The sequence below is a fragment of the Drosophila sulfurigaster genome, chromosome 2L (assembly GCF_023558435.1).
Source record: "Drosophila sulfurigaster albostrigata strain 15112-1811.04 chromosome 2L, ASM2355843v2, whole genome shotgun sequence".
NCBI lineage: Eukaryota > Metazoa > Arthropoda > Insecta > Diptera > Drosophilidae > Drosophila > Drosophila sulfurigaster.
The window spans coordinates 29,625,209-29,750,095 of record NC_084881.1 but is presented as its reverse complement, the minus strand read 5'-3'; the positions used below and the strand labels follow the sequence as shown (position 1 = coordinate 29,750,095).

The 124,887-nt window shown below is 37.7% G+C and overlaps 14 protein-coding genes and 1 long non-coding RNA gene across 18 annotated transcripts in view; 8 read left to right on the top strand and 7 right to left on the bottom strand.

The window, feature by feature from the left end:
- The first annotated feature begins 29,883 nt into the window (after window positions 1-29,883).
- LOC133850318 (NADH dehydrogenase [ubiquinone] iron-sulfur protein 6, mitochondrial) lies at window positions 29,884-30,545 on the top strand. The gene is made up of 3 exons (XM_062286376.1): window positions 29,884-30,085; window positions 30,156-30,332; window positions 30,390-30,545. The coding sequence occupies exons 1-3, from the start codon at window positions 29,951-29,953 to the stop codon at window positions 30,456-30,458; spliced, it is 381 nt and encodes a 126-aa protein (XP_062142360.1). The 5' UTR covers window positions 29,884-29,950; the 3' UTR covers window positions 30,459-30,545.
- Window positions 30,546-31,580: 1,035 nt separating this feature from the next.
- Window positions 31,581-35,330, bottom strand: LOC133837310 (uncharacterized). Its single transcript, XM_062268023.1, has 5 exons — window positions 35,184-35,330; window positions 34,617-34,998; window positions 33,236-33,423; window positions 33,054-33,171; window positions 31,581-32,993 (listed from the first exon to the last, which is right to left on the bottom strand). Exons 2-5 carry the CDS (start codon window positions 34,673-34,675, stop codon window positions 32,417-32,419), a joined length of 942 nt encoding a protein of 313 aa, XP_062124007.1. The 5' UTR covers window positions 34,676-34,998; window positions 35,184-35,330; the 3' UTR covers window positions 31,581-32,416.
- Window positions 35,331-35,472: 142 nt separating this feature from the next.
- On the bottom strand, window positions 35,473-37,576 carry LOC133837300 (protein insensitive). Its single transcript, XM_062268011.1, has 3 exons — window positions 37,334-37,576; window positions 37,106-37,191; window positions 35,473-37,022 (listed from the first exon to the last, which is right to left on the bottom strand). The coding sequence occupies exons 1-3, from the start codon at window positions 37,335-37,337 to the stop codon at window positions 35,886-35,888; spliced, it is 1,227 nt and encodes a 408-aa protein (XP_062123995.1). The 5' UTR covers window positions 37,338-37,576; the 3' UTR covers window positions 35,473-35,885.
- A 2,502-nt stretch (window positions 37,577-40,078) lies between these two features.
- On the top strand, window positions 40,079-41,370 carry LOC133850898 (early boundary activity protein 2). Its single transcript, XM_062287148.1, has one exon. It carries the CDS (start codon window positions 40,079-40,081, stop codon window positions 41,228-41,230), a length of 1,152 nt encoding a protein of 383 aa, XP_062143132.1. The 3' UTR covers window positions 41,231-41,370.
- LOC133850902 (probable NADH dehydrogenase [ubiquinone] 1 alpha subcomplex subunit 12) lies at window positions 41,358-42,618 on the bottom strand. Its single transcript, XM_062287153.1, has 5 exons — window positions 42,478-42,618; window positions 42,321-42,416; window positions 42,061-42,238; window positions 41,591-41,675; window positions 41,358-41,530 (listed from the first exon to the last, which is right to left on the bottom strand). Exons 2-5 carry the CDS (start codon window positions 42,413-42,415, stop codon window positions 41,466-41,468), a joined length of 423 nt encoding a protein of 140 aa, XP_062143137.1. The 5' UTR covers window position 42,416; window positions 42,478-42,618; the 3' UTR covers window positions 41,358-41,465.
- Window positions 42,619-42,660: 42 nt separating this feature from the next.
- Window positions 42,661-43,530, top strand: LOC133850901 (actin-related protein 2/3 complex subunit 5-A). Its single transcript, XM_062287152.1, has 2 exons — window positions 42,661-42,982; window positions 43,051-43,530. Exons 1-2 carry the CDS (start codon window positions 42,770-42,772, stop codon window positions 43,291-43,293), a joined length of 456 nt encoding a protein of 151 aa, XP_062143136.1. The 5' UTR covers window positions 42,661-42,769; the 3' UTR covers window positions 43,294-43,530.
- Window positions 43,531-44,072: 542 nt separating this feature from the next.
- On the bottom strand, window positions 44,073-49,793 carry LOC133850894 (dynamin-1-like protein). Its single transcript, XM_062287143.1, has 8 exons — window positions 49,521-49,793; window positions 48,142-48,286; window positions 47,409-48,073; window positions 46,898-47,349; window positions 46,490-46,838; window positions 44,956-45,178; window positions 44,685-44,896; window positions 44,073-44,624 (listed from the first exon to the last, which is right to left on the bottom strand). The coding sequence occupies exons 1-8, from the start codon at window positions 49,620-49,622 to the stop codon at window positions 44,568-44,570; spliced, it is 2,205 nt and encodes a 734-aa protein (XP_062143127.1). The 5' UTR covers window positions 49,623-49,793; the 3' UTR covers window positions 44,073-44,567.
- Window positions 49,794-55,642: 5,849 nt separating this feature from the next.
- On the bottom strand, window positions 55,643-56,766 carry LOC133843291 (angiopoietin-related protein 2-like). The gene is made up of 3 exons (XM_062276779.1): window positions 56,543-56,766; window positions 55,917-56,489; window positions 55,643-55,861 (listed from the first exon to the last, which is right to left on the bottom strand). Exons 1-3 carry the CDS (start codon window positions 56,671-56,673, stop codon window positions 55,744-55,746), a joined length of 822 nt encoding a protein of 273 aa, XP_062132763.1. The 5' UTR covers window positions 56,674-56,766; the 3' UTR covers window positions 55,643-55,743.
- Window positions 56,767-62,367: 5,601 nt separating this feature from the next.
- Window positions 62,368-63,222, top strand: LOC133850481 (uncharacterized). 2 transcript variants are annotated; one of them, XM_062286601.1, is made up of 2 exons: window positions 62,368-62,509; window positions 62,621-63,222. In XM_062286601.1, the coding sequence occupies exons 1-2, from the start codon at window positions 62,443-62,445 to the stop codon at window positions 63,064-63,066; spliced, it is 513 nt and encodes a 170-aa protein (XP_062142585.1). In that variant the 5' UTR covers window positions 62,368-62,442; the 3' UTR covers window positions 63,067-63,222. The 2 variants fall into 2 exon arrangements, with proteins under 2 accessions (XP_062142585.1, XP_062142584.1); XM_062286600.1 differs by having other exon boundaries at window positions 62,374-62,509; window positions 62,573-63,222.
- Window positions 63,223-93,952: 30,730 nt separating this feature from the next.
- Window positions 93,953-95,056, top strand: LOC133848420 (trichohyalin). The gene has a single exon (XM_062283978.1). It carries the CDS (start codon window positions 94,020-94,022, stop codon window positions 94,938-94,940), a length of 921 nt encoding a protein of 306 aa, XP_062139962.1. The 5' UTR covers window positions 93,953-94,019; the 3' UTR covers window positions 94,941-95,056.
- Window positions 95,057-95,407: 351 nt separating this feature from the next.
- LOC133848409 (microfibril-associated glycoprotein 4-like) lies at window positions 95,408-96,878 on the top strand. Its single transcript, XM_062283968.1, has 4 exons — window positions 95,408-95,580; window positions 95,632-95,794; window positions 95,848-96,437; window positions 96,497-96,878. Exons 1-4 carry the CDS (start codon window positions 95,450-95,452, stop codon window positions 96,612-96,614), a joined length of 1,002 nt encoding a protein of 333 aa, XP_062139952.1. The 5' UTR covers window positions 95,408-95,449; the 3' UTR covers window positions 96,615-96,878.
- Window positions 96,879-102,367: 5,489 nt separating this feature from the next.
- LOC133850522 (uncharacterized) lies at window positions 102,368-102,596 on the bottom strand. Its single transcript, XR_009895644.1, has 2 exons — window positions 102,477-102,596; window positions 102,368-102,413 (listed from the first exon to the last, which is right to left on the bottom strand). It is a non-coding gene; the product is annotated as an uncharacterized LOC133850522 (long non-coding RNA).
- Window positions 102,597-108,266: 5,670 nt separating this feature from the next.
- Window positions 108,267-108,956, bottom strand: LOC133848377 (GTP-binding nuclear protein Ran-like). Its single transcript, XM_062283922.1, has one exon. It carries the CDS (start codon window positions 108,954-108,956, stop codon window positions 108,267-108,269), a length of 690 nt encoding a protein of 229 aa, XP_062139906.1.
- A 13,434-nt stretch (window positions 108,957-122,390) lies between these two features.
- Window positions 122,391-123,428, top strand: LOC133845261 (ficolin-1-like). Of its 2 annotated transcripts, none has more exons than XM_062279664.1 (3): window positions 122,391-122,537; window positions 122,595-123,164; window positions 123,222-123,428. In XM_062279664.1, the coding sequence occupies exons 1-3, from the start codon at window positions 122,413-122,415 to the stop codon at window positions 123,340-123,342; spliced, it is 816 nt and encodes a 271-aa protein (XP_062135648.1). In that variant the 5' UTR covers window positions 122,391-122,412; the 3' UTR covers window positions 123,343-123,428. The 2 variants fall into 2 exon arrangements, with proteins under 2 accessions (XP_062135648.1, XP_062135658.1); XM_062279674.1 differs by having other exon boundaries at window positions 122,391-122,550; window positions 122,635-123,164.
- Window positions 123,429-124,037: 609 nt separating this feature from the next.
- Window positions 124,038-124,887, top strand: part of LOC133842660 (ficolin-1-like) — a 1,042-nt gene continuing 192 nt past the window's right edge. Inside the window, exons 1-3 of one of the 2 annotated variants that reach the window (XM_062275859.1) lie at window positions 124,038-124,183; window positions 124,241-124,810; window positions 124,868-124,887. The exon at window positions 124,868-124,887 is cut by the window's right edge and continues 192 nt beyond it. In XM_062275859.1, the coding sequence (XP_062131843.1) occupies window positions 124,059-124,183; window positions 124,241-124,810; window positions 124,868-124,887 (715 nt within the window). In that variant the 5' untranslated portion in view covers window positions 124,038-124,058. Of the gene's footprint in view, window positions 124,197-124,240; window positions 124,811-124,867 lie in introns of both variants that reach the window. The other variant, XM_062275868.1, reaches the window with a different exon arrangement.

Sequence of the window (124,887 nt, the reverse complement as noted above, 5' to 3'; positions counted from 1 at the left end):
CACAATCATAGGCGAGCCATATATAAACAGAGAACGGAGAACAAGGACCGGTCCCATCTTCAACTGCACATCTTAAAGTAGCTCCCACATTTCAACTGACGCTCACAACAGATATTCATCAAAAGACGCTCTGAGTTAAACAAATTAGCATCGTCTTTTATTTTCGGGGAGCTACTGTCGACAACAACAACAAAAACTGGTAAGACACTTCTTGTTTGTTGTTGTTGCTAATTAATTAGAAGGTGTGTGCTCAGGTGTGCCCAGCTATTTATGAACAGGCGGCGCTTGAGGCGATGACAGCTTCGAGACTTTGCTGCGTTCTACTCATCATCATCATCATCAAAGCGAGCCAAGTTCGAGACGAGGCAGCAAAAGCAATCGAAGGGCTTGTCATTCAAAAGTTGAGCTATATACCCTGTAATCATCGACTGATAATAGAGTTATTAACTGCACTTTGTCGTGTAGTATGTATACACTTTTTAAATACAAATAGTAAAACTTATACCTTAGGAACTTCACCTATGAGCTGCAAAACATTGATAGAGAACGCTATTGGTAATCAACTGGTAATCGATTTGTTGAAATGGGTTTGTCAAATGTTATCCATTAAAGTTCTAATGATAATAGAGTTCGAGCTTTACTTTGTAGTATAGTATTCACTTCTTAGTTAGAAATAATAAATCTTATACGCTAGTAACTTCATCTAAGAGCTCCAATGTATTGCTAGAGAACGCTCTTGGTAATCAGTTGTTAATCGATTGGTTGAAAAATTGGTATGCCAAAAATGATCTATTATATATCAATTTATTTAAAGCTTTACTTTATATTATACATTTTATACTCAGTGACTGAATTTAACACACTTTGTAATCAGAAGTGAAGATATGATAGAGCATTGACTGAGTAGACTGTTGATTATCAATTGGCACATCAAAAAATTGATGTGCCAAAAATTTGCCTAAATTTGTGTGAAATGCCTGTCTATGTGTTTAACTAGACAGCGGACCGTGATATTAAGATGAGCGGACCAAATGAATGGGTTTGTTTAGGGAGCAGAGCTTAACCAAGATTTCCCTACTTGCATGTACACATGTTTGTGCGTATGTGTGTTTTCCTAGTCAACTGCTACTCAACAGTTAAGTAGAACTAGAAGGAGTCGCTTAGTAATTGTATGCAAAAAAAATAGTATGCCAAAAATTTGAGTGTATGTGTGCCAAATGCATTTGTATGTGTTTGACTAGGCGGCGGACCGAGATAATAGTGAAGGCGAAGGTGCTAAGTGGGCGTGGTCAGTCAGAAGAGCTACACAGAGATTGAACAGCTTGCTGAAGTGCAATTTCGATCAACTGTTACTGTTACTGTTAACAGTTGCAGAACATTGCAGAGCATTAACATAGCAAGCTGTTTGGAGTTGATTTAGGTCAGTGACGAAAAAAGTCAATGCCAAAAATTTTAGTTAATGTGTGAAATTTGTATGTGTGTGTGTTTGACTAGGCGGTGGACCAAGATATCACATAAGGCGGACCTTCTAAGTGGGCGTGGTCAGCCGTGCGAGCTTCACAAAGATTGCCCAGCTAATCAAATCAACTGCTACTCAACAGTTCAGCTTTGACTTAACATTTGAACAACAGTTGTGTCCAATTTGAAGGCTTTGCAAGAAATCTTAGTAGCCAAAAATTGGCTTGCCAAAAATTTTAATCTATGTCTGTCAAAGTGTGTGTGAGTGCTTGACTAGGCGGCGGGCCAAGATATTAGTGTAAATGGAGGGGCTAAGTGGGCGTGGTCAAGGTGAAAGGGTTCACAAGGATTTGCTTGCTTAAGATAAACTACATACAGCTGCGAACATTGAAATAGCAGTGCTTAGGAAATTGAAAAATACTATTATAAACGCAACTTCTAGACATTATATTGTATATTTATTTATTTTTAAATAATTCAAAAGTGCTTACTATTAATATTATTAAATTCTCACTTGTATAATCTATAATTCTTCCTTACTTTACTTTTCAACAATCCCTTAAAGAATTAATTCAATTCACTTCGATTCAATCACTTTCCTAAGATCTCTCAAGTTCTCGTACTTTGATATATTAAATATGTTAATTTATTTACTTGTCAACTTAGTTACTTTGAACTAAATTCTAGGGATCAATGTAAAGTTGGTACATCTCAGACCTTTACCTAACATTAGTTTCATATTGAGGTTAACTATTTGAAAACTTTCATTACTATTCAAACACTTTTGAAGGTATCTGCTAGTCTTATAACGTTAACTACTATCAGGGGTGTGTTTTTTGTTGCACAGCCAGCAACTGTTGTCATTAGGCGTGAATAGATTCATAAAAAATGAATATATGAGTAGCATATGCATTCAAAAAGAAAAAAATATGAAACTTATTTTCATTTTGCATAAAAAATGCATTTGTGAAGAGGCAGCCCGAGGCAAGAGAGGCTGTTGAGGGGTCAGTGAGGCGTAAGGGAGGCGTCGCCACCCCAGGACAACGTCAACAATGCCAAACAAATTTAATAGAACAGAACACAAAATCGAATCACATATTTTTTATGACTGAAGCTGATATAAATTTCTAGGCTTTTTTACTCGATTTTTTATGATATTTTGTGACAGGAAAATTTTATGCATTTTCCGACTAATTTAGTGCGCCGTAAGCGAGTGTCCTTAATGATTTGGAAACCAGGACAGCAGGAGCAGCTGTTGAGCAAGTTCAACTAATTGCGTTTAATTAGAGCAAGTTGTAAAACTGCCGAAGACACACGCATAAAATCGCATTCATTCGTTTTGTTTGTGTCACAACAAGCAAAAGGAGTGAAGAGGAATTCATGTGACTCGGCTTCGTTTTTTTTTTGGGTCGCTCGGTCAATGATTTTTATGGTACGCATTTTACGAGCAATTATGCAACACGGAAAAGAGGCCTCTTCCTGGCCGGGCTGTGTGGCAGCTGCCACAGTTGCAACTGGAGGCGTATCCCTGACACGCTTCGACAACGGCAACATTGAAGCAAAGCGTGGCGAATGTCGCTGATGGATTACAACGCCTCTCTCTCTCTCTGTCTCTCTGTGTGTGTCTCTTCTTGTCTCTCTGAGGACACCCCTTTTGTGCCTTAGTTTTGATTTGTGACAAATCATTGTCGCTGACATGCGTGGCAACTCTGCTGTGACGCGGCAACTCTTCGTTGCACGTTGCACTTGAAAGTGTCGCTGCTGCTGGCACAACAACACATTCGTCATTCCACTAAAATGAGCAACAACAACAACAACAACATTAGAGAGAGACAATTTTCAAGGCGTGTGCCGCGATATGTCAAACGTCATTAGAGCTATCTCAGTGTGTAGCGAGTCTTGACAGGCGGACATGCATCACAAACACGACAGATCTAACGCTTCCCCTTCCCCTTCGCTCTTCTACCTCATCTCTGCCATTTGCGACCTTCTCGATCGATTCAAAAACCTAACCCAAATGCATAGCTTAAGGCAAGTTGTGGGGGAAAGCAGCAAAGCAAGCAATTGCCTCGCCCTCGCTCAAAACATCATTGAAACATCTCAGTTATTGGAGGTAGAGCCCATCACATAGCTTTAGCTATAGCCATATTATCTCTGATAGAAGTCGCTAGACAATGCGCCATAAACGCTCAATGCTCAAATGTGATAAAGCACTTGGCATGCCCATAAAACAAACTTGGGGAATCCACAAACACAGACACACACAGATCTCTTAAGTGGACATCGCAATCATATTCATAATTCACATTCGTTTGCGTATTCATCATTCATTGGCAACTCAATCATCGTTGGCTGCTACCTGGCTGCAAGTTGGTCAAAGTTGTGAATCGCGTCTCGCGACTCGTTAATCATAATTCCCCCTAAGACAAAACTAATTTCCTTACAAAAGACTTTTAATGGGTTTCTTTGCCATAAACGAAACTCCAATTCGAATATATATGCCATTTATAATCAATTGATATTTTAATAATCATATTTGACATTGAATCGTCGCATCGAGTCGCATCGAATTCGAGCCAAAAAACAAACACTAAAACACTGATAACAAAAGATGACCATACTGATATTGATCTTGGCAAGCGAGTCATTGGCATTTCTTTAACGCAAAAGGAATCTTTTTATGAATATATTTTACACATGCATAGATGGTAAGTTTATATAGAAAATTTTAGATTCGATCAAGATGAATTTCATTTACATTTACCAAAAATTTCATAGTTCAAATCTTTCATCTTTCATGGTAAGTTAAATATTATATATTCGGTCAAGTTCAATTTCATTTACATTTATTTTTAAGTATTTTTAAGTCTCTATCATATTTTATGGTAAGTATAATAAATATGATATATTCGACCAAAGATTTTGTGGTCCAACAATCTTTCGTCTTTCATGGTAAGTAGGTCAAAAAGTAAGTTAAATATTTTAGATATTTGCGATTAAGTTCAATTTCATATAAATTTGCCAAAATATTTATGTTTTTATCTTTCATGGTTAATATGTTAAATGTGTATTCAAGTTAAATTGCATTTAGGTTAACAACGATTTTAATAGTCAATTCTCTTTTATCATGATATATAATATGATACATTCAATCAAGTTCAATTTCATTTACATTTACTAAACCATTAATTTTTTAAGTATCTTTCGTGGTATTCGATCAATATGTATTTCATATAAATAAACCAAAGATTTTACTGTTTCATCTTTAATGGTTAATATTGCTAAATATTCGATCAAGTTCAATTTCATTCAAGTAAATGTTGCTTTGTTCAGGTCTCTTTCATCTTTAGACTCGTTACAAGTATCTTTGACTCAACAAAAAAGCAAAACACGCACGCTGTCAATTATCTCTTAGCTGCTTTGCTCCCTCCCTTTGCCTTTGCGTGCGGCGTTGTGTAAACGCCCAAAAGTAAAACAAATATCATTTCGCAAAATAAATATGAAATTATGATTGCCCATCAGGCGGCTCATCCCAGACCTTCCCTCTCTCATCCCTGCTGCTCTCTGCTGAAAAACTGAAACATTTTCAATAAGGCAAATAAATCAATCAGAGAAAATTAACCATGGCTTTCTTTTCACAGTTTCACAAATACTATCCCATCGATAACCCTTTTTTTGGCATCATAAAAACGTCAGCAACCAACACACCAAAAAAAAAGGTAGCGAAAAAAGGGGTAAAAACTGATAAAATATGAAACCCTGCACGATTTTGGTAATTTTTTTGGTATCGAAAAATTAATTAAAGACGCACTGCAAAAGAGTAAAAATAACAACAGAAAAGAGGAGAAAAAAAGTGAAAGTTCAATGGGATGCAGCGCAAATGAAGCAATTCCAACGAGTGTCAAATGGCTGAAGCGTGGAAAACTCACAACAAAAACAGAGTGTGGAAAATCCACGCAGCATTCGCTTCATTTGAGGCTTGCCCCAGACAGACAGACAGCTGCCCGATATTTGCCACAAATTGTTGCGGTAGCAAACTAAAGCGATTACGATTACAATGAACCGACGTCGATGACGATTACATTCGATTGTGGCCTGCGTGGGTTTTCCGCTAATGCGAAATGAAACAATTTTGCATGACCAGAACAGAGCATTGAAATCCTCTTCTCTTCTCTCCTGTCCGCCTCACCACACGCCTCGAACTCACTCACACAAAAGGGGCGTGCAATTAGAGAGGGCGAGGGTGAGTCGAGAGTTGAGAGGGCGAGGGAGGTCCACTAATTGTAGGCCCATTGTCCGTGTGTGGCTTCTCATTTTAATCCTGGGCATTGTTCTGCTCTGATTTGGTTGTTTGTACTCTGCAATCTATGCACTCATTTATTCATTTGAGTGCATTTATGAATCAATGTCCAAACGCTGCAATTGCAACCGCCTTTTGAGCTGTCAAATCGCCCCGAATCCAAATTCGAATTCGCCTTCGCAATGAAGTTGTCAGCACCGAATGCGATCGCAGGCGTTTTCATTGCATTTAAATATTTCACCGCCACCGCCATCACCATCGCCAATCGCTGGCCAAGTGCCAAGTGCCGAGTGCGTAATTTAAGCCCAAATTGACCCAAAAACCAAAAAAAGATTGCTCTAAAAGAAGTGTGTTCGACCTACAGATACCATGGAATGGAGAATGAAATGAGGTGGAGGTTAGTCAATAGACACCTTACTATCGGTTGGACTTTATAAGTCCCTAAACACCTTATTATCGGTTTGCATTAATAATTCGATAGAAATCTAATATTCGGTTGGCAATAAGAAATCGATAGACAACTTACTATCGGTTGGCATTAATAAATCTATATATACTTGACTATCGATTGGCATTAATAAGTCGATAGATACTTGACTATCGATTATCATTAATAAGTCAATAGATACCTTATACGGTTAGTGTTAATACGTCGATAGTCAACCTACTATCACTTGGTATTAATAAGTCAATAGGCACTAACATATATTCAGAAGTCGTTCAGTCGTCTGCGGAAAGATCAGTATAAGTTTAACGAAACTAAATCGTGTGTAAATTCGTATATATAGTATTATCAATTTAACCAACCATTACAAAATCATAGATTAACTCTATAACCAACATAGCAAACATAGAAGCGATCTTTAGTCACAATTGCAATTCCCAGTTCATTTTTCAAAGTACTGATAATTATCTTCATAAATTTGTACAGTTTTTCTACAAATTCTGCCAGTTAGCTTTGTACACTCCTTAGCTAGCTACTACAGGGTATCACAAGTAAGCCATGTGAACAGAATAGCTGCGTAGCCGAGAGAGCCCGGCCCAAGCCCAAGACAAACCATAATCGAAACCAAAGCCAACAACCGAAAGCAACTAAGTAAGCCAAAGCAATCCATTTCAAGTCTCAGACTCAGACTCGGACTCAGACAGAGATTGAGACAAGCCGCAAAGTCGTAAGCTGTGCACTTTATCTATGGAAGTTTGCTTGGCAAGTTGCATAAATAATCCGTGCAGCACTTCAAATTGATAAAGACAATTTACAATTTAGCATGCACAATGCATGAGAAGCTGACTGCCTAAGCCTAAGACCGACACCAGCAGCAACAACAACAGCAAGCATCAATAAAAGAGAATTCGATTGCTTTCAGTGGAGGAGGAAGAGAGGGAGGAGGGGAGCAGCAGAGGGGGCAACTTCCCCCAACTCCCCTGGCAACGCGACATGCCAAACAAATCAAATTGGAGTCATTTACCCGTCGACACTCGCATCAGATTCACATTCAACACACCAGATTGTGAGGCATGGAGCAAGGGGCATGGGGCACGCGAGGGCAAGGCGCCTCATGTGGCACAATGACAGCGTGGCATCTGCTGCCGCCAAGCAATAAGATGTGCACAATTCGCTACGCTGAATATTAAATACTCTAAATAGCAATAAATACGATATTCCCATGACAACAATTCAATTGCGGCAATAATAAGTGTCAAACACCCTTTAATATACTAACTCTTAAATTCTCTTTACAGGTATCGCTTCTTCGCATTCATTTCAACTTTAAACTTTCATCTAGTGTGATTGTGGTTTAAAATCTCAACTTTCAAATCCCATTTTCCAAATTTATTCTATATATTCTTTCCTTTCCTTCTTTCCTCGGCAAATTTACAGTCAGTATTCGCTTTCGTTCTTCAGAGTCTGAAGTTGAGTTTCAATCTTCATTTATTATAACTCAAATCTAATCTGAAATTATAGACTTATATCACCTTTCATCGGACTTTTGTGCTCTCTAATCTTTCCTTTTGTAAACGAACTCAACTAATTTCCAGTCTCCATACTCCCTTCTTACTTTTCAGTCTGAATTTGGTGACAATTGCTCCAGCTATACATTAAACTACAGAATATAATTTAAGATACAAATATTAATTAATATATACATAGTATCACAAATATGTATTCCTAGTGCTTATACCCCAAGCTTCACTAACTTTGAAGCATAAGAACTTACAGTTTGATTATGCTGCATGCAAATTGTTTGAGCTGCTCAAATTTACACTCTGCGAATGTGATTCGCATTCGACCCACATATGAAGTCGATGATATGGTAGGAAGGGGTAAAAGGAAGGTGATATCGGGAGGCAGCAATTGTGGAACTGGGGAGCTGCTCAAGTGGAAATTACTCGATATCAGACGCGACGGTCGCTGACTTCGGCGTTGAATCGACTTGGCAATCAATCAATTCAAGTGCCAGGCCTCCATTTCGAAAATTATGAAATTCTGTGAGGCGGACATCCTGGCGTTCAGTTCACTTTACTTGCAAGGCATCCATCCAGCTATAGCCAATTATGTCATCCAGGCAAAAGAGAGAGAAAGAGAAGAGTAGAGAGAGAGAGAGAGAGTCGTGTTTGTAATCAAAACTGGTTACCTTGACATTGCCCCTACATCGAATGAGCGAACGAACAAAGCGAGCAAGTGACTTGAATCGACTCACTGACTGACTGACTGAGTGACTAACTGAATGACTGATTGACTGACTGCCTCAGCAAGTGGTTTGCAAGCAAGAGTTGAGCGTTGGCCAGATAGCTTGTCTTGTAGCTTCAATTGGGTCAGTGGGACTGTCCCCATCATCTAATGGTCATATATAAATTGGATTAACACATTGCTGAATGCACTGGGACGCCACCTAGCGGCCAAAACAACTAGCAATTTGCTGTAATTAAATCGTAGACTGAAACTGGCGAACTGGAACTGTAACTGGGACTGAGAGTCGTGCCTTGCACTTAAATGGCACTTTTAATGGTGTAATATCATTTGGCGCACTGCGCTTTTAATTTCTATTTATGTCTCTTTGGCAATTTCTCTCTTTTAATTTTAATTGCAACACGATCCAGCTATGCAACAACACGACGAGTGTTGAACTCAATCGCAGACAACAGAAACAACAAAAAACACAAAACAAACCAAAGCAAATGTCGAGTGACAACTGTTTGATAAAGTGCATTCAAGTCGCCCCCAGTTGACGCCTTTATCAATTTTGTGTTGCCCACCAAAAGTGTCAAACGGTCTCATGATTAATGCGTTTAGAATTCCGATTTTCAAGCCGCAGACTACGCACCATAGAATTATTATTATTTCGAGTTCGAGAAGTTAACATATTCAATTTTCTACTTAATCAAAATGCATTCAAAACAGCAACAACAACAACAACAACAGAAATATGAAAGGGAGCAGAGCATATCTGTCTATCCATCGAGCTAGCTGTCTCTCAGTTTGTTTGTCGGCTCGACGCTGTTTAAGTTTATTTTAAGTTCAAATAAACTAATTTATCATGCCATTAGATAGAGTGTGTGCGTTAGCCTTGAAGTCACTCTCCAGCCACATATATAAATAAATAATTGGCCAAAAGGGCCTTGACTTATGGCCACTTTAGAATTGATTACAGACTACAGACAGCAGAACTTTCAATCTAATTAAACACTCAAAGATTGATTTGAAAGTTTTGTTATGGAAAATGCATCAGATTAATAAGTGAGAAGAGCTTTAATGGAATTTGGAAATTATTTGGATTGCAATTAAATGTAGAAATGAGTTCGCTTTCCAGGTGCTCTTATGCAACTGTTAGCTTGGAGTCACTCAAGCTCAGCTCTTGTCTTGAATGGTAAAAGCTGAGCTAATTGGATTGCTGTCAAACAGCGAGAAAGAAGAAAGAAGACAACACATAAAAATAAACAACATCATCGAGGCTATAAACAAAATGAAATGAAATTTCCCACTCAACTCTCTGAACACTTGACATTTTGGCATTAGCATTTACATAAATCATATTGGCTGTGGCAATTTAAGAGGCAGCGCTAAGACTAAAACCAAACACGACAACGCTCAGATGATCAGATGGAGATGTGGCAAAGGCAAAAGCAAATGCGAAGGCGATGATGATGGTGACCAAGATGATGCTGTTGCTTTTGATGATGATGATGACGGCATTTCCATCTGCTGCTGCTGCTGCAAAGTTATTCACAATACCCGCTCTCAGATTACTTGGCAAATTTGTTGTTGTTACTCCCCTGCCAAAAGGTCAGTTGCAGAAAAAGCCAGCGCAAAAAAAAGGAAACATGCCACAAAGGAGGTGAAGTCTCGGTCTCAGAGCCAACTCAGAGCATCAACAACTACAACAATAAACATAATAATAATAAGCACAACCTTAGACGAGGGAGACTGAAAAGGAAACCGGTTGCTGCTCCTTGCGAGGTGACTTCCTGACGTTCGTTATTGACTTTAGAGTCGCCGTCGCCTCGTCTCTCGCTCTCTGCTCTCGGCTCATGTTTCGAATTTTTGTATTTCAATTCAATTCATGACATTTGAAAGGCAACCAACACAACCGACAACCGACAACTGGCAACTGGCAAAAAGGCAGCGAAGGCAACAAGCTGCTGTAGCCCCTTGGGCAGCAAGCGTCTCTCTTCTCGAAAATCAAAGTCAACACAATACGGCAAATTATGGCGCTTCCTCCTTGACCTTTCAACTGCCTTCTCCCTACTCTATTCTCTCCTTCTCTTTCGCCTTTGTAGGAGCACAAGTTATGCAATTACGCGCCGCATTCACATTCTCAATCGTTGCGAATTTGTAGGCAATTAGGCGACGCGTTGCCGCAGCAGCTGAAGGAGACGCAACAAATAGAGGAGGCAACTCCTAGACTAGAGTTGGACACGTGACTAGCACGAGAAATTCATTCCACATCTGGTATACTAATTAAAACTATTTTCAATTCTATTTTGATTATGTTTGTAGATTAACAAATATTCATTTTTAAGTTGAGTGAAAGAAGAAGATTGTAATAGAAAGCTTAGCAAATATTAATTTTCCAAATAAATTGAAATTGAAGACAACAATTCAACTATTAATTCGAAATCTAATCCATGGTTTACCTCAATAATAGATCAGACAACAAAATGCAGTTTATTTCTATCTACAGCTAAACAAACTTCCTTTTACCAATCAAATCAATGAAGTCTATACAAAAAATATATTCAATGGACATTAGTAGTTCGACTGTCTTTGAAATCAATGACATGGTCTACCTCAGGGAAACTTCTTGCCAATGAAAGTATAGTAGAATTATATAATAATCGAAAATGACTTACATTTATTCCCAGCTAATCCTGATAATCCATTCAAGCCAAACTGAAGAAATCTGCAAAGAGAAGAAAAGACATTTATAATAATGTTCGATCTGTAGCGAAATCAATTGGATAATAATTAAATTTACACTCCAAAATTATATAGTAAAATAATTATAAAATATTCATACTACGCATCAAATAATGAATTATGGTCAAAAACACAAAAAGATTGACTTAGTACTATTCGTTTTTACATATCCAGCTTAAGGACAAAAGCACAACTATTCCCACAGGAAAAATAAGTATTAAGAGAGTGTGCCCAGGTAGGAATTTTTGTGATGTTGATTTCTGGTTAACCATTATTAACAATGATGCATCGCTGACACTAGAGATATGGTATCATATCATGAAAATATCTCAGCTATCTCATAAAAATTACTTTAATTTGAAAAACAATATAATCAGCAACAAGGAGAATGGGTTATGACAAGGGTTTTTCGGATGACATCGTGTCACGCTGCAGAAACTAGAGACACGACTGCGTCACAACACGTGTTCAACTCTTGTGCTGAGTCAGCGAATGGGCCGATAAGTTGCCTTCGAGAAGGCGTCGCACTCATAAGTGCGTGATAAGCATTTTGATTTATGCTAACGGGGAAGTCACACACACACACACACACACACACTTACAAACTCACGCACTGGGCAAGATAAATAGATAGAGAGACATGTGTGAGTGTGTTTGGTACAAGCAAATCCTTAATTGAACGTTGCAAGCAAACTAATTTTATGGCATATTAGCAGACCATTAATTATCATGGCGTTATAAATTTTAATGCCGATTAGCAACTAGCAACTGGCAACATCGACAACATCGTAACATGAAAGTCGTGTCTGTGCTGTGCTTTGCTGCAGTTGCTCCACAGTCTCAAACACTGAATGACTTCGATCCGGGACAGAAACCAACGAACCACAGCAGCAACCACAGCAGAGCAGAGCTGAGAGCTGAGTAGACGCGTGACGACGCTGCCAATGGCCAAAAAGGCTTCCTGTTGTGCGTGGGTCGAGACTTCATCATCCATGTCGCTGTTGAAGCTGCTGCTGATGTTGCTGCTGATGCTGTTGTCGATGTTGAAGCCGTTGGCTGTCGACAAACTGGCAACAGCCACAGCCACGGCAACAGCAACATCAACGGCAACAGCAGCGTCATCAAATTGGTCGCACGCGTCATAAAAACCGAAACCAAAACCGAAACCGAAAATGAAAACGAAATCAAAGCAAAGCAAAGTAAAGCGAAAAGCGATTTGAGGCCAGCCTGAAGCTCGGATTACCTATAAAACAATCAAATTGAATAAAGTGTTAAGCACTTGGCAACAAAATCCTCAAATGCGCATTAGACAGCGCTCAAAGCTGTCTAATCTGCATAGATAAAACGTTTTTCTTTTATTACATCGCATTTCCTGCATGCTAAGAACTCTGAAATTGTTGGCTAAAATCTGTGATATTAGCTAAAAGATTTGTTTAGTTGAAATTAATAATAATTTGAGAAATAAAACATAATAACTAGACTACAACTTTAAAAGACAAATCAATTCATAATGCAGTACCTAATTATTATACTGAAAAAAGATACTTAAATATACCAATATACTCTGTATAACAAAATACTACTACTTTTAAAATTTTACCAAAAATACTGAAATATACCAATGTATACATTTGGCATACAGAAATACTGTTACATAAAAAGTTTGGTATTATTCTTAAAATATACCGAATTTATATGCTAAAAAATACTGAAATATTCCAAAGTAGATATTTGGAATACCGAAATACTATTACATTTAAAGAAATGTGGTATTATTCTTAAAATATTCCAAATTAATATGCTGAAAAATACTGAAATATGCCTAATATATAGATATATATGGAATTGTAAATATTTAGAATACCGAAATACTATTACTTTTCAAATTATACCATTTAAAAAAGAATATACGAAATGGCTTAATATAAATAAATTAATCAAATTTATTTTTGCTTCCTCCCAAAGTTTTGTTGATCTTACAACGCATAAGATCAACTCAAAGCTTCCGCATTTGTCACATATTTTATTTACACAACAAAGCCATCGAAACTAGAGTAGAGTTCATTCGTTGATTTGCTTAACAATTGTCAAACACAATGTCCCTAAAAGGCTTTACATTTATAAAGCGCTCGCATTCATTAGCTTACTCTTAAGTTAATTGATACAATAAATCATTTTGAAAATGGTAACAGACATCGAATGTTTTGCTACCAATTAACTGTTGAAAGCCAAAAGCCGCATTGAGACTCTTAAAGTAGCGAACATTGCTGAACAGCTTCTTTCTTTGATAAATCGAATGATTTATGAATGAAACAAGTTCAGCACCTAATTATGAGTTGTCGTCAAATTGACTATCGATGGCCATAGGCCGGATCATCGATGGTGGCAGGTAGCGTATTCTTAACTCCAAATTATAAACGCATAACTCTTTTACTTCACTTCTTCTTCGCCACGCAGCTGAAGAGTTATTTATGGTATTTTGATTGCACTTAGTGAGTGTATTAATTTGATTATAATGGTTATATATGCGGCATAAATAAACATTTTGTTGGCTATTCACTTTTGCATTTCGCTTTGAATATTTATGTGGGACGCAAAAGACAGTTAGAGAAAAGACTTGGGAGCAACCTGCGACATTTGTGGCCCATAAATGTCGCGTAAAAGTGTCTCCAATTTATTAAGCCCCCGGGTTAGGCCCCAGTTTAGGCAGCAGCCGTAGCAGCAGGTAACTTCCGCCAACAACCCACACTCATCATCATTACCATCAAGAAAGCGTCATCATCATCAACATGAACAGCGCTTTGATGTGCAGCGAAATTAGTCGATAAACAAAACTAAACTAAAGTTGATGCTGATGTTGATGTGGGGAATCAAACTGGAACTGAGATGAGCTCTTAAAGCTGATTCGGTTTATGTAACGCGAAGAGCTGTAACAAATATTTAAGCGCCGTCTTTAGTTGGTTAATGAAGTGTTTTAAATTTGTTATTAGTCGCTTTTGCGGTCATCTTAAGCGCCGAAGATCCATTAAAATAAAGTGTGCCGAGAAATCAAAAAAGACAAAGTCTATGTAACCCCATGACTCAAACACCTTGACAGCTGCATTTTAATATAAAGTCTAACTCTCTCTTTTCGTTATATACATCACTATACAATATATATATAGATCCTTGCGGAGCTTGTCTAATTAGGCAACAGCTGCTCATTTACCCCCTGTCGAGGTCAGAGACACGCCCCATACTAAAATGCTGAAATTATGATTGCGAAAATTATGACAGCTCGCAGAAAAAGCATTTATTAGCTGTTCCAGCAACCAGCAAGAGCACAAACAACAAAACAAATCTATAATTTCGATTCAAGGAAAATCACGAGTCAGAACTCCGAGGAGGAAGGGAGGCGAGAAAATTTATAGAGCCTGCATTGTGTCATGCAAATTTATGACAAAACATTCAAAGCCGTGCAGAAAGGTAAACAATGGACATTTTGTAGAGCAACTGCAACTCGCTCCCTTCAAAAAGGGGAACGGAACGTGGCCTAATATAATTTAATTATAATTTCGAATGCGTGCAAAATTGTGAAAATTGCGAAAAGTGCAGACAAAACGGCAAAAGGGTTTTCCTGCTCTCCATTCGAATACGCAAATTTCCCGCATGTAAAACGAAGAACGGAACCCTCAAAACCAAGTTAGGGGTAGCAACCCCTCCACTCTCTAGGAACGTCTGTTAACCACGCTTGTGTGGAAATTAAAGGATCAGAGCTGTCTGTCGACCAACTGTCTCAATACTCGTATAATAACTGTCCGATCCATATCGCACCCACGCGATAATGTCAATCAAAAAACTGTTCAGCTCCGAATTATTCAATTAACATGGGCAGCAATTACACGCAGATAGCCCCGAGAAGATCGGTAGATAAGGCAGTTTCAGACAGTCCCGCAACGGGATAGAAATATCACACTCTCGAGACGAGACGAACCGGTTCCCGTTTTTCAATGAGTGACGTGTGACCAGCGGTCAGCCTAAAAAGAACCCCCGCCGGGGAGAGAAAAGGGGCAACTGACCAGAGGAAATTGAATTAAAACAAAAGGTTACCTATTCCTTTACCCGAAAATGGAAATTGTGAAGTGGCCAGTGACCAGTGACTGACCGAATGATGGACAGCGAACAGTTGCGTGTTTTAATAGGATTTACGTGCTAAGCGTAATTAGAGAACTAGTTCTACGACTAGTTTGATATCGAGTACAGTCGCCGCGAACATGTTATCGTTATCGCTAGCTATCGAATTTGAATGTTTACACATTCAAGTGGTTTTTGCATAATTTACATACTTAATGAGCAACGCACTCATTAGTCTATTCCCACTTTTGTAATCAACTATGAAAACAAATAAAAATTAAGTGAAAAAATCTATAGAAAATTGTATCGTTTCCATAGAGAAATAAAAAAAAAACGTGATAAGAGTAGGAGAAGCAAAGAGTGCTGTATTGATATTACAAAACACAGGCAACAACCCTTCAATGGGACAGGGGAGGGATACAAAAAAAAGGGGCGAAAGGGTTACAGCCAACAGCTGGACTCATCCATCATTTGCATATGCAGAGCTGAAGCTGAAGCTGCGAGGGGATAAGGATGGAGAGGAGAACTGGCAATTCAATTGCACACACAAGAGCACATAAATCAAATGCTTTGCCCAGTTACAGAAACAGTTACATTTATGGAGTGTGTTAGACGTTGTGAAGTAGGATTTGGGCTTGTAACATTCTGGCATCCCGATCCCGCATCTGTCATTCACAACAAAATCCCAGACACCAAGGCGAAGCTTCTGCTAATGGATAAGCCAGACAAGAAGATTAAAATTGGCTAAAGACTTGCGCGATATCCTCGACTATTTACTCCTAGACTAGCTGCTTCTTTGATTAAATATTTCTATATAAAATATACCAATAATATATCTATACCTTAGGGTATTTATTTTTCAATATATCCTAGACTAGTTGCTTAAGTATTTTAAGGGCCTGTAATCATTATTGATTAAGTAAATAAATAAATATAAAAACCGCTTATCCAATAATATATCTATGCCTTAGGGTATTTATTTTCACAATTACTTTCCAATTATCTCACAAATTGAATAATTATGCGAATGCATCTACTCTTTTTGAATGCTCTAAATTTATTTTAGTCTGTTGTCTGTTGACCTTTGGATAAAACATTGCTACAACTGAGAGTACCCCAATATATGGTTCCCTTCAGCTTCTCTCCCCAATCATAGACACCCCAATTAACCGTATAAATTTCTATTCCCATTGGATTGGCCTCAATCCCATTCGACGATGCTATATCCCCACCGTATCGATGTTTAATTATGCAACGATAACGCTTTGCAGCATTAAATTCATTTGTCTGGCAATTTGTTGGTCATCAGAGTCTCGCCCATTTGCCAATATGCAAAACACTAACCACTCACAAAAGCAAACATTGCAGCACTGCCTCCGTTTGTCCGCCTCGTCGAAAGGACTCCACACAGCTGCCACAATATTTACCTGTATCTGCAACACAGCCCGGCAATCGATACTTGTTTGTTCGGGTTGCGAGTGAGAAAATGCAACAATCAGCAGAGACAAAAGCCGCAGCCATTAGAACATCCGATTGGATTCAACCGACAGCCAAAGAGGAAGGACATCCAGGGAGGATGTCTAACGCAGACAAATTGTAGCCAAGATTTAGGTGAGCAAACAAAGCAATTTCAATAAGATGGGCAGTCTAATTATTGTTTGGATTTAGCCAAGTGCAAGAAGCGACTTAAAGGATAACCGAAGCAAGCAAAATTAATCAGAGCAAGAAATATGAGAAACACTTAAAACACAATTCCGAAATAAGTTCTCAGTTTACACAAGAATTTAAGAATTTCAACATAATAAGCAAGCTAGGAATCTAAATGGTGTTTGCATTCATTAAAATGTAAGCAAAGTTTAAACAAGTAAGAAAGCTACGTCGGGTATTAATTTTAAAATGTACCAAAATGTACCTTAATAAATACTTAAAATATACCAAAGATTATATTTGGTATATTGATATAGTATTACATACAAAAAAATTCATATAAGGTGCAAAATATACCAGATACTAAAAACATACCAAAGGTTACAGTTGGTATAATAATATACTGCTACATTCAAATTATACCACGGAGTGCAAAATATACCAAATACTGAAAATATACCAAAGGTTATATTTGGTATATTAATATAGTATTGCATTCAAAATATACCATCGAGTGCAAAATATACCAGATACTAGAAATATACCAGATGTTACAGTTGGTATATTAATATATTACTGCATTCAAAATATACCATAAAGTGAAAAATATACTAGATACTAAACATATACTAAAGATTATATTTGGTATATTGATATAGTGTTGCATTCTACCTGTCACTTACATTTCCTGGAGGCTAAAAGTTATAATACACTTCTATCCTATGAGTGGCGGGTATAACAAATCAAGATATGAAAAACCTTTTGTAGAAGTAGACTTTTCCTAGCGAATCCTAACAGAATATTCTACTTTAAAGACCATTAAGAGCTGTAAGTAAATAAACTTGGCATTCTAGTCTGAGTTTATTTCTTGGAAAATATTGAATGGCTTGCATCGATTTGCTCATTAATCCACTTGGAGCGGAGTTGAACTCTTCGAGTGTGGTTGAGCACACCTCTAGAAGTGTCAGTTGGAATTCAATTTAGTTTTCAATCAGTAGACATTATATGTATGTACTATATGTAGTAATAGTTGTTGTTGTTATTGAGGTTCAAGCTTTTCTGCTGAGGTTTTAGCCGATAAGTAGCTGCACGCATAAAACTTCAAATTGAAAGCGTTGCGAAATGGGAATGGGAATGGGAATCGGAATGAGAATTTACAATTGGAATGGAGGCAACTACCGTAGATGCAAGGGAAAACAACAGTTCAGTTAACCAGAAGGCAACACGCAAGAGCAGCGCTTGGCTTGCCCCGAGGCAAGGACGAGGACGAAGAGCAGGAGCTGCATTCGCAGCCAGGACAGCGCACTGGGTAAATATAGAGAAATGTGGGCAAATATGATGATGATGGTTGGTTGCATCGAGTCGAGTTGAGTTGAGCTCAGTTGAGTTGCTTGTCGATTGTCGGTTGGGTGGCTTTGCCACACGACACTTGGGACTCTGTTGCCCCTTGCCACTTGCCACATGGCTCTTGCCTCGTGGCGGGTCGCGCTAGTTTGAATTTCTGATGCGTTTTCGATTTTCCACGCGCGCATTTTCCCTCTCTAGTTTTTCCTCTATTTTCTTTTGTATTTATTGTTGTCGCTGCTGCTGTAGCAAATTGCAACTTTGTTTATTTAAGCATTGGCATCGATGGATGTTGTTGTTGTTGTTGTTGCCGCGTGCTCATTTATACTTTGCAGCGTATTTATTTTTGATTACATTTCAATTGTTGTTTGTATGTTTGTGCTTTGCATTGTTTTGTGGCATTTGTTGTTTTGTTTTGCTGCTGTTGCCGTTGTGAATGGCCCAAAGAATTAGCCAAAACATTTTTCCATGCACAAAACCGAAAAAAAAAAAACAACAACAACTTGCTTGTAAAATGCAAAATGGGATATTGCCAAAGGGGCTGTGGCTAAGAGCACACCAAAGAGAGAGGAGAGAAGACACAAGCGGGAGACTTACAATAATAATTATAATTTTTTTTTTTAGCATTTTCATTTCCCCACATTTTTTTGTGTGGTGAGTGTGTGTGTATGTAATTTTTGTGCTGTTTAGTGTAATTGCTGTTGGCAGCTGAAAAGGACAGTCGACAGTCGACAGCCGTGAACTCTGCCCAGCGGCAAAGTGAAAATTAAAATGTGTCGGCTCTTTGAGCAGGCACCAACAGCAACAACAACAACAGCAACATCAGCACGAGGCAGCGCCAGGAGCAACAGCAACAAGAGAAGCAACAGCAGCAACCAGGAGATGTGACAGTGGTCAGCCTACTGATAAATTCGAAAATATGCTAAGAATTTAAAGAGAACTTGACATTTCCTATTTCCATTCACTATTCTATTGAATTTTGGAATGTAAGTTAATTGAAGAATTTAAGATTAAATACTCTGGCTGATATAATACTAAAACATAATATACCAAAACATATATTATACGAAAATATTATATGGAATACTAACACATTTAAATATGCTAAGAATTTAAAGTGAACTTCACAGCATTTCCATTCACTATTAATTGGTCTTAGGAAGGCAAATTAAATTGCGAATCAAATATCAAACACTCTGTCTCATAGAATACTAAAACGAGTTTTATAGTATACTAAAATATTATTACTAAAACATTATATAAAATACTAACAATACATTTAAATTAATAAAAGCAGATTTAAACCTTTTTTCATCTTATTTGATTTATAACTAACTAACTGAACAGTATATTAAGTTTAGTACAAAAATTCAACTCTAATTTCTTTTCATTTCAATATTGAACTTAGCACTTTAATTTAATCGTATTGACTTGTAAAAAATATTCGTGAATAAACGATTAAATTCATTTTAGTTAATTCACGATAAACAAACTGAGCAGAGAATTCAATGGCAATTAGAGTTGTATTGTATACATATAAAATACTTTTTTTCACAATATATACAATTTAAAATATATAAATTTGTTCTTATTCTTGTGTTTAATTTAAGATTGTGCTTTAATTATATAGAATGCAAAATAATTTAAAGTTCAGCTTTATTTTTATTTACTGTGGTTTAATTTAAAGAGTGTTGAATAAAGTAACAAGTATTATTGAAGTAATTCAAGCTTTAATTTCTTTTCATTGTTGTATTGTATTTAAGACTGTCCTTTAAATGTTAATAGAATTTAAAATACTCTTGAATAAGGTAACAAAATTATTTACTTTCTTTCAGTTTCCTTTTGCGATTTCAACTAAAATTTCACCTGATTTATTTCTCTTCTATTACTAAAATTTCTTCACTAACTTGACTGTCACACCCACTGTAGTTTATGCCTGACGCATGACAGGCCAGCAGGCGCATAGAGCGACATGGAGACACACACATAGTTAGAGGCGGCAGTGGGGCAGCTTAAGAGCATGTGTGTGTGAGCTAGTGCGTGTGTGTGTGTGTGGCTCCCACCTGCAGCTCTGCATTGCTGTTTACTCGGCGTACATGCGACACTTGAATGTCCTCTGTCCTGGCTTCCCCATTCACATTCCCCTTCACATTCCCTCTCCTTGATGTCAACCTCATCCTCTTTTTGTCCAGTGCAATCGCATTTAAGGACTTAAACGTCGAGAAGTTCGCGGTGCGACGCAACTGTCGCATTTCCGCATTGCAAATTACTTCGAGGCAACAACAGAGCAGAGCAAAGAGAGAGACAGAGAGAAGGCGGGAGTTTAGCGTTTTGTAATTAAGATAAAAGCGACAAAGACAGAGCAGAAGAAGTAAAAGAAATAAAGAAGGGGAACTGCTGCTGTCAACATTTCAAGTGTTTGCAACTGGCACAAAGTAAGCTGCAACGCTGATCCACAACACAATTGATTTAGCCACCTAAATGAGAGGAGCTTAGAAGCGAGGACCTGCTGCGCAAAAGGATATGCCATAATTTAACCCTAGCAAAGAGTTGAACAACTCTGTTAAATTGTTAAATGTGGCATGCAAAATTGCATATAGTAAACGTCAGCTTAACGTGCCACACAAAAAGTGAGCAGTCCATGATGGACACGCCCCGCTGAGATCAGATCTCTGATGATAAAAAGAGAGAGAGACTATAGTGTAAACCTCAGACAGGCAAAACATGAAGTATAATAACAACAACTCGACTGATTGACAGTGGCCAGGGACAGCTGCAGAGCTGCAGAGATGAAAACACGCCCGCCGACAAACTCACCCAAGAATCGAGCGCATTACAAGCTCATCAACGATCCCTTTTTCCACTTTTTTTCTGCTCTGGGTTGGTGGATGGACCAGCCCTCGATTGTCATTCAAATTGAGATTCAAAACGCGAACCCGTTTTCGTTTTCATTTTCTATGTCGTCTATGGCTTGCCTGATATTTTGTGACATTTCCACATTAAAAACGTTTTAAAAACACAACAAACATGCAGATTGCGAGGGATCTCGGAGACCTCGAGGAAAAAAAGGGACAGCTTCCATCATCCGACAGCGAACGCGCTAAAATCTGCGCTCAGATTGAAACATTTTGACCCGAAGTCGAACCCGAACGCAAAGTTCGGGTCTAGACTCTGAAGTGGACCAAGCATTAGAGATTAAAAACCAACAAACACGTTCATATTGACGACAATGTTGATGATGATGATGATCATGATGATGATGCCCTTGAGATTGCCTCGGGGTTTAGTCGAAGGTCCGAGATATTTCCGGGGATTTCTTTCCCATTTCGCTGTCATATTTTGACAGGCCAAAACAATGTGTGTGTTTAAGGCTCGCAAAGTGTGCAAATCTCAAGATAAGATCAACTGATAAGCAACGTATTTTGAAGGCTGACACGAGAAATGTGAGAAAAGGGAAGCAAGGGAGTGGGGGGAAGGGAACTTTTGCGCAGCCGTCAATTAACGGCAATTTATAGCCGCAAGGGGCACGCGTTCCAGGCAGCACTCTAAAACGAAACAATTAACAATTGTTGTCGCTCCAGCAACAGCAACAGCAACAACAACAACAACGAATCTTGCGAGTTGCGCCTGCGCATCAACAAACAACAAATCAAACAACTTCAGCTCTGCAGTAAAATACAAAAATACAACACAAAAAAAATAAATAAACGGAAATATTTCCAATGGCGCGAAATGGAGTGCGCTTTAATTTACATAAATTACGTGGACATCTAACGAAAAAGATGCAGGATGCAGCGCATGAAGAGCAGCGAATAAAGGGTTGACAGGGTTGCCACCACCCAACCACCCAACAGCATCTGACAGCCCAAGAGCAACGCGGCAACCTTCATCCGCCCGCTCGACAGACGCAATGCGTTCAAGTGGCTGCCGCCTGCACTCAAAAAGTAGAGAATAAAAACGATAACGAAGAGTGGATACTCTACACATTCTGTATAATAGATTATTCTTTAAATTAATATGATGCATGAATCACAATAATAATAATAAAATGGGGAATCAAAATACTCAACTCTAAAACATAAATATATTACTCGGAAGAATGTAATAATAAATAATCAACTCTAAAAAATAAATACAATATAAAATTGTAGACGATTATAAATTAGATTATAGTCACCATTGTAATAAGAAATTCTTGTTACAAAAATACTCATTTATAGAATTTACAGAACAGAAAATAATACAACTTTGAATGGGACTAAAATAATTTATGCTCAAAATTAGTAACATTTATCATTATAGAAACTTTGTGTGATTAGTTTGCTGCATACTCTACCAAACGACCAGTCACAAACTACTTTTAAAAGCTGTACGATTTTTGCTTAAAATTTTATGATGAATGCATCAAATTAAATGATAATTAATGAAAATGAAATAGTTACTCAAAATACTCAACTCTCAAAATATAAATTGTCGATGCTGATTAACTTGGTATATAAGAAATTCTTGCTACAAAAATACTCATTTATAAAATGTATAGATGACAAATTAATACAACTTTGAATCGAAATAAAATACCTAAGGCTAAATAATATTATAGAAACATTTGTGCTTATAGAAAGTTTCTGTGATTAGAAAATGCAACTGTGAATAGGAATAAGTATTTCAAGCTTTATAGTAGAAACTTTCTGTGAATTGATACTGACTAGTTTGTTAGATTCTCTATAAAAATGATCAGTCGCAAACCCCTTTTAATAGCTGATAAGCCCTTCGCCCTGCTTTGCACTGTTGCAATTGCAATTGTACAGATACCCAAGCACACATATGAGAGAGAGAGCACTTCAGGTTTTGTTTCAAACGCGCACAAAGCATGCATAAAAAACAACGGCTTTTTTTGCTCCAGTTGAGTTTGGTCGAGTGGTTGATTGCATTTACGGTAGCTGGACCCGCGACCCGCGACCCGCGTCTGTCCACTCAGCAGCCTCCGTTGCTGTCTGAAGTTCGCCTCGAGGCGGAAGCTGAGGCTCAGAGAACACCACATAAATGCTACCGATGAAGAGGATGATGAAGAGGAGAAGCTGGCTGGCTTGTTGCTTGAGGTGTGGCCGCTTAGTTGATCCGTGAAAATGTAATGTAGCTGGCAATTCCGATTTAATATGCGAGAGCAGCGACATCCCAAAGAGTTACACAAATAGCCAAAGGGCAGACAGGACAAAGGCCGAGGAGGCCGAGGAGGCGGAGCTCGTTTTAAAACCCGCATAATTGTCAGGATTTGCACGCCACGTTCGCAAAAGGCCCGCGGCTGAAAGGGTTGAGGGGCGGCTGTTGAGGTTAAGGATAAAGCGCTGAAATCGTGGACTTCCCTTCTCCCTCCACTTAGTTCTATTTGCGGAATTCCCAAAAGTGAAAGCCACATTAAAGAGAACTGTACTTGTTGACAAAAGTTGTCTTGAGAGCCAAGGCAATCCCTTGGACCACAATCAACAGACAATTATCAAGCATTTAATTTCGCGATTGAAGGTTGAGTTCGCTTTTTATTCAAACACTCCGGGTGACAATGTCCCAGACACAGATGGGATGACAAAACCACAAAAGCCAAGGGAGAGAGAAAGAGAGAGAAATTGTTGCGCAAGGCAAAAGAAATTTGAAAGCGAGTCGACAATCAATTCGCACCGCAGGATGCCGTGTGCCAAATAAAAAACACGCACAGGATTATCGCAAATTAAAAATCGAAGATAATTCGGGGGGTGAACGAAGAGCGCGGGGACTGAAGAAACCTATTCAGCTAGGCCTATCATAAAAAAAAAACACAATTCAACAAAAAAAAGAGAAGTGAAATTAAACTAAAATTAATCGTTTGCACGTGCATTGCAATTGAATTGGAAATTAAAATCAAAACTCGAATTGACAAGCGAATTGGGAACAACAAAAACAACAACAAGAAAAACGAGTGTAGAAAACTCTTCTCCTCACTCCTCCTCACTCCTCGAACACACTTTGGAGACCTGTCACCTGGTTCCATGTGTTCAGATCTATTCATCAAGTTGACATTGCAGATGATGATTAAAACTGAAGCTGAAGCTCAAATTGATGGTAAAAGTGCGCCAGTTAATGATCATCACACGATGTGATAATGACGATGACGACGTTAGCTTGAGGACACTTGATATGTCTATCAGTAACTTATGGAGCTCGTTTCGAGTAATTTGTTCAATGTGTTTTCTGTTGTATTCCCATTTAACGAGCACAAAAGAAAGTTTTTTTAACAAGCCCCCCAAAAAAACAAAAAAAAAATTGAAACGAAACGAAAATAAGACACGAAATTGAAGAAACAATTTCGACTTATAGACGACTTTGATTATGTCATAATGGAGCTTATTTGGGGTAGTCGTTAAATGCGATAAAACGCTGTGATGGATTGAGGAAAGACTTGCAGGAAAATGTCTTTCGAAATTGACAGTCGAAAACACTAAATGTGCAGATACATATATTGTACGAACTAAGTTAGGAGTTGGACTGATTAAAGATTGGTACAAAGATAATAATGAAGATATTTTGTTAGAATTTCCTAACGAAAATGTTTCGAAATTGACAGTTGAAAACAGAAATGTGTAGATATATAATATTATTTGATATAAGTTAAGAGTTGGACTGATGATTAAAGAATACTTAAAAGATATTTTTTAGAATTACTGAATGAATATTATTTAAGAATAGGATAAAGCAACAAAAAGAGTAAAAAAAACTATTAAGGATTAAATGTCAATTATGAAAAATATATTATTAAATACTTCTGAATAAGGATTGAAACTATAATCGACAACTAGAATAAAAAAAATATTATGAAGAATAGATAGATAAAAAGCTATAAAACGAAAATATAATATCTTAGGAAACAATTCATTCTAAATTCTGGATAAAACAAAGAAGTTATAAAGTATTTCTGAATTAATATCATATTAAGTATCAAATCTATAATCGACAATATTAAAAAAAAATATTATGAAAAACTAATAAATATCATTAAAACAAAAAAATAAGCTATAGAACTAAAATATGATATCTTAGGAAACTATTCACTCTAACGACTGGATAATCTTCTGTCTAATGTACAGTACAGTAAACCCTCGCGTCAGGCACAACAAACACTTCAGTTTATCCAAGCAAACATCATAAAATGTCATAAAAGCAGCAAAAAACAGGAAAAGTCGAGTGCGGAGTGGAGTGCTGGCAAATAATTCAAATATGCACCACCAACGAACGATCGTCAGAGTGGTTGACTGGATAACTAAACCAACCCCCCGTCCCCTGACCGTTGGGGGTCAACGGTGCCGAGTGCTGCCTGTACAGTGAACACACAGAGGTCACTCGTAAAAAGGGCCGTTAAAAAAATGATTGAAATTCGTACGAAATCAGCGGAACGCTCGGCGACATTTTCAACGAGAGTTATTCGAAGAATGAATTATGAGAGGACTTTATAGACAGCTGAACGGACAGGCGCTATCTGCTCTCTCACTCTCTCTCTCTCTCTCTCTGTCGCACACTTGAGCGTGCAGCGCAGACGCGTCACGTTGAGCACTTGAGGCTAATTTTGTCGACTGCCTGTGTAGAGAGGATTTTTTCAATGCCAGATTTTTTAATTAAACTTTTGTTGTTGTTGTTAATATCGAAGTAGAGGAAAATTGTCGCTTTAAAAAGCTTTTGTCAGCAATTTGTTGTGCATTGAATGCATAAGTGAGTGAATGAGTGAGCGAACGAATGAATTAATGAATGAATGAATAAATGACAATCCAACTGCTGCACGCGTATTGAATTTCCCAGAGAACATGTTTTTTTTCCTTTTTCATGCGAGAATAATTTTGAATAGCGGAAAAAACGCTTGAAAAATGAAACGACAACAAGAAAAACATCAGCAACAACAACAACAGCAACAAAGTTGTTGTTATTTCTTGCTGCTATCAAAATAGCCAATGGCCAGTGGACAGTTAACAAGCAATGGCATTGACCATGTGCCCTCTCCACTCAGCTCACAAAAAATAACACACACACTCAGCTCCTGCCTTCCCCCTCTCTCTGCCACCAGGGACTTGCCACAGGTGAGCAGCAACAGCAACAGCAAAAGCAACAGCGACAGCTGCTCTTGCATTGCATTTTTTATATATTTAGTTGTTTATTTTGGAAAGGTTGTTCGAAATTGGTTAACTGATTGCCCCACAGCAACAGCAACAACAGAAAACAGAAAACACAAAACTGCATTAAACTTGCAGCGACTAGCGATAGAAATAACTAGAATCTATACAGCTAAATGTATTTTAAAAATATTCTCATGACATCTCATCTATACTCATCTATAAAAAATCACTTAAGAAGCAATCATTATAACCAAAACTATAAAATAACATATGTATAGTATAATAACTAGTATCTGTACAGCTAAATATATTTTAAAAATATTCTCATGACATCTCATCTAAAAAAAAAGCACTAAAGAAGCAATCATTATTACCATAAATATAAAATATAATATAATAACTAATATCTATACAGCTAAATGTATTTTAAAAATATTCTCATAACATCTCATCTATTCTCATCATTACTAAAAAAAAGTAATCATTATTACCAAAAATATAAAATATAATAACTAGAATCTGCATAACGAAATTTATTTTATAAATATTCTCTTGACTTCTATTCTAATCTATAAAAAGTCACTTCACAAGCAATTATTAGCAATAAATTACATAAAGAATATCAGTTAAACGTTATCACACTTCTTACAGCATTTATAGAAATAATTCTAATAACTTGGTTCTTTTTTAAACTCATAGATAATATAAAAGAACTTGTCTTGTATTGGAAGACGAAGAAGATATTGAAGATTGTTATAACTTTGGCAAAGAAATAAATGTTGTTTAGGCTTTAGATAAAAAATTTGTCGTTGAATATTTTACAGCTAAATGTTATTTAAAAATATTCTTTATGACTTCATATATTTTTGGCTATAAAAAATCACTAAAGAAACAATCATTTTGACAAACGATATAAAATAGAATAAGTAGAATCTATCCAGCGAAATGTATTTTGTAAATATTTTTTTGACTTCTCATCTATTCTATTCTCATCTATAAAAAAAAAAAACACTTAATAATCAATCAAATTTAAAAACGATATGAAAAGAATATTACTTTAAAGTCATCACACTTTTTATAATGCTATAAGCATTTATTATTGTAATAATTTGACTATTTTATAAACTCATAGAGCAAATATGGGAATTCGTGATGTATAAGAAAAGTACTTGAAGGTTGCAATTAGATATTGAAAATTCTACTGCAGAAATATCACTTAAATGATCATACGATTTCAATATAAATTATATATTATATATCTTATTATATATCTCATCTCATCTGATTCCAATTAGGAATTGTATTCGTTATTTCAATAAAATAATAATAATAATAATAATGTAAATTTTTTCACACAAGACGAAAGGTTTTATGAAGTTTTAAGATCAACTAAGAGTTTAAATCGAATATTTCAAAAAAAATATATGATATATCTATATGTATGTTATATTATTTTTAGTTCGCAGAAATATCAACCTCTTGTTTAAGAATGTGTTAAATGAATATTTAAAAAATATCAGATATATTTGAATGTTATATAATAATATAATCTACAGCAGCTGATAGCCTGTCTTTCCCTATATGTAACCCATAGATCACATTGGAAAACTTGTGTGATGTATTGGAAAAACGCCCCTTCTCAGAGGTGAGGTGGAGTGGAGGGGAGGGGAGTGGAGTGTGGTGTGGTGTCAACCCTTGTGTGCGTGCAACCACTCAACCACTTGAAAAGCAAAAGCAGCAAATGCGAATGTGGCAATAAATCTCAGACAAAGAGAGAAAAGACAACGGAAAATTTGTCACTTTCGCCGCAACAAAACAATTGACAAATGTCGAAAATTCTATACCAAAAAAATGCTACAAAAAAACCCAAAAATTTCTCCACAAAAACAACAAAAAAAACATTGCGGATACCGATGAGATATTATATGGGCGCTGAATTTTACGGTAAATTGCGCAAGGATAATGGATGAAGGATAAAGGATTGCGGCAAGTCGCGAGTTAATCCTTTTAAGCAAAAACAACCCAACGAAATTGCCACTCAAAAGGTGAAAACTGTCGAAATACATTCGTCCAGTGAGTCCTTTCGATTCCTGCTGTGCGCACGCGCCTGACTTATTGGCAGCTGCTGCGCAGACGTCGACGTCGACTGACCATCGAAAGGACGACAGGACGAAAAGGGGGTCGGGTCGTAAAATGCGGTTGCCGGACAAATTGAAATAGCAAAATCATTTCTCGGCCATGGAAAATTGCATTTAATTACAGCGGCAAACAAATGCGATTAGATGCAGCAGGACAATTTTAAAGCAGGACTCGCCGTGTCCTTGGCCAACAACAAATTCACGCCTCGCTTCACAAAAGCACTGTAAATTATATTGTTAAACTGACCAGCAGCCGAAGAGAGAGAGAGAGACAGAGAGAGAGAGAGTGCGATAGAAGGGGGAGGGGGAGGAACAAAGAGAGTTTCATAATTGCAGCGATCGGAAACAATCAAACACAATGGGACCCCGTTGCCCTATCTCCCCCCTCTTCTTCTCTTTTCCTCTCCCGCTGCTGTACTACATTGTTTGCTTAGGATGCTGCTGCTGCTGCTGCAGTTGTAGTTGTAGTTGCAGTTAGTTACATGACAGGACATAATAATAAATATGCCAACTAAATTATGAAGCAACCCCTCCCTGCTACAGCACCCCACCCCCTGGTCACGCTTGCGCAACTTACAATGTCAATTACACAAACAACGCACAGCATCAATGCTCAGTTAATATGAAGTCTTTCAGGTGCTGCACTGCAGTGCTAAGCAGTTCAATTTACACACGCATGCTGAACATGAACGTGCAAAGCAGTGTAATTTACTTTGTTTGCTTAGGATGCTGCTCTTGCAGTTGTAGTTGGAGTTAGTTATATGACAGGACATAATTATAAAAATGCCAACTACATTATGAATTAACCCCTCCCTGGTAGAGCACCCCATCACTGGTCAACCTTGCCCAACTCACAATGTCAACAACTCAAAACATTAATGCTTAGTTAATATGAAGTCCCTCAGGTGTTGTGCTGCAGTCCAAAGCAGTGCAATTGACACACACATTCGCATGCTTAACGTGAACGTGCAAAGCAGTTCAATTTACACACGCACATAAATGGCATGCTTTTGCATATTATGAAAAAGTCGCTTATTTTAAATGTAAAATATATTCATAGTTTTATATATGTTTAACAAAAGTGGCACTTACCCTCACTTTGTTTGCACTATTCTTCACTTTTTTAACACTTTGCACTGAGTTTATTCATCATTTCAACTTTTTGTAATATCCGCACAGCACTTTGCAAGCTCACTTTTTTCATAATGTTGCCACACTGCCGCAATAAGGTTAAGGCCTGGCGCGCAGTCATCTGAGCAGCGTTGCCAATTGCGCAGACAAAACAGCTGTTGCGTGGCGATAGTTGTCAAGCAGTGTGGCCGTTCGTGTTGTATAAAATACTGCAGTTGGGCACATCTCTAAAACGAAACCAAATAATAAATTTTTAGCAATTAGCAAAATGATGGCCAGCAAGCAATTGGTAAACAATTTAAACAAAGTGGCACGCTGCAGCGAGCAGCTGCTTAAGCCATTGGCCGCAGTGCGCTGCTCCAGCACACGCAGCGACATTGAGAAAGTCACACACACTGGCCAGGTAAATACATTTCAAGAGCAGTTAACGCGAGGATGCGATTACGCAAACATTTGTTTTCAATTTAAAACAGGTGTTCGATAAGGATGATTATCGCAATGCACGCTTCGTCAATGCCAAACGCTATGTCAACGAGAACTGGGGCATCAAGCTGATCGACGAAGTCGCTCCCACAGTGACCTCCGAACGCGTCGTCGCCTGCGACGGCGGCAACGGACCCTTGGGACACCCCAAAGTCTATATCAATCTGGTAAGTCGGGGAATATATTAATCTATAAAGGGTTGTACTAAGAGTATCTCTTTTAAGGACAAGCCTGGCAATCACACTTGCGGCTACTGCGGCCTGCGCTTCGTGAAGAAGGACGAGCATCATTAAATGATATAGTTCAAGATTCGAAGATTGTTAGTTGGATGTACTATATAAATAAAAAACCTAATAGCTACTGAATGCCTAATCAGGGAACTTCTTCTGATTTTTATTGACATTGCTTGATAGTTTTAAGATGTCAAATGCGTATTGGAGACCGAAAGAATTTGGTTTAAACACATTTTAAGGAGGCCAAGAGAATTTAGTTTAGAAACTTCTTCTGAGAACTTCATGAGAGCACATGTTAGGCATTCTATCCGATGCATATTCCTGTTTAGATTAAATATTTCACGAAGAATTCTTAAGACTAAAAAATCAATTTGGAAAAACGAAATGTGCAATTTTATGATTCTTTCAAAAACTAATTCATGGAAGTAAAAGTAAAAACGTAATGTTTAATTTCTTAAAAAACTATTTAATGGAAGTAAAAGTGATGTACAAAAAAACAAAAAATGATACAAACAAAATTATATATTTAAAAATATTGTTTTTTGGATTGTTAAATTAAAAATTAGTTTTTTGTTTGACATTTAAATATAAATTATAAATTTAAATGAAGAATCAAAAGTTAAATATGATTTTTTAAATAAAAATAAGATTTTCGAGTTGACTTTTGAATACAAATGTAACTTTTTGATTTTTAAATTATAAATATACTTTATCTTTAAAGTGAAATTAAAATTAAAGTAAAATGAAACCGCATGATAAATTTTCCCATAAGATAAATAACTCTTAAGTTCAAAGAAGAACATCATCTGCAGCTGTCTTTGCTTATTGCACAACTCATTTTTTTTTTATTGATTTTTCTTCTTGAGATGATATCTAATACAATGTTTCGAGTTTTATGTTTGTTTGCTTGTTGTTGTTGTTGTTGTTGCTCGCGGTCTATTTGCAGTTGTTAGTAAAGTTAATAATTGAGAAATTAATAATAATTATCAAGTGTAACTAAAGTTAATCGTGTTAGATGTTAGCCATAACCGTAAATAATACGTGAGTATACCATATAGCGTAATTATATTTAAAGAAAAACGTAATAAATACGTACGTAATATACCGAGTATATACCGAATTTATATATCGCCTGTTGTTCAGTGCAGAATCCTTTAACCGTGTATCATACTTTTTTTTGTGGGGGGTCGAAATCATAAAGATGAGGAGGACGAATCGTATTCAACGAATCGAATTTATAAATAATGCCTTATAAGCTGGGTTTTCAGGTTTCTCTTTTCCAATACTACGCGGGCACTTTTATGTTTTTGTTTTTGGTTTTTTAGATGCTGTTTTCTTATTCTCGTTCTTGTCGTCGAGCACGCTCCATTGAGACACAGATAGCACTACGAAGAATGCGTTTTAAAAACAAAACTAAAGAAAAGAATAACAGCTGTAGCTAGACTAGCTAGCTAATCTTTGCACACACTCAAAATAATAATGAAAGAAATCCTGGTTCACAGACCAAACTCAATTTCTTAGCATTCAGCAGCAGAACTGTTCCGCCTCGATTCTCTCGAGGGGATTCCGCAGAATACTCTCACTCACTCTTTCTCTCTTTCGCTGTCGCGCTGTGGGAACTGAAAGTGAATTCTCGGCTCGGCTCGAAGCTTTTCACATTCACAATGCAGAAACAGCAGCAGATAAGACGACTCCGTCTCTCCAGTGGAGGAGGAGGGCAGGAGAAGTCAACATGCTGCTCAAATAATTGTTCAATAATCGTCGTCATCTGTTGTCTCAATTGCGTCTCATCTAAAACAGCAAGAAATATTGAGGAGAATGTAAACTAAAATGTAGTAATTTCTAATTTGGATAAAGTTGATGTAGATTTTGTTGTAGTAGTTGATGTTGTTGTTGTGTGGGACGAATCGCTCTTGATATTGTTGTTGATGTTGTTGTTGTGGCTGCTGCCTGGGTGGGAGCAACAGTGATCGCTTGTCTTGTTGGTCTTGATTGGGGCAATAGTTGTTCACCACTGGTCACCAGAGGTTACGTGGCATGGCGTAGCCTTCTTTTGTCACAAATAGATTGCGATTCGCATAAGCTTCGCCTCCTCCTCCTCCGCCTCCAATCCTGGCCACCGTTCCGCCCGAGTTATCATTGCCGCTGCCATTGGTCACCACAGTCTCCTGGCGGCCATCGATCATGCGTGTCACAGTCGTCGTCTTTTGGCCCGACGAATCCTGAGTGACCTTGGTGGTCTCGTAGCTGCCATCGGGCTTGCGCACCGTCTTGGTCATGACACTCTGGCTAAACATCTTGGGCCCTTGGTAGCTGCCATCGAAGATGCCGCCGCCGCCTCCAAACGGAGTCATGGGCGTCATCATGCTCGGCTTACCATTCGACGGCGGACGCGGCGACGGACGCAACGCATTCGACTTGAGATGGTCGCCATCCTTGCCGAGAGTGCCGTGAATGCGACCCATGATCAACTCCTCATCCGACATCTTGGCGCGTGGCAAACTGCGTCGTTGATTCGAACGCAGAATGTTGTTGTCGTTGCCCTCCTCGGGATTCATGCGCTGAATCAGCGAGTACAACTGATCCGCATAGATTCTGAGTGAAGAGAAAAGGAATTAGTAATGATTGAAACTGTTTTTATTCCCCTCCACTTACTCCCCATCCAGATCAGTGTCCAAAGGACCTTCCTTGCGGTTAAATTCCTTCAGAATCTTGCTCTCAAAGCCAGGCTTCAGAAACTCATCGCGCAGATTGCGCTCCACACCAGCATCAGCTACGAATTGATATCGAAAATCAATTGAAAGTTTAGGATATTAAACAGATAATAGATTACTTACATTCATCTTCGTGCACTGCCTCAAGCAATCGCTGCAACTGACGCTCAAAGTGCTTCTGCATCTCTAGAGGACTCGTAAACACTTGGAACGCAAACTTGCGATCGTCATCGAAGAGCTCATCATCAGTCTCCGCCTCCTCGAACCATTGCGGCTTGCGGAACTCGTCCTTGTTGGAGGCCGATGAGGCGCTGGAAAGGTTGAAAAATTTGTTTGGTATTTTATTTTTAATTTACAATCTATCTATCTAAAGATAATAAGTAAATGCGTTGACGATGGCAATGAGTGAAGAATATAAATAAATGTTTACTTTACAAAACAAATCTTAATCTAATACTTTGGACTGTAATTTAAAAATAAATCTTAACTTTGCTAAACAAATCCTAATCTAATAATTTCACATCTATATGAATAGTTAGTTGAAAAGATACTACAACTAAACGTTGTCTATAAGAAAGTAAATCTCTTCTTCTCCTAAAATTTAATTTAAATTATTCAAACCATTTGTTTAGAATATTGTATTTAACTTCAGGTAGATAGGTTTTTAAGTTTTTCTTTATTATTATATTGTTATTATTGTTGAAGAAGATAACTTTTCTTTTTAATTTTTTATGTATTGTTATTATTGTTTATTTTCGATAACGAGTTTTATGTAGACTAAAATTAGTTTTAGTTTTTGGTGATTCTGTGATTAGGCAAGTTCAAGAGCCGGACGGACAGATAAGCGAATGAGCACTACATATAGAATATGAGGTCGATTATGGCACACATATTTCTTATCCAAAAAAAGAAGGAATTAAGTTAAAGTATTGAATTAATAACTATTGATATTAGACCTCTATTAGCCGGACGCTTCCCTGGACGAACCCTTTTTTCACTCTATTTTGAATATTTTAATCTTATTTCTATAATTATCAACAATATACTAGAGGACGGACACTTCCCTGGGCTAAGCCTTTTTCACACTTTTTTGTTCTGTGCTTCCTCTTCCTCATTTTAGATAACCGAGTTGTGAAACCCTTTTACGCTATGCAAAGCGGGTATCAAAAAGCCAAAGGTGAATTTCGACTTCCATTTATGACAAGTGAAGTCTCCACTCCTCAACTCCCCCACTTTAGTCCCCTCCCTTTCACTCATTCAATCCTGTGCTGCAGCCCACAGGCAGTTTACGCCAATACGCAGCCTCCGCAACACACACACACACATACATAGGCACAGAAATAGGCTTTTGCGCCTGTGTGCACGTATGTATGTGTGTGTATCTATCCCACACATACATATAAAGCAGGTGCCTTTGCCTGGTGCGTTTTGCCTGCTTTATCGATCCGTGCCTTGCAAAAAGCCGCAGCCAAAATGAAAAACTGGGAGGAGGGGTAAAACTTACTCCTGCTGCTGCTGCTGCTGATCTAACTCCGATTGGAACATTTTCTTCAAGATATCCATAACGGCTTCTTCTGCTTCTTTTCCTTCTGGTTGTTGTTGTTGATATTGTTTAGTGCAAAATCCTTTTGCAACGCAAGCGTTTTTAATTCACGATATACACTAGTATTAGTGTATGTGTGTGTGAGTGTGTTTAGTTTTAGTTGAGAGAAAGAGAAACTAAAAGAACCAAAATGACGCAAATATTCAACAATATTGTGAACAATATCTCGTTGAAAGTTTTTCGTTTATAATTGCTTCACTCGGTTTTTCCTTATTTTTTTCTCTGTTGCTGCTTCTCCTGTAAGTTCTGCTTTTTTGATGTGCACACACAATTTTCAAGTATCCTATAAACACCACCACGAAACACAACGAACAGGCGACGAAACAGAAATTGCTCGATTAATGCCAAACAGCTGATGCGGCGAACGCGTTTCGTTTCCCACTTTGTTCTCTGCGCCACTTTGACGTTACGTCACCCAGCACAGTGGAAAACGAAACGCACGCTACGTTACGCGACAGTGTTACGTACCGGCATTTAGCACGTGGCGCGCAATTTGAAATTCGCTATAAGCTTGAGATTACTTTTGTAATTTTGATACATTATAGATTTTATCGCTAATCATTTAAAGCACAGAGACTGACTTTAAATTCTAAGCTAAGATTCGATTTTGTAATAAATTGTAATTGCAATGTAAATAAAGCACTTTTCTGTTACGTCATAAAGTTGATCACGTAACGTAGCGTCTACATATTGAGCTTGGCGCGGAATTTGAATTTCACTAACATTATTCATGTTAGAATTAAAAGAATTTGACACATTTTTGATGCGCTACAAATTTATTCAAGAGTAAGCACAAAATCGAAAGATAATGTTCTGATTAGATATATATATGAATATATTGTCTACATACTAGATAAGTACTTGTTTTGGTCAGTCGCAAGCTTGCGCTTCCAATTGGAGGGATGGATGCCCTTAAGGGTTGCACACCCTGCAGGGATGGTTTAGCCCTAGCTTTAGTTTTCGTATTCGTATTAGTAATCGTAATCGAGTTACAGTCTTGATATTGTAACCGCGAGAGATCTTCAAGTTTGTACTGCATACAAAGTTGCTTCCGTATTTTGTTGCATCCTGCTCTGGTTGGTTTCCTTTCCTTTCCTTTTTTTTTTGGGTGCTATAGCTACTACACATAAAACTAGTCTAATAAGTAATAATTGTTATCGCTAAGGCTCTCTATGGCATATTCTCCTTGTCGTTGCCCACGAGACTGCAACGTTTTCCCTTCTGGATCTTCATCATTTTGTTCTCATCAGCACACTTTGTGGTGATGGCATTGCGCACCTCCTTCTCGCTGGCATTCGACTTGTGGGTGACGGCAAAAATGATGTCCTGTATCTTGACCGGATCCAGCATTTGCTTCAACGGTTTCTGCTGATCCTTAAAAGCAGGCGATGGCTTCCCAGTCATCGAGTGTGTGGCGAGAGTTTCGCGATCGAAAATCGTAACCAGCAACTTGCGTGTGGCGAGCGAGGAAACAGACCAATTGATGTTCTCAAAGACGCTGGCTGGCACACAGGTGTTGTTGGGTCCAATGGAGACCATGACTTCGTTGTTCAGCTGCTGCTGCTGTTGCTGTTGCTCCTTGACAACCACTTCCTCCTTGATCTTTAAGCTGTTGTTGTTGTTGTTGCTGCTGATGTTGTGATTGTTGTTATTGTTTTTGTTGTTACTGCGTCGCGTGGGCAGTTTGTAAACATTGTTGTTCGACTGTTGCAGCGGCGCTGGCGTCGATGTCTTCGGTTGCTCCACCTTGCGTCGCTTGATCACCTGTTGCTCCTCTCCGCCCAGACAAATCTCCAAGCGATCCGAATCAGCCGAGGTGCTCAAGCTGTTCAAACTCTCGGCAGCCAAGCGGATTTCAATGGCATCCGCATCATCGGCTGCTGTCACAATCTTGTAGTCAATGACCTCGGCACGCTGAGGCTGTTGTTGCAACTGAATTGGAACTGGAGCTGGAGCAATTGGAGCTGCAACTGCAGCTGGAGCACAGATCACCGAGCTAGGCGGCGTCAGCAGCTGCTGCTGTGCTGTGGGCGGCGTTGACGGTGTCGTCTGCACCGTGGCAAGTTGCATGCGTGCCGAGGTGGCGTGAATTTGTGACAAGAGATCCGTGTGCTGTTGCAGCTTCGTCTCCAGATAGCGCAGCTTGTCGCGCAGCGCATGATTCTCGGCCTGCAGCGAGGGATCCTTTGGCTCCAGGCGACGCAGCAGCTCAAAGTCCTCGCTCTCGGTTTGTGTCCAGGCATTCAACAGCATCGGCTGCTCACGTTCTGGACTCCATTGGAAGGTGCCGCCGTTTGCTTGCATAATCTGCATTGGAAGCCATAACGGTAAAGCATCGATACTTTCGATTTGAGAGGGGGAAGAGGGGGATCGGCGTTCTGCCTACTTACTCGTGCATCCATTGTTCCAATCCAAGCGGCGGTGCGGCGTCGACGTTGTTCACTTCCCGTGAGATGAGCGTCAACTGGACAAAACGCTGCGCAAATGCAAGGCGAACCACAAATATTGGCGGCAAAAAAACACACACAGAGAAGAGAGCAAGAGCGAGAACAACAACGAGGGTAGTTTTACTATGCGTAGTTATTTTAGCAAGGCGACAATGCATTCCAATTACTTACACATGCTACCTGGCAGCCGAGAATGACGACAACAACAATAACAGCGCGCTCTCTCTCCCTCTTTCCTTCGCTCACAGCAGGCAATCAGCACTGTATGTGTTTATGAGTGTGTGTTTCGTTCCGTTTCCCTTTGCCAGGTATGCGCACAGTTAGCGTGTCCTTTACGAAATGGGACTTGCTTTGCCTTTTCTACGAGATCCCAACTGGCGTCTGGCCAATTTTCATGTTGCCTTGCGTTTTCTATTCTCTCTCACTCTCTCTCCCTCTCCTTGTTTCGCTTCGCGCGGGAACTGGGAACGCAATTTTAAAGCGCAGCGTTGCCACCTGACACAGCAAACAGCTGAGTTGCCAGCAAGCAACAAACAGCAATAGTTGAAAATTTTGTTGCAGATGTTTATCACTTGTAGTATATTTAAGCACTTTTAATTTGCACTTTTAACGATTAAATTTAAATTTTTGCAACGTTGTGTTGTCACTTCATGTAAACTGGTTACGCAAACGCAATGAGACCAGTATACACACACACACGAATGAGGTGGAAACTAGAGAGCATAATAAACGCCGTCTCTCTGATCGGAAAAATCATCCCTTAAAAATGCACAGAGCATTAGAGAGTATTTTACAAGAGAATATCTAAGCCAGGTAGTCCCATTGTTTGGCTGCAATTCGCAGAACAGCGCGCAAAATTTCAAGAATGCATTCGAAATTTTTGCTTAAAATCATAAAGAAATGCATTCAAACATTTCAACATACATATTCAAAGCGAAAAGATCGTAATGAAAACGATGTATTTTGGTAGTAAACCCAACTTTGCGAAGTTTAAAAGTTCAAAGAAATACATCGCACATACAAAATAATTAGAAAACATTGACAACAGAAATGCATTGGAAAGCTAATGTTATTGTGCATCTGTTTCAATATATGGGTAATTCCAAAACGGAATTTGTCCCGTGCGAGACTCTTTATATTGAAAATAACATAAATTGAAACAATTTTGAAAATAAGAAAGGTTTATTTTTAAAGCTCTAGATAAGTACTTTAATTAGAGCTAAGAATTTTTTTTCTGTTTTGTTTTCTGTTGTCAAATTGCAAAAATTAACCAATTCGTACGCAAAACCAAAAAATGAACGAATTTATATATTTTATCGGAAAACAAATTAAGCTCCTAAAATCAATCTTAGCTCTAAATATAGTACTTATCTAGAGCTTTCAGAATAACATTAACTTATTTTTAAAATTGTTTCAGTTTATGTTATTTTCACTGCAGTGCACTCTAAAAAGTCTCGCACGGGACAAATTTCGCCATGGAATTACCCATATGCCATTTATTTGAAGCGTAAACAACATTATTTTTGATGCACTCAAATATGTCGAAGTTTGTGACTGGAAATGTTTTTGCGAGGAGTTCTTCATTATTTCAATATGAAGAAAACTGCAGCCGAAATCATATTATTTACGATTTAAAAGCGGCAATTTTGACTTGGAAGACGCAGAGCGTCCTGGGCACCCAAAAAAGTTTAAAGATGACGAACTGAAAGAATTACACGATGAAGATTGTTGCCGAACACAAGAAGAGCTCGCAGAATCTTTGGGAGTTACTCAAGCAGCCATTGCAAAACTGTTGACAGCAGCCGGCAAGCAAGGAAATTGGAAAAAGTCATAGCTTCAGATGAGAAATACTTTGAATAATACTATTGTTCATGTTTTACTTAAATAAACGTTTTAAAGTTTGAAAAAAAAACCGCACGAATTAAGTTTTAGACCCATTTACTAAAACTAAATTAAATAGTTTTAGCTTAAATTTTTATTATATTATATTTTACTTTATATTATCTTTTTTATCCTATCAAAAGTATCAAATACGTACCGACTGTATTTTCCCTTACGTCGAATCTCTAATTGAATTTCCCACCCAGAGTGCTAAAGTATTTTTATAAAATAAAAGTAAATACTTTCTCCCATTGTATTTAAAATCTGTAGTCCAATCATCATGGTTATAATATAATAATAGGAATCGTATAAATTTCAATAGACTGTCAACTGTCTGTTACTTCACACAGTGAAGCCTATTGTTTAATAAATTGTGTATACTTGGTTAACATTTTATATAAGCTGTAATCTAATCTGATCGGTATCATAGCAAGGATACAAGATATATTTAATATTCTACAATGGGCTGTGATCTAATCCTTGATTATTATTTCAAGTATTCGAACATGTTTAATATTAATCCCAATTTCGCGATGGTAAATCAAATGGGAAAGGTATAAGACTGACACTAAATTCCATATATCCCAATTTTAAATGAAAAAATAAGAGTTTCATATATTAACATTGAACTTGATCTAATGTTAAAATAACGTTTCAAACTGTATTAACTAAAAGGATCAATTGTGACCTTGAAATAATCATACAGTTCTGCGAACGCAGCACATCAACACTGTCATTAACTGCGCTTAGATGGCAACCCTGGCTGGCTGACCGCCATTTGCAATCTGTCAACGGTGAAAATATAACTGTTAATCCACGGTCATAAAACTGAAGCCGTCATAAAAGGACAGACTAGAATTTTGCAAGGTCAGCACAGCGCACGTCTTAAGAAAATTGCTGGCGACATTTAACATTTAAAAGGAAAAACCCAAATCGCGGCATCTGTCGAAAGAAGAGTACTTAAAATTCAAATTACTTACCTGTTTTTTCCCTCGGTGATCTCTACCTGATCCGAGGATTAAAGATCTTAAGTTTATGACAAACATGGACGAGTATACAAATATCGATGTGCGTAGAACATGCAAATCATTCCTTGACGATTCGTCGCAACAGAAACAACTCGCCCGCATCAATCGACATCCGGCGTTTTTCCAGCCGCAACACAGTTTCAGTGCACCACAGCTTTATCCAGAGTTCCTGAAACTCTTTGCACCGCACTTTTCGCCCTACCATTACAACTCGGCTCAAATGGACCTTGAGCGCTTATTCAACAAGCCCGTCAGCCAGGAGCAGCAGCAGCAGCCGACGGCCAAGCAGCATCCTCCTCAGGGTGCTTTAGCACCATCTCGACCTGCTCTTGTGCCGTTCCAACAGGTGCCAATAGCACAAAGGATGCCATCGAATCAGCTGCCGCCGAAGAAGGCGATTCAACGTCATCCCATACTCAATGTGAAGGTGGTTAACAAGGTTGAGTTGCCTCCGTTGGAGCCACTGCCACCCATCGAGGACTCTTTCATGGAAGAAGTGAAGCGAATTGAGACAACGCAGGGGCAATATAAAATGTTCTTTGGCCGCATGATGGACATGATGGATACGCTCTGTCGGCGCTACGATGGTCTCGAGGAGGAGCCCGAACCCATGGCCGATTCAGACGACGAAGAAACCGAGGAACCGCCGCCGCCGCCTTCGAAGCGTCAACGTCCCATTGATCGCTCGGCCACAAATTCTCCGGATTGCGATATGTCTGATGAGGAGGAGGAAGAGGAGGAGGATTTGTCTAAATATCCTGAGCGGATTGAGTTACCCGATGGTAGCTACACCTATGTGCTGGGTCCCAATGGCACCACGATCACCAGCAAGGAGTTCGGTCAAGTAGCCTGGACAGATGCTCCAGTTGCCACACGTGGTCTGCTCAACGTTGTCTTCACAAGCGATGATCTGGCCACTCACACTCTGACTGGCAAGCCGTCGCCTGCCTTCTATGGACGCGAACGGCCTCCGAAGAAGATGCTGGATCCCGATCGGGTGGAGGATATCATTGTGTCCGTGATGAATCGCACCGGGGGCAAGGAGCGTCACATTCGTGGCACCATCACCACCAAGTGTGCCGACACCGCCAAGAAGTACAAGCGTCGCGCCAAGAAGCTTGCCGAAAGTGAAGCCATCAACCAGGGACAGGGACAGTGATGAGTTTTGGAGATGAATTTAGTGATGATGATGGCTGGATATGATTTAGCTGATGTTTTAGTTATTTAAGCTCTATATGTATGTGACGATTTGTGACTATCGATTTCCTTTTGCAAATAAAAGTTGCTCCTTTAAAAGCAGGTTTATTCACGTTCTTCTTTTTTTGGGTTGTTTCTCCTCTCGACTTTAATAATAGACTAACGATGTTGTGTTTTTGTTTTATATGGATCTTTATCTACTTCTTCTTGGGATCCCAGGCCTCAATCTTGGGCGGAGTCGTGCTGTATGGCGCATACGCTTCTGCAATTTTAAAGCGACTGTTTAGTTCAATGATAAATATGATGAAGCTACTCAATTTACCCTTGGTGCCCGAGAGGTTCTCGCTGTGGTCGGCGATCCATTTGTATTTGGGGCGACAACCATCACGAATGGGCGGCAAATCCGTCTGCAAAAATGTTTTTATAGAGAAAGGATTTAAGGATTGTAAATGAGATATAGAATTCTTTGAAGCAAAGAAAAGAGTAAAAAGCTCTGGAAACAATTTAAATGGTAACTAAGGAATTTTACTTAAAGTTATAAGAAAATATCAGCTCTAGTAGCTTGTTAATTTATTATAAAATATAAAAATCTCGAAGTGAATTTAAATAGCGAGCCATTACAGTTTAAATAGGGTCTTGAAGTTATACTATGATTAGATCTTACTACACATTCCCAATGATTAGTAGATATAGTAAGGAATAAATACATAGTTACAACTTTAAACCATTTTAAAAAAGGACTCTGGCTTCCCTAAAAACTAGTGCAGGGTATCAGCAGTCTGTCCGACTCACCTTGTAGTGCATCCAGCCGAACCATTCGGCGGGTATCTGTGATCCGTCGTAATCCATGTTCACATGGGTAGCGAACTCGACCCAACGATTGCGGCCATAGAAGTAATAGGGATTCTCAAAGTATTTGTTGCCATACTTGTCGATGCCAATCAGCGTGCCCGTCTTCAGATCATCGTTTCTGTTTATAATATGAGAATGTAGTTCAGAATAGTTTCGCGAGTTTCTGCAGCTTATATAAGAGTGCTTTGCATTTTACTCACCTGTATAGCTTCAGATAGGCTTGCTTTAGGCCGCCGGCCTCGCGTATTGCCTGGAACAGTCGGCCCAGGCGATTGATACCCAAGAATTTTGTCATTCTGTGCGGCAAATGCGAGTTCAATAATAAATTTCTGTGCTTATTTGTTGTGAAAAACTTACGTGCTAAGCAAAACAGCGTTGCCACTCAGCTGTAAAGTGCTTGTCAAACAACCCTGCTCAGGCTACGATTGAGTGTATGCTGTAGCCCTGCACAGCTGATTGCTGATAGCCAACAGCGTTACCACTCAGCTATACAGTGTTTGCAGGGCTGCACAATACGCCTGCCCGCTGTTGACAAACAACCCTGGCTCTTCACATCTGTTCACCGATAGCGACTTCTGTGTGTGAATCATATTGCTGGATAAAAGAAAAGAAACAGTAAATTAAAAAGGAGAAAAAAAAACATAAAACTATGGCTAAGAATACCTCGAGCAGTGCATTTCGTAAGATCGATGTCGATCAATACAACGAGGACAACTTCCGGGAAGACGATGGCGTCGATAGCGCTGCCGCCGGACCGGATGAGAACGAAATCACTTCGCTGCTGACCAAAGGCAAGAGTGTCGAGGCGCTGCTCAGTGCGCTGCAGAATGCCCCATTGCGTTGCAAGAACCAGCACGTCAAGGTGAGGCATGCGATAATGCGTCAGCTACTAAAAGAAATAAATATACGAATATAACTCACTTTTTATAGGACAACGCCCTAAACATAACGCTGCGTGTGCTCTTATCAATCAAATCAACACAAATGGATCAAGCCATCGATAGCGTAGAGCAGAACGATCTGATCGATGTGCTCATGAAGTACATCTACCGAGGCTTCGAAATACCCTCGGAGGGATCCAGCGGACACCTGCTACAATGGCACGAAAAAGCATTTGCTAAAGGCGGCCTTGGTTGCATTGTTCGCGTTTTGTCCGACACGAATCGTGCTTAAGGAACGCAGCAGGATAATACAAGGATAATATACAGTCAAGCATCTTAAATACACACATATAGTCATGGATGTTGTCTACCCCCGATGGAACACCTGAAGAACTGAATGAAACCGCAGCCCGTGTCGAAGCTTGAGCCCTAGTTTGATTTTTTGCCCCCAATTACAAATGACAAGAAGTTTTCCAAATTAGATTTTAACTCGTATTCAAGTATTAAAGTTTTTATTACAAAAAAACAATTGTATTGAGTATCTTCTAAATCTGCAAATAGAACACCATTCTTGTCTATATAGGGTATAGCTTTGTGCTAATAGGAAAGACAACAGACATTTCCGAACCCATCCTAATGAGTTCTGAAAATTTGCTAGCGATCGGATAACAACCTTTAAATTGATTCATCTGACACTATTCACCATTATTTATCGCCGTACTTATAAGTAAATGCATTAATTCCATTATATTCCACTATGTTCGATTGATGCATTAAATATATTTTATATTTTTTTAACTGTTCTCCCTTTTTTATTTTATTAAACAGAGAATGCAATAAGTACGTTAATTGTTCTTACAAAATCAGCCATTTGGTGATGAATGATTTATGAATTGTGATTAATGTTACGACGTACTTCATGTCTTTTGGTATTAAGCTTTTCATCAAACATTTTCTTTCTTTTTTATTTGAATATTTAGAAAATGCACCGAATTCTTAATGAAAGATGAAATAATGTGTTAATTACCTGGTGAAACATGATGATGAGAGGATTCCTATTCCATGATGGCATTAAGTTTTGTAATCAACCGTTTTTCTCGTTTTTATTTTGACTATTCAGAAAATGTAATAAGTGCGTGGATTTAACTTAAAACAAAACCAATCATCACGATTAAGCAACTTTCTCTCTGCACATTTCGCATGCTGTAAATGCGTCCGATGAAATTTAAGTTTGAAGAAGAAATGCTGTCGAAATGCAGCTGCGATGGGGAAACGAACCAAGAAGAAGACGACAAAGTGTTCTTAAAGCTATTCCATAATGTAGTCTGAATCGTAGCCCGTTTGATGTTGAATTTTGTTGGGTGGGTGCTTGGGGAAACACTTAACAAAGCGAAGGAAGAGGAGAGTTTTGTGAGTTGCATTCCCAAAGAGTTGTCTTCAATAAATAGTATTTGTTGTTGTTTTTGATATATGCTGGATGCTTGCTGCTAATTGCTTGTTAATGGTAATATTATTATGTATCGAAACAGGCTCCAATATCATATCTGGGGGGGCAAGTCCTCAAGTCTACCACATGTGAGTCTCGCGTATCTCGCTGATGATGTGATTAGCACGTGTGAGAGCCTGCAAAAAAGATTCCAATTTTAATAAGAAAATATTTGTGAGAGCAATTTGCAGTCGCACCTTTAACATATCCGCTGCCTCTTTTCGGCGCACGGCGATGTGATCGGACTCGTTCAGCAGTGTTTCGGCCTTCTCCGACTTGTAGAGATGTGTGACGAGTTCACTCTGCAAGTTGTCCTTAACGTAGTTGACCAAGAAATGCATAATTGCCTTTGGTACCGAGTCTTGTATCGATTTGCGCACAATGTAGAAATACGATTTGATCAGACGTTCTAAAAAGAAACAATACAGTTTTAATAAGGAGAATCTATCTCTCAACTTTTACACTCACCAATGACATCGCAATCCTTTTGCTCCTTGTCTGTGAGACGACGTGGATTGTGCAGAGCTGGCACATCGGGCAGCAGATTGACAGGCTTCAATGGACTGACCATAATATTATTGTGCACCGGCGTATTGCTGGCCGAGTTCTCAATGCTGTCGGGGCGATTGGGCGCAGGTGGCAGAATATTTGACAGCCACGACGAACCAGTCGAGTTCTCGCCAACATGATTCTGTAAAGCAAGCAAAAATAAATTTATTAAACTGTTCAAAGGTTTAGGTAAGAATTGTTATATTATGTCAACAGTTAAGATGGCTGATTGATAGAAGTTTGGAATGCAATTCGGACTGGGAAGAGCACAACGCAGCTTACCCTTGACAACAGAAGACCATAAATTGTAGATGTTCGCTACGAAAACAAAAAGTGGGTTCAAATAGAAAACTATAGTACTATAAATCGATTTTATGGGAGAATGACAATGCGAAAAGTGATGTATTTTAGCGATGTTTGCAGTCTCTTAAGTCTAACTTTGATTACGTGCAATTTACAACCTGTGTTGTACACAATTGCATTCCTATTCATTCAACAATTAGATACATCTTAACTTGATTGATTCGCGACTAATCGATTGAATCGCGATAATTCTAAAACGTTGAAAATTACTTAATGGATTGCTAATTAACATGACAAGCTCTTAAAAACAGAGAGCAACAGGTTAATCTTATTGAATATTAACACATTTAAACAATATCGGCATTCAATTTTAACATTACTTATACGAGCTATTTCTGAAAATCATGCCTCGAAAGTTATTTTTGCTTAGTTAAAAGAAACGTTCACATTCAAGTATAATGCGCCTAACTGATCGGGTTCATTGATAAAGCTATATTAACCAGTTCTTCCAAACATACAGAACGTATATTTAAATTAAAGTTGAGCTTCTTTCAGATAATCATGAATATGCATTTAAGAATTTAGTTACTCATGAACAGTATTTAAAATAGTATAATTACAAAATAAGCACAGTATTTAAAATAGTACAAATACTGTGCTTAAGTATATCAATATCTCAATTCTTAAATACATAGTTAAGATTGACTTGCTTAACTTATATTAAAGTTCAGTTTCTTATTATATGAAAGAATTTCAGCTTTAATTTAAATGAAATACATATTCAAGATTGACATACTTATTATATGATAGAAACATAACTTTATTTTAATTTGACTGGCAACCTATTCACACTATTAATGTTTTGAAAACTGTATTAAATGCCAACAATAATTTTGCTGTCAAAGCTAAATAAAATAAGTTTAGTAACACTTCCGTAATCATAAGTATCGCTGACTGCCGATTGTATCAAACGCAAATGATAATTTTGCTGTCAAATATTAAGAAAATAAATATAGTAATACCTCCAGTAAACATAAGGATTTCTGACTGCTAAAGTAAAGAATGATAGATTGATATTACTAACTGATAAGCTGTTGACTTGATATAAATTTTGTATCGTAAGCGGGTTTCTATGCTGTTTGCTCCTTACCTGATCATGGTTCTCATTCTGCTGCTGTTGCTGTGTCTGCAGCTGCGCCTGTGATTGCTGTTGCTGCTGCTGTTGTTGCTGATTCTGGTTAACAGCATTGTGTGCCGAGACCTGAGGCGACATATTGTTGCGTGGCGTGTTCGTGCGACGTGGCTGCGAATACGGATCGTTGTCTGTTTTCAGTAGGCTGGGCACCAAAGCTGCTTCCTTGTGGAAATCTGGATGCTTGGTGTTGATGTAGGCCAGCTCAATGGCCACAATGTTCTCCACCATCACATTGGTGGCAGGCAGACGACAGCGTAGCAGCTGCGTCACCACATCCACAATCTTTTCGTGCAACTTGGGGAAACTGCAATGCAAAAGGGGAATATAAACCTTAACTTTGTAGATAGAAACTTGATGACCTACCGCAGCATTTCCTGTTGCACCTCGTTGCCGCAGTGTTGCACAATGCGCTGCATCTCCTCGTGAATGAGCTCCACGCAACGCAGCGAAGGCTCCTCCAGGCGACGAATTTGCCGCTTAACCAACAGCTCAAAGGACACCTCGGGCACAAACAGCGCTGGCCTCGGACCTGTGGCATTTCGAATAGCAGTGAGTATGTCCATCTTTGTCAAACCCGCCAGCGGGTGAATCGAGTCCAGAGTGCGGCCGAAGATTTCGTGGAAAATGTAGCAAAGACGTGCGCCACCGCAGAGCTCTGTGGTCTCAATGTTGCGGGCGGTGCCCTCGATGGTGGAACAATAGGCGCTCGAGAACTTTGTGATGATGTGCAGCAGCGTTTGGCTTTTGTCGGAGACGTCTTCGCCATAAGAGTTGAGTAGCGATTGGAACTGCGTGGACATGATGTTGACGCGTGTCTGCAAAGAGTAAGAAAATATTTAACAAGTTAATCAATAAGTTAAAGCTTTGGACTTACCTTAAGATCGGGCAAACAGTCGCGAATGTGATGCATTAGCAGACGATTAAGCGTCTTGGCCAAGTAAGGCGTTCCGTTGCGTGTGGCAAGCGTTGGGTATTTGCGTTGCAAGAACGCCGCCTCGTCCTTCATCTGCTCGTCAATGTCCTTCTTATCGATAATATCTTGTTGCGAGCGATTCATCACACCAATGATGCCTAGTTTGACGGGTATCACACGACCACACAATATATCAATTGCATCGGTGCCCGCATCCATCAGATCTAGTTTGGTGACCACAGCCAGCGTTCGCCTGCCATCGGGATCCACATCCTTGGCCAGTTTCAGGGCCTCACTGGTGGCCATATCCGTGTTGGCGGCCGTCACAGCCAAAATGATTGAGTTGGGGTTCTCAATGTATTTGACAACCAAATCTTTGATCTGTGCTTCAATATCTTCGGGTTGATCGCCCACCGGCACCTTCGTGATGCCCGGCAAATCGACGAGCGTCAAATTGACGACGCGGGTCGAGAAGATCTTGAGATTGATGGGCTCTGGGCATATGCCCTTGTTGCTGCCCGCCACACGCTCCGTTTCATTCTCGATCTCACGGCGTATTTCGTTAAAGTCCGTGAAGCATTTCTTCGTGTGCAGAAAGCGTCCCCATTCCTCAGCATTCACAGTGCCTGTCACAAGAGTTGGAAAGTGCATTAAAGAGTTTGTTTAAGTTTGAGTTTTAAGTTGCTTTGCTTACCATTCTCCGCTGAGCGATGCTCGCGATCTTCGAGGGGACAGTAAATCAGTTGCAAGACCAAAGGTCGCCGGGTCACAATTCCTGTGCCACGTGGCAGGAACGAACGTCCCACAACGCTCTCGATTACCGAACTTTTGCCCGAACTCTGCAATCAGATGGCAAATTTAAAAAATGTTAAGTTGAGTTGAGTGCACCAGGAAATAAGAGAGACGCGATTAGCACTTGTGGTGATACAAATTCCTCTTATCTGCAATCTACAAAAGGCAAATCACTTGAACGAAGCTCGAGCGGAGAGCGAAACGATAATAACGGATAATGGGGAAGGCGACTCAGCTAATTGTGATGCAATTCGAACCGCAAAGTGACACAGCAACTTGAGCTGAGAGTTCTCGAGAGAATAACTGAGAGTCAGCAACAAAATATTGAGATTATAATGGAAGTGGTTCTGTTATTAAAATAAGCTTTGCCCCGGAACAGATTGTAAATAAACAAACATTAACAAAAAGAGTAAATTATCTTTATAAAGATCATTTATAAAGACTAGGGACTTTTTATAATAATATTTATATATTCTTTTACTAAAAATAGCTAACAAAAGAAGCCACAATGTAATCTAGAAAACAAAAATAATATAAGGGAGCTGAACAATCAGAAAAGAATCCGCAAAACCAACAACTATAATATTAAATGACACATTGTAATGGAAATTAAAGGAAGATGCATTATTTTACAGAGAAGAGTTGAAAAAAAGAAAATATAAACATATTATTTTAGGGCTAAAACAAATTTACAATACATATTATAATAACGTTATACCAATGCAATTAAACTTCAGAAAATGGAATTCTACAACAATATCCGAAGTGCAATGCGTTGCTCTGGTCACACTGCACGCATTTGCATGCTTAAGAAACGTTCTTAGTGGGTATCACAGAGTCGAGCACATTTAACTGCATGTGTGTGTGTGTGTATGGGAATGTGTCACAACAGCAAACGCGAGAGCAGCTGTTATTTTTTGTGTGTTATGTGCCAAGCAAAAAGGGTATCGATTTTTCATAGTCGGAGCAGCTGCTGTTGCTGCTGCTGTGGTTGCACTTTAAATTATATAAACACAATCTGAGCTATATTCTGAACCAATTAAACAACAATTGTGCTAATGTTGTTGTTGCTAACAATTACGTGCCGGCATCCGCGTAGGCCAAAAAGGGGGGAAGAAACGAGAGGGGAAAGAGAAGCGGCCAAAACAAGCCGCAAGTTATATAATTGAACAATGTTCAATAATGTTCGACGCTGCTGATTTCTAATATTGATGACCCGGATTAGCGATTCTCCTTTCTGGGGTTTAGCAATTTGCATTTATTTTGGGGCGTCTCGCTTACCTGACTGCCGAGAACAACAATTTGCGGCAATTGTATTGAGTCAGAGCCGACAGTGTTGAAGACATCTTGTAATTTGTTGATAACTGGAATTAGGGCTTCCATTGCTCAGGCAGCTCAGTACGCGTTAACTCGCTTTCTCTCTCACGCTTACGATTGTTTAATTTATTGGAAATCCTTACGAAATTATCGCACACATTTAATAATACTTTTTGCTTTGTTGCGCGATTTACTGACGCGACGACGAGTGTGGTAAAACTTTTTGCAAATTTTGACAGGGCTACAGGAAAAAGAGTGCCACTGTTGAGGGTTGCCAGACGGACGAAATAAGAAATGAAACGAAACATGGCAGCGCACGAAAAAGTAAATCTTTTGCTATTATTTTATTATACTAAATTAAATACTTTCAACGGGATGTAATGGTGACTATTATACAATATATAATTTATATAATATAATATATAATTTATAAATAGCTAAATATCTTATTATTACTCTCAATGAAGATAAGCGTTATCGATTTATCGATAAGTCGATAGCAATCAAGAGCGGCCATTGTGAAGTGATTTGAAATGATTGCAAACGTTTGTCAATTTTGTGAATAAGTGCAAATTAAATAGCAAGGTATTCACGTAAAATCAATTCACGTAATGAAAGTGTTGCTATCAATATAGACAGTATTTAAATGCAATGCCATTAGCTCGTTAAGCCCTTTAAATGGGGGCAATAAACTTATTGGCTAGGCTGGTTGGATTGAATTTGAAATGGCCACAACCACAAAGAGATATCCGCCGAAGCCTCAATGTTCGATTGAAAAATTTAACAAAGTGGCAGGCAACAATAGATTGTCTTCCCTTCCCCCACCCCTCAGATTGCAATCCCGGGATTCCCCACCCCACCCACTTTTTACGAGTATTCTCATCGCCTGGTACTTATACGTATTTCGCTTTTATGGATTTTATTTTGCTCTCTTTCCTTTCCTTTTTTCTCTTCGTTTTTTTTTTGGCTTAGCTTCACAAACAAAATGTGTACATGAGTGTGCATGTGTGTGTGTGTGTGTGTGTGTTTCATTGTGCAAACTTAATGATATGGGCCCACTAGCATATCCTTGGCCATGTCCATGTCCACGTCCATGTCTGTGTCCGTGTCCATGTCCATGTCCGATACTCTCGTCCACACACCACAATTCACAGTGCATTGTCGGGAGCATCTCAATATATTCCACTTTGGCTTTAGATAAAAACTGAGAAGAGCTGCAAAAAGGGGGGGGGGGAGGTGGGAGGCAGCAGCCAAGTGGTCAGAGACATCGTACACACAAATAGCAAATAGCAAAATAGGAAAATAGAAAAGGGACAATCGAGCTTGCCTCAAGTGCCTCAGATTTGCATGTGTACAGTGGGCAGTGGGCGGTGGGGAGGTGGGCGTGGCCCCATTTAGTTTGCTACACGAATTTGCCTGCCATTGTGTGTGTGTGTCTGACTCTGTGTGCGTGCGTGTGTGTGTGTGTGTGTGTTGGCCATCTTGGCTCATCTGTCGATTTTATCGTTGTGTATATCAATGCTCAAGGATGCTTGTCGCTTTTCTTCTTCTTCTTTTTTTTGGGGGGTTTCACAGTGCATTTAAAATTTGATAATGGCTCCCAAATCGACTAGAATATTCAATGAATGCGTCTTGACATTTATTTGCCATATTGCGTTAACAATAACAACAGTCGGAGTCAGTTACCTTTTAATGACAAAAGTCAAATTCGTTTTCAGATTACACATCTATTGGGACACTTGGCAGACTTGGCAGAATAATAGCCAGATATTTGAAAATACACATATATTTAAATGCTGCTCAATTTGTTTTTAAACTTTAAGCAATAAACTTGCTAAAACTTGTCGTGGACTTGCTTTATAATCTGCTTGATAGCAACTAAGTAACTACTTTGTGGTGCACAGGGCTAAAAACTAGAATATATATTAGTCAAATAATCTTCACAGCAAAAATACTATTTTGTATTGTTTTTCCATTCTTTGTGGTGCACAGTGACAAAACCTTAAATATGTGTAGTGAAATAATCTTCAGAAAAATAACTTTTTTTCTTTCTGTCAATAGTTAATACTGAAATCTAAGAATTCTTAAAACCGAATTCAGATTGATTTTGAATAACCTTTAAATTATTAAACGTAATGTGTTTATTATTACTTATATTTATAATATGTTATATTTACAATATTATCTAAGCATACTTCATTATCTAATTTGAATGATTTCATAACTAAGCTTAAAGATTCATGTCCTTTGCGAAGCTGCTTCAAGTGTAAGCTACTTGCAAAAGCAATCTACTCTAAGCTAGTCCTAAGACACTACTCCACATAAGCCATAACTTGTGGCCAGCTCAACTTTAAGCTGCCAATTAATAAACACACGCACACACAGGCTCAGAACAACGCATACACACACATACACCTTTGGTGTGTGTCAAATATTTAAATGTCTCATCAAATTGACTTTGTTGGAGCAAGTTTTGTATTTGCGTTGACAACTTGGCCCAAAATGTGCGCAACGATGAAGCGACGTCGACGTCAACGTTGACAACAACTACAGCCGAAACTTGCGAGTCTTGTGACATTTATTGGCCAGGACAACGACGACAATGTCCTTGCTCCTTGTTCCCTGCTCGTTGGCGTTGGCTTATGGCATTGTCGAGGTGACTGAATATTAATTTGATAATTTTCCACTCGAATGCAAATTTGGTGTCGAGTCTTTTTCTCCGTCTCTAATTGACTGACGAATATTTAAAATATGAATTTCAAATGAAGTTCAGGCAACTGCCCCTCATTTTTCCTTGCCTTTTTCCCCCACTTTAATTATGGTTAGGGTAATGGGCATGATGATGACGTAAACGATATTCAGGCTTCTGTTGGAGAGGAGCCTGGCATTAATCATTCGCAAGTAATTTTGCGGATTTGCATGCGTTGCAGAAAACGATAATTTTCATCCATCATTTTCAAGTGTTTCCGCAGGATTATAATAGTCAGACAGGCGAGCATCCTGTTGCCTCGCTTCTGAGTTTCATCCTTTTGCCTGATGTTGCTAGCTGCCTTCTATCTGTCTGTCTTTCTCTCTCTCTCTATCTCTCTGTCTGTCTGTCTGTCTCTCTCTGTGTGTGTGCTCATTATCCTTCGTTGTCGTCAATTATTCTTGTAATACACACAGAGAGCACTTGTCGAGCAGCAGCCACAGCCGCAGCAGCTTTTGCATTTAGTTGATGAGCTTCCTCGTCTGCTTTTTGGCGACTTGCTGCCTCATGCTGCATGCTGCATGCTGCATGCCGCATGCTACGCGTGATTTATGCCTCATACATTGCTCATTTTCTTGGCTCTTTTGTGTGAAGAGAGGCATCTTGATCAATCACCTCGCCTCGCCTCAGTTCAGTTCAGTTTGCTGCAATTATATATTACGCATACGCATGGTCGACCAGTCCACCATTCAGCTTGATTGTGCTTGCCACAGGCTGCAGCAATAATGAACTTTGATTTCCGACTACACTAATGACTGTTGTTACGGCGACGGCGACGACTTGACTGTGGCAACATGGCAACATTTGTGGTTGCCCAAATTGCAGTTTGGAAAACCTCGAGATGATTGACGCCTCAAGTTGAGTTCATGCGTTGCACGTACGTTGTGGTAAATGCAACATGCAACACACTTCATTGAAAAAAATATTAAATGTAATTACACTTGTCTCTGCTGTCTCCTCATCATGGCAATTCATTCATAATCTATTCAATCTTTCGCGACTTTGCCGTTTGATTCCTTCGACTTCTCAAGCAGCTCCCCTCGCTCTTCACCCCTCAACAAAAATGGCGGGAGGCAAAAAGTAGCACAAACTATTTTCGCATCTTCTTGCGCTCTGATGAAACATGGAAAATGCAAACGAATTTTTTAGCACGCACCAAAACTTTTCCCTCTTCTCTCTTCTCATTTTTCTTTTCCATTTTTTTTGGGTTTTTCTGAGATGGGTGGAAGATGGGTGAGCGGGGGGGGTTGCGGCGCAGTTCCAATTACATTTTTGAAGGAAGTAAATACTCTGCTGGAGGAAGCAGCACTCAGTCTAATGGATGGGGCAAGTAGACGAGGCAAGTTGGCAAGGTTTGGGGCAAGTTGCAAGTTTGTCATGCGAAAATCATACAAAACTTGGGTTTTTCGTGTGCTCACGAAAAGTAATTGAGGCGGAAATCCCTAATTGGCACCTTCAACTCAGCTTCAGCTCCTGCTTCAAGCACGAAGAAGGATGAATATTGGGAGACTGACAAAAAAAAAGAAGAAGTCAGCGCAATAGAAGAAAGATGAAACCACACCCCAACCCTCTATGGGGAGGGGGCGTGGCACACGTAGTCGAATGCAAATGGGAAAACTTTGCTCATCAGCGCGCACAAATTGAGTGAAATTATCAGTTCAAGTGAAATTTACACTTGAATTTGTCGCCGCTCTCAACTTGTGGTTGTACTTTATGGGACTCCACAACAGTACACTGTTCAAAAAAAGGTGATCGCTATTCGACAATTTGTGTTTGCAAATAATGAATAAATTGTTTCACCTACCTTTTCATATATAAAATATATTTAATTTCGCTCAGTTAAATGTGTCGAGTTGTTCCGAATGTTTCTCTGAAAATAATAGAGCATATGTTATGAAATTTGTGGTATTTATAACTGAATATTTTATTAGTCAATACTGTGAGTTTCAGTTGGATGCCACAACAAATACTTAACTTATAGAAAAAGTTCGTAATACTCTCAAAAATTATGTAAAAATATTGTCGCCATCTAACGTTCGTTGATTATTATTATACCTAACCACAGCTATCATAATATTTTACTCCCAGTTTCTTCATTGTAATCATTAGTAGAGCATATGTTATGAAATTTGTCATATTTATAACTGTAAATTCGATTAAAGAAATTTGTGAAATTCAGTTGGATTTCAAAACAAATACTGAAGTTATAGAAAAAGTTCCTAATTCTCTGGAAAATTGCGTAAATATACTGGCGCCATCTAACGTTCGTAGTTTGCAAGTTTATTATTAAACCTTACTACAGCACCACTAATATTTTGTATTTTTACTTTCCTCTCTCAGTGTAATCAAGCATTTGGCAAAGATGGAAATGATTGCTTTAGAGGCAGCTGCTCAAGCTTAGCCCTAAATCCAATTAAACACAAGAAACGCGGCGGCAAACATGTGTGTCACATTCTGATTATTTCCCAGCTGGCAACTGGCGACTGCCAAAAGCCTTTTGGCCTAATTAATGACCTAAGAGCCGAGCTCGTGACAAAAGCAAAGCAAAAGCAGCGACATCTGCAGTGCTTCCAGATACTTTTTACCCCACAAACACATCGAGTTCATATTCCAGATGTATATGGAAAAGATATATAGTGCTGCAGATGGAGATAAAGATAAAGATAGAGAGAGAGAGAAAGAGAAAGAGAGCAAGCCATAAATTGAATTGTGCTGGACGTTTTAACGACTTGCCAAATGTGTGGCAATTTGGCCAATTACACACGAACGTCTTGCCAAAAACCAGCAAATTATCACATTTAGTCGCAAAAGTAATATTCATATAACCAAAAATAATGCTTCGCCTTATTTTTCTCTCATTTGTTTTCTCCACTTTCTCAATTATGTCACTTTACTTAGCATCTATTTGAATGGTAGTCAGCAATATGCCAAATGATTTATCCAATATTTATTATAGTTTCTTTATGTAACCAAGTTACTTAATTCATTTTCATTTTATATGGCTGCTGGCTTACACAATCTAGTATATTCTGCACTTAATATACCAAATATAGCTTTCGGTATGTGGTATTCTTTTTCTTCTTCGTATTAATTTGAGACTTTTTTTTGTCTGTTTATTATAACAATTATGGTATATTCATTTGACATTCTTTTCTGTCTGTCCGCCTGTTTCTATTAACCAGAATCCTAGAATCTATTTGAATTTTATTCATCAATATGCTAAACGATGTATTCAATATTTATTATAATTTCTCTATGTAAACAAATTATTCAAGAAATAATTCTATACGGCAGACGCTTTGGTAATACCAAATATGTCTTATGGTATTATTACAACATTTTTTGGTATATTTTTTTTTTTATTATTTTTTCTAGTATTGAATTCCTTTCCTATTCTACTATATCAGACAAATGCCGAATGTCAATAAATAGTACAATCTAGGATGACTTTCTTGGACGTATCATCATTGTGGCTTTTTTAAGGGAAATATAAGCACGAAATTCGGTCCAGAAAATGCCCTGGTCAAGTGTCCCATTGTATGTGCCCGCCAAGTTGCTATAACGAGTAAGATGTTAGCCTTCACAATAGAGCAATAAACACTTTTTCTTACGCTGAAGTACACGAGTTGTACCACCAGGCGCCTTGTTGTCCCGTGGCGCAGCTTCCAGCGAACCAAGCATCATTATCCCGATCATATGTTGAAAACTTCTGACGATAGTTATCTCTGAGCGAATCGCCTGCAGTTCCGCTGGCTGTGCCCAGAGTGTGCAAGACGTAGTCTTCACTTTCGTCGCCAATCGCGAATTTCTCATACTTTTCATATACTTCTGTTCCCAGATAGTCTTCGAGTATCACAAGCAACTCTTGGCTATATTCTGCAGTTAATGCGTGTATTTTATCCAATCCCAAGAAGAATTCACCATCTAGATTCCCAAATCCGTTTTTGTAGTAAGTCCAATTGCGATAAAAGTCCACACTTCCATCGACTCTATTCAAAATTGTAGTCCAACCTCCATCCTGAGTCTCGGCATCACAGGCCACTTTAAAGGGGTTTTGAATGTAGTTGGGAACATAAATGTCGTAGATTCCACTTGATTGCGAATTAGCTGTTGCCTCGGCACAACTACTCACATAATGCAAGCCGACATAACTCTGAAACAATCGCAGACGATCTTGTTCCGCTCTGGGAAATTTATTGTAACTAACTTGTATGAATATAGGAATCTTCTAACTCACTTTAAGTCGGCTAACTGCGTTTTAATTGCAAGAATTTCATTAGTTGCATTGAACTCTGCTTGCGAGGTAACATTGCAAAGAACCGCAGATATATTTATAAGAAATATGAAATATTTTAAACTTGGCAACATTTTTGTGATAGTAAATGAAATTGCTACAAGACTGAGCTAATTTCCATATACCTCACTCTTATATATGAAAAGCGAATGCTTCTTATCATTAAATCCGCTTTTTATCGCAACATAGGAATTATTCTTTTAACGTTTTGAATGTGCTAAACTCATCAGTAAATAATGCTATAAAAATCAGGCACTCAACATTCTCATATTACATGGCAACCAAATATTATTTAAATAAACATAGAACATATTTTTAGTGACTAGCTGACTGACTTAATTATCAAAAATTGGATAAGTGTTATTTTGAATTTTTGAGCAACTAAAACCACTTGGTATTTAAATTATAAAAGGGATTAAAAATTTGTGTACTGTATATGATATGATAACTATAGTTTATAAAAATAAATTAAAACTGGATCAACACAATCTAGTTAAATAAATTATAGCCACTGCAGAACCACGGAGTGGAATGGAAGCAAATAAATAGCATAAGCTACAGACTAGCGTAGTCGAATGTTAAATACCCGCTACACAATATTAATAAGACTAAATCAATAAAAACCGCTACAATATACCTCATAAATATACCAAAAAAGACGGTCAATAACATCAAATCAATGCGGAAGCGCTATTATCGGTAAAATTTACCTTAAAAATATACCAAAAAATACTGTCATCTTAATGAACTCTTCAGTTATCAGTATAATAAACAAAACATGTTAGAAAATTACAACCGAGCATATCGGCTGTGAAAAATGCGCCACCAAATTCCTATAAAAGCAGAACAATGCAAAAACGGTATTATCGTTAAAAAATACCATATAAATATACCGAAAAGTACTGTTAGTTATAAAAACTATTCAGTTATTAATGTTAGAAAATTACACTTAAGCATATTTAAATGTTAGATCCCCGATAGACAACATGAATAGAAGCAAGTCAACGGTATTAATATACTCTTAAAATATACCACATAAATATACCGAAAACAATACTGTTACGTAAATGAGCTATACAGTTATCAGCAAACATAAGTGAAATCATTTTGAGCAACAGGAAATGTTGTGGCTTCTTGGTTATCTCTCGGTCTCAGGCTCAGCTTCAGCTTCAGTCTCTGTCTCTACTTCTGTCTCTGCGTCTGTCACTGCTGTTGTCACTGTCGACCTGGCCTACAGGCGCTTTTGGGCCTTTTGTTCCGAGTCATCCTCGCTCTCTGGATGTTGAATGTCTGGGTAGCACTTAGCATTATTGCATTGCAACGAAATGGATCGAAGTGAATAGAATTGAATTATTTGACAGCAGCGAGTGATAGGGAAGAGTGAGGTGTGTGTATATATGTGTGTGGTGGGTGGGGGATTGAGGGGTTGCCACCCATTCGCTTAAATGTAATTAAATTCGTCGCACTACGTCGAGCTCAACTCATCGTTGAGGTCGTCAAATGGATTGATTTATGATGATGTCGTTGCCTTTGGCTTCAGCTCAGTCAAAGTCTCCATCTCAGTGAAGTCTCTCTCTCTCTCTCTCTCCCCTCTCTCTCTCTCACTCTTTGCTGTGTCTCCCCTCGATGCCTGACGAGGCATGACATAATAAATTGTCCTCTTCTGCGTCCTTTCACACGATGACAGGCACAACTCGCATACACATGAGCTTTTTCCACTTGCAGCAGATTTGAAAATTAATTTGGAAAACTTTTGACTTTTGGCTCTCGGTCGCATATCGCACTGCGTTATTTATATTTATATTTATTATTTAATTTTCTTTTTGTTATGTACTTTTGCCGTTTGCCTTTGCTTTGCTTTGCTTTGCTTCGTCTTTTGCTTTCGCCACGCTTTTTACGCTCGACTGCGCTCAGCGTTTGCCTCGCTCTATATACCCTATAAACGTCAACTAAAGGGTATCTAGAAATGCACAAACAACACAATAATATATCTGTGATACTAATGTACCAAATACTTGTCGAATGTAATTACACTTTGGAAATAGTTGCTCCCTCAACTCATTTGCTTAGAGGGCATCTTCTAGTCGCATTCCTGGCGTACTCTTTATTTGGCTACGTTGACGGCAAAGTTTAATTTTTATTGTTGTTTGACTTTGTTAAATGATTTTTATTGCCTTTTTTTTCCTTCTTGCGAGGGGCGAGGGACGAGGGGCAAAGTACGCGAAGCCTTTGTAAGAATTTAATAAAACTGCTGCTGTGGACCATATTGCGAGGCAAACAAATGCACAAAGCCAAACAATCTCGTCCCTTTTCCTGGTCCTCTGGCCATTTATTGAAACTTCTCCCCAGTTTCCTGTCTCATGTCTTGAGATATATGAGTGCCATTTGATGGTGTCCCCCCTCTCCTCACAGAAAAGAAAAGTGGTTTGCCAAATGCTGAAATGTTTGCCAAAATGTCAAATGCAAAAAACAACTTGAATTTGCTTCATAATTCATTCACCTGAATCTCTCTTCTCTTTCTCTTTTTCTCTCTGTGTGTGTGTGTGTGTAATCAAATTGAATCAGGGCAATAAGTAAAAAATAAAATCAGGCCCAGCAACTTGGCCAAAAGCCACAACAAAGTAAACCGAACCAATTTGTAACCACGCCGTGTGCACATTTTTCTTCCATCAACTTCCCCCCCCTCAATCGTTCCACCTCCTCCTCCGCCCTCGCCATATAAAGTCACCACAATAAAGGCGCCTGCAAGGCACTTGAATCTCAAGTGCTTGACGCTGTTCAAACAACTTTGCGTTTTGCGTTGCGTTGCGTTGCGAAAAAGAGGTGAAAATTAAATTTAATTTCGAGACGCCCAAACTTATTTAACTGCATACTTGGCAACTTTTTAGAATGCGCAACTTTTATCATTTGAAGAGGCGTCTGCAGTTTTCACAGTTCTTCTCTCCTTGCCAGTTTTTCAGTAAATTATGAATAACAGTTCATAAGCAAGAATGCAAAAGTGCTTTAAGCTTCGGTAAAACGAGCTTTTGGCGAATAATGAATGACAGCTTTTTGAGCATTAGATGCAAATGTTGAGCTTTTTCTTTTAAAGTTAAAACAATTAAGTTCTGTTTAGTTTTTTTATAAAGATAAGCATAAAGAAAAGTCTCATTATAGTTTTCAAATCACATTTCTTAAGCAATTCTTCAAAGCTTTTAAACAAATACTTTTTAAATTAAGCAAGCAATGCTTTATAAAGATTTATAAGCTCATTCTTAAGCAACTTTTTGACTAAAGCAAAGAATTCATCAAAGCTTTTCAAGCATACGCTAAAGCAAAAGCTTTTTGAGAATTTTATACAGCTTTTGAGCTTTTACTTTTAAAGTTAAAACAATTAAGTTCTGTTTAGTTTTTTAAAACGAATAAAGAAAAGTCTCATTATAGACTTCAAATTAAATTTCCAAGTAAAGCTCCCTAAGCAATTAATCAAATCAATTCAGCAAAAGCTTTTAAACAAATACTTTTTTAATTAAGCAAGCAATGCTTTTGTAAAGCTTTATAAGCTCATTCTTAATCAACTTTTTGACTAAAGCAAAAAATTCATCAAATCTTTTCAAGTATACGCTAAAGCAAAAGCTTTTAAGCAAATACTTTTTACATTAAACAGGCATAGCTTTATAAAGCTTTATAAGTTCTATAAAGGGATTAAATTAAGTTTAGTAGTGTTTGTTGCTTTATATAAAAACAACCTTCAGTCATACGTTTGTGAGCTTAAAATAGGCACAAATTTGTTGTGGGGCTTTTGTCGCATTATTTATTGTCATGATTATTAATGACTGGGGCTCTTTAATTTGAATAATGTGACAGTTAACAAATTACGGTTATCCAATTTGGAGCCAATGTCAAATGGGATTTGTGCATTTCAACTGTCAATTACAGGACTGCAGATTCTGCATGTGAATGCAGCAACCCTGAAGGGGGATGAGCTGAGAGAAAGAGTGAGTGATGGGGATTGTACGCATTTCCATTTCCATGCCATGATTTGTGGCCAACAAATTGAACTACGAGTATGAATGGGCTGTCGAGCTCATCAAAGCTAGATTAGAGCGACAACAAATGCATCTACCTCTACCTCTTGGTCCTTCACTCTCTTTTTGGCAAGCTGAGTGCTGTTTGTGTCAACTGTTTTGTTATGGATGCTTGCATCTCAGTGCTATGATAATATATCTCTTTCTATATGTACATAAGCACAATGCACAATTCTCTCTCTCGTTCATGGTGCATTGCAGAAGGAAAAGGAGGCTGACAAAGTAAAGGGTAAATTGTATACAATGTACGAGTACGCATTGCGTCATTAGGAGCAACGACAGAAGACGGACAGACGGACAGATACGCCCCATTGTTGGGAGCTGAAACAAAGCGATAGTTGCAGCTGCTCTGCCTGCCTCTGCCACTGTCAGTTGAGCTCTCGCTTTGGTCATAGTTTTAATCTCACTAATGGCACCCGACTACTGCAGTAGCAGGACAACAATTGTGCGCTCTGCTCAGCTTACAAAATCAAAAGACCTACGCGCTTCCCTCTGCACTCGTCTCTCTCTCCCTCCAAAAATGGGAGCAACCTCATGTCAAAAGGTCGCCCACTGGAAACAACAACGACAATTCACCTTTTTGCCTTCAAAGAGATTCGTTGCACAAAGCCTAACCATAGAAATCGAGGCAAGACTTTAAGCTAAGATTTCTCAAAGAATTCCCGGACTGAGAAGCATTTAAAAACATTTCATTATCTAATCCAATCCAAGTAATATATTCTTGACAATTCTTGTACAATGAATAGTAGGTATTCCCGCATAGTCAAACACGGTCAAACAGCATTGGATATCCTACTGTAATTTCTTGTTAAAATGATTCAACAAATTTGAGATTTGCAAATTCAAATGCAACAATTTTATTTCATTGCAATGTGCAAAATGTTTCTAGAGAATTCTGGTTACTCTTAAAATTTATTTTTCTATCTCCGTATTAACTGTCAATCAATCAATTTTAAGTGATAAGAAATTTGAAAATTTCCAGAGAATTTTGTACGGGAATATTCTGAAAATAATATTGAGCTTATTTTTACCAATTGGGGGTTTTTGTTTTAATGTTATTCCCCTCTTGCATAATTTTGATAATCAAAATATATGAGTATTATTCAAACAAGTTCAAGTCGATCAAAAACAATGTCAAAAACGTGACGTTCACTTTCAAGCGATTAAGATACACTTTGTTCAATTGTATGCAAAGCGCGGTGTGTTGACCGAATTCAAAACATATTTGTTTTGCTTTTTAGGCATGTGAATCACCTGAAAGTCAAGCAGTGTGCACTCAAATTCACACTTAACGTTTCGTGCGAATTCTGAGTAGCAACAGACGAAATTGGTTATTCCATTATTTATAATGAAGTATTATGTTTACCAAATACCCGGTCCAAATAACAAAGCGGGTATAATAAGGTATTCAAAAAGTGACAGCTTCTATAGAAATACATTTTTATTTACACTCATTATCATAACTGGAGCATTGTTCAGCGATGAACAATTCCAATTTCTTAATCTTCGAAATGCGTCCGCTATGAATCACTTTTTACTAGGAATACCTAAACATACCCGATATCGTGGTCACACCCACCTGTTGTCTCAAGCTCACTATTTATTTATACAATACATTCATTCATAAACCTTTTTTTGTTTACTACGTTATCGACATACGTCACTAAGTGGTAAACGATTCGAGAGAGACCGAGTAAATCGTCTATTTAAGGTGTGAGTTTGCGGCAGCGGTCAACAGTCGTTGTTAAACATCTTGAACAGAAACAGGTTTTAGTCATGCACCAGAGAATATTGATTGCCAGTTCGCTGTTTGCGGTTTTTGCATTATGCAGTTGCATTGTTCGTAAGTAGATAACACTAAGACACACCTCCCTGGGATTTTCTGGCTTACCTTCGTTTTTCTCAGATCCAAAACCAGCCCCCAATTACTCAAGAGACTTTACCTTTCCCACAGAAGCGACGCCAACTCGCCCCCAGTTGCCAGTGTGGCAATGGCCTTTCCTGGACGAGACGAATCATCGTGCAAAGCGTCAAGTGGAGATCACCAGCGATGACGAACAGTTGAGCAGATGCGACGAGTATTTGGACCACGGGCCCTACACGCATCCACGTCTGCTATTCATCTGGTACAATCTGAAGGCCGGTCCAGTGGATTATCTGCGCAAGATTATAACAGAAGATCTGGATTTGCCGCATCTGGCTTACAGCATGCAGAGAGTGAAAATACAGCCTAACAAAATGCTGTTTCAGTTGTCGAATCGTCTTCAGGCCTTCGAGGTGCTTCGCAGTTATTGCCAGCTCTTTAGCCGCAAAGCTGGATACCGTTCACAGGGGTATGAGGAGCCACCTTTAAACTACGAAATACTGCTGACTGATCAAGACTTCAGTGATTCCAACTAATCACCCACACACACACACACACACACAAGTATTATTAAAAAACTAGTCAAATATTTAGGACAACAAATGCAACTCATAACTCATGTGCAGCTTAACAAATTTCATCTATTTATTGAAATAAATTAAGAGAAAATATATCTATTCATAAATAATGAATGTTGTTTTTTGTGTGAAAGAAGTTTACGACTAAGGTCTCAGAGATTCCATGCAATTTAAAGAAGGTAGCTGATATGCTTCGACGGTGCCCCAAGCTAAAAAAAAACCGGTTATCAATCGTAAGAGAATGCTCAGATAAGCAGATAAGCATTGTTAGGCAAAGCACAAAATTAACGCACTGCGTAAGCTTTTTGTTCTCTTTATACTCCTACTTAAGAGACATAACTAAACAAGCAAAAGTCAATTTGAGCGCATGCTTAAGTTGATTTGAGTTGATGAGAAAGACAAAGCTAAGGCGAATTGCGATCATAGATGCCGAACATGTCTGCGTCTATTAACTCGTGAAAACCTCGGCAACAGCATAAATAAAAATAATTTTGAATGCAATGCCATCTTGGCAAATACCAGATTATAAATCGTAAGAGAATACTCAGTTTTTCTCCTAGCACAATTTTTGAGTTATCTTTAAACTTCAACTTAAGTGACACAATTAAGCAAGCAAAAATCAATTTGAACGCATGCTTAAATTGTTTTGAGTTGATGGCGAAGACGAAGCTAATGCGAATTGCCGAAGTTCGATCCTATCATAAGATGCCGAACATGTCTTCGTCTCTTCACTCGAGCAAGCTTAGCAAAAAGCAAAAATAACTTCGAGCGCAAAGCGACCTTGGAAAATACCCGATTATCACTCGTAAGAGAATACGCATTTACTATGTGCAAGCATTGTAAGGTAACACACAAATTTAACGCAGTGCGTAAGCTTAAGTTGTCTTTATACTAAAGAGGCATAATTAGACAAGAGAAAATCAATTTGAGCGCTTGCTTAAATTGCTTTGAGTCGATGACAAAGACAGAACAAATGCGAATTGCCGAAGTGCGATCCTACGAAGCCGAACATGTCTTCGTCTCTTCACTCGAGCAGGCTTAGCAAATAGCAAAGCAATAACAATTTTGAACCTTGAAATGCACTAACATATATATAAGTATGTAATATGTATGTTTGCAAGTATTTGAGGTATTTGAGGTCACTCACCTTTACATATTGACACAACAGCGCTGTATACATGCATTCATTATTAAGAACTTCACTAAATTAACTTGCACTCTTTAACTTTCACTTTCACTTTAACACTTATAATCACCCAAAAAAAAAAGAAAGAAAACAAACAAAAAAAAACACACAAACTCACGTTTACAAATTTTGAAGACTGTCTCACGTAAAATCACGGAAAAAAGAAAAAAAAACAAAACACACACACTCTCGGCTACGTTTGCATTTTACTTCTATGCAGCACACAGCAACACCAATGCACACACGAATTTGAAGGTGGAACATAAACGAAAAATCACGCCACTTTTCGACGCACTTTTTTCAATTTACACAGCAAACAAATTACGCAAAAAAAAACTTCACACACGTATTTTATATTATTCACTTGTCGATATTGAATATGATTACTAATTAATATATAGATTTTGAAATGCAAATGCTTCGCGATCGCAACTTTACATTTTCACTCTGCGCTCGTTTGTCACATACTGATATTTGTGGGACATTATTCTTCCCTTCCATGCCAAAGCTGCAAGGAACTTTCAAAAGTGCAATTTTGGGCATAAGGGAATAAATGCTCCAAATCTGACAATTATGAGAGCAATGTCCCATACTGAAGTTGACAAGCTCAAGACGAAAAGGCGAGGGTCCGAGTGCAAGCGAGTACGCGCTACTTGATTATCAAAGCAAACGCATTCGCTGATCCGTGTCTATCACACGCCCTCACCACAGTTGCAGGCATTTTGTTATTGTTATTGCAGTTTTGTTGCAAAGCAAAGCTGCTTACCAAACTGGACAATTAAGCTAAAGAGAGCAAAAGAGAGTAAAAGGCTTTTACTATTTAATAGAGTGTGCTTAAGAGCGCTTTTTCAAACTATAAATATTTTACAAGTATTTATAAATAAGTTGACCTTCACTACTTAAACAGTTTAGAGTAATTAAAGGAAATCAAAGTAAGGAACATAATATAATAGATTCACGAAGAGAAAAAGTATTTACAAAAAAAAACCCAAAAGCCTTAATTAACTCTTAATTCTGCTGTCAACTAAAATGATTTATAACCGTTAAAGATTTCTTTGGTACTTATCTGATAATAATTGTGAGCAAATTGTAAATTTAAAATAAAAATAAATAATAATTACCTTGAGTCGAGCTTGTACTTATGAATTTCATTAAAATCTGCACTTAGAATAAATAAATAAATGCGTTTAATTAGAGTATTTGGTGTTTCATGTTTAGTGTTGTCGTCGTGCGTCGCATAAAACAATTTAAGCTTTTTGCCTAATAAATTGTTGTGCGCCAAATCGCTTTTGCTACCTGTTCTCCGCTCAGTTTCGATCTGATCGGCGAACTAAATGCAATTAAGCCTTGTGCAACGTCAAAACGCATTTTGGGCCCCAGCATGTGCCGGGTCATAGTCGTTTATTGATGTTGTTGTTGTTGTTTTTGTATTAACTAGGCTTGCTTGCTTGCCACCCTCGCCTCACCCTCTCTAGCTCGCTGCTCTTGTTGTCGAGCTGGTTGCCTGCGCTGTTGAACACGGCCACAAAGCAGGGAAACAGAAGGAAATGGGCGAGAGCGCAGCTTTACAATTTACACATTAATTATGAGCAGACATGTGTTGTTGGAGGCGGCTTCGAGTTGGGAGCTGGGAAGTGGGAACTGGTCGCGGTAACAGGTGCCTACTGTTGTTCGGCTGTTGCTGTTGCCGCCTGAAAGTATGCAAATGCAAGCAAGGCAAAATATGCCCCTGGCTGTTTTATGGCAGCGAATTAATGAACGTAGCAAACGAGCAACGACGACGACGAGGACAATGCAAGCAACTGCAGCGAGAGTGACAGAGAGAGAGAGATAGGGAGAGGAAGCTAGCAGCTAGCACAGAACACAACCGAGAGTGAGAAGCGCGGAGAGAGGCAGCTGCAGCTGGCGTTAGCTAGGGTCATTATTGTGCTGCTTCTCTCGGTTCTGTTTCTTGTTTTGCTTGCCTCCTCGATGTGTTGTGTGTGCGTGTGCGTTGTGTGTGTGCAATAACAGCAATAATTTATCACCCTCAGTCGAAAATTATGCATGAACTCAATTGTGCGTGAAATTAAATTTTAAGCGCAAACAAGACTTGTCCACTCACTCTCTCTCTCTCTCTCTTTCTCGCCCTGTTTACTTCAATAATTTGGCTAATTTCACCACTGATGCATTGCCCTTCTCTTTGCCTCTCTCTCTCCATCTCTCTCTATCTGGCCTCTTGACATGTTGCACATGATAATTGAAAATATTTCAAATTTGCCAAGCCACCTTGATAGAGACCCACACAAGACAATTAATATGCGAATATGAAAGCAAATGCACTTTGTGGCCGCTTCGATTGTCAACATAATTAAACCGAGTTGCCAAGACAATTTTCTAGCAAAATTTAAGCTCAGCTTTTAAATGCGACACTTTAAGTTTGCCAGAGAGAAATGCAAAGTTTTGTGAATTGGATTTTTGTCGCCCAAAAAAAAAAAAAAAGTTGCATTGATTGCTTTAAAAATAATTTATTGTTTCTTATTCACTCTGCGCTCGTTTGTCACATACTGATATTTGTGGGACATTATTCTTCCCTTCCATGCCAAAGCTCCAAGGCACTTTCAAAAGTGCAATTTTGGGCAAAGGAAATAAATGCTCCAAATCTGACAATTATGAGAGCAATGTCCCATAATGAAGTTCGAGTCAAAGTGCAAGCGAGTGCGCGCTACTCGATTGTCAAAGCAAACGCATTCGCTGATCGTGTCTATCACACGCCCTCACCACAGATGCAGGCGTTTTGTTATTGTTTTTGCAGTTTTGTTGCTGTGTTCATTTGGTGACATGACGAAAGCAAAGCTGCTTACCAAACTGGACAATTTAGGTAAAGAGAGCAAAAGAGAGTGTGTAGGCATAGATCTATTCTGTAGAAGGCTTTTGCTATTTAATAGAGTGTGCTTAAGAGCACCCACACAAGACAATTAATATGCGAAAGCAAATGCACTTTGTGGCCGCTTCGCTTGTCAACATAATTAAATCGAGTTGCCAAGACAATTTTCAAGCAAAATTTAATCTCAGCTTTTAAATGACACAACTTTAAGTTTGCCAGTGAGAAATGCAAAGTTTTCTGAATTGGATTTTTGTCGCCCAAAAAAAAAGTTGCATTGATTGCTTTAAAAATAATTTATTGAGTCAATTGACTTTTGCAGTGAGGTCTTTGCAAATAAACGCAATGCAATTCCAACTTACAATCGTGTATGTCTTTGTGTGTGTGTGTGTTGACTTTACTCTATAGAGAGCTAAAAGTATGTGTACGCTCCTTAGTTGAGTTCTATTTGAAATTTATTGCGGCCGGAGTTCGTTCACATGGCAAGTTAAAGCTTCGGTTACATGATTCATGCACATGGATAGACTCACACACACACACATACACACACACACAGAGTTGACTCTTACACAAGTTTCGAGAGTCGAGCAGCCAAAATGCTCTTACTCTCTCTTGTCAATCCAATTTCATGATGACCGTCGTCGGAGACTCAACTTGAGCTTGGGGCTGAGGCCTACATAGAGTATTGTATTGATTGGACATTCGGGATGGAAGAAGAGAAGATGGGGGAAGAGGTTGCATTTACTTGGGTTTGCCAAATCAAAATAACAAGTCTTATGCATATTGATTGCGACATCAAGTGCAAGACTGCACTGCACTCGCTCTAATGTTTAGTTAGCTCTTCAAATTGCAGCATGAAAATCTCTCTAATGAAATTCAGGCAATACTATTATATAATACAAATCAACTTGCAATTTAAACAGTATTCCCTAAACAATAACAGCAGCTGTTATTAACAGGCCTCTGTTAAAACTCTCCACAGACTCAACACGCGCAGCAGTTTCAATTCAAATCGCACAAATTCACCACCACAAAACTCACCACCCAAAGCGACAAAACTTGTGGCCGTGTGGAAGCCAAGTGCTGAGTGGAGTGCTGTTGAGGGGTGAGCCGCAAGCGGTGGTTGGTATAAGAGAGTGTTGAGTATTCAACAGAGAGGTGAGTGAGTAAGTGTGTGTGTGTGTGTGAGTTGCAATTGAAACCGGAGACATGTCCCGCTGTTGCTCGCGTTTGGTAAGCAGCAAATATGCGCTAATGTTAACATCGGGATTTACATTCTCATTTCAAAGGGATTACCTGCTATATGGCAAAAGAGGATTGCATGGTAATCATTCGACACATTTCGAATAATGAATACGAATATGTATTTTATTTTATGACAATTTCGATTTATTTTAGATGGAGAATTATTTTATTGCATTGAAAGGAATACGATTTTACTTTATGGCATTTAATTATTTTACTTCGCGAACTAATTTATTATATTAAAAGAAATATATATTTTACTTTAGGAAATTTAATTAATTTAGATTGAAAGTCATTTAATTGTATTAAAAGAAATATCTATATTAATTAAAGTTAATTAAATTTACTTTAGATTGAGTATTTTATTTCATTCTATTCAAGATTATTGTGCACTTAATATTTATTTATTTTTCGACAATATATGCAATTTTTGTATGACCCTTTTTTATATTTAATATTTATCACTGAAAGCTGTTCGATGATATGTTTCTAGCATAAATGCTTATTTTTAGTATTACTGAAAATTTCTTTCCAAATTTATTATTATGTGCTTTATTTTAAAGCAGTTATTTTACGGGATAATCAAACAGAAAGTTATTCAAAGCATTTAATTTGATTTCAAATATATCTTAAATTTATTTCTTGTTTATTTTTGTGAACAGCAAATTAATAGCAAAAATACAATTGTGCAAATAAATAGCGAATTTCATTTGACTGATGGATGCAAAATGCAATAAAGAACATGCAATAAATCAAACGAAATACGAAATAAAAATGTATTTAATTTGAATATTTCATATGTCATAAATAAAATTATTCAAAGTGATGAATTATTAGTGCCGATAGATAAACAATTTAATACACTTGTATAGCGAATGTTTCGATCTATTTATCGAGGGTATTTTTCCAGCTTTGCATTTATTTTGCATTTGTTTTGCACTCTCTAAAATGATAGTCATAAATTGTTGGTCTGCGGCTTTGGCAAAAATATAATAAATAATCGAGAAAAATATCATAAATAAGCAAAACGAATACGTAAATCGAAATACATTGCCAAAATTGAAATTGTGTGGCAAAGACAACATAACTTTATTGAGTCTATTGTAAGTTTTGTCAGGAGTTATCATGACATCCCCCAAGGGGGTAAATGAACTGTCGCAGAGTTGCGCGTCAAAGGACAAAGGACAAAGGTCGACGATGTCACTGTGCATTTAATTTGCACTTGAATGGCAAATGGTAAAATAAACTGCACAATTACTGCATACAATGCGATGCGACAACAACAACAACAACAAGTACGAAAGTTAAAGTGGAGTGTGCTCGACTATGAGATGCCCGCTAAACATTTTGAATAAAAGCTAAACAGTGTGGTTTTATTTGTAAAATATACCACAAAATACTAAAAAAATGTACTGAATGATATATTTGGTATATTGATATGTACTACATACAAAATATAACAGAGAGTACTAACTAAAATATACCAAAGATCAAAACCAGAGTAATATTATATTATTCATAAAATATACCAAATTAATATACTGCAAAAATACTAAAATATATTGAAGGCTATAAATGGTATTTTTATATGACACAACTTTCAAAATATACCGTTGAGTCCTATAATATACCAGATTATCAACCAAGCCTATGTATTATTCATAAAATATGTAAAATTAATATACCGCTAAAGATATACTATAGGCTTTATTTGGTTTTGTTTTTCATTGAAAATGGTTTACTAAATATACCAAAGCTTAAAACAGTTCATAAAATATACCAATTATTATATCTCAAAACCACAAAAACATACTGAAGGCTATATTTGGTATGTTGATATAGAGCTATATTCAAAATATACTATGGAGTACTAAAATATACCAGACAGTACAGCATTATTCATTAATTTAAGGAACTTAATATACCGGTAAAAATATTAAAAATACTATATACCGAAAACTATATTTCTTATAGATGCAAAATGTACCACAGAGTGCAAAATATGCCAAACTATACTTTATAGGGTCAGAGATGCCTCCTTCTGCCTGTTACATACATTGCCTGCAGTCACAAACTTATAATACCCTTCTACTCCAATGGTTACCGGGTATAACAACAGCGAAATGTAAAGAGCCAGCGATACAAATGGCCAACAATTTCAATTTGCTGCTTTGTTATTTCAGTTGTGGCCATTTTTGTTGCTGTTTGTTGGTTGTCAAGTGGCTCTGCCCCTCGACCCTTGACCTCCCTTGCCCCCGCCTCCCCCTCGTTATTGTCGCTTGTCTTTGGCAACGGCGCTGCTTAATTAATTTATTTAATTACGCACACACATTTGCATACATTTTTAATCAGTTTGTAATGCTGCACTTCTGTTGCACTTTCCGCGCTTTAATCATCACTGGGGCATCACCGACTACTTCAATACTCTTTAAATATAAATATTCCCTTAGCAATTGTCTAGCGAATATGCCTGCATTTTGATAGGGTATAAAAACTGTTTATTTCTCGTCAATAAACAAACGAGGCAGCTTCAAAGCTTCACATATTCAATGCATTTTTTATTGTTGTGCATCAACTTGGGGTTGATTGACAATCGTTTGGATTGATAAGCAGCAGAAAATGCAATGCATAAATCAATTACGTGAATTAAATTGTGTGGAAATAATCATAAATTGAGTTTTAAACGTTGCCAAAGCTATGCAGAGGTCCGATTTAAAATCGAAATCAAATTGTTCTGCGAATTCTACACTCGAAAGCCAGCTTGAAGAGATTTAACATGGATTTTTTGGGGATTCACAAAAGGCATTTATATATTTTAATTTTAATTTAAAATTTAATTACATCAATTATGCGTTTCATAACAACGAAAAGCTCTTAACCGACCGAATAAATGCCCTTAAAAAGCTTTAAACTCTGCCTCGACTTAATGTTATCTTCTTCTCTTCTCCTTCTTCCTTTGCTTTCTCCTTCATCTCGCACCCATTAAAGAAAAGGGTAAACAAAAATAACAATAAAATGAAGACATAAAAACGTAAATGAAACGAGCTCAGCTCTCATCTCTCATCTCATCTTGCCTTCAGCCGTTCTACACTGCGAATACTTGATGGCATTACGTATTCGCAATAAAGTAAATTAAAACGAACGAAGCGAAGCGAAACGAACGCAACAAACTAATCTTTTGTGTTAATACAAAACCGATTAATAATGCATATATGATTACCATAAATTTTCACGAATATTTCGCCATTGTTTTTGGCATTCGAATGCATTTAAAATTCTATTGTAGTTTTTACATTAGTTTAATTAAAAAAAATCTACTTTAAAATTCTATTTTCTATGATCAACTAACAATGCTCGACTTGAAGATACCCTCTCTTGTGATTCATGCAATTTAGTTTAAGCCAATTTCATGGGAATTGGCCATAAAATATTGCAAGCTGTAATCTCAGCATTCTCTAGCAAAATGATTTGCTGTGGAATTTAAATGAAACCACACACAAAAACACATTCTAAGCGTGTGAGTTTGTATGTGTGTGTGTGTGTGTGTGTTTGTATAAATATTCAAAAAGATTTTGCATGCGGCGCACATTTTGAATACATTTGACAATTTCTTCGCTTTTTATTGCAAGAGAAATGAGAAATATTTGCATTTACTTGAGTAGCAGCGACGCCAGAATGCAAAAATGTAATTTCCATGAAACCCAGAGATGCCCCATACAACTCCCCTCTCTCTGAAACACCCTCAACTTCTCCTGAAGAGCCCCAGCAGACACAGCCGAGCAGTCTGAGTAGACCCAACAGACCCAGCAGGAGTAAGAGTTCCTTCACCATCCCCTTCCTCATCCTCATCCTCATTCTCACCAGCCAAAAGTGGCTGCAAGTGCACAGGCATGCGAGTCAGCCACCGAGGATCTTCTACGCTTCCTGCTTCCCGCCTCTAGCTTCTCTATTATACCCTGTGCTTAGCTGCTAAAGGGTATGCAGGTGCCAAATAGTTGTGGACTAGCTGAAGTTCGAACGCATTTTGATAAGTTTGCAAATAAATAAATAAATAAACCTTTCTGTGACAACTTAAACTATTGTGAGTTCAGTTCAAGAAGAAACTAAGTCTAATATTCGTTTGGCATATTATAAAAGGTTTAGAAATTTGTTTAAGATGTTAAGATGTTAAGGGTTTTACATTATTACATTATTACATTATTCTTTATTGTAAAATTAACTGCCTACTAAAGCTATCACAGTATTCGAAATTATTGTATTTTATTTGTTATGTTGATGACAAATGCTGTAATTTTTATGCTCGGTACCCGTATGGTAGATGGGTATTATATTTCTGTGTCTCCATAAAATGTATGTAATAGCCAGAAGGATGTATCTCCGACCCTATAAGATATATAACCATGTCCGTCTGTCTGTCCGTCTAGACGGACTGCTATGGCAGCTGTATGATATAGTTTTCCGATTTAGACTATATTTGGCAAGCATATATAAAACTGGTCCAAGCATACAATCTGTAAGTTTGGTTTACATATCTTGAAAAACAAAAAACTTTTTCATACTATGTACTTATTTCTATCCTATCGTTTCTATGGCAGCTATATGATATAGACGTACGATATGGGCAATTTTTTTACTATGCATTTCAAATATTTTTTTTAGAATTTTGGTGAAAATTTCGTTACAATATCTGAATACAAGCCCAACCACTGTCCGTCTATCAGTATAAACACTTAAATCTTAAAACGTGTAAGAGAAAATATGGTATATTTTGGTAGGTAGTACTATATCAATATACCAAATATGTCCTTTGGTATTATTGGGCATTTTTTAAGAATAATAACGCACTGTTTTATATTTTTAAATCGGTAGCGAGTATTTCACAAACTCGCAGTTAATTCTTTATGCTGACTTTAGTTCTGAAATTATTCTTATTATTATTATCCTTAAATTTGGAAATTTCAACTAGATTGTTATAAAATTGCTTATTTAAATCCTTCACATATATTTGTAGTTTTTTAGTGTTTTTGTGGTAACATAAATATATCATTTGGTATATTTAAGAATCTTTGGTATATTTTGGTATGTAGTATGTAGTAGCATAATATTATATATAATATAATATGGCCCTCTTTTTTTATAGTATTTTTGTGGTACATCATTTGGTATATTTAAGAATCTTTGGTATATTTTGGTTAATAATAATCGAATAATAAATGGCTTTTATATTTTCTGCAATATGAAATGCTTTCGCAACCTACTTTACTTCTCAAAGTCTATGCTCTCACAGGGTATTTTCTAGTCCTCTATTCACTCTCTCTTAGTATCACTTGCTACTTGTTCAGATTGTCAAGCAGTAAAATTTGTAGGCGAGCAGAAGTCGTTGCCGTCGCAGTTGTTGTTCTTCTTGTTGTTGCTGTTGTTGGCGTCATCGTTGGCATCTATTGTGTGGGTTAGCGCCGGGGTTGCATTTGCATGCTGACAGCAGCTGCCTGATGTTAAAGTAGTTTCACTTTAGCCCTGCCCCAATCTCGGTGCCACATAACATAGTTGCAAGCAGCAAAACAGGCACGACGCTGCTTGTCGCATTGCATGAAATATTTGACTTTTGATTAAAGCGCCAACTCAAGTGTTCTGCAAGTCGCTTCTCTAGTCTCTAGTCTCTAGTCTCCAGTCTCCATTCTCTATTCGCTTCAGTTATAACTGTGGCCGTGCTTGCCACTGTGGCACTTGACAAGATTCACTTGTCTTTCAAATGCATTTCATATTGTGCTGCATAATTTTGTGGTTTTTCTAATGTGAAATGTGTGCGCGCAAAATTCTAAAGAGCTGACAACAACAACTGTGAGCGAAAAAATATATAATACGAGTCATAATAATAAAAAAGGAAACCAACAGACGTTGAGAATACTTTCCCAAGAACTGGCGCAGAAATATACATTGTCTGCTTGGTTGCAAGTGCGAATATTTCACACAAGCTGCTCCATCGCTTTTTATTTTGACAAACACATAGTACCTAAGGCTTCTACCGTCAATACAATTAATAACACGACAATTACCACATTCAACTCATCATAAATATTAGAATTAATTCATAAAACAATAAATTATATTTGCCAGTGTTGGACAACTTCAAAATGTTAATTAAGCAAGCCTGTGTTGTCCAGCACTTAAATTAGTGTTGTTTAAGCTCGATTTGCAATGTCAAATCAAGTTCATAACTCATTATCGAGGTTACAAACGACAAATTCAACACCAGACCCCTTTGGTTCCTAGCTTCCATCTTCAGACAAATAAATTAGAAAGAAAAAACATCATTAGTAATACTAGAATTAATGGAATAACTAAATAATCTCAATAATTGCAATTACTAGGACTGGACAATTTAAAAGTGATAACTGGGCAAGCTAGCGTTGTGCATCACTAAAATAATTGCTCTTACTAGTATTGGACAATTTCAAAATGATAATTGAGCATTTCTCAATGAAACCTCTTTTATCTCAACGATACCTTTTTCCATACTCAGTATAATTAATAACACGACAAATACAACTACAGAAATTTGGTTCACAGCTTCTAGTTAAACTTTAGAGAAACTAAGTCAGAAAAGAAGCATCATAATGCGTGTTTAACACTAAATTACATTTGCTAGTGTTGGATAACAGCGAAATGTTAATCGAGTAAGCAAGTGTTGTACAGCACTGAAACTAGTATTGCATAAGCTTGATTTATAGAGTTCAATCTAATTCATAGAATAACAAGTAAGAAAGTTACAGTCGAGTGTGCTCGACTGTGAGATACCCGCTACCCATTTTTAATAAGGGCAAAATATTGTGGTATTATTTTCAAAATATACCGAAAATACTAAAAAAAAATACTAAAAATATACCAAATGGTATGTTTGGTATACCGATACAGCACACCATTCAAAATATACCATAGACGGCACAATGTACCAGATTGTCGGCCAAAGCAACTAAGAGCCCTAGTAAGTGGGCGTTTTTGCCCATACAAAAGTATTTCTTTAATAACTTCCACAATTTTTATCTGATCGCAACCAAATTTTCAGGAATCATAACTACTATAGTAATTATAGTATATACCAAAATTCACAGCTCTAGCTTTAAATTTACGCTTGTTATTCGATTTTTTTGATTTGCGGGGGCGGAAGTGGGCGTGGCAAAAATTTGAAACAAACTTGATCTGCGTGCAAACATAACAAATGCTGTCGAAAAAAAAAATTATAGCTCTATCTCTTATAGTCTCTGAGATCTAGGTGTTCATACGGACAGACAGACGGACACACAGACGGACAGACACACAGACGGACAGACGGACATGGCTAGATCGTCTCGGCTGTTGACGCTGATCAAGAATATATATACTTTATAGGGTCGGAGATGCCTCCTTCTGCCTGTTACATACATTTCCTGCCGGCACAAAGTTATAATACCCTTCTACCCTATGGGTAGCGGGTATAAAAAAATTAAATTATACACTAGCTTTACTAGTGTTGGAAAACATTAAAATGCTAATTGATCAGCCAAGTGAAATTAGTGTTGCATAAGTCAAATCAAGTTCATAAGTCATTATCGTGGTTATTACACATGCACACACACTCGCATAACCTCTTCAGATGAACGGAAATGGCAAACGCGTGGAGGGGGGGAAAGGGGGGAAGGCGACGAAAAATTAATCATACGCTCTGATTGGCAGCACACTCGAAGGGGACTTGCATTGACTGCGCCGCGTGTGGAGCGAGGAGAGAGGGGGAGAATGGAGAGTGAGAGAGAGGAAACAAGTAAAATATTATTGCGGAACACAAAAAGCAAATTAATTTTTCATAAAAGGCAAACCGCGAGCCTGGTTTGGATGGATGGCTCCCTGGCTGCCCGTTGCCTGGCTGCCTGACTGTTGGCTGCCTCGCTGCCTGCCACCGACTGTGGCATGCTGTGTGGAATGGAGCGTCATCTGCAGCGCTTGAAGGGTGCCACCAAGCAAGCAAGCAGCAAAGGACTCAACACACACACACACACACACGCAGTTACCTTTTGCATGCAGCTCTGGGATCTGCCGCAATTAATTTCCAATGTGCGCTTTATGCGCCTCGTCTTTGCGGTTCGATGCCATCCTCGACCATCGCAGGTTTGTCCCGGTTATCCAGCAGCATCGCAGCATCGGAGGCAAGTGCACAGCAGCGTGTTAATTGCCACACCAAATAAGAAATGAACTGTGTGGCAAGCAGCAGCTGCCCATTGACTGGCTAATTTATGCTTTATTCCATTCGTTGCCCAAATAATTAGTCCCACTTACAAGTCACTTTCCGAATGGTTATCAATTGACTTAAGAGCATAGTTTGCGCCTCGAAACGATTGCAAATTGATGCTTTAGCTCAGTTGATTGTTGTCCTAAACATCAGCCAAGTTTTGCCATTAGAAATGCAGCGTTTATTTTTCTCTACCTCTTTCCTTTTCTGACATCACAATTCTTCTTTATAGAAGATTCCCTTTTCACTCTCTAGGCTATTCTGACAACTCTCTTGTGATGTTAGTTAAGCTCTCATTATTACTGTCTCATCTCTGTTACGACGCTGTACTTCTAAATATATCATTTTGAGTGACCCGCTTCAGTTAATATTGATCGAAAAGCTAAATAAAAGCGACGATCAAAAAACCAAGAGACATTTTATAACACATGTCATCTATTCCATCATTTGCCTCCTACACATTCACATTGTTGTCCCGATTTTAAGTGCTCAACTTCATGTCATGATGGGTTCGCTACGAATCGTCAGCTGAATAGAAATTCACCTTTTCTAAGCTGCTCCTGGTCGTCGTCAATGGCGAATTTCTTTTTGTGATTCCGATCTCTTGACTTTCTGTGATCAGTGCTTCTTTTTATCGAATCCCATACAAAATTCGCTATCCAAATAGTACTTTAAGTGAATTTATGCTTAGATACGTCTACTTTTTGCGGGTCTTAGTAGTTTTTGCTGAGAATCTGGTATATTTTGCACTCTATGTTATATTTTGAATGTAGTATTATATCAATATATCAGAATTGGTCTTTAGTATATATTTAATATTTTTGCGGTATATTAATTTGCTATATTTTACGAATAATACTGCACCTTTTTAAAGCTTTGTTTGGCAATCAGTTATATTTTGCATACTATGGTATATTTTTAATGTGGTACTATTTCAATATACCATTTTATATTTTAAGGGCTGACTATTTGGTATATTTTGCACTCAATGGGATGTATATGGTGGTATTTTTGCTGTAATACCGCAAATATTTTACCGCAATATTTTCCTTTTATGGAGTAGCGGGTATCTCACAGTCGAGCACACTCCACTGTAGCTTTATTACTTGTTAGTTATGAAATTAACGATCTATAGTATATGCTATCCTCAACTGTACAACTAAGTTCGACTGGAGCAGCGTTAAACGCTTGTTAATCTCAACTGCTGTTCGGTTTAGTCTTTGCTGACGTCACAGTTTGAAAACTCATTCGCAACGATTGTGTTTGCTGCCTGCCAAATTGAGCGCAAAAGCCTCGACAGCCAATTGAATGAAGCTGGCGACAATGCAAGGACGATGACAACAAGGGGAGAGGGGAGAGGGGAGGAGTGTCAGGTTGGAGGCTGCATCAGATCAGGTGGAGGCATCAGTTCCGTCTCGTTTCAGCTTGAAGTTTATGCTGTTTGACAGCTTTCGGTTGAGTATGTGTGTGTGTGTGGTAGCAGAAAAGTTCAAACTCGTCTGCCCAAAAAAACAAATGACAACAAATGTTCTGAACGCGCGGCGACGCGATGCCAAGCAAAGAGGCGTGGGAGGGAGGAAGGGAGGGGTAGAGTTGAGTATAAATCGAAATATTATCAAGATGCCGTTGGGTCTGGCGTGTCTCATCGCAGCAGAACAGAACTGCTGTTAAATTGCTTGCAAAGCGCTTTCCACGCTCAGAGCGTGAGAGATATGAAAAGAATTTTGGTAAACAAGTTTTTACCTACAGCAAAAGCTACACATGTAAGCACACTCTGCATACACTGAGAGAAACACTCGCAATAAACAATTTAAGTCGTCTCAGCTTAACTGTACACTGAAGAAAAATAACAGTTTCTAAAATCAAGAACATTCGTCTTGGAAATAAAGTTCCAAAAACCAGACAACTTAAGATCGAATTCTTAAAACTAAAAAAATTCGTGTGAAAAATACCAAATTGGCAAAATAAGACCAAAAATACTAGATATGGATTACAAAATTTTGGAATCTATCGAATTTCCTACGAAGTTTTTATAATTGACCAACCATCAGCAATCTAATAGAGGAAATCCTGGGTTTAAATACTGCCGGAATCGATGATAAGTATTTCGTAAGTAAAATGATTAACATACAACTGAATCACTGAATGTGCAAATTATAAATAATAAAAGAATTAATAGTAAATAAAAAAAAACAAAAAATACAATTATAATATTATTTTGTTTTTATGATCAAACTTTTGGTCTTAAAATTATACGATTTATCCTCTTATTAATAAAATTTTGGGCCTTATATAAAAAATTAATATTAAGATGTGTTTTCTAACATTAGATTTGATTTTCAAATTCTTGATGCACTTTTAGACCAAAAGTTCTGAGTGCTAAGAATAAAATGTTAATTCAAAAACTATTTTTCAGTGTAGCTAACGTTGTTTTTCGCTAGTTTAAAGTTTAAAGTTCTTGACGCACTTTTTTATATCAAAATCTAGATCTTATACCTTTTTTGTTCCTATGCAGTTAACGTTATTTTTTGTTAGTGTTCATTAAGCTTTTCATGTTCTTGACGAATTTTTAGATTACAATTTTAAGTACTAAGTTTTATAATATTTTTTTCAGTGTAGATAACGCTGTTTTTCGTTAGTGTATGCCAATATGAATATGTGTAGCTGTAGCTCTATGTTTATGGGAAATTTATGGTCTCTGTCTTTGTAATATTTGGTTGGGCTTGAATTTCATTTGCTCTCAACACAAGCCTTGGGCTACCCCCAAACTTTACTCCTCTCTACTCTACTCCACTGCATGCTTCACACTCTTCGTCGACGGCGTAAGTATAAATAACATAAAAATGAAGCGTATTCAACCTCAAAGTTCAGTTGGAATAAGCACTCAATAGATCTTTCTAACCAGCCCAGAGAATGAGAGAGGCAAACTCAAACTCAAATTCAAAGGCAACTTTCGCATTTCATGTGCATACGAAATGGCCGCCGGCTGCCGTCAATAGACGATGAATTTAAATATGCCCCAAATTGAGTATTGGGCACGTAATAAAAAGCATAAAAAACCGAAGCGATAGAAAGGGGAGGAGCTGAAAGCAGTTTGGGCCATGGCCAGTTGGAACGGCCTCGGCATCGGTGTTATGTATGGCATCGTAAATAAACCCTTTTTTTACTTAATCCAAATTCGTCCCCGGGGAACAATTTGTTACACAATTTAAAGAAAGCAGACGAGCAAAAAAAAAAGAGACGGAAAAGGAAGAGCAGAGAGAGAGAGAGAGAGATGCTCCAGAGTTTATACTTGAAGTGGCCGAAGCTGGACAGGCGCTTAGATTTAGCCCCAAGCTGAGCCTCAGCTGTCTGTGTGCGTGTGTGTGTGTATGTGTATGTCCGGGTGTGTACGAGTGTGTGTGTGTGTGTGTGTTTGCCCTTACCATTGGGGCCATGGGGTCAGTTTCAGCTAAATGTATCTGCATACATTGTCCCTTTTTCCGCTGCAATATTTTCGCCATAAAATATTTATGTATATATTTTTCGTTGTTCCGTCGTTCGTCGCTCCTTTCGAGTAATAAGGTTTTAAATTTCTATTTCGAAACACACATTTTTGATATGCTTACATAAAGAATATGCAGCAATAAAATGAGCAGATGAAACGAAAGGATAGCCGGCAGCCTTTATCCTTTTTCGTTTTCCTTTCCTTTTGGTTCCCGAAGCAAGAAGAAAAATCACAGAGAATTCTACTATTGATTACAAATCGTATTTATAATCACATTAGTTCGCTAAGTACGAGTTTCAATATTCATACTTAACAGCAAAATACTAAACCACAAAGCGAATATTAAATAACTATGTGCACTTACTATATACTATAGCTTGGAAAGAACAAAAGAACAAAAGCAAAATAATACACATCTATGATAAAGCAATAAGTAATATACTAAATAATATACTAAATTCAATGGAAATCACAAGGAAGCTGATAAAGCAATGAGTGACATTTCTAAATTGCTCCTTAAGCATATTTATAAAGAACCGATTAAGATTTGAATAAAAGTCTAAGCAATACTAAGCAAAGAAGTAAAAGCTTTGATGCATTGAGCAAACAACTATATAAAAACTTAAAGCACAAACTTCAGAGATTAATCTAAAAGCCACTTGCAGCAACATTATTAAATTGTGTTTTAAGCATATTCAGAGGAAATAGTAGAGTTAATAGTCTAAGTAAAATAAAGTTAAAGAAATCTACTTTATCAACAGAAAAAGTTTTCAAGCGTCGTAAATTAAGAGCATACTAATCTTCAGAGATTAATCCAAAAGTCCCTGCAGCAAAGTTACTAAATTGCGTTTAAAAACTTACTTAGATCGAACTGATAAATCTTCACATAATAGTATAAGTTATTTAAAGTTTAATAAATTTGATAAGGCAAGCAGAAATAGCGTTCAAGCCTACTCAAATTGCATAGCAAATATCTAATAGTTTAAAATTCACATACTTCAGAGATTAATCTAAAAGCCACTTGAAGCAAAAGTACTAAATTGCGTCTTAAGCATATTCACAGGGAACTGATGAAGTCTTCAATACAAGTGTTAACAATATGAAGCTGAACAAAGGTCAAGTTTACTCTAAAAGCTTAAAGCTCAACGAACTCATTTTTGAGATTAATCCAAAAGCCACTTGCAGCCTATAAGGACAATAACAATGGTCATCAGCAACTTTAATAAGCACACAAAAAACAAGTGATCAAGTCAAAAACAATGCCGTAAATCGATGCGGACTTTCAAAAATTAGCGGAAACGGAAGCCAATCAGCAGTCAACGGAAACCGCATTGTGCGCCGCAGTACTTCAATTTCGTGGCTTCGATTATGATGAGGCGGCTGGCAGGCTAGCTGGCTGGCTGCCTTTGACCTCTCACAGTTTGAGTTCCAGCTACAACTGCAGCGCAGCCTTTGGATTTGGATTTGAGTTTGGGTTTTGTGGTCAGTGGCCAAAATAATGGCCAAGGGCCAAATTACGTTTCCGCCAGTCGACAGCGCAGCTTTCGCTTGGCCGGAAATTGTGAAAAATCAACTCGGTCAAAGGCCACACACACAGTAGATTGAAGTCGGGAGGGTCAACAATTGAGTTTCGTAAGGAGAATTAATGCTTAACGAGCTGATTTCAATATATACTCGTACTCGCTGACTCGCAACTTGAAATGTTTCACTGCAAAATATTGAATTGAAAATGCCCAAAGTTCTGCTGAGCGAAATGTCTGTGAATTTCATTATGAAATTCCATAGCATTTAATTATGCCAGCGGCATTTTAGACCTCCCTCCTCCCCACACTTCCTTCACTCCCCCTTCACGCTTGGAAGTCGCCTTCATTTCGACAATGGAATTTGAAATTATACGAATACCCAAATACTCATAGTTCTACTCAAACTCGACTCGCTTTCCTTTCCTCGCTTCGTCCAAGTATTGATCCCAATTGCAGTCGACTTTCGCTTTGCATAATTTATTCAAGAATTTGGAGTACAATCCTTTGAAATTGATTGATTTAATCGCACTCATTAGCTAATTTAGTCAATATTCTTGACAAACTTGAAAACTCAAGTTTCATTTCATTACATTTTGATTGATCTATTTGAATTAAGCAACTCAAATACTTAGCGGACGCAATTAATTAATTGAAGAAAATTTAAAATTATATCTAAATGAATCTATTCATAATTAACAAATATTGATATAATATTGCAGTATTCCTAATAGAAAACGATTAGCGTATTAACAGCGAAAGTCTCATGAGAATAATAATAATAATAAATATTTATATACAGAGACTAATAATTTCCTCAAGTCTATCTCATAGGGCTTAATTCCATTTGAAAAACAAATTTGAAAGTGCTCGTCTGTAAGAGTATTTTACAATTTTATTAAAAACAAAGCAATGTTAAAATATACTATATATATATGCAGAAAAAATACTGAAATATATAAATTGATATACCAAATGATTCTAAAATATACCAAACTATGAGATATCCACTTCCCAATTTTAATTAAATCAAACCCATTGTTATACCATATAAATACATCATAAAAATACTAAACCATAAAATTAACATACCAAACAATACTAAAATATCCCAAACTTTAAGATAACCACTTCCCAATTTTAATTAAATCAAACTCATTCTTATACATACCATATAAATACACCATAAAATACTAAACTATAAAATTAGCATACCAAACAATACTAAAATATACCAAACTTTAAGATAATTTATATTAAAACTGAATCATATTAAAATATTCCATATAAATACACTGAAAATACTGAATGTATGAAACTTATATACCAAAAATAATAAAGTATACGAAAAATCTATATTTTGTCTTTGACTTACAAGCCGGAAAAGGTTGCTTCTGTCTGTCACATTCAGCACAAAGTTTGAATACCTTTCTGCCCTAAGGGTAACAGCTATCTAACTTTTTTGCCCTCTAATTTTATTAGATTTGATTCTACTCCATTTAAAAAAGAACATTAACCAATTGCAGTTTTAAATCTGAATCACTTTCGTTGAACATTTTGAGCTACTTTTAGTGCAACTTGGTTATCTTTTATGGCGTGCATAAATTTGCATTTAACCGCAAAGGGCAAAAGAGAGAAGGAGAGAGAGAGAGAGATGAAAGATCTCTCGATACCGATAACATGCATCTGCTTGGGAACTTGGAACTTGGAATTCTCGGCAACATTTGGTAGCTTATCGAGCATTACGTGATCGCACGTATGCGCATTCGTTAGCCTTAACAAAGGCTGCGTGCAAATCCCCCGAAAAACAGAGCATAAATTATCCCCACGCAAATGTTGTAAAATATAGAAAAGTGTCCTGCAGACCTGCATGACCACGAGGAGGGTGAAGCAGGGGGAGGTGGGGGAGTAGGTTTGGGGTCACGTGGCACGTGAGAAGTTTGAGCAAATGTCGCAGCGAAAACTAAAAACTAAACTGAACTGAACTGAACTGGAAGCTGAGGGCAAACTGTTGCGCCAACATATTCGATAATTAAATAAGGCAACAAAATGTGGAGAGTTTTGGATTTGAATAAACACGCGAATGCTATTTAACTTACAGTTAGAGAGGAATAAAATCGAGGAGCAAGGAGGAGGAGGAGAGAAGCGACTCTTTGCCGTTGAAATTAAATAAGTTAGGGCAAACCGCTAACGAGAAAGGTGTCTGGCACTAGGAATTAATGTGGCGGTTATGTGAAGCCTCTGGCACTGGTGTTGCACAACCGCAGGGAGACGGGGGGGGACAGGGGAAATAGGAAACGGGATACGGGATGCGGATGCGGGCCGGAAGGCTTCGCAGCGACGGCGCGTAAAATTGCAGGCGGTGCACACACATGTGTTTCAGGAGTTTAATCTGTTTAGGCAACACGAACGACTGCCGACAACTTGGGAAAACTTCTGCAGCCGCTGCTCGCTGCTCTGCTTCTTCTTCTACTTTGGTGGCAAACAAGGTAACACTAACTTTACCTGGCAGCTACCACAACAGCTGCAACTTGACGGTGCGAGGTGAGAGCACATTCACCATAATGTACTAAACGCAGCAACTGAAACAAAATGAAATACAAGGCACTTGCAGACGTCTGCACTGCCTGTCTATGTTTTCCCACCCTTCCCTTCCCATCCTTTCTTTTTGGGGTTTGGCCTGGCTAAAATAAAGCAAGTTTTTGCCAGCGTTGTCAGAAAAACACTTTAGTGCTGCTCGCAACTAATTGCCAAGACAATTTATAGCTGCTGAAAGCCTGAATAAAAGCTACTCAATTATCACAACTCTATTTAATCATTAATATCATATATTTTGAAAGTGATAGTATATCAATATACCAAATGTAGCCTTCGGTATGTTTTAGTATAAGATATCAACACTTTCGTTAACGGCTTAAAGTTTGGACTACTTTAAATGAAAATCACATTCATCCATTCAAGCACTTAAGAGCATACGTTAAAAGGCAAATGAAATGTATTTGTTATGTGTGCTATAAATTTATATTTTCTTAATATAATAAGCACTATTTAAGCCGATAGTCTATTAATTTCAAAGCGCATTGAATTCCATGTTCAAGTAATATAAAAAGGAACTCTTTCGCTATTATCTTTCTTTCAACAATTATCAAATTTCGAAAAGTATTTGCAACATTACTGAAAAATCATCTGTTAACAAGTAAGAAAGCTGCAGTCAAGTGTGCTCGACTGTGAAAAACCAGCTACCCATTTTGAATAAAAGTAAAAAATACCAAATTAATATACCGTAAAAGTACTAAAAATATACTTTAGGCCACATTTGGTATACTGATACAGTCTTCATTCAAATAAGTAAGAAAGCTACTCTCTGCTCAACTGTTAGATATCCGCAAAAAATATACTACAAAAATACTAAAAAATATACCGAAAGTTATTTAAGGTATACCATACTAAGATTCAAAGTAAGTAATCGTTTTTACCTTTACAAAAGTATAAAGTTTAGCCGGTATAAGAATGATTAGTTAACAACTATTCACTGATTGTGTTCTGATGATGCTCTAAGTTCACGAAAGAGATTAACAAAGAGTTTAATTTTTTTTACTTAGCATTTGATAACGAGTATTCGAATATCTCGTTAGAGTGGGGAGATGTAAATGGGCTAGTTGTTGGCGTTAATTAAAGTAAATTTTCAGCAAAAATTTGTAATTCCGACAAAAACAAATACGAGGCAATACAAAGGGCCAGAACAGAAGCCGCAGAGACAACATTTTTGACTGAATGATTGTGTATGTGTGTGTGTGTGTGCTTGTGTTTGCCATCCAGCTGGCAAATGCAGGGAAAATGCTCGGAAAAACTGTGGAAAACTGTGGCAACGAGCACAGCAAATGCCATCAGCCATCAGGCAGCCAGGCAGTCAGTTGTGTTTGCGCAGCCGTGAGTAAAAAATTCAAAAACATAAACGGAAATTACCACAAAATAGAAACCACAGACCTTATACACCCCTCACACACACACACACAGCAGTTGTTGTTGTTGTTGCTGTGGCGCAATCTAGCAGGACAATCTTTTGATTAACATTCTTGGCATTTTTGGGGGGAAATTAGTTTTTATGTTTATTACCTGAGCCATTACATCGCATGGAAAATGAACTTGTTGAGAGCAAAATTCGCTTATACATTCATATACCCTCTAATCATAACAACGATCAAAGCGGGTCGCTTGGCAAAGCATTAAGAGAATGTATTGAATATTTCGCTCTTTTCATAAATCAACAATTGCAACAGCAGAAATATTTAATTGAAATAGAAATTCAATTTGATTAAAGTCTACACCGCAATTGCAACACCAGAAATAGAAAAAGTAAAGAAAGTAAGCAAACTACAGTCGAGTGTGAGATACTCATTTTGAATAATAGCTAAATATACCAAATAATATACCACAGAATTAACTAAATATTCCGAAGGCCATATTTGGTAAAACCATAAACCCTGAATAAATTATAAATATGTATACCATACAGGTGATTACTCCTAAAATATACCAAATATACCACAAAACTACTAAAAATATATTGAAGGTCATATTGGATATATCAATGCAGTACTATATTAGAAATTAACCATACTGGTGATTAAAATAAAATATAAATATACAAAATATACCACAAAAATACCAATATATACCAAATGCTATATTTGGTATATCCATGATTAGAAATTAACCATACAGGTGATTAAAATAAAATAAAAATATAAAAAATGTACCACAAAAATACCAAAATATACCGAATGCCATATTTGGTATATCGATGATTAGAAATAAACCATACAGGTGATTAAAATAAAATATAAATATAAAAAATATACCACAAAAATACCAAAATATACCGAATGCCATATTTGGTATACCGGATATACTTTATTATAAATATACCATGCATGGTTATTAATCCTAAAATATACCAAAAAATATACCGAATGCCAAATTTGGTATATCGATGATACTGATACCCCATAGATGTGAAAATATACCAGATTGTCAACTAATGCATCTGAAACCCCACTTGTAGCAACTATTCCATAATATTCGTCAGAACATTTCGCTGACTCAGCCCATAAAGGGTAAACGGTAGTTGAAAAACATTTGCCAAGCCAGCAGATGATGCTTTAAACATTTTATTCAGCTCTTCAAATGATATAAGCAACTTCAATGGTCGCCGTTGGCCGGTGAGCCAAAAGAAATGATCGCAATCAATAAGTACTTTGTGGAAGCTGCTGTCGAGTCCAGACTCGGTTTAATTAATGCAAATGGTAGCAGCTCGGTGATTTTGATTTTAATTTAGATTAGAGACTCTTATTATGTAAATCGAAACGAAAACGAAGCAGAAGCGATGAAGCGAATACAGCTCAAAGAATTCAGCTACAGCTTCGAGATGTTGTGCGTTCAATTAAGCAATTAAATGTTGTATGTCAAGTTCGGATTATAATAATAATAATAATAATAATAAGCAGAGAAGAAGAAGGACATTGTCATTGCCACATGTTGTGCGAATGCGAGTTCATTTCCAAATGCCAGTCGACAGTTTTAATTAACTAATCAAAAATACCAAGCAAGCATTTCCCCCAAACTCTCTCTCTAATATTCTCGTTTATTTGCTCTTGGCCAAACACATAATTCAATTTTCATCTTTTCTGTAATCGCATTTAGAGTTCTGGGTGCACCTTTTAAGCCTGCTGCTTGCTCGTAAATCAGGTGGAATTATTTGTCACACACACAGACGAACGAATATTCATTTTACACCTGTTCCCTAAAATGTAACTAAGAGACTGTGGCCCAAGGCCATATTTTTGGTAATAACCAAAAGTACTTGTAACTAAAAATACACCATCTACATGGAGGAGACTCGATTATATCTTTGGCATTGATTAATTTACTGCATTTCGAATGCAGCAAAATTTCAAATTTACAAACTGCAGCTGCTAATTGAAAGCAAATATTTAAATTGCTTTCTATGCAGCTGCACTCGATTGAATGAATGTTTGTAATGAGGCATGAATCCTTTTTCAATTCATTTCACACAAAAGTTATTTACAAATTTGCTGTGACACGTTTGATATTGAATATGACAGCCAACAGATTAACGTAGTTCGATGATTTCGTTTAAGTTGCTGCCCCAAAAAGTATGCTATAAAAACAGCCAACAGATTAACGTAGTGCAAAACTTTTTCTACCCTAAAAAGTATGCTATAAATATTTGACATTGAACGATAATTGACAAATGCGTAGACTTGTTTTTTTGTTCTCTGAAACATTTTCATACACTTTGCACACAAAAGATAATGTCAACTGAATCACTTACCCCATTTCAGTTGCTTGCGTAGAATCAACAAATATTCATCGTTCGGTTATTTTTTTTGTTGTTGCATGTTTTGTGAATTGTTTCAATTTGCATTTAATATGCAAAATGTTAAAAGCATTTCGCAATGATGATGATGATAAGCAGCCAGCCAGCCAGCCAGCCCATTTTGCATTTTGCACCTGCAATAAAAACAATATCATGAAATAATAAAAAAAAAAAACAAGTTGCATTAAAAGTATTACACATTTGTTTTGTTCCCCTCATCCCTTTCCCCCCTCCGCTCCCATAAGCCGTGTGTACATACATAATAAAAGGAACAAAGCGGAAATGCTTTCAAGTGTAATGATAAATGAACGCAAACTCGGAACATAAATCAACGGGCGGGAGACGTCAGAAGGGGAACTGCCTAGGTGTTGGTTGTGATTGGGAGGTGTGTGGTGTGGGGGGCATGCACCTCAGATGCTGTTGCTGATGATGGTTTAAGCCCAACTTCAGCGCCAAACTAACTACAAACAGGCTTGCTCCTGTCCATGCTCCAACCTCACTCCACTTTTCCCCCTCTGTGGATGATTTAAGCGCTGCTGCTCGACTCCAAATGTGTTGTGGGAAATATGCATAAAAGCAACACCGACAAAAACGACAACAACAGTGAAATAAAGAGCAGAAATATTATATATATATATATATATATGCACATATACATACATATACGATAGCTGCTGCTTCATACGCATATCGTACAATATTTTTAATTTTTCACATTTTTTGCAGCAAACCAAAAAAAAGTAAAGCGCATAAAAAAGCAGCAGCTAGTGGAGTGGTTGACTTCAAAGATACCCAGCACATTGATAAAGTATTTTTGAAATGTCGATATTGTATACATATAAGAATTATTTGCTGTTGTTTTAATACTATTTAATTCTCTTTGTAATTACTGGACAACTGAATTAGAAATATGTGTGACTTAATCATTTTATAATCATATAAGAATAAACGTGTTTATTGTTCCTTTTCTCTTTATTTTTCTTTTAATATAATATTTATAATTTGACTTGTTAAAACCATATGGCTGTTGACTTTTGATTTCAATTGTTAATTCTTCTTTGAAATTATATTGGTTTAAGGTAAAACATTTGGATATTTGAATAAAGTATTTGTGTTGCTGAAATTGTTATTTCTTTGGTCATTATTATTATAATAATAATTAATAATAATTTATTTTATTATTATTTTGCATAACTTTTATTATTTATTTTGTTATCTATTATAACTCTTATCTCTTAACCAACCAAGTTGTGTTTTCTTTTATAATTACAGGGCATAAAAAACAAATAGTTAAACGCGCTGGCAGGCAACGACAAGCAAAAGGTGCAGCTGCCACACCCACCGAGCAGATCCCGCAGAGAGTTCGCCTACCACAAGAGCTGACCCGCTTGCCGCTTCCACTTCCCGCTACCCACTTACATCCCCTACGGAACCCGCAGGCAATAGAGAGAGAGAGAGAGAGAGGCGGGCAGGAGGTGGGCACCCATGTGAGCCATTGCACACGTATTCCCATTCACATTCCCATTCACCATTCAGCATTCGCCATCGTAGTCTCTCGCATTCGCATTCACATTCACATTCGCATTCACATTCAGATACTATGCGGAGTCGTTCGTTTCGGGTTGAAACATTTTTTTCGAAATTGCATTGTGAATAATGTAGTGTTAATTCTCGAGAGTGCCATGTTCCCAGTTTTTATGGGTTTAATGCTTTTGTTTATTGGTCCGCTGTTGCATGAGGCAAGGTCCGAGAGGTGCCACGATGGGCAGCGACTGTGCCACAACAACAACAACAACAACAACAAATACAAGTGGAGTTTCTGCTTCTGACATTTGATAAGAAAATGCATTTGGCTTTCACTTTTGTCTCTCTTTCTCTGCCTTGTTCTTTTTGTGTCTGAAGATTGCTGCTGCGTTTCGACTTTGCATTTGACATTGCTAACAAATTAAATTTTCATTTACCTTGAATCCATATACTATTAATTGCTAAATAATAAAAGCAAAGCAATGTCATAAATATCGATGGCAAATGACAGCAAAATGCTCAAGTTTTTCCCCTAATGGCAGCTCAACACGAGACAAAAGCTGTAAATTTTACACCACATCCGACTAGTCTATACTCTATACAAAATGTAATATATAAATTTGCAAGAAATATTATTCAAATTCCACTGAAAAAACTTTGCAATATTTTATTCAATTTGCCTTTTTTTCCTTGTGAGTTGAGAGCGTATTCAAAATGGGGTTTCAATCGTTTATTTTATTCATTGAAAGTATTCACTTGTATCTTGTCCTGCATAAAAGAGAATTTATGAGACTGTCCGGCACTTAAATCGATTTTTTATCGCCTTTCAACACGACAAAACTCGATGTTGTTGTTGTTGTTACTGTTGTTGTCGCTCTGAATAAATTACGAGTGAGCTACTAATGGACAATCAATAATTATGATTGACAATATTCCCATTCACATTCGATATTCGCAGTTGCATTGGCACTCGAAATCGGATTCGCACATCAATTAATTGTTATTCGGACACATTTTGAAAAATATGCCACTCACTGAATCATTGAATATATGAGTGTATTCAACGAGCAACGAGTTGATTGATTATGCGAACATTATGCACTCTTAGTCTCTCATTGAAAAGCGATTGTTTCAATTTTGCAATTGCCATATTTAAAATATTTACAATTTCATTCATTGCCATTGAATGCAATGCGTCCCTTTGTCCGACTCATTAACCGAACTCCATTCAGCTTCAACTCTCCAATTGTATGCCAAAAGTATTTGCCACAAAATAGTTACAACACATATTTACGCACACACAGACGCACATCAGTGGAGCACTTTATGCAATGTCAACTATAAATTGCATTTCAATAAGAATTTTCAATTAAATATTTGCTATTTTGTGGCTGAATATTTGTTAAAGCCATAACTCGGAAAGCAGGCTAAGGCAGAATATGCATGACTATCGAAATACCCTAAAGAATACACTTCGAATCGAGAGTGCTCGACTGTAAGATACCCGCTATACCTATACAATAAACTGAAAAATACTAAAATGTACCGAATACTATAGTTGGTATATCAATATTCTGTTATATTTAAAATATACCAAATCACTAAATACTGAAAAAATACTGAAACCTACCGTATGATGTATTTGGTATATCCATGTAATATGACATTTAAAATATACCTAGTCAGTGTACTAAACATACTAACATATTCCAAAGGCTATATTTGGTCTATCAAGATAGTATTAAACTATTAAGTGAAAAACTCGCCTGATTGGTAGATAATTATACCTTTAATAACTTCTATTATATTAGGCATCAATATGCCTCTATCTTAGCTTCATCCTTCGCTCTTTACAGGGTATTGGCGACTCGCAATTAAGCTGCTTTTGTCTGTTCAAGTTGTATAAAGTTTTTGTATTTAAGAGCTCAATAATAAAGTCAGCGATTAAAACGTGTATTCTCTTTGAGTAACATTTCGAAATTTGTGGAATTTCCTCACACATACATATACATATGTATATATTCTGTGTGTGTATGACATACTATATATATATGTATCTATATACTATAGGCAGCATATGGCAGACAGTTGTTCAGGTCGTCGTCGTACAAACAATTTTAATAATTTCGTTTTATGAAAATGGCGCTCGGGTTAAATGATACGAGAAGAATGCGAGGAAGCAAAACTCGTTGCGTTTTATGTTTTTGGCACATCCCTTCGCCCTTCCCCCTCTTTCTTCCCTTTCACTGTCATTGCCATGTGTGTAATTTAGTTGGAGCGTTAAGAGGTCACAAGGAGTAGCGGCTTCTTTGGCGAGAGCTTTTCAATCATTTTGAAAGCTTTCAATGCCGAGAGTGCGGTGGAAATCCCTTTTGATTCCCAGCTGCCGCTCACAATCTAATCAGCAAAACTCATACTCGGCAAATCTCTTTTAAATGAGCCACTAATTGCAAACTCTAGGCTAATAATACAACCCACTCTCGGAACTCTTGCCACCATCATGCCCGCACCACATTCGGAAACTAATCAAAAGGACGTATATGAAGGGAGATTGGAGATGGGAGAATGGAATAGAATTTCTTTGGCTAAGAAGCAATTATCGCAGATAAACCAAAAAAAAAAGAAAAGAATGAAATAAGAGTAGAGAAAAAGAGTTTTTGCGGCAAGTTTCGGGAATAACTTTTGGCTCATCCCATCCCCCATCTTTATCACTGTTTGTGAAGCACGTTTATCAGTGGCCAAGTTAAGTTTTTACTTCTCTGCTTCTGCTTCTGAGTCTGGTTCTGCTTCTGCTGCTGTCTTTGGCCTTTGCTGGCTCATTGTTAACTTTTCTGCCTTACTAATGGCTATCAGAGATAAGTCCGACTACAACCCAAAGTTTTATTTTGTAAGCAATGTTGTTAATCTGTCGAGTGTGTGTCGAGAGGGGAAAGAAACGTAACGTATCTATACCCAGAGGGAGTGCTTTTAAAAAGTTATCAACAAGCGCTCAGCCAGAGATTCAAGTATTCAGTTAAGACACACACACACATGTAAAGCACACACTCACACACATTTGCATGGTGCTAATCAAGTGGAGTTGCATGTGTGTGTGTGTGTGCCTTGATTATCCCAGAGAATTTGAAGCCCAAGTCACCTGCTCTCTGCTTTTCTTCATCATTTCCTTCCACGCCTCCTTTTGCTGTTGATTAATCACCAAATTTCTGAGATTACCTAATTTTCACATTATGCTGTCGAGATTAAAGCGAAGCTGAAGGCTTTCAATTAGCAACTGCTGTTGGCTCTTTTATTAATTCATTAGCGTAATCCATTCCTTAACTCAATTATTCAAAATAATTTTAGGTAATATAAGTAAATAACTTTAATTTTTTTTATGAAAATATTATTGAACATTATTTTAGTTGTATTCAAATTTAAGTGAATAAAAAGAATAAAAAAGTAAGCTAGAGTGGCATGTGCTCGACTATAAAATTCCTGGTAACTATTTTGATTAAAAGCAATGCGGCAATAATTTCAAAACAGATTGAATTAATACTGAAAACATGCAGAAGGGTATATTTTACGTGTAAGATATACCAGATTGTCAGCCAAAGCAAATTAAACTCATTGTAAGTAGGCGATGTTGCCCATAAAAAGTGTACCAAATTAGTATACCACAAATATACTAAAAATATACCATAGGATATATTTGGTATATTAGTACATTCATAGTAAGTAGGCAATTTTGCCCATAAAAAGTGTAACAAATTAGTATACCACAAAAATACTAAAAATATACCAAAGGATATATTTGGTATATTAGTACATATGGGTAGCTGCTATAAAAACTTGGGAAGTAATTATTGTAAAACCTAAAAATACATTTTTGTGCCTAATAAATTTCTTTCGAATGTGAATTAATACATTAAATAGATTTTCACCCGTAATAATTCGGCATTTGCAACAGCTTAAAATACATTTTGCTGTACCGAAAGCAACTAAATCAGCAGCTGAACATTAAAGTAACTGCAATATTCATTTATTTTTGCCGTTCATTTCAACTTCACTCACTCGGAGGCAGTCAAGAGCCGGAAATACAAGAATTCTCCTTGGATGTGATGTGTGTATATCAAATGGGTGTGCGACAGAGAACGACAGAGAGAGCGAGAGGGGGCTTGTGTATGATGAGATTATTTGAATTACCTTTGCAATCAAATTGACACCACATAGACGTAACGTTCCGGACACTCAGCTCAGGAAAAGGCATGAGGAAAAGTCTGTCTGCTGTCAGTTTCTGACTGACATTTTACATAATATGTTTGTCGACTCAGTCTGAGTCTGGATTTAGCTCTATAATTCAAATGAGATATTTCCAAGGCATCAAGCAGGCTGTTAATTAGCAGGTATTTGTGTCTGGCAGTCGTTATAAGATTTTAGTCGAGCAATGAGTGAATACACATTTAAAATGTCGCAGCTGAAATTTGAAGAGAATTGCAACTTGTTCGATTTAGCAGCCACCGAAAATCTCTTCTCCAAGTTGAGTTGCAGCGATAAAGCCAACAAACAGCGGCAGCAACTCAACGAAGAATCTTTTTTGAGTGGCATCGAGAGATTCGTCAACGAAGACGACGAGAGTTCAAAAAGATTATCGGGGTTGGAGCAAGTGCAGCGTCGCTCAAGCATCGTCTATGAGAGTGCGCAACTGAAGGCGGCAGCTTTACAGAATCTGCTCAAGACTTTTAACTCCAGTTGGCTCAACCAGCAGCCGAAGCCAGTGGCAAGCACAGTCCAGCAGCGTCCAGCACCTCAGGCCTATGGCTTCAAGGAGATTTACGAACGGAAGAAGCAGCAATTACTGCATCAGTGTTTGGAACAGGAGCGATCTCAACGTCAGTTTCACAGTCGTCCGATGCCCAATTTTCGGCAGGTGCACGAGCAGCATGCAAACAAGCTCGTCGTGCATCGCATCACTCATCCCGTGAGTCCAAATGTGCTCAAAAAGTCGAGGCAAATGCTGCTGAAGCGCGATCAAAAAGTCGAGCAATTCATTCAGCAGCGCGAATTGGATCAAAGACTAGAACAACAGTTACGTCCCAGAACCAAACCCGTGCCCAAGTCAAGGCCAGCTCCACTGAAGCCTCACAATCGTCCGACTATCGCACAGTCGCTTATGAAACCCTTTCGCCTCTCCACAGAGCTGCGCGCTGAGCAGCGCAAACAGTTCAATGCTCAGTCTCAGCTAGCTCAAGAGAATCGTCGTCGAGAACTCGAGGCACAGCGAAAGCGAGCTGAGCACGAGGAATATCTCAAGCAGCGACAATTGGCTACGTTTCGAGCTCGTCCAAATCCATTTCGAAATCACTAAGCTTGGACCAAGCTACAGTTCACTTTATATCTTTTGTTTCTTGTTTGGTTAAATTGTTGTTTCCGTTCAAATTATGTTTAATCTGTATAAAAATGTATACTATATGCATAATATAGTCGAAAAAATGCTGATAGTGAAGTTATTTGTTGAAATGTAGTTCTGCAGTTTAAAAAAGTAAGAAAGCTAGGGTCGACCAAGCTACAATTCACTTTAGATCTTTTGTTTCTTGATTCGTTTAATGGTTGTTTCCGTTCAAATTATGTTTAATCTGTATAAAAATGTATACTATATGCATAATATAGTCAAAATAATGCTGATAGTAAAGTTATTTGTTGATATGTAGTTCTGCGGTTAAAGTAATTTGAGCGATAAGTAAATTTAAAGAAAAAAAATCTTGTGTAATATTAATATTACAGATAGGCAAAACATACTTTATATTAGTTTTGCCTATCTAACGCAGCGTTACAGTTCAGTCGAATTTTGCACTCGGAGTTGAAGCATTTGAAAAAATGGTGCTTAAAATAATTACCATAATTTTCGTTTTGAATTTATTCAGTTCGATAGCAAAAAGTGTTCAAAATACGCAGTTCAATGAGACTAAGGAAATTATAGAACTGAACGAAAAGTTTGAGATATTAAGGTACTGTATTACAATGTATGAAAATTGTATGATAAAAATATCTTGTCTTAGATTGGAGAATGCAAGTTTGTGGAATAGGATTGATGAACTCACTAAAAAACTTCATCAATCCGATGATGGAACATTATACGCACGCTGTGCTGAAGCAACTACTGATCAAAAAACAGAGATCAATAAAATTAATGGATTTATTGAACTAAAGGCAAAATTTAAGGTATTGAAGTAATGATAATAGTTATTTTGTTTGATAAAAGAAACTTCTTTCAGATTGGAGATTACAAAATAGTGATAGATGAGCACGAAAAAGAGAGAAAGGTGCTTGATGGTGGAAGATTATATCCACGCAACTGTGCTGAGGCAACTGCTGCCTTTAAACACAGCGGAATCTTTGAGTTAAAGATCCCAACCTATGGCAAACTTCCCTTTAAAGTAGCCTGCGATGTGGAGACTAGAGGCGGGAATTGGACGATCATTTTACGGCGAATGGATGGAACTGTGAATTTCACACGCAATTGGATAGAATACAAGAAGGGTTTCGGAGATGTGAGCGGAGAGTTCTTTCTGGGTCTAGATAATATCCATGCCATGACTACAGATCAGAGGCAGGAGCTAATGGTAATCGTCGAGGACTTTAAGGGAGATGTCCGCTATGAGTTATATTCAGAGTTTGCAATTGGTAGCGAGTTGGATGCATATAACTTGCATACCCTGGGAGAAGCAACTGGAACTGCTGGAGATTCTCTTAGACAACATCACAATCATAAATTTAGTACTTTCGATCGGGATAATGATGACGACTCAAGGAATTGTGCCCAATTATTTACAGGAGCTTGGTGGCACGTAGGATGTCATCATAGGTAATCTAAAGCTCAATTCTATTTGCAATTTGGTCTCTAAATAATGCGATTTTTTGCAGTCAATTGACGGGTACATATAATAATACGAGAGGCGGCATGGGCGTGAATTGGATTCATTTCCGTGGTCATGTCTATTCGTTAAAGCGTGCTCTGATGATGATAAGACCCAAAGAGTAACTCGGTAAACACATTTTGTTTAAAGTACTACAAAATATACTGACAACTAAATATATATTTTATACTAAATATATCCATAATGCATATTTTCAATGTATTCAGTTTAAAGAAAATAAAAACATAATCTGAGCTTCTAAGGCCTAAAAAGTAATTCTCTGAAATGCGGAAGTTAATGAATACTGATAACTAAACACATATTTTATACTATATAGACACATTATACATATTATAATAAAGTTTGCTCGCCAAATTCAAAAAAGTTTTGCATGAAGCTGGAGTCACAACTTTTGTATCAATATATCCAAAGGTATTTCGTACATCGTTTTTATTGCAAATGGGAAGCAGGTATCTCAACTTTCTTAGCTTTCTTTTTTTTAATACTACAGAATATACTGACACTAACCACATATTTTATACTATATTTTTCCATTACACATATTTTAAAAAAAAGTGGTCATTAAATTTAAATAGTGTTGGTCAATTTAAAGAAAATAAAACATAATCTGAGCTTCCTTCAATGTATGTGTTGAAGATGATGTTAAATTTCGATGCTCATCATCATCCATGCACACACAAGCAGACAAGTATACGCACACCTCATGTGTGTGCACATTCAATTTGTTCATTTAAAATAGCTCAGGTCGAGGTTCCATCAATCAAAATGTTTCCTTCCATCTCCCTTTCTCTCTTTTTTCGCTCTCGCTCTTCAGACAACAGACGCCTTTGGCAATGCCGCCCACGTGTTTCAGCGCAAACAATTTGTTGTAAGTGTATCAATTGATGCGCCCTCGCCTGCGGATGTGTGTGTACGAGTGTGCGAGTGTGTGTGTGTGCGAGTACGTCACATAATCAAAAGCACAAATACTAAAACAAGCACTCAAACTGTCAAAGCAATGATTGATAGTGTTGACATTCGCTTTTTGGCTTCAAAACGCCAAGCAGCAACAGCAGCAGCAGCAGCAGACTTTTTGTGCATTGAATTCTATTAATGGGACGCGTTTGTCGATGGCACCCACAACTCGCTTTTCCCTTTCCACACACTCCTCCACACCTTTCCCTCTACACACATATGTGCGTGTTTGTGTGTGTGAATGATGAATTGCATTGCATGTGTTTATAGTGCTCGAGTATCGAGGTCGAGCGAAAATTGTATTTATTGCAAATTTGCCAAGCGAGTTGAAAGGTCACTCTCAATTTAATCGCTGCGCTTAAGCTCAAACAAAGTTCTAATTAAAACATTGCACGCAAATTAATAGACGACGCAAATTACATTTCTATATTTTTTTTAGCAAACTGTGTACATAATTATGGGATTTCCACTCATCAATCCCAGCATATCAATTATTTGACCTGTCACTTTATATTTTATATACTACGTTATTAATTTCTTTATTAATTTTAAATGTATACTACAATTATAATATATATAATATATTATAAAATATATATTATTTTATATATTACACATATTCAATCCCAATTAATCTTATCAAATTGAATTTTAAATATTTTTAAAGTAAAATTTTCACAACTCTCTGTTAACTTAAGATTTTCGGCATACTTCCTTAGGGATTAAATACTCTATATATTTAATTTATATACCTATTACATATATGTGTATAGTTATAAATTTTAATTGTATCTAGCAAAGAACATCAATTTCCATGTATCTTTGCAAGTTTTCTTTTATAAGTTTACTTTATTTTTGAAAATTTCACAACGCTCTGTTAAGTTAACATTTTCGAGTTACCCCGTTAACGGTTAGCAGCGACTCTGTGCTAACGGTTAACAGTATAACAGTTTGCTTGGCTCATGTTAGCAGTAGACGCCAAACTGTTATTGCCTTAACATTGTTATGTTAGTTAAGGCTATGTTACGTAGCTGCAGTATTAACTTAGCACTATTATTTGATAGACATGAATGAAATTTCGGAAGCAATAATATAGCCAAAATATATAAAATGCATAATTATGTAATTGGCCTTATGAAATGAAAACAATGTTGCTGCCACTCGCTGTTGCTAAGAAAGTAACAATTTTGTCGCTAACATTTCGAGATATGAAACCATAAAACAAGAGGCGACAACACAGCGGGGGACGCTAAAACTCTATGGGGAACAATATGCCAAATTTGATGGGTGGGATTATATGTGCAAGGGGTGAAGAAGAAGAAGAAGTGCTGCGAGCAATGTGTGTGTTGGCTTTTATGTGTGTGCGTGTGTGTGTGGATGAAGCTTGCGGTTAAATGAGACGCTCGCAGGATGCGATGTCGGATGGGATGGCATGATGATGATAGTGGTGGATGGGTAGAGGGTGGAGGGTAGAGGGTGGATGCGTTGACGACTCGCCTCGGCAATCTGCAGAGGAGTTTCATTTCGCTACGCTTTTTGTTTGCGGCTTGGCACAGTGCGGAATTTAATAACGCGCTGATGCATGCAAAATAACGCATAAAAGCGTAAAAATGCACACGCAAAAAAAAGGGGCAAACAAATTACAACACCCCACAGATAAAATAACAACAACAGCAACAACAACACGGTCAGAAACAGAATGCGGCGGCAACTGAGAAGGCAACTTCAGTAGCTGCAGTAAAACAATTTTCGCAGTCAATTTTCCTTTATGAGCGGAAAATATTTCACAGTGGAAAATATTACATGAATATTGGCAGCCATCCGCCATCAGGCATCAGCCATAGACCGCTTCAGCTCCCTCAACACAACATTCGTTGAGAGAAAACTTGCACAAAATATGCTGGAAAAAACTGATGCGAGTATTAAAACTTACTTTAAAAAATCATATTTATATGCCATAAAATACATTATATAGTCTAAATATAGAAAAAACTAATTAATCTACTTCAAGTAGATGTTTGAAATTTTTGTATAGTTTAAACTAGGCTTCTATCTAACTTAGACAACTTCTAAATGTCTTAAATTTACATCGAAATATCGCCATATGACAATATTAACTGTCCTCCTTAACAAGCAATGCCAAATGCACAACATAAATAGGAATATGCACTTATTTTATAGCATGTTGCACTCCCTTAGCTTATTTCCCTTTTTAACGTACTTTCAATCGGTATTAAAAAGACAAAAGCTAAAGTCAAAAACAAAAACGAACACGAAAATGAAACTGAGACTGAAGCAGAAGCAGAACCAGAAGCTGAGGCGTCGAAGGTAGTCGAAGTAGTCGCATTTGCTGCATAAAGTCAAAGTCATTAAAAAGTAATGTCATCTCGTCAACGCACCCAAGCCACGCCCATCTACAATTGCCCCAAGGCGAGAAGGCAAGGGTAAAGGGTATGCCAACTCCTTCAGTGCCAGGCGCTCCATTAATGATGGATGAATACTCGACTCGAGTCGAGTCGTGTCTTGAGTCTCGCCTAGAGATGGTCAAATGAAATTTAGAAACCAATGGAAAACACTTTAGTTGTCCTTCGTGAGCAGTGTGAATTGTTCTTTGTCGTGTCGTGTCGTGTCACGCTACGTGTCCATCTCTAGTGATGGATAAATACTCGCGTCAGGTCGTGTCTGAATTCTCGCCTAGAGATGGTCAAGGTTGGTTCAAATAAAATTTAGAAACCAACGGAAAACATCTTAATTCACCTCGTGAGCAATCTGTATTGTTCTTCGTCGAGTCGTGTCACGCCACAAGTTCATCTCTAGTGCAGGAAGGTCTCTCAGTCTAGACGACTGTCGACTGTCGGCTGTTGCGCACCGAAAAATGATTTGATGAAAACATTTGAAATTTTTATCGGGTGCAAATTTATGCAGAACTGTTGATGTCATCGCTGCCGCCACAGGAAAAATGATGACGATGCGAGTGACGTTGAAATATGAAGCAACATTACCTTCCCATCCCCCCTTCCCCTCAACAGTCAAAGTCAAAGTCAGAGTCGGAAGGAGCTCCTTTCCAGCTGAAACTAGGGACTACAATGATTGGCTTTTTCTGTACTTCTGTTGTGGGTGGGACTTTAGCCAACGAAGCGCGTCTGTTAACTGTGCTTGGCAGTCGCCGATAAGAACTTTTTCTTGTGCGTTCATTTCTTTTGTTGTTGTTGTTGCTGTTTTTGTTTTTTTTTATGGCGAGCGCCTTAATTTTTATTAACATTAGAAGTGCACCTAAAAATTTGTAATAAATGACTTTGAAATTGATTGGAAGCTCACGATTTTTATATGCTCCATAAAGTCGCTTACACTCGAGTGGGCATAAACAGACGAACAGACGAACGATAAAGAACAGTCGACAATACTCTCTCATAACTATTTCACATACGCAAAAGAGAGATAATCAAAATGTTTATTGATGATTTGATTTAGTGCATTATTTGCTGTCAAAGTAATTGGTTATTTATGGCCCCATCAATGATTAAACATATTATTTAATAATAGTTTGTTTAACATTTTATTACGCTGCGCATTTTTAATCGCTTTCAGCTTTTGTAAAATTTGTTATGTGTTGTCCCTCGTCTCATAACATTTTGTGCTCTGCTCCGTAGATAAACCCAGAAGATGAACTCCACTTTTTATTGATCATTTCGCAGTGGCAGACCTTTTGCTTTTATGGCGCGTGTTATTTCATAAACTTTGAGCAAATTGCACGAAACTTTTTTTGTGGATTTAACATGACAGTTACACTCCCTCGCATAGAGCATTGCGTACCTCAAACCATTTACCATCTACCTTCTATGACTACTATGTATGGCTATTATAAAAGTTTGCTCTTTTTTTATGCGTCTCGTCTCCCCATGGGTGCTGCTCTGAATGTGGCTTCAAGTTTCTGCTTCTCTTTTTATACCTGCTACCTTTTGGGATAGAAGGGTATCATAAAATTGTGAAAATGTATGTAAAAGGCCGGAGGAGAATGTATATATACTCTTGATCAGTGTCAACAGCCAAGGATATAGCTATGTCAGTCTGTCGGTTTGTCTGTCTGTTCGTCCGTCTGTATGAACATCTAGATCTGAGAGACTATAAGAGACAATCTGGTATATTTTGCACTTATGGTATATTTTAAATCTATATTAGTATTTTTAGTATTTGTGAAGTATATATTTTAGTATATTTTAAGCAAAAATAGCGCATATTCCAAATATAACCTGTGGTATTTTTTTATTTTGCTGTATATTAATGTGGCATAGTTTTGGGAATAATACCGAACTGTTTTGTCTTTTAGCAATATACCAAAAAAACATTGTTTTTGGTATGTTTTATTATTTTTGCGGTATATTAATGCGGTCTAGTTTTAGGAATAATATCGCAATGTTATACTTTTATTCAAAAGGCATACCGCGTATCTAACAGTCGAGCAAACTCGACTGCAACTTTCTTACACGTTTTTTTTATTGCCCAACGCTGTTTGACGTGGACGGACGTCCAGCTCGCAATGTGGTTGGGCGGTTCAGTGGTTCAATTTTCCGTTACCGCTGCCGTTGCTGCTGCTCCCACAGGTGACGATGGCCTCATTTATGAACAAACAGCAAAATGTTGTCAACATTTCGAAATTTATTTGTTCAATATACTTATAAACGCACACAGACGATGAGCATATGTCGACTGTAACTCTCTTTTCCTCTGCCTTCCCTTCACACACACTCTCTCACTCACTCTCTCTCTCTTAGTGTGTGTGCGTGTGTTATTAAATTAAACACAGAGCTGCCATCAGCGCTGAGCCAAAAGCATTCATTAGCCACGTTTACTGCACCCGTGGCGACCTCCATTTTGCCTGATGAGTTTTTCCTGTTGTTGCTGCTTTGTTTTTTTTGTCCTCCATGTTCAACGTTGTTCTGCAAGCAAAACTTTCTTGTTGTGTTTGTATTTGCTTTTTGTTCCATTCAACGCGTGTGTGTGTATTTGATTACCCAGCTGGATTTGCCTTTTTAAAATGATTGTCACCTTCCATCACATCTCAAAACTTTGCCAGTATTTCAGCTGAACAGGAGATTTTTCTATTGGGTTGGCAGGTACTTTGACATGACTTTTATTCGGGGTAACATATAAGTTTAGTATTCATCTTTTTGTTTTTAATGTTGAAATTAATATCAATTTTGTATATTACTCTTAAACACATTTATTTGTGTTTTAGTAAAATTTTAATTAACATTACTTTTACCTTGCTTCCTTTTCTGCTGCGGTGAAGCTCACATTTCAGGCATGACTTTTAGTAAGGTAGGAGTTTAGTAATCATTTTTCAATTTTTAATATATAAATGAACATAATTTTCAATAACTATTTGCTTAGTTTATTTCTCATTAAATTTACTTTTAAGTTGCTTCCTTTTCCACTGCGAAGCACTACACATTTCAGTCACGCGTTGTCATCTACTCAGTTCCCACTGGGTGACTGAGATCCGCATTTTTTGATTACTTTGTCTATTTGCTGTGGCGGCTGCTGTCATTTCGTGACTGTGGCACGTCATGTTAGTGTGTGTGAGAGAGTGTGCTGCATGTTGATGCCGCTGCTGATGCTATTTGATGCTGCTTTGGTGTTTTCGTGTTTTTTTGGTGTGATGTTACATTTGGATACTCGTATTTGTTCTAAAGTGTCCCGAGTACGTGAGTTCCTAGTTCCTTGCGTCGCATATCGCATATAGAAATGATTATTGCGCGTCATTTCGGCAAATGGCCTAGGCCTGACTTTGGCCCCAGAAGCCATCAGCAGTTAGAAATGTTATACAGAAATATTAACGGTCTACAGAGTTCAGTTTTGTGCTGCAGTTAAATGCGATTTGACCTGCGTTTTTCGGGTGGTAGGGTGGACGACAGTTACACGCCCAACGCATTAATTCTAATTAACTTTTTGCGGTTCGTTCGCTCATCAACCCAAAAAAGGGACCACAACCTGAGCCTGGACCGCGAGTCAGAGTCGGAGTCGCAGTTGTTGCCATTTTGCCATTTGTCGGTTTATGAGCACTCGGCCCAGCCCCAAATGGGGCCCAAACAAATGAAGTGCAGGCAATAAAAAGCGACAAAGGCAAATGGCAAAACGTCGTCCTAGTCGTCCTTGTACGCATTCCTCTCTCTCTCTCTCTCGTTCTCATCTCTCTGACTCTGACTGCGTTTCGTGCGTTTAGCCATGGAAATAGAAATGAAAATTTATGCGTGCCGGCTTGCCAGGCAAACGCCGCGTCGCGTTCGTGTGATTAAAGCACCTGCGCCGACAGCTGCCAACCTCAAACCAACTCCTGAAGCTGAAGCTGAAACTGGACCTGGTCCTTCGTTCAGGGCTCGCAATTGTCTGTTTGTCGTGGCTGCCAGGTGATCATAGCTTTTCATTTTACGCCGCCTAATGAAACGTCATGTTATTTATGGCCCAGTTGCGTCCTAATGCAAAGCCATTTCTTTCCATCTACCTCCGCAACTAGGCCAGGTCTCAACGACCGCAATATCACGCTACAGAATACGCTCCGCAAATTGCCAAGTTCAAATAGTTTCCAAAGACTTTAGATTGGATTCTTATTTCCTAATAGCAAAACTCTATCTACAAGCAAGATCCCTTGAGTAAAAGATTGGATTCCTATTTCTAAATGAAAGCTACTTCTTTAGTAAGCCGCTATTAACAATCAAAATCCTACAAATCAATCTTTTATTCAGAAACAAGTCGGGAATAGTTGAAAATATAAATTGTTTACTTGAAATTTATTGAGTACATGATTGAAAATCTCGATACATAATGCAATTGAATTCAATTTGCACTAGCAAGACTATCAATTTGAAATTTGCAGCGGTTCAGTGGTTCAGCGGTGCATAAATAACCCAATTGGCATTGCTGCTAGCTGGGCACATAATTCATTCAGAGAAGAAGCAAGAAAGAGCGGGCACAAACTAAAACAGTCGATGGGAAATATCTAAAGCAATTGACAATTTGACATGCATTAAGCTGCTCAATTTGTCTCCACAATCGGGACTTTGCCCATGCTCCTCCCTTAGGAGTTGTCCAGATATATTGCTCACTTGTCACTTCAATGGATGCGTCGTGCTTTCAAAGGTTTCCCAAGGTTTTCCCATACTCGTATTCTGTGTGCTTTATTTTTCTATGGACAAGCTTCAACCCTAAACGTGTTTGGCATTGATAATTTTAGAGGCGTGACGCGCTGTTTGACCGAGAGCCGGACTCGTTGGCTGAAATGACTTTCGGCGTGGAGAGTGTGGCCAGGGGAAAGGGAGAAGGGGGGGGCTGCGGACCATTAAAAATGCTAATGTGTCTATTGAATGCGAATTTTATGCAAATGACAAGGTTAAAAGCAAAAATAAGAGCTACGTCGCTACGCGCTGGTAATGCGATAAAAAATTTGACACATCATCACTTTTCAATAAAATCAACAAATTTTATTTAAGTCACCCGACGGATGCGCCTCGCTTGCCCTCCCTACTACCCTTGCCCCTTCACCCCTCTCGTCTAGTAAACTTTTTTCATCTGTGTGCGAGCCACACAAAAAGAGCGCTCGGAAGGACGTTGAATGGAGGCAACAGGACAGTCGAGAACAGACTAGGCCACGACCGGGCTGAAAGTAATGCCATTTTCTATGGGGCGTGGAGAAAAGCGACTCGATTACCCATGGGTGAAGGAAAAGCTTATCCATTTTGGCCATACGTTTTTGTCTTCGTCTCTGTCTGTATGTGTGTGTGTGTGTTCGCTTTGTTTTTCTTTGTTTGGCTTTGCTTTTCATTCGGCTTTCCGCCTTTTGTCGAATGGCTTTTATTGTTGGTCCAACAAAAACGGAAGTCGCCAGCCGAGGCTTTTCACTTTTCCAATGAAAATACTTTGCATTTTGAAAATGCGAAATCCGGTTATGTTACTAATTTCTCCATCTCCCATCCTCTCCCCCTCTTCTAAGCTTCTCTCGCAGTAGTCCACATCAATTGCAGAAAATGTAGTTCTCAACTTGCAATGGTAACTCAAATGTCACTCGTCATTGATTGATGGCATTGACAATTGCGCCGCCGTCACCGCCCACGCAACAGCAACATCAAAACCAACGAATCGAATCGAATCATTCGGCCTTCTGCAACTCTCCTCTCTGCCCCACTCTCTCCCCTTTTTCCAAGAGTAGTCAGTCAGTCGGGAGTAGCTTTTGCTCTGCCTACACTCGTATCATGTCAAGCGTTGCGTTTTCCGCTGTCAATCCGAGATACATTTGTCTGGCAGCGGCAGCTCAATTAGGCGGTTTGAAATCCTCATTGAAACGCTTGCAGCGCACCATCTGCTTGATTGCCTTTAAACATGAACATGCCTGCTACAAAATCCCTATTTTAATCAACTACCAAAAGCTAACTTGATTGTAACCAAAAGAATAAGAAAAGTGTTCAATTCAACAACCGATTAGAAAGTCGACATTTGATAATTTGCCTTAACAACAAAGACTTAGTTAATCAAGACGAAGACAATGTCAGATGTTGGTAATTGAGAAAGTAAAACAAGTAAGAAAACTGCTGTTGAACTGAAATCATTCTCATCATCATCATCATAATCTTAAAAAATACCAAATTAATATACTGCAAAAATACTACAAACATACCAAAGGTTATATTTGGTATATTGTCATAGTACTACATACTAAATATACCATAGAGAGAGATATAGAAGGATGATGGTATTACTCTTATATATATACTATATTGGGTTTATATTGATATAGTACTACATTCAAAATATACCATTAACTATTAAAATATACCTTATAGCAAGTATATCTCTAAGACAAATAATATTCAATATTTATTAACAGACTAACATAGCTGTCAAACAAAAATAGAAAGTGTTTAAATATGATTGAGCTGCTATCTTGATTATTATGCAACATTGTAAATCTACTTGTCAAAGCTTATCAAAAGAACTGCAAGATAAGATTTGCGAAATCATAAACAAATTTGAAATTTAATCTGGAAATAAATAAACTGTCCCCTAAACTGTTTCTCTACTCAGAGGCACATTGATTGCTATCAGTCAAGAGGGACTTGTTCATGGCTTTGTGTTGCCATGATTACAAGAACTGCAAAGCAATTTCGTAGAACTATTAAAACAGACAGCTCTTGAATGGCAAATGACGAATGACGTATTGCAATTGATAAGCGGATCGTAAACGTAAAAGTTTCAATGAATGAATGAATGATTCAATGAGTTCTTTTTATAGTTTCAGTTTCAGTTTCATTCGCAGTGGGCACTCGTCAAATGGTTGTCATAACTGCTGTGTAAATACAATTAACGCCTCATTTGAATGACGGCAGACGAACGGAGGACGAAGAGGAGGAAGAGGAACTCTTGCTGGAAAATGACGACAAAAACAGTTACACGTTTATTTTCATTGCTGAAATGTTTCTGTTTTAATTGCCAAACACTCCGCTGCCGCCCTTCTCTGAAAGCTGAAGCTCTTTCTCGTCACCAGAGTTACCGTGAAGGGTGGAGAGCTCCAATTGAATGAAATTTGTTTTTACTTTTAGCATTTCGTGTAAACATCGCGTGCAATTACGAATATTTTCGTAGTTGCCATGTGCGAGTGTGAGTTTGAGTTTCAGCTCCGGTAAAGTCCACATATTCAAATTTTCCCATCCAAATTGAACAAAACGAACGCTTATCAAAACATTAACAACAACACCAAGAGCAACCGTAATAATAACAGCAAACAAGCACAACTAAAACAATTAAGATTACCAAACAAACCTCGAGACTTGAACTATAGTACTTCAACTCTGCTCACTCTCTTTCTCGTTCAGCAATTTGTGAGCTGTCAACATAAGCAATTGCTTTGACACTCACGCCAGCTCGATTCACCCGGATGCACCCTACAAGGTCTATACTATAACTTTAGTTGATATAAATTATTGTATTGAGTGAATCATAAATGCCACACAGAGATCATTAAAAATCGCATTAATTATCTCTTGTCATTGTGCAAATTAATTATAACTTTGCGGGAAGTAGATTAAATATATTAATACCCGCTACTCAAATGGTAGAAGGGTATTATAACTTTGTGCCTCCATGACGGGAAAAAAACACCTACATACTAGAGGTTTGGCTGACAATATACATAATATACTAAATATGATATTTGGTATATTTTTAATATTTTAGTGGAATAATAATTTGATGTATTTTAATGTGGCCTACACACTAGAGGTTTGGCTGAAAATCGAATATACTAAATATAACCTCTGGTATATTTTTAGTATTTTAGTGGTATATTAATTTGATGTATTTTAATATGGCCTACATACTAAGGGTCTTAGTTGCTTTTGTATGTTTTTAATGGAAATCAATATACCAAATATAGCCTTTGGTATATTTTTAGTATTCTGTGGTACATGTGAAATATTTTGGTATATTTTAAAATGAATACCGCACAGTTTTTCTCTTACTGAAAATGGGTATGGAGTATACTCGACCCTTTCTTCCTTACTTGTTTTATATTGCTGATGAAATTCAGTCTTTATACTGACTAAAATTACTTGAAATTTACTACTTCATTGCTATAAATTCTTTGTACCTAACATAGTTTAATAAGTTTTCAATGCACATAAAACCTTAACATCCCCTTAAAACTTCTTCTCGTTAATCGCCTAAAATCACTTAAAATTTACAGCTCAAATTTTCATTCTACTTCTAGTTCAGTATTATAGTATCTTCCAAGTGATTTTCTTCACTTTTCTCGTCTAGTTCAGTATTATAGTATCTTCCATGTAATATTCTTCACTCTCGTCTGCAACTTCGATTAATTCTGGCAGAGCTATTTCATGCACCAACTTCATTTGCTGTTGCATTTCGTCCTCATTGAAGGTGCAACCAACTTTTGGTTTAAGAATCGGTTGCGAGATCAGCTTAAGACTTCTGCGTTGCAGAAGTTGCCTGCTGAGCAGCTCTAGAGGTGCCTCCAAGTTCCAAGCAGCGCGTGCAGACAGCTCGCAGTAATCAAAGTTGGGCTGTTGTCGATAGCACAACTGCCGCGGCATTCGCTTCAAATCGGCCTTGTTGCCACAGACTATCACTGGCAGCTGCTTGCCACAAATCCGTTCGAACGAGCGCAGCCAACGTGCCACACTCAACGCTGTGCTCTCCACGCTCAGATCGAACATGATGATGGCGCATTTGGCAAAGAAGAAATAGCCATCGTTGAGTCCGCCATGACGCTCATCCCCAGCCACTTCCCAGAGCTCGAGAGCCAAGTCTTGATAGTCGGTCTGCAGCAGCAGCGTATGCACCTGGACACCCTTTGTGAGCTTATGCGTATCCTTGAAATGTCCTGTTGCATGACGTCGCAGGAAGGTCGTCTTACCCACGCCCGAGTCGCCAAGCAGCAGACACTTGTGCGTATCTTGAGAGGACAAACTGGCCTTGAGTTCCATGTGTCGGATTGTAATCGAAAGTACTTTAAAATTAAAATGGAAAACGAAGCCTGCTTCGAAGAGAGAATACGTTAAGTAAATTCAGAAATGAGAATGGTAGAAGCTCAAGATAGTTCCTTGGAAGCGAGTGTATCTCTCTCTGTGTTGTAAGTGTGAATCACGCCGACAATTAAAAAACTCCATACACAAAAATACGAGAGAACGTTGAGACGTCATCAAAAGCGACTTTTGTTTGAGCTCAGAAAAATATGTGACGGCAATTTAATTAAAAACTTATGAATGAGTGAACAAAAAAACTTTTCGCACATCCTTCGACTTGAAGATGTTTTTATCGTTGTTGTTTGCGCAAATGAATTATCCACACACACATACACATATAAAGTTGATGTGTGTGTGTGATCAGCATACGAGAAGTTTGTGAGGGTTTTTATACTACACGCTATAAAAGTAAAAGCACAAAGTTTTTACAGCGTAAAAATATAATTGGAGAAATTTATAAAGTTTTCTTTTTACCCCATTCACAGGGTGTTTTGGTTTAGTTGCGGCTTGTGGAACCCCATGAAAATACTTTATCAAAAATATAAATATTAACAAGTAAGAAAGCTACAGTCAAGAGTACTCAACAAAACAGTGCGATACTAAGTTAAAAATATATCACAAAAATACTAAAATATACCAGAGGCTGACAAAACAGTACGATAATATTCCCAATTTATACCGAAAAAATACTGAAACGTGCCAAATGCTATGATATAAAAGAGAACCAGTACGTTATTAATCCCAAAATATACCGATTAATATACCGGAAAAATACTGAAACATATCAAAGGCTATGTTTCTGGTATATTGATATAAAAGCAAAACAGGACGGTATTATTCCCAAAATGTACCAAAATAATATACCACATAAATACTGAAACATAGCCAGGGCTAACTTCTACATTTTTATCTGATCGCAACCAAACTTTCAGGGATCAAAAAAACTATTGGTATTATTGTATGTTGTTTAGAGAGATACCTATCATTTTAATACAGGTAGATACTTTCAACTATCTCTCCAAATTAAATAGAGTATACGCTCTTCCACACACTCTGTTTCATGTGTTTTTAGTTTGCTGCATTTTGCTAGCTTCAGTTTTTGAGCTTTGGCTGGAAGAAACATTCTTCTGCATGCCGCATGCCATCACGCTAAGATGATTTCGAAAAGAGATAATTAAATACATTACTTGCACAACAGCCAGAGAGCGAGGACTTTTAGAATAATATATTTATTACGTATACCACAAGTGGTGCCCACTCCCTGAACTTCGAGTTGTGACTGAATGGCACTTGGGACCATCTGAAGGACTCTTGGTAGGAGCATTGAGTTTAGTTAATGCTTGGCGAATTCAATTGCCAAATCGATTTGAAAAGGTCAGCTACAACTTTTCAAGTAGTGTGTATGTTTTTTTTTGTGTTTGGCCAGAAGTCAGGAATGCGAATGCATTGTAAATGTATTTTACACACACAAATTTTTGTCTTTTGGTCGCCAGTTGAGTTGGCACATTTACCAGCATTTCTCATCGCTTCGAGGGCTTCTTTTTTTGTGGAGCCCATTTTATTGTGTGCATTGGGTAAAAGTGAATAAGAAAATTTGTTTGCCAACTTTTGGTGTAATTTGTAAACATCAAAGAGAATGCCAGAGAAAACATGTCCACGAGTCAAAGGGATCAAGAGTTGCTTTGCGAATTCGTGCGGAAATCTTCTACGTGTGCGGCATGCCAAAATCTTCTCATCCGGCTCACTTTCTGCCTCCCTCTCTCACTCTCTCTATCTCCCTCGGACTGTAAGCATACGAGTTGTGCCACCAGTTGCCCTTACAAATCCTTTGAGGCTGTTGATATAACACGAGAAGGAGCATTGCTTAACTTTGGCTTACGTAAATCAATGGATTCGTCTGCGAATGGAATCCAGCGTTCGATTGGATTGTCAGCTTACATCGCACTAATGAAGCGCCAAAAACTCAAACCACAACGAAAAAAAAAAGAATCGTTAAAGCCTGACCACGTTGATGTTGCTGATGGGCTGCGGTGGACGCAGCTGCCCAAGCCAAAGTTATGATAACAAAGAACTAATTAAGAAACATGACGTCCTTATGACAGCCTTCGCTGTGGCCTCCACAACAGCAGCAGAAGCAGAGGCAGAAGCCGAAGCAACATCTCAGACTGATTCTGAGGCAGCAGCTCTGATGATGTCCTGATGTACTAATTAAGTTTTGAACGTGACGAGAAATCGCAAGTAGCAATTTCGTTGTTTGATTTTTCGCTGCGCAAAAATTGCCTTTGCCATTCCGCACTTGCTCCTTGCGGCGGCTTCTTTCATCTGAATAATTAGCTGCAAAGTGTGCAAAGGAGTCAGTCACAGGAAGAGGCAACGAGTTGCCTCCCCCCCTCTCACTTCTACTTCTTCTACTCTCGCTCATCAGTTTCGGCTAGTTTCCTTTTCGACTAACTACAAATTAGAATTAATTTTCTTGATGTTTTCGTGTATATATATATATTTAGAGACTCTGGCAACTGGCTGTTTATGAGCTGAGGCTAATGAAGAAAGACAAAGGGGCCAACTTAAACAAGTTGCTCTGGACACTTTTCTCTATCTTGAGTACTTTAAATTGGTGTGAACATAAAAAACTCAGCTGCAAGACAACAATTTGCAACAAGACCTATAGTATTTATTCCCATTTAAAGTCAAAGATGTACTCACCCGCGTAGCAGCTTAGCCAAGTATTTATCACCTGAAAAACGAAATGAATTCAATAATTAGTTCATGAATAAACAAAGTGGAATATAAACTATAATTCTACTTTTTAAATTGCAAGTAATTAATTGAGAAATTGTTTGAAAATTATTCACAAATATTTTCTTTGTTTTGCACTATTTGTTTTCGCATTCATAATTTGTTATTTAACTCCTTTGTTATGTTTGTCACTGCATTCCTTCTTTGTAACTCATTCCCCAGCATGTTTTTTATAGTCTCTTGTGTTTTTTTGCTTGTATTATTTTGTGCTATTTTCGGTTTCTCACATTATTATTACGAGTATTGCGAGAATTTCTCGTGTTTGGACGCAGCTTTTGTGTTTGCTTTGAGGTTTCATTAAAAAGAATTTAATTACAAGGAATTCATTTTCTCTCTGTCCACGAGGCAGTTATGCCACGCCCACTCTATTTCTGGTTATTATGCATTTTCACGTTTTGTGTGCGACGTTGTGTCTCCGTCATGAACAAGAAAGAGACACAGAGAGTGCAAAGGAGAAGGACACAGAGAGAGAGATAGAGAGAGAGGTAGAAATGTGGAATATAAAAATTACCGTTGCGGGGATTAAGAAGTTTCGCTATTATCATTCAAATTATAATTACTTGCAATTGTTTTTATAATGTTCATTAACATTTAGCGCCTTCAGAAATTGCAGCCAAATGGGAGATGGGAAATGGGGAAAACGGCAAAAATGTGAATGTAAATGTAAAATGCGAATGCGAATGCGAATGATACTGAGAATGAGAATGAGACGCAGTCGCAGACACGAAGCTTTAGCGAATTGCCTGCGAGCGAGAAAGCAAAAGCACAAGCAAAATTCTCATTGCAGACATTCTCGTAATTATTTTTTAAATTGTAATTTGCGTAGCATAGACGCAGCCTCTGGGAAGGATTAGCCCCAGAAAGATGGCAGCATGTGTTAATTGGATTTTGGCTGCTCATAAAAACAACAAACTTTATGCCAAAAAATTGTCCCCAACGAGACAATACTGCTATGCTTAGAAATATGGAAGGAAATAAGCCACAATAGTCAAATTTAGCAGAGCGTCTTACTGTATGCTCAAAAAAGTAGGCAACACTTTTTTGTCCACCCAGTCTGCATGCCCAAAAAAGTAGGCAACACTTTTTGCAAGTTTTCTTTCTACCACAATTTAAAGCACTTGAAAGTTAGCAAGCAATATTGTAGTAATTTTTGTGCATTTATAGATTGATTTTTGCATAGCCATAGAGCTGCCTTTAAACGTTGATCCCTCGGCCACATGCAATTTGTGTGCATCTCGGTAAATATAAATAAATAATTCATTAAAAACGCACACTCGAATAAAGCAAAAACAATTGTGGTTTTTGCTGAAATCAACAATTTCATACATAAGTACATCGACAGGCGTACACACACGTGTTGTGTGACTCACTGTGCGCAAATGTTTACAAACATTTCTTTTGATTTATTTAAGTGGAACTAATTGTGGGCGTTGAACTGCAACAAAAACAAAGGCACAAAAAAAACACAAACACACACACACACGCACAGTTTGAAGAGCAACAAAAAACAATATAAATATATGAGAGAAGCAACAAAAAATGTAATTTAAGTTTCAATATATTGAATATGAGTTCGTCCATAGACGAGTAATAGCACTCGTAATGCCAACTTGAATAAATTCACAAATTGTTTAATTAAACTCTCGTCTAAAGTGAGAGAGACAGAGCGAGAGAGAGAGAGAGAGAGAGAGAGAAGAGAGAGAATTCAGTTTCGTGTCTATGAAAAATTAATTTCAGCACTTGGACAACACATGATATGGCCACGAAGGAAAAACTTCGCGTGCTTGCGTGCCATTTGTTATCGCAAAACAAAGAAAACGACATAAATTCAACACCTACGGAAAGTCAGGAAGCCATTCCAGTGGCAGCTAAGGGGCAGCCGAAAAGAGGAAACTTGCCAACAACTGCGAAGAGGAAAGGCTAAAACTGTATAAGCGTACACATATTGCAAGTAAATACGTTAAGCCTAATTGAAGAAGATATCTGTCAAAGAAACAAGTATCTTTGGCTCGCCGAATCGCGAATACACTAGCAATTATTGTAGTGATATAAAGTCGAGTGAGCTCGACTATGAGATACTCGCTATCCATTTTGAATAAAAGCAAAACAGCTTAATATACTGCATAACTACTGAGTAAAAGCACAACAGAGCGGTATTACTCTTAAAATATACTAAATTAACATACCAAAACAATACTGAATAAAAGCAAATCAGTGCGGTATTATTTTTAAAATATACTAAGTTAATATCTCGAAACAATACTGAATAAAAGCAAATCAGTGCGGTATTATTTTTAAAATATACTAAGTTAATATACCACAAAAAATACTGAATAAACCCATAACACTGCAGAATTATGTTCAAAATATACCGAAAATATATCACAAAAATGCTACAAAATATACCGAATATACCTTTGGTAAATAGATAAAGTACTACATCCTTAATATACCGTAAAATATAAAATATACCAGATTGTCAGCCAAAGCTACAACATACAAAAGAATTTCTTAACTTCTACATCGCAATCAAATTCAAGCAACTTAAATACTATAGTTATTATTGTTTGTACCTTGTAGCCTATAAAAAGAAAAATGTAATTTCGATTCTAACCTAAAAGAGTTGGTCTCAAAAGGCTTTGCTTAGTGAAAATTACCAGGAAAGCAAACAAATGCAATGCAGCTCAAATACGAGAATTTCTATTGCATCTCAAGTGCAACCAAATGCGCACAAGGCAAAGGACATTTCAAAGTAATTAAATGATCATGTATAAATACGAATGAATCCTTCTATCTGTCCTTGTATGCGTGTGTATGTGTGTGTGTGTGTGTGTGTAATTAAGTACAATAAAGCAAGATGCAAGGAAGGAGAGAAGATGGATGGACAGAGGACACTCGACTGCCATTAATTTGAGTTTACAAAAGCCTATTTGTGATTTGTCAAAATTGAATTTGCTCCTTATCGAGAATTTGATTGATGGCAACTGTCACGAACCATGCATGATTCCCTCTTGCTCCCTCTCTCTCTTTCTCTCTCTATCTATCTCTCCCTCTCTTAAGCAGACCTAGCACTTTTGCACACAGAGCCGAGCTTTGCCGCAAATGCAAATTGCGAGGCAGCTCCCACAAGACTAGAGAAAGATGGAGCAAGGCGACAGACATCTCGAAGAGTCTCTACACGTGCTCATCAAATTGTCAGTTTGTCGGATTCTGGCAAGTGGTTTTAACCAGGCCAAATGTAGATACTTCTAACTCTTTGTTGCACTTTAAATGTGCAGCCATTATTTAACCCGCACACACACACACACTCACACGCAATGTTGCAGGTATTTATCAAGTTTTTATTTCATTTTCTACGTTTTATTTCCCTTATTTTTTTTCTTGTTTTTTTTTTGCCATTTGTTGATGGCCAAATCTCAAATGGAGTCACATTTTCAATGGGGCACTCCGCAGGCTGTGACGCGCACAACTTTTGTCAACAGCGGACATAAAAAAGTGCATAAATTTCGAGAGTGCACGCCCCATAGATACTCATTGCAAAATGGGGAATTGATCTGTTGAAATCATGTTATCTAAAGTGATGAAAAGAAAATGTCGGAAGAAAGATTATCGCAAGTTTATAAAATGAAATTGGAAGACAGTAGTTGAAGAGTAAAAAGCATCAAATTTGACAGCACTAAATTTAGCAAATAATTTTGATATATTTTTGCTTGATAAAAATTGAATGAAATGTTGGAACATGCATACTCAACAAATATTAAATTGATCTGTGAAAGTCTTTTTAGCTATATATGAGTAGAAATATGTATTCACATAATAATTCATAATAGATAACGAAAGAATAAAAAAATGATTTCAAGTTCATAATAAATGTTGGTAAAAAGAACTTGAAAGTCATAAATAAAAAACCTGCTAAAATCAAGAGTAAAATCTTAAATTAAGATTGAATGATGTCAAAATTGAACCAAGAAGTTTTGTTCTTAAATCAAGATCGAAGTTCTAATAAAAATCTACATTGCTCAATATTGAAATTCAAGAATATAATCTTGGTCCAAGAATGGAAAAATTTTAAAATTGAATTGAAGCCCTAAATCGCGATTGGGAATTTACTTTTCAATCTAGTTGAAGAGTAAAAATCATAAAGTTTGACAGCATATCTTTGCTTTCCAGTAATTCAGAGAATATAGGTATAGACTTTAGGCACTTTTGTGTGTTACAGGGTATACAAATGGCAGGGCCGGAAGTTGAAGTGCTGTTGGGAATTGCAAAATTTGTTGCCTGCCATTGTCATTTTTGTTTTCGTGGTGGATGCTGCTGCTCTTGGTGTTGTTGCTGTTGTTGTTGCTGTTGCAACTGCAGCGCATTCGTGCGTTTTATTCCCAGCCAAACTGTAAATTCAAAGCCAACGGCGCAAAATCGAACAAACAACAACAATGAGAAGAAGCGTTAGTTCTTTTTGCAGCCATTGAAATTCGCTGCAATTGTCAGTTTTTTGCGTTGCATGCAAATCCCCTCGAGGGCCAAAAGTGAAACACACACAGCAACATAACATCAAAATTATGTTTTGGCCCATTTCTTAAATTGGTCGCAAGCATTTTCTTTTTTTTTTAATACCCTGCAAGGGCAGAGCTTAACTTAGTAAGCTTTGCATTTGTTCGAGCTGCTTAAAGGTAAAGAATTCTCAGTATTGCTGCCACGTTTGCTATGAAAAGCTCTTCTCCCGCATGTTGCACGTTGCACGTTGCATGCGTGTGCTGCGTACGTGAGTGAATACCCTACAAATAGAGTATATTAACTTGAGAGAGAGGGAAACTACTGTTGAAAAGGTAAACTAACTTAAATTGAATTACCAAGTTGATTGCCTCGATTATAGGTCATAACGCAGTCAGTCATTGTGGCTAGTTGTTAATCCAAGACTCGTTCAATGGCCAGGATCAGAGCAAACATTGAAGCAAATGTGCTTAAAACTCACACAATGTCCACTTAATGCTGCCCATTAATGGACTTTTAGGTGCAGCCAACAATGTTCCCCAGCATGTTTGACTTTATTGTTGAAAATGCTCTTCTTCGATTGCCATTCAGTTCAGTTCAGTTTCAGCTGTGTCCAGCTTCTCCACTCTCCCCTCCTTCATCCACTCACAGCTTGAGCTCATAATCCCCTTTCTGAATGCGGCAACACGTGCCAAACTTTCGTCACTCAGCACTTCTAGTTTCTATTTGTGGCCAAAGGTAAATAAGCTCAACTGAAAAGTATTTATTAGTGATAAATGACAAAGTCCAGAGAGCTGCTTAACTTTAACATAAGCAACGACCAGTTGAAACCAAAAGGGGCAAGATATCGACTACGCTAAAATTAGAACATTAATAAGCCACAAGTTTATATTTCTGTCTCTCTCTCTCTCTTCCTCTCCCTGACGGACCTGCTTCGAACTGGTTTCCTTTGGGGCCGTCGGCATTAGCATTAATATACTCGTTGGAAAATTGGAAAAAGCGCTGAGTAAATGCGTCTCAGCTGGCTCACATTTCCTTGCCCCCTGATGGGGTGAATATACATATATTTTATGACCCGGCCTCGTCTGGCATATGGCATGTTTCCTAGCTTGGTTGCCTCAGTCAAAAGATATTTAAAATCAAATTTGTTTAATTTACATGCATAAACGCGTCAAATTTGTTTGGGAAATGTGCAACCGGCTGTAGCAATAACAAAACCAGAGACGAGGCTCTAGCTGCTCTATCGTGTGTTTGCTGTGCTGTGCTGTGCGCTCAAAGGCAACAACTGTTTCCGTTAATATAAAATGCAAATTTTGAGCATTTTTAGCAGCGCCCAAAATTGGTCAAAACCAACCTCAACCTCCATCTCCATCCCGTTGGAGGGCGGTTGTTGCCCTTGGCCTGCGGTCAGTTTGGTTGCTGCGGCGCAGCAACAACACAAGATATATGAGTTTGTAATAACCAAATCGTTTGGCTGGTTGTTGTTCGAAGGGGGAGAAGTTAGGAGGTTGGGGAAGACTGTCCTGTCAGAACTTGGCCAAATGCAATGAGTAGTAAAATGTTGTTAGAAATTATGGGCCAAAATGCCGGATGTTGTTCATATCCCTTTTGTAAACGCACGGAAATAGCCAGGGCAGCAAGCCAACATGGAAATGATGTTGGAAAAACAATTTCATGATGTTTTGATTTCGAAAACACAACATATGTGCATAAACACACACAACCAGAACAGCAGCAACAGCAAAAGCGACAGCAACAATAACAACGACAAGTGCTGGCCAGAAACAAAAACAAAACAAAACAAAACTGGTTAGCAACTAACTAACGCATTTGGGCCTTGTTGTTACCCTTTTCGATTCGATTGACGGTTGTAATTCAAAGCTGTTGGATGCCAACAGCAATTGATGCTGTTGCCATTTAATGAACCAGTTAAAGACTCAAAGTCGTCTATCTCCTCAGCTTTTTAGAGGCATTTGGCTCTGTTTTGTGGTTTGCAAACCACAGAGAAACTCAATGAAACTGATGTAAATATTATAGAAATTTTCCCAGTGTTTGATATTAATAATTTAATCGAAGTGTTTAAAGAAAATAAGGAAACTTGTGAGCTTATATCTGCTTATCGAAATCTTGGAATACTAATATAAAGATTATGTGCAAAGAAACTATGGAAAACCAGCATTTGCTCTTCTTCCAGGGTTTGATACTTTAAGTGTGACCAATTACTACTTATTGAATTCGTTCTTCCAAGGTTTGGTACTTTAAGTGTGACCAATTGCTACTTTCATTTGATTTGAAAAGAATACACCTGAAAATGTTGTCTTCTTCTAAGGTTTGGTATATTAAGAGTGATCAACTACTACGCTAAATCTATCATTAGATTTGAAAAGGACACATCAAAAATTTTGTCTTCTTCAAGTCCATTAGGTGTGACCAACTACAATGCTAAGTCTATCATTTGAAAAGAATACACATGAAAATAAATGTGGGTAGACTGTTCCTTCAATCTCTCTGGTGAAAGGCCGAGCATAAAGTGCTTATCTTCGAGTCGCATAAATGAATATTAAATCGAATCGCATCGCTTCGAATTTATTCGCATCGAGTGACGAACAACAACAACTAAAACTCGAAGGCTGTCCATTTCCAGGCGGTTGACGCTTGTTTACAGCCAACTGTGAGTCCTTTGCCCTTTCTTTGCCATGTGTCTCTGTTGTGCCTTCTCATTTTCAAATCCGATTAGCATCATTTAGTTGAGGCCACAGAGTTACTGTCGCACTGTGTCCATAATGTTCCAACTGATTGATTTCCCTTTAGCCAAAAAACTCATATTTTTTCCTCTATTAGACTTTTGAGACTTTATTCTTCAATGTCCGACCAGCTTTACTGCAGACTTGTCGAATTAAACGATAAACTGCCAGCTGATCGATGTTGAATTTGATGTGAATACAATGCACAATATCTTGAACTTTCACTGACGGTAGCTGCTGCGGTGTTTGCGTCGGTTTATTCATTTCATTCCATCGAACAATCGATGGCTTAAAATTCACTATCGTCGAGTATAGATGGCGCCAACTATCGATAGTTCTCCACTTCTTTTCTCTAGAACTTTTACTCGATAGCTTACAAAATCGATAATATTAGCTGATAACACCAATTCGTATTCGACTATCGAAGAAACCGATTAATATTCAATTATGTCAAACTCATTAATTGTGATTTTGATTATTTAACTATAAAGTCAAATCTTTCCAAATCTTAGTAATGTGAAGCATAATTTATATTTCTTGATTTCATTTAAGCGATGCTACCAAATGAGCAACAATTTTAGGCAATATTTTTCTCAAGTTCCATAAATTTTAGATTGACCGTCTTTGACAACTTGTATGGCCTAAATTTGGCACAGAAATGGTAAAAAACAAAAATGTATGGTCACACTACTGAAACATTTATCTAGTAACTATTTACTAAAAAAAAGCAGATGAAATTCATTGCCTTACTCTACAGCAACATCTCAATATTTTTGTATTATCAAGTATCAAAAGTAAAAGGAATTTAGTAATCTTATATTTCTTTAAAAGTTCCATCAAGACAATCGCGATAGTATCGATAAAGTCTTTAGCGATGGTTTCCTCCACGCAATTAGCGATGACACTATCCAGGTTTTCTTGTTGTTAGTGCACGTTAATCGACAGAAGCTAGTAATCAGCTAATTAAGGAAAAACATTTTGCCATTTGATAGCAGATACTTGGGTTCCATTTGGCTAAGCAAGTGGCGCCTGACACACACAACAGAAGCAGTAGAAGCAGCTGCTGGCCAAATGATGAGTGCTTCTGCAGTCTGGGGAACAAGTTCCAGATTGCATCTTTATCTATCCGACTCGAGCGATGCTCATCGTACATATTCTTAGAGGCAATAAAAGTTTCTGGGCAATAAATCTGCAAGTTTGCAGACCGAGACTCCACGAACCTGTAGCGAACATCTGCCGCCCGCACACACACAGAAACACACACACACCCGCATCTGCATCTGGCAAAGAGTTGAGTCGAGAAAAACAGGTGGAGCATTTTATGTTCAGGTCCTGGACGGGTCACTGATTCACTTGGCTTTAAGCTGCTTCGTACTTCTCCTGCTCCTGCTGCCTATCAACACTATTTTGATATTTGCGTTGATAAAAATTAATGCAATCCCTGGCCCGGATCCCCGCCTCACCCGCGCCGTTTGTCTGTCGGCTCTGACGAAAGTGTTGACGCATACAAATTGTGCATTAGCGAAAAACTCGCAGCTTTCGGGGCATTTAGTTGCAAATGCGTCACCAGAAGCTGGGTGGCAGGATCCGGGTGCCCGGTTTGCCGGCAACCAGGCACCGGTTGCCTGCTGCATGCCGCCTGGTGGCTGGTGCTAGTGACGCCTCCGTTTCGCGACAGTCATCGGCGAAAATCTGCAAGCATCCGCATGGCATTTGCATAAATGCAATTTAAAATCTGAATTATTCATGAGCGCCGCCATTTGGCCATTTGTCTGAATGACCACTTGTGGCATTCGCCTGCTTCATGCCCAGCCCCAAAACAAAACCAACACACACACACATACACACAGAGAGAGAGACAAGCTCATATATTGGCCACAACATTTGAAATTGGACACAGCTCGCAGTCTGTGCTCATGCCTGTCTGCCTCCTTCTCTCTGTGCGAGAGTTGGTCAGTCGCTCAATGCTGTTTCTATACCCTGTAAACAGGCGAGAACATTTGAAGCGTAACCAGACCATTAGGGGAATATGCAACATTGAAAAACAGCCAACTAAGTAATCTTAATATATATATTGTACATCTTTTTTTAACACTTTCTTTACATATTATTCTAGTATGATGAATGATCGATAATACTATCGATCCACAATTGATAGCAGCCGATAGTGACTATCGAAATTGCCATTGATAGCTGCCGTCTTACATTGTTCTGTGCAAAACCGTCAGCAACTCAGAAAAAACATATAGATATGAATCGCTTATTAAAAAAAAATGTTTTATTTATTATACATAAGTACTTCGATCGATAGTGTGTCGAAATTAAAATAAACGTCGAATGTCCGCCAGAACAAGTGTGTCAAATACACACAAACAAGACTGCAATTGCATCAGCTGTATCAAATAGGCAGAGTAAAAGAGTCAGGAGTAAAATTTCACGTTTTGGAGATATTTCCAATGGACAGACGACAAAAAACTTGCAAAATGCCTTGACTGCAGCAAAGATTACTAGAAAAGCGGCAATACGTCAAAATTTGTATGTCGGACGATACATCGGTTACTATCGACACTATCGCTGACTATCGATAGCACACACTAACGATAGTTCTCCACCCCTATAGATTTCAAATAAAACTTGATTATAATGTCTCAAGTAAATAAATATTACAGGGTAGCTGCTAGTCAGTCACTTTAATGGTTGATTTTTTTCGCATTATCGTGGAACTGCATGTGCATGTGACAACTTAATGGTTTCCGTTATTTGAAAGCAAAAGCATCGAAAATTGCTGATGTCAAATTGTCGATAAGGATTAACTCTTCCGTTTGTGTACATTTTATATTAGCAGTTCCACATTTGATTTGGCTTCGACTATGGCTCTTTGCCATGGTGAGTGACCAGCCAACGAACGATTCGCCCCTAGCCTTAACACTCATCTGTTTACTTTGAATTTGGAAATTGCTCCCGAAGTCTATGTTTGTTTAATTTATAGAGCAAACACTTTCCCAGTGTTGTTCGATGTGCTGAATGTTCATGATTCTAGCAGCTTGTCGAAAACTATCTTATTATTTTCGAAATAAAAAAAAATCTTACAAAAAAAATTATTTTTTTTCCAAAAATAAATGATCAGGAATTGTTCAAAGTATTCATATTTGAATTATATATATATGTTTTATGAATGAACGTCTTATGAAAGAGACGCTTTCAGGGACCGATCAATAGAGTTTCTATTAAGAACCTCATTTCATGCATGTGCAAATATTATATTGCATTGATATTTAATCAGCTGCATCTGCGATAATAAAACGGTGCTTCGTATTTCATATAAATATGAGATTATCATATGCAGCTCAGCTCAGTTTTCTACCTACTTTATTTCAGTTGACATCATGAAATTCTTGCTTACCACAATATGCATTATTTCTACATTTCTTTACACTGCTGCTGTTCAGAACACCGCGCGCAATATGACGGCTCAAATTCTATCTCTTAAATCGGAGATTCTCGACATAAAGTAAGAATGGAAAGTTCAATTTCTTTTTGAAATAAAAAATTATTAAAGTTATCCCAGAGAGCAATTAGAGCGCCAGCAAAGATCATTGGAAATCAAGGAAACCCAGAAATCGTACGGTCGAAATTGTGCTAATATTACAACGAGTGGAATCCACAATGTGCTCATTCCCAGCTTCAGTGATAAACCCTTCAGAGTATATTGCGATGCGGAAACTCGAGGAGGTGGATGGACCGTCATTTTGCGTCGTTCTGATGGATCAGAGAATTTTCATCGGAAATGGAACATTTACAAGAAGGGCTTTGGGAATTTGGATGGCGAGTTCATTTTAGGATTAGATAAAATTCATGCGTTGACATCAGAGAATACTATGGAACTGCTAGTGCAGGTTATGGATTTCAAAAACGATGCACGTTTTGAAACGTACAAAAGATTTGGAATCGCAAGCGAGGAAGAAGATTATGCGTTAAACACTCTGAGCAAGGGCGAAGGAACTGCTGGGGATTCACTCCAACAACATTTTAGAATGAAATTTTCTACTATTGATCGTCAAAATGATCTTAAGCAAGGAGACCCCTTTCCCTGTACCGGCTATAAAGCTGGCTGGTGGTACCATGCTTGTCACGAAAGGTATGAATACAGTTTTCATTTTATGGTTACTTTGCTTCTAATTTATGATATTTGCAGCCTTTTAACCGGAACTTGGGGAAACGACGATCATGGGTGGGGCATCATTTGGGAAACATTCCGAGGACACAGCCATTCGATGAAGACAGCTGTCATGATGATAAGGCCGCGAATAGTCTAAGCTGCTTTACTCGCAGTGCTGATAAAACACGATTTAATTGTTTGAGTGTAATTACATAATTTAGAGACGATTTTTCAAAGAGTCTAAATAAAATTATTTCTTCAATAAAGTTCTCTATAACGAAATTCAATGAAAAATCATGTAAAACTTTTAGTCAAAAATAATAATAACAAGTAAGAAAGCTCTAGTCGAAAGAAAGCTCTTCCGTTTGAGTGACCAGCCAACGAATGATTCGCCCCTAACCTTAACACTCATCTGTTTACTTGGAATTTGTAAATTGGTCCCGAAGTCTATGTTTGTTTAATTTATAGAGCAAACACTTTCCCAGTGTTGTCCGAAGTGCTGATTGTTCATGATGCCAACCGATCGAAAGCGAAATAAATGATCAGCAATTCTTCAAAGTATTATTGCGCTGCACCTTAAGGGAGTGCTTATATTTCCATATTTGAATTATGCACACATCATCACATCAAGCAGAAGAAGTCATAAATCTTATGAGCCAACGAGTCAACGGCCTCTTTCAGAGAGCGATAAATAGAGTTAACTCCATCCAGAAATGCCTTCATTTGCATATCCAAATATTGATATTTAATCATCTTCATCTGCGATAATGAAACACAATTTTAAAGATAATGGTGCTTCGTATTTCATATAAATATGAGATTATCATATGCAGCTCAGCTCAGTTTTCTACCTACTTTATTTCAGTTGACATCATGAAATTCTTGCTTACCACAATATGCATTATTTCTACATTTCTTTACACTGCTGCTGTTCAGAACACCGGGCACAATATGACGGCTCAAATTCTATCTCTTAAATCGGAGATTCTCGACATAAAGTAAGCATGAAAAGTTCAATTTCTTTTTGAAATAAAAATTTTTTAAAGTTATCCCAGAGAGCAATTAGAGCGGCAGCAAAGATCATTGGAAATCAAGCAAACCCAGAAATCGTATGATCGAAATTGTGCTAATATTACAACGAGTGGAATCCACAATGTGCTCATTCCCAGCTTCAGTGATAAACCCTTCAGAGTATATTGCGATGCGGAAACTCGAGGAGGTGGATGGACCGTCATTTTGCGACGTTCTGATGGAACTGAGAACTTTTATAGAAAATGGAACATTTACAAGAAGGGCTTTGGGAATTTGGATGGCGAGTTCATTTTAGGATTAGATAAAATTCATGCGTTGACATCAGAGAATACTATGGAGCTGCTAGTGCAGGTTATGGATTTCGAAAACGATGCACGTTTTGAAACGTACAAAAGATTTGGAATCGCAAGCGAGGAAGAAGATTATGCGTTAAACACTCTGAGTAAGGGCGAAGGAACTGCTGGAGATTCACTCGAAAAACATTTTAGAATGAAATTTACTACTATTGATCGGCAAAATGATCTTAAGCAAGGAGACCCCCATCCCTGTACCGGCTTTAAGGCTGGCTGGTGGTATCATGCTTGTCACGAAAGGTATGAATACAGTTTTCATTTTATGGTTAGTTTGCTTCTAATTTATGATATTTGCAGCCTTTTAACCGGAACTTGGG

Bases quoted from the DNA above. Each gene is read 5' to 3' on its own strand.
- LOC133850901 (XM_062287152.1), top strand. From the start codon at position 42,770: ATGGCTAAGAATACCTCGAGCAGTGCATTTCGTAAGATCGATGTCGAT. The intron at 42,983-43,050 runs GTGAGGCATGCG...CACTTTTTATAG, and splicing joins GCAAGAACCAGCACGTCAAG to GACAACGCCCTAAACATAAC.
- LOC133850318 (XM_062286376.1), top strand. From the start codon at position 29,951: ATGATGGCCAGCAAGCAATTGGTAAACAATTTAAACAAAGTGGCACGC. The intron at 30,086-30,155 runs GTAAATACATTT...AATTTAAAACAG, and splicing joins AAGTCACACACACTGGCCAG to GTGTTCGATAAGGATGATTA. The intron at 30,333-30,389 runs GTAAGTCGGGGA...ATCTCTTTTAAG, and splicing joins CCAAAGTCTATATCAATCTG to GACAAGCCTGGCAATCACAC.
- LOC133850894 (XM_062287143.1), bottom strand. From the start codon at position 49,622: ATGGAAGCCCTAATTCCAGTTATCAACAAATTACAAGATGTCTTCAAC. The intron at 46,839-46,897 runs GTAGGTCATCAA...TTTGCATTGCAG, and splicing joins GTGCAACAGGAAATGCTGCG to TTTCCCCAAGTTGCACGAAA. The intron at 44,897-44,955 runs GTGAGTGTAAAA...GTTTCTTTTTAG, and splicing joins AAAGGATTGCGATGTCATTG to AACGTCTGATCAAATCGTAT.
- LOC133845261 (XM_062279664.1), top strand. From the start codon at position 122,413: ATGAAATTCTTGCTTACCACAATATGCATTATTTCTACATTTCTTTAC. The intron at 122,538-122,594 runs GTAAGAATGGAA...AAGTTATCCCAG, and splicing joins TCGGAGATTCTCGACATAAA to AGAGCAATTAGAGCGCCAGC. The intron at 123,165-123,221 runs GTATGAATACAG...TGATATTTGCAG, and splicing joins TACCATGCTTGTCACGAAAG to CCTTTTAACCGGAACTTGGG.
- LOC133850898 (XM_062287148.1), top strand. From the start codon at position 40,079: ATGACAAACATGGACGAGTATACAAATATCGATGTGCGTAGAACATGC.
- LOC133837310 (XM_062268023.1), bottom strand. From the start codon at position 34,675: ATGGATATCTTGAAGAAAATGTTCCAATCGGAGTTAGATCAGCAGCAG. The intron at 33,172-33,235 runs GTAAGTAATCTA...ATCAATTCGTAG, and splicing joins GGCAGTGCACGAAGATGAAT to CTGATGCTGGTGTGGAGCGC. The intron at 32,994-33,053 runs GTAAGTGGAGGG...CTCTTCACTCAG, and splicing joins GACACTGATCTGGATGGGGA to AATCTATGCGGATCAGTTGT.
- LOC133850902 (XM_062287153.1), bottom strand. From the start codon at position 42,415: ATGACAAAATTCTTGGGTATCAATCGCCTGGGCCGACTGTTCCAGGCA. The intron at 41,676-42,060 runs GTGAGTCGGACA...ACATTTTTGCAG, and splicing joins TCGGCTGGATGCACTACAAG to ACGGATTTGCCGCCCATTCG. The intron at 41,531-41,590 runs GTAAATTGAGTA...TTAAAATTGCAG, and splicing joins GAACCTCTCGGGCACCAAGG to AAGCGTATGCGCCATACAGC.
- LOC133837300 (XM_062268011.1), bottom strand. The intron at 37,023-37,105 runs GTAAGTAGGCAG...CTTCCAATGCAG, and splicing joins TTGGAACAATGGATGCACGA to ATTATGCAAGCAAACGGCGG.
- LOC133848377 (XM_062283922.1), bottom strand. From the start codon at position 108,956: ATGGAACTCAAGGCCAGTTTGTCCTCTCAAGATACGCACAAGTGTCTG.
- LOC133848409 (XM_062283968.1), top strand. From the start codon at position 95,450: ATGGTGCTTAAAATAATTACCATAATTTTCGTTTTGAATTTATTCAGT. The intron at 95,581-95,631 runs GTACTGTATTAC...ATCTTGTCTTAG, and splicing joins GAAAAGTTTGAGATATTAAG to ATTGGAGAATGCAAGTTTGT. The intron at 96,438-96,496 runs GTAATCTAAAGC...GATTTTTTGCAG, and splicing joins CACGTAGGATGTCATCATAG to TCAATTGACGGGTACATATA.
- LOC133843291 (XM_062276779.1), bottom strand. From the start codon at position 56,673: ATGTTGCCAAGTTTAAAATATTTCATATTTCTTATAAATATATCTGCG. The intron at 56,490-56,542 runs GTGAGTTAGAAG...TAAATTTCCCAG, and splicing joins ACGCAGTTAGCCGACTTAAA to AGCGGAACAAGATCGTCTGC. The intron at 55,862-55,916 runs GTAAGAAAAAGT...TACTCGTTATAG, and splicing joins TACAACTCGTGTACTTCAGC to CAACTTGGCGGGCACATACA.
- LOC133850481 (XM_062286600.1), top strand. From the start codon at position 62,443: ATGCACCAGAGAATATTGATTGCCAGTTCGCTGTTTGCGGTTTTTGCA. The intron at 62,510-62,572 runs GTAAGTAGATAA...CGTTTTTCTCAG, and splicing joins ATTATGCAGTTGCATTGTTC to ATCCAAAACCAGCCCCCAAT.
- LOC133848420 (XM_062283978.1), top strand. From the start codon at position 94,020: ATGAGTGAATACACATTTAAAATGTCGCAGCTGAAATTTGAAGAGAAT.